Consider the following 144,179-nt stretch of genomic DNA (forward strand, 5'->3'; position numbering starts at 1 on the left):
GCCTTATGCAAAGAAACATATAAAAATAGCTATGAAGGGAGTTCACAGAGTAAATGGATGGGACTTGCTTAGAAATAGGAAACAAGAGGTTTCTACAGGGTTCCAGAAGGGGAACCAGGGCAGTAATCATTCTAGCAACAATAGCTGAGTCAGGTTGCTCTGTCAAAATGAATTTTTCGATCCTTGCTTCTGTTTCTGCATCAATCCACAGGCTTACATTCTGTGTCTAGCCGCTTGTTGTGCTGCAGCAACAGGAAGGACCTGTTTACTTTTGCATCTATCCTGTAAGATCACACAAAACAAGGAGAGGAAATCCTCCCCCATTAGTAACTGTGGCGCTACTGAGAAGGAAGTAATGTAATTGGTAGCCAAAACCTAAAATATTCCACTATAGTTATAAAATACATGAGTATTTTACCTTACAGGGAAATTGTGGTAGACATCACTTCCATTCACTATTACTGGCTTTCCTAATCTCTCATCCTCTAGAATCATGGCCGTAGAGTTGCTTCGGGTAAGGCTATGTAAGTGAAAGTGATGTATATTTGACATCTCCATTTGAGTTCTTAATTACTGGTGCTCAGCTCCTCAGTTTTCCTCTCCCACCACCAAAAGCAACGGCCTTCCCAATGGTGGAGCCTCTGTCACTTGGGGTCCCAGAAAAACAGCAGTGTAAAGTAGAGGCCTTCACTTATGTTGTAACATATAACAGAAACAAGAGACGAACACTGTCAGAGTCAGAGATACAGTGGGTTTGGTTACAAGCTGTCCTAGAGACGTATGTGGAATGGCAGAAGAAATGTAACCATTGTTAAAGTATAAGCTGTGATTCTTACTGAATATGTGACCTTGGGGAATTTTATTAACTTCTCTCTGTATCAGATTCTGCATGTTTAAAATGGGAGGATAGATGTAGTTATGATGTGATATTACCTGCAGCCTACAGAATAAAAAGAAGGGTAAAGTCAGAACACTGGAAAGTATCAGTAAATTAAGTGTAGAAAAAAAATGGTTGTTCAGGGAGACTGGACATCAACAGCCAGAGAGTTAAGAGTGAAAATGGAGAGAGAAAAGCTACAGAATAGGAAGATAGAAATGCTCCAGAAGCGACAAAATATGAAACATGTCCATAATGTGACAACTAAGAAATAATGACTTTATCAATAGCAATAGACTGTTGGTATTTGGTCCAAGAAGATACAAGGAACTTTATATTAAAATACTAAAAACTAAGAACACCACAAAAACAGGAAAATGGAAGATGTTTAAGTTGGGGAGGGGAGAAAAGCATGCAAAGGAAAGACAGAGACTGAGCAAAGCTGAGATGGTAACTGATCAAGAATATCTCTGAGTATTTGGATAAACCTAGTTAAAAAAAAGAGGGGCATGATGCGTTGCAAGGAGTCACAGAAGTTAAACAAGATAAATTTGTGGAAATAGTTTCACACAGATCTCTACCAAAGTGACCCATAAGTAATTTAAAGATGATGACCTCTTCAAGCAGTTGTTTGCCATATTACTCTTATTTCCACTGATTTGGGGAAAATTTGTGTGCTAAATGGAAATCAGCATTATGTGGTAGCATTTCTATGAGTAGTAGCAGATTTAATTGTATGACTAAGGTTCCAATTCTTGGTGAATTTAGAGATTTATTGAACTACGTATGCTAAAAACTAAGATGTGTTTGGCATTAAAAATTTTTAGGTTAGTTTTCAGCATCTCCATAATGAATTTGGATGTATCTTGGCCAGATAACTTAGTTATTCTGAGAACAATACACCAATTTCTTAACCACAAAATTTGTTTTAAAAATCCCTAAAACCTTCATATTTATAATAGCTTGTACCACAGTTGGATTAAGAACTTTAATTTGAGCTTTTCTCTGATAGATAATGGTCTGAGAATATATGTGACTCATTTTTTCCATTTCTGAAATGGGGGGAAAAATTCCAATCTCTTCTGAATAAAAGATAAAGCACAATCCCTGAGTATAAATTTTCCAGTCTCAGTATAAATTCAATCATGAAAAAATTTTGCATTAGACCACCTGTAACTTCTTATGCCTCATGTCTTTTTAAAAGAGGGCTAATTTATAATAGTTTGTGATTTCTTTTGAACAATTTTTTTTTCTCTATGCTTCAATACAATTTATTCTCCTTCCCCTTAAAAGATTAAAATCTTCCAGGTGTGTATGTGTTACTTTGAGTTAATAGCAGTGCTACAATATAATTTACAAAAGTGAAAAAGAAATAGTTACCTTTTACTTTCCAACAGAGCCAGTATGAATTAGGTGAAGTATCTCCCTCTGTGTATTTATTTCCAGCTTAAACTGGAGTTCTTTCATCTTTTTTTTTATCATGTATACACACACTGCATGCTATGGAATGATACTGATCCAACCAACCTATTAGACGCACACTGTATTTTCAACGCAGGCACTGTAAGGTTTCAGCTTGGAACCTTGACTAGGGTCATCCCAGGATGGGGGCCAATCACTGTGTCAAGTATTGGGATTTTATTTGTCATCACTGAAGGAAATGGTCATGTAGACCCTGTAAGCTTAAGACTTTCCCTTTTCACTTAGGGGACAGATCCAAGACCTAGAACTAATGATGTACATAAACTACAGACAGGGAGCAGCAGTGTTCAGAAAGAGTGAGTCCGTATCAGCAGCATCTCCAGTGTATTCTAGCCCACTCAGGTCATGCTCTCCTTCTTCCTCTCTGGATTGCCTCCAAGCATATTTTTAGTGAGATTTTCACTGAATTTCAAATCAGTGTGCCAACTTAGCACAGAGTTAAAAAAAAAAAAAAAAAAAGAATTACAAAGTGGAAAGTAAAATAGTCACTGGCTGTTGAAATTAGAGTGATTTTTTTTAAGAGGCAGAAGATACAGTATTTGTCCTTATATTTAAATTAAAGTAAAATATTAACAAATTGTCAGGGGGTAAAGGTAGAGGAACATTTTTGAGTTAATGTCCTGTTGCCCAATAAAGATTATCTTTTCCCTCGGGCAATGTGTTCTTGCAGAACTATGGAAGAACACAATATCCGAACAAGGTTTGATGGATAGGGAAAAAATGCAAACATATGGACCCTCAGGATTGGAAAATAATTTATGAAAATGTAGGTGGTTGTATATGTGGGCGTCTGCTCACTGAAGCTCTTTTAAGTATGTATTTTCATTTAAAAGACATACCTTTTTGGTGTGTGTGGACTGGCTTCTGAATTTCCCAACTTAAATTATATTGATTTCAGGCTTTTCTTAACCATAAACTTTGTTGTTGTATCTCCTGTTACGCCTCCTGTTAGTTTTTCCGATTCCATATGTCTTCATTTATGTTGGTTACCCACATAATAATAGAACCAGACTCAGCAGCAAGGATTTGAGAGTAGAAGTTCATTTTGGAAGTGGTTTTGGGAGCAGTGGTAGGCAAGTAGGAATTAGGAAAGTGAACTATGGAAAGGAAATCAGCCAAAAAAGAATGAGTTAAGGAACCAGTTACTGTGTTACAGACTGTTAGGGACCTCAGGGAGATGGAAGAGAAGGGCTTCAGAGTTGTTGCACCCCAGCAGTGAGGAATCTTGGGCATTTATCCTCTTGTTCGCTGCCAGCATTGGTTGGGGGTCATTAACTCCCTAATCCTTTAATCCTGCCCCATGTTTCAGCTAAGGGTGTCAGATGAAGCCTAGCGGTGGAGAGCCACAGTTACTTGCCAAAAGCAGCCAGCAGTGTGCACTGCAAAAGTGAAAATCAGTGGGAATGGGTGGAGGTACAGACAGCTTTGCAATAGCTTTTGCAATAGTGACTAACACTAGGATTCCGTTTTCAACAGCTGTGGCTCTTAAGATATTGGAAATACAGTATAAAGTATCAATTATTGATCTGGCTTGCAGAAACTGAGGAGAATGTATCGATTTTTAGGGATGGGTATTACAGAGCTAGACTATTTATTTCCCACTTAGCCCAACAGTAGCTGTGCCAGTGCAGGCAGCGTATTCCAGAATCCCAAAGGAGCAGACACAGAAGTGTGCTCAGAACCTACAGCTTTCCATTCACATAACCTGTTTTGAGTCAGTCTTCCCACATTTCTTGGAGCCCAGTATTAGATGTTTTCCTAATCAACCTGTCAGCAGTTTTCTCACATATTGGTTAAGTTTCCTTTATTCTCAAATACTGAAAAGACATAAGTTGAACTGGCTTAAGCAATAAGGATTTTTTTTTTTTTAATTCACAGAAGAAAAATGTGCTCTGAGAGTTCTAACTTGAGGTATGGCTTTACCCAAGAACTTAATCTGAGAGGAGAGCCAAGAGCCAGGACAGCAAAGCATGCAGGTTGATAAACATAAACTATCTCCTTACAATGCCAAGATGGCAGCCGTGAGCTACAGGCATTATACCCACAGCTCCAACTTAGCAGGAAAAACAAACCAACCAAACCTTTATTCCCACAAATAGTTAAAATAAAACCCTAGACATGAGTATAACTGCACTGCATTTTTATCCCTGAAGCCCGACGTAAACACTGTCACTGGCAAATAGGATGACCTTATTGTCCAGACCAGAGTCGTGAGTCTACGCTCGCAGTGACTGGACATGGGGGGTGGAGAGGGGAAGTACAGTGGGGTGGAGTCTTATTTTCTAGAGATTGTGGATCAGTAGGGGGAGCAGAGGTCATTTTCAGTTGTATTTTCTATTGTTGGACTCTCAAGGTGGAAATCAAGGGTCATTTATAAAAAGAAGATAGGATGGATTCTGACTAGTGGAGTCAATGTCTGTCTCTGCAGTAGAGCATATATTCCCTTCCACATATCCCATTGCTGGTTTTGACTGTGTTCTCTCCCTTTCCTACCTCTAGCAACACTCAGAAATAACTCTAACCAAATATGGTGTTTTCCATCCTAGCGACCCACACAAGAACAACTCTGGCTTCTAAATCCTATCTATCTCCAATCTTGAAATGGTCACCATAGGCAAGCCTCTTAGTAGGTTCCCTAGCCTACAATTGGAATTTGTGCACTACCTAAGTTGGAACCTCCATTCTGGGCTGTTTCAGAATATGTCATCATTGATACATTAAAAAATGAGACTGGTAATTCTGTAATGATTAAGTTGTATTAAATTTAAACTAAGCACAAGAAGTCACCTACCCACGTGTGAATTACTTCTACTCGCAGAATGATACCTAAGTTCAAAAGCTCTTCCCATACAAAACTGCTTTCCAACAGGTTAGGTGTTTTTAAAGTAAAATTAAAAGGAACCGAATAATTAATTTTTAAATAAATCAGCTAAAAAGTTTTCCAAATAGAGAATTTCCTGAATGTCTATCAGATATTATTACTCCCCAGACCTTCATACTATAGTCATATCGTTAGTCACATCATAATTTAAGATGTATAAACTTGTCTCAAATCCCTGTCTCATAAAATCTGGTAAACTCAACATCTCACAATATCTTTGGTGTTTCTTGGGAGTGACAAGTATTCATTGACTTAAATGCCTCATCGCTGGTGGCTCATTTCCTGATCCTGGGTGCGTTCTTTTTCCTTCACTTTGCATCTCACTTGCTTATGACATCTCTGCTGGACTGTGACCCAATTTCTTCACTTTCTGAAGTACCACATAAGGCTGAGGAAATAGCAGACTTGTGCTAAGTTTAGGGCAGACATTCTCAAACTGGAGCACATGCTATAATCCTCTGGTGGAGCCTGTTCACCCAGATCCCTGAACCCCATCATCCCCAGATTTGCTGATTGAGTAGGTTTGGGATGGCTCTTGAGAATTTGCATTTCTCATGAGGTCCGGTAAAAAGCTGGGTCTGCTGGTCAGAGGATGACACTTTAGAACAACTTGTTTAGAGTAATAAGGCAGAGTCAGGGGAGGGTTGCATTACTACACAGGTAACTTAAAGTGGAAAAATTAGACTTCCTAATTTTAAGAGTCCTTCAACCATTTCCACCTTCAAGAATTTCTCAGTAGTCATACTCCAAGTAGAAACGAGCTCTTCTTGTTCTCTTTTTTTCTTTCCCTTTTTTTTTTTTGTGGGCTCCTTTACGCCTCCCTGAAGGACTGACTTGGGAAACTCAGAACACTTCCTTTATTATATATAATTTTGAGTTATTGCTGGCTCTCGGCCTCAAACCTGTTATTTTCTGGACTGTTTTGCTGAACAAAGATAATTGTTTTCTTTTTACATTTCTGTTACTGGGTCTTAAACTCATACTTTTATTCTCTCAGTTACATTATATTTGGTAATAAATCGCTGTGAATTTTTGCATTCCGTGTGTTAAATCTATGTCTTTAGTTAGTTAGGAAACTTATTTTCATAGCATGTATCAGTCACACTGTATGGCTTTGATCTGATGATAAATATTGACCTGATTTATATATATGAATTTTTGGTGTTACGTCTTACATTAACATGGAGAATACAGCTTACGTTCAGAGTGAAAGAGGCACAACACTGACACGGTATTTCGTAAGTATCCAGGCTGTCCTGACTGGAAGGCAGGGTAACATTATGATTAAACCTAGGCTCCTGGCCCAGAACGCCAGGGTCTAAATTCAGCTTTGCAACTTTACAGCTGGGTGAACCCAAGAACGTTACTTACTTCTCTTGGTCTGTTTATTCTTTTACAGAATGTGCATGATTATACACTGTGTGGTTAAATATCTTGCATGTAAAGCCCTCAAACTAGCAGCTGGTATGTCATGAGTACATAATAAATGTCAGTTTTTCTTATTATGAAGAACTTGTAACAAATATCATAATTTCTGTTTCCACTACATCATTCAGTCGTATCCTCTGTGGGAGAATTTTTGCTTTGGCAGAATAGTCCTGAATTTAAGGCGAACTCTCTTAGAAACATGAAAACATGCTACCGAGTGTATAGGTCAGTCATCAACAATATTGGAGGAATCCCTCAAATTCTATTCACGGTCTCCCTACTCAACTTGGAATTAGGAACATTTCAGCATTGCATTTTTCCCCCCAAATTGCACTTATGTCAAAATTTAATATTTACTCTAGGAAGCCCTAAGATTATAAATTACAAAGTGTGCTAAACTCAAATAAAATTTACTTTCTGCTATAAGGGGTAGCATTTTAGGTCAGCACAAGAGAAGGATAACTCATTGCTGATTTTCTTAAGATAAGAAAGGCCTTAAATAGTATCGGAGGCTAACTTCAAATGGTTTTAAGAGACCCTGGTGTGTGTGTGTGTGTGTGTGTGTGTGTGTGTGTGTGTGTGTGTGTGTGTGTGTGTGTGTGTGTGTGTGTGTGTGTGTGTGTGTGTGTGTGTGTGTGTGTGTGTGTGTGTGTGTGTGTGTGTGTGTGTAGCAGCATAATCCCTGTCCTTGCTATAACCCTGCTTCTCTAAACAGAGCAGGCAAACTGCTCACTTTTATCCCTGTAACTTTAATACTTCTCCCCCATTTGTCAGTTCGCTTATTTCCATTTTCAGTAGATTTTGGAATAATGCATGTTGGTTCAAACCCATTTTGTAAGCATAGATTTCAAGGTAAAGTAGCATTTTGTTTTAAATTTTCATCATATTAAAATAGAAAAAGAAAACATTTTTTTACATTGCTGTAAGTTTTTACAATCCAAATTTTAGGGATGAATGTGTAGTGAGATTACTGCTTTGGCTTATCTCTTTTCTTTTTTCTGGGAATTGTCTTCCTTCCCACACATACATACATACATAAAAATGTATGTTCTTACTATTTTATTGTCCTCAGAAATAATATTGGTCTTCAATGTTAGTAATTTCCTTGTGACAGAGAAAAAAAAAGAGGTTTTGTTTTTTACATGTTCTAAATGGTTTAGTATAAAAAAGATGTATGATACCTTTTACCTCAGTGACCTAATCCTTATATGTAAAATGCCTAAGAAAGTGCTTGTTACATATCAATTCTATACCCAGTAAACGATGCAAACAAAAATCATTTAATGTCTTCAGACTCTCTGAATGTTTTCACTTTATTTTTGCAGGGTGTAGCAAACTAAGCAAGGTATTTTCTCTTTTATAAGTTGTAGCAAGCTGTGAACAGCTTTAATGAAGCCAAGAGATCTTTGGTGGTGGTGGTGGTGGTAGCCGTGGGCCTTTTTAAAGACAATTACTTTTTACAGAGTTAATCTGATTGGAACCAGAGCATATTAATTGTGGGTAAATATTTGTAGTTTCTGAAGATGGAGAATCCACAAAAGAAATCAGGCATAGCGTCCATATCTTTCGTCCTGTTCATTCCCTTCCCCATTCCTAACCAACTCTTAATCCAAGCCTGCAGAGTAACCCCTGACTGGGGGAGCTCACTCAGATGTCCTGCAACCATGCTGGCTCCCTTTTTAGTCTCCTTTCCTTCAGCAGATGTGGTAATGCCATTGGGAGATCTTTGGGGAATTTTCCTTTCTACTCTTCACCCTCATTACTCCTGCCATCTGGTCTGTTCCTCTTTTACTTCCATTCAGCAGATGTGGTGTCCACAGCCCCTCCCACACTGACCTGAGTGAATCCCTTGTGGTTTAGCACACCCGTGAGTCTGCACAGGTACAAGGACAAACAATGGAACAGTACCACGGTCTCAAACCCATACAGATATGAAAGGGTGACATATTAATAATTCTTCAAAGGCCAAGCTATTTCTTTTCTTTTGGCTGTACAAAGTCAACATGAGAACAAAATCCTCATTTGTTGCCAAATAAAGAACACATTGTATAAGGAGCAAACTTCTGCTGTTATTTTGGTCAAAACACAGTGGCTCATATCATTGAAATTTGTCCAGTATTAGACATTAATGGAGTACAAGTGGATACTTGCTCATAATTTGTCGAGTGGCCTGTTTTGTTGATGCTTTATAGATGTTTAACTATATTACGCACACTCAATAATGTAAGCTCAGTAATGTACTCATTCTCATTAGGGACATCAATGTATAGGATAAATTCCGCCCTAAGTTAGATACTAGTTGTGTTGAGAAACATGACTAAACTATGAAATAACTATCATCAGTGTAAGACCACGTATTTTAGCCCTAAGTGGTGAAGTACATATTACAAAATACAACAGAATTGTAAAAATGAAGACTCAATACTGGGAGGAAGAGAGAAAAGTGATGGAAGTGGATGGTAAGGGCAGTTTGCCCACTGAGATGAAAACACTGTACGTTTGTTTGAATCCTAAATTCCATTTAAATGTTATTCTGGATATAATGATGAGATAAAGTTTTAAAAAGTATTCCACATTAAACCCTGTTGACATGACAAGGATTAATCAATAACTGATAAAAGTTAAAATTATACTTCAGTGTCTGAGTCAGTCTTTAGGAAAGACTCCTATTCTGCATGTCTATATTAGCATGATGGATTTACAGGTTTGTGGGATATAGCAATGAAGAAATTAATACATTATAAAAATATATGTGATCTTATGTGGAATAACATGTTTTGAAGTGCCTGCTGACCTCGTGGGCGCCTTCACTGGCAGGGCGGGCACAAAGATTTTGGGTAGAAAAGGAACAGCAGTAGGACTCCATTCCCTGCATGATGAGGGTTTCCTTGTCCATATTCTTTCAGATGGAGCTCCACTGATTCTGAGACCATGTGTACTCCTTTTGAAAACCTGTAAATGAAATTATGCATGAAAACAATCTGAAGGAGGCCCTCAGTGTAAAGAAGCACTGAAGGGCACTGAACTTGGGTGTCAGAATAGGACTCATGCATCACCTTGATGAAAGGATCTAGTTTGTATTAAACATACGTATATAATGAAGTTATACAGAAGTAGTTTAGAGATATATTAGAAAGCATCAAAAAGAAACTTTTCTTTCATGAATAAACTTATGTCTGACTTTTTCTCAAATTATATATTTTTCAAATTAGTGTAGTTTCTCAAAAAATATTATGACTAATATATATTAATCTGCCAAAATCTCCTACACTTAATATGTTATGAAGAAAAATATAACTCTGAGTTAAGAATTTTGGAATAACCTGCCTTTTTTTTTTTTTTTTAATACGAATCTAATCATATAAATTCAGACCTAAGTCCAGAGTTCTGGGAAACATGGAATTACTGAATTATAGGGTTAGAGGGATCTGAATCCTCATCATGTCCAACAGTATTTTACTGCTTTTATAGTAAGTGTAAGAATATCAAATAGAAAACTGTCATCTTTTAATGGTAATTATATGCACAGAAAACCTGAAAGTTCAAAACCTAGGCGAAACCAAGGCTCACCTATTTGTAGCATACTGAAATTGTAGAGTTAATACTAAATAAAAATTAAATTGCCAATTTATTATTATAATTACTAAATTAGATGTTTTACATGATAGAACCATCATGTGTATATTGATTTGGAAATGACGGAAAATTGAAGTGTCTGAGGGATTGTGGGGATATGAAATGGAGCTGCAGTGACTATAACTTAGATTTAGGATTTGGGCAAGGTTAATTTTGGAATCAGAAAATAAATGGGATATTTAGGGAATAGTCTATGAAAAGGGAAAAGAGGACCCATATGTAGTTCTTTAAAGGATTTTGGTTAATCCAAGAAGTCAAGTCATTAATACAGGAGGGCATCCTTGTCAACTAGTTTCAAAGGAAGTATGTCCTACAGTGTTCACATGCCACAAGGATAAAAGAATGAGTATGAGAACAGTAAGGAAAGTGGGAGTGTGTGTGAAGCCAAGAGAAGCGATCCATAAAGAGGGAGAACTTGAGCTCAAAACGAGAGGGGTTAGAATGGTAGCCAAGTGTGTCTGGAGTTGGGCCGTGATGGAATCTGAGGTCAGGAAGGAAGGTTTCACTCTAGACATAAAGAGATGAGGATTTTCCTGAGATCTGAGAGGAAGATGAAAAGGTAGGGTGCAAACAGAGCAGTATGTTGAAATGGGACAAAGGTGCAGCTGAAGCTCATGAACTTCGCATTCCCAAGCACATGGGAGTGGCACCGCCAGATAAGAAGAGCAAGGAGGTATGAGATCCTAGAGGAGGAGAGGCCTGGAACACATACTGACGAGCCAGCAGGAGATAACCAAAAGGACTGCTTAGCAGCAATAAGAAATACTTTGCAGTTGGACTCAGAAGAACACTAGCCTTATATTTTAAAACTTGGACTTGTATCTGGGTATCATAATCATTTGGCCAGCCTCTTCTGCAGTGGTTATTGAGATCAAATGCCTCCCTGTTCAAGCTGCTGAGTCTATACAGTGAATAAGCGACATTGTACACATCACAAGAAAGATGTTTTTATTATGAACATTTACTAGGCAAAAAAAAAAATTCTTAGACTCTCTTGATTAACTTTGTATCATAAATAGCATCACTATTCAGATATGTTGGATTCATTTTTGTCAGGGGTCCAAGAAAAGGACAATCTTGAAAAAAGCATTTTTTTTCTGTTTTCCCCCTGTTGAGTTCAAAATGAGGCAAAAAAAAAAAAAAATCTCCGGGCAACTGAAAAGCCAGGAAATCAGGTCTGCTTCCATATAGGAAACAATGACAGAGTTGAATCTGAAGGTAACAATAGAAATAAAGTCACCCTTCTATTATCTCAAAAAGACATTTTCTGTTTATTTGGATTTTAAACATTTGTTTTAATGTTCTGGGGGCATTGAAAAGGAAAGAGAAAAAAAAAGATTAAGCAACTGAAAATGCTTTCATGTTTTAAAGTTATACAACATTGCTAAACTCCAAAGAGCAAAATACTATTTGTTTCCCACGTCTTGGTGTACAACAAACAGACCCGAATATGTAAGTATCTAATTCTTCCCAAAACATAAGCAGGACATGTAAGTAGAAGAAAGCCTTTATAATTGTGTGGCTGACGGAATGATAAAGGGAACATTCAGGAAGTAAACAGAGAAAAAGGATTGTGAAAAATTTCTAAGATATCCTATAATTAAAGTCATCAGAATTCATGATATGAAAATGTCTTTTTCTGCAAATTGGTTTTAGAGTTTATTGGCTGCTAGATGGAAGCAAAAGAAATGATCAAATGATGGTTATAGTGAACACTGAACTGCAGTTGAGGATAGGTCAAAAGGTGCAAGTCAGATACAGCCAGGGAATTGCTGTCATTGCTATGCCAAACAGAAAGAGGGAAACATGTGGTGCCCAGGGTTTACTGATTTTGAACTTAAAAGCATAAGTCACCAAACCGCTCTGAGTTCAATTTGTAAAACCTTTAACGAATCACCAAGGTGAGATCTATTTGATAAGATTATATTCAGATTCTACTTTTTCTTTTTCCTGTCTCAGGGTTAAGCCAATGCTGTTTTAAAAGCACTGTTGGAAGACCGATTCAAATTTCACTAGTTTTTATTCAAGTTGTTTTCTATAACATTGTTCCATTACATTATTTTTCATTTTTATCATTTTACATACATAATATAGAACATGGACGCTAAAGAAAAATGAACTACTTGTTGGTTTAAATGTAGAAGTAAAGAGGTATTCAGTAATTGTAAACAACTGTTATCACAACTGTTATCATGTCTTAATTATGTTTTGGGTCTGTCATTCTAATTTGAGTACAGTTCAAGAAATGTCCAACAGAACTTGGACTGTGATGTATTTGCATACATACAAAGATTTTTAAAAACCATTAGAAAAATTATTTTCACTCCATTTAATTGCCCAGATATTTCCCTTAATTTTCTATGTTGAGAGTCAGGGAGAGAGGGGTTGAGAGGAAGGAAAGGAGGGAGACAGATGACCCACAGACAACTGAGTGATAAGCTAATTTCTATACACAAGAAGCTGACTTAGGACCAACTGAGGACCTGGAAACTGACTTTATGAGCTTCAGTGAGTCAGCTTGAACCCATTTCAATTTCCAGACTCCAGGTGATTTCTTAGGTAACTGTTGGTTTTACATTTCTGTGATTTTAACATATGTTACATTTTTGTTAATGGAAAACAACATGAAAGATCCTTGTTAGAGGCTGAGAAAGGATTAAGAAATATTTCGAAAAATCAGAAAATTGTGGCTTTCAGGAGAGAAGGGAACTTTTTTTTTTTTTTTATTGTTGGCTTGTTCTACTCTAACACATAGTCTTTCTTCCACTGATTGGGAATAATTGGCAAATGCATCTCTTTCAGATTTATTGATCATTCTGAAGACAGCTCAGCTAGGTTTATAGGTGGATATAATCATGTGGGAGTAACTGTCTTGTAGAATACATGACTTTCTATCACTGTGCGGAGTGCTAAGTTTCAATGTTCCGATTTCTTGTGTTCCTTCTGCCCTGGTCTTTTAAACAACGACAGAAAATTAATGCTGCAGCTTTAAGTTGTATCTGTAGTCATTGTTCACGCAGCATCTGTGGCAAACTTGTACTGTTTTTTTGAGTGTAAATTATTTACCATGGAACTTTTATTAATTTATTTATTTTTAGTATTCTCGGTTCTCTGCAGCTATGAGTCTCATGTTCAGAGGTCAGAAATAGTCTGCCCTCGGCAGAGGAAACACATTTGTATTTGACTAGTCTTTATTTCTTAGAATCTTTACTGCATTTGTCACTATCCCTTGCTTTCTGAGGGGACAGTTCTTATTTATTGACTTCAATATCTGCAATACGTTTAAACTATTTGCCTGCCACCCAGGTAATTTTCTAGCATCTCTATCTCTCCTTTCCTTGAAGAGAAAATTCTCCAAAAATTGTTGACCATACAAAAACACCAAACTTAAAATATAGTCAGAAATGGTATTTTCTTGGAAAAAAAAAAAAAGAACTGTCTGGTTGTCTGGTAGAGACTGGAGCTGAGAAGCAGTGTCTGTGTGGCTAGAACATGATGATATGACTCCTCTTAATTACAGCAGACCTTTTATATTAAACATATATCCCCTACTAAGTGGGAGCTGATAGGGAAGAAGTGTAGCTTAGGGAGTAGAGTAAGGGCTCTTTTACTAACTCTCAGGATTTGAATCCAGTCACTCTCAGGTACTATAGCTACGTGACCCTGGGCAACTTCATAGGATTTGTGTGATTAATACATAGCGTAAATATACGTGGCATGCTCGGCATGTAATACAGGATCCATCAGCGTTCGAACCGCTTGACTATTCTAGCTTTCATGCTGTTTGGGGGTGTATTGGTTACTGCTAACTACGAGACATGAATTAATCTATGAAAGTATCACACATTCCCACTATGTTTGCTAGACAGTCTTCATTGTTTATGTTACAAACAAAGAAATTCTGGCTGTCCGAGCTTGCTTAGAGAATGAAATGTGAACTAACATTTATTGTCCATATTGTACCAGCATAGTGCACCGTGCCCTTATATGTTAATTCATTTAATTTGTCAGTCAAATGTCTGAGGAAGACTAAAGATGGCTAAAAAGGAACAGCCTTTTAACTCTTATGTCCCTACTTCAATAAATACCCAAGTCAAACCTTACTTTCTCTCTGATTGTTTCTTTTACACCCTCTACTTTTTTTCTTCTTTAATCTATTTTATGCTCTCTTCTGAAATTATGTATTGCTGAGAGGTAAACTAAGAATGAAGATGTGGATACCATAGCAACTTGTGTTACTGGGTAACATGATGAGAAGACGGTTAATTGTTAGGAGGACCAGAAAGTAGAAAACACTTGGGTTTCACATCAGTACTCCAGGTCTTTGAAGGACAATTCAGGTCAAAGCCCAGACCAGGAAACCAAGACAGATGTTTGGATTCTGATTCTTAGGTTTTGGTTACCAGGCAAAGGGATAAGAACCCAGGTTCTGTATGCAAAATAAGAAGCTGGAGTAGAATTAATATATGGCTTCTTGGCTCCTTGATTTGGAAAAAGTCTGGTCTCTGCATGGATGAAAGTTGAACTTAATAGTTACAGAGCAAATGAAATTCATTATGAGGTTTAGGTAACTGTTTCCCAAAGTCTGGCCCTCATAATACCAATACATTAATTTCCCTGTTAAGGGTTCCATTGTCAGATGATTTGGAGGAATACACAGTTTGCACACATTTCTATGATAAATTTTAGTAGAAATCTGGCAGTAGAGAAACCTATTCAGTTTTGTTTGATCTGGTATTCCCCAAAACTACTTGATTACAGGATATATTTCTCATATAAAGCTCTGTTTTCCACAAGTGTTCTACAAAACATGTGTCATTTTATAAAAATATGTCCCCAGATCTGTGTTGTGTGTGCACCTTAAGTGAAATATGGAAAGGACACTCTGGACAGTTAACAGATTTTATAGGCAGGTAGATGATTTAGGGAAAACCTGAGGAAGGATTCAAGGGGTAAATAAATAAATGAGTACAAAGTAAAATAAAAGTCAATAAAAATTATAGACAGAATGCATCTGGAATAAGAATTTATTCCAGATGAAGTAAATTTCATAAAACCTTCTGAACAAGTAAATGAAAGGATAACATCCATTTAAAAGGACAAGAATTTGTGAAACAGAGACAGAAATAACAATAGTAGGATGTGAAAAGAACCAATCAGAAATACTGGTGATGAAGAAAATACCAGAGTTGTAAAGAAAATTACAATAGATGGGATGAACTCTAGTTTGGAGACAAAGAAAGATATAATGAATTGAAATATATTATTGAGTAATTTAATTCACCAAACATACATGCTTTACACTAGGTTCTTTCCTAAGTGTTTCATAAATGACTCAATCTTTGACAACCCTATGAGGTAGGTATTTTTATTGTCAACATTTTACAAATGAGGAAGCTGATGTATGGAGGTTTACTAACTTGATCAAAACCGCACAGCTAGGAAGTGAAGACTGCCCAGAACTCTGCTCACAGAGACAAAGAAATACAAAGCATGAAAGAGCCATCAAGAGGTCTAGAAGAGATGGCTGGAATTATGGGAATGATACTCTCTGATTTCCAAATAATGGTAAATTTTGAGAAGCAGTGGGTAGTTACTAAGGATGGTCTTTAAATGGTATCTATAACTACATTTTTTTTTTAATGAGAACACTTTGAAGAAAATGTAGGATGATGTCATCATTTGTTAAATCTGGGTGATGGGTATTTGGGTCTCTGGATGTTTAAAAAAAAAAGAGTCATGAAAATTAAAGTTAAAAAAAAAAAAACCTTCAAAGCAAAATACAGAACAGCATGTATAGAATTTCATTTTGTAAAAATAAATACTGAAGAGCTACAGAAACAAGTTTGATGTCTTTCATTTGGTACAACAATGCTTTTTATAAATATTTTTTATGTAAGATGCTCTGGTAAAGAACATTTGCTATGGTTTTGTTATCCCATCCAGAACTCAAGGCATGCTTTCTGAATTGGGCATATATTTCTGGCCATCAAGTGCTGTTTGGCTACATTGTGGAAAGCGTTATGTATTACTCTTGGGAAGTATTCAGTAATCTTCTGATCCAATTTCCCAATAACTTACGGAATATGACCTCTCTTCCTTTCGTCTTTCATGCATATGATTTTTACCACTGCAGATCCTGAACTCTTGAAGTTTGAAAAATAATACAAAATGAACTTGTCTGTCTTTAAAACTTTAAATGAACTAAGCAAGTAGTTGCATTAAAATTGCCCTGATTAATAGAATTTTACTCATTTACACTAAAAAAAAAAAAGTATCTGATAAGGTTTTTCTTTTTAGAGGTTTTCATCATTTTGAATATGTCTGTTGCCAAATATGGCCAATTCCCAATGGCCACCCTTTCAGACAAGTATATGAAATTGTTGAAAAGACTGATAGGGATAAACTCGGTCTCTTATTTATTAAATGTTCTCCCTGGACTGGAGAAAACAGGGGATGCTAACAGGTAAAGAGGTCTCACCTGTTTGAGAACTTTTTCTTAAACTCCATAGGCATGGGAGAAATGAGGGTGTTGCTGGTTGGAGAAGGAGGGAGTAAAGACAGTCTCTGGCTCTTAATATTTATTTTATACTCTACCCTTTACAACAGAATTTCAGATTATTGATCGACATTGCCTGATTCCATTTCATTGAGTCCCGTGAGAGGTGAAATTGCAGACTGAGATAAACTGAAAGTACCAAGTTCATCATGTTTAAAACTGCTTTTTCAGGGTATTGCTTTCTCTCTGGTGCTTCAGTGCTGTTCCTCTACCACTGAGAGGCTGTAATTGCAAAATGGATGGGGGGAAAGCAAAAAAAAAAAAAAGGGCAGTTATGATCTGATGTAGTATAGTCTGTGATGTGTGTCTGAAAGATTTATGTCCTGATTAAAGAAGCCTTGATTGAATTTTCTGATATTGGTCATGATTTTGGTCATTGGCACATGTGCTGCACATTCTTTGATCCAAAGTGTGTTTCACTTATTGCTTAGGAAAGTTAAAAGAAAGGCCTATAGAAGAAAAATACTGTACGTAAAAGGAAGATTAAATATAGTCTTTAATATAATGCAAGCATTGGAATTTAGTGACCAGTAATTCATGGTCAAGAAAGATTTTCCAATGCATTGTTTTTTTCAGTTGACATATCCGTAACTCACTCATCCATTCATTTATTCATATTTGTTCATTTAACACATAGGAGTGGACACTATGTGCCAGGCATAGTTTTAGGCACAAAGGATACATGAGTAAACAATACGACAGGGACAGTGTTCTCTAGGGTGCAGTGAGGACTGTCAGCCAGCACACAAGGAAAGGAGGACTGAATGAGGATTTCTAATAGTGACGGACTCCATAAAGCAAATGAAGCAGGGTCTAAAGTGATAAAAAGTAATGGAGATGGGGAATCTCTCTCGTAGGTTACAAATGGCTTCTCTGAGGAGGTGACATTCCAAGGGAATGGCCATGTAGCCATCTACAAGGGGTGAGAAGGGTGAAAGGAAGGAGTAGTCAGTATCAGAACATTCCAAGCAAAGCCAGCCAATACAGAGTCCTATGGTGGAAGAGAGCTTGGCTTAGTCTAACATTAAACAGACTAGTGAAAGGTGGAATATTATGGGAGTAGGGATTAAGAGGCTACAGAGAGAACCCAGAGTTCCCTTATGGAAGGCAGTGTTGCTTCATCCTTTTTGTGCATTTGTGTCACCTGGGGAACTTTTAAAACTAGCAACACCTCCGCTGCACTTGAAACTAGTTCAGGTAGAACGGAGGGTAGCTATGAATGAGTTAAGAATCACTCATGTGGGGCTTTGCATGTCATTCTGCATTTCACGCCAAGTGTAATGACAACACAGCTTCCCTCAGTGTCTTCTGGCTTATATCTAACAGTGTTAAAGATACTTAGTGAACACACTGACAAACACCACCCTCTCATCAGATCAACTCCTTGTATATCAAAACTTAAACTATGTCCCATAACCAGACCTTTAAACAATACATTCTGCCTTTCATAATTCACTTCCACGTTTCCCTACATGCCATCAGGCTACTACTACCCCTTCAGTCTCCCTGTCATCTTACATTTGCGTCATCACAAACACAAGCACCAGCGGTTTTAGTGCCACAAGCAGCTCATTCCTTAAAGCACTTAGGCTCAGACACCCATAAAGTCTAAGAGGGTGAGCCGACTTCTTGAGCAGAAGCTTCCCCCCCACACACACGGAATGGAAGGATTTTAAATGTGTCATTAATTATTTTGATTTCAGTGCTGTATACTTCTTTCGAGCTGAATCCATCATCAATCTTGACTTTCAGTTCAGAATATTCGTCCTGAAAGTTCTGATCGTTCCTTAGTACAGACATGCACTTGGGGATTTGTAAGATTTACATTAGACTAGATGAAAGTGTGTCATGTTTTGAAATCATCAAGTTTTTAAAATTGCATGATTGTACTTCTCCGCCTTCTCTCTCCTAGCCTTCATTTTGCTGCAAAAACTCTCCTTTTACTTGGTTGTTATTCAGGGAGCTATTAATGATAATATACCGTGGGGCTGAGAACTATTGGAAAGGGTAGATTGGGGATGCTCTCATCACCTCTGTCTTGAAGTTAATAAAGTTCTAGGGAAACTGAAGAAAAGAGGTGTTAGTTCCATTTTGGGCCATGAAGGGGAGAGTTAGTTAAAAAAAATAATAATAATTTTGAAGACGTTGATAACCTTAGAAAATAATGTGCTTTCAACTCTGTCTCCTGTTCTTTTGATTAAGGGCACTAGGTAGTGTTTTCTGGGCCAGAAGTGAATAATGCAGATTTTATGTATTTGATTACCTTGGTGTTGAATGAAATGTATGGCACAAAGGACAATGAAGCCAAATAAGATTCAACTCCACTGTGTCCATTTATCAGATCCCGTGAGATTAACACCACGAAATATAATTTTCATTAGAAGATTTTGTTTTCCTCAAGGACATTGACTCCCCAGTGCCCTGATCCTAAATCGGAGTTTTATGAATCTTGATTACCTTGTGGAAAATGAAATGTATCAGAGAATTCAGATTTGCATCTATTTGTGTGGGGGAGTTAAATTTATTTCCTGCCAACTTCAGCAAGTCTGATTTTAGAGAATGCAGCTCATTAGAATAAGTTAACCATATTAAAATATGTGCTGCTCCATTCCTCTCTGCCAGCTGCTCTGGGTGCTACATTCTAAGAAGCCATAGAGAAAACAGACCCCTGTTGAACCTCATTCACTGATTTTGTTCAGACTAGGTAATCAGAACAAACAAACAAACAAACAAACAGTCCTTTCAAATAGCCAGAATTTAGACAAGTCCCGCATCAGGTCCTGGACAAGAGAAACTGCTATACAAAACTGGAGGACCACCACAGTGTCGGGGTAGTCCCCAGAGGAGAGCACCCAAATTCAAGCCCTAAGAGGCATATGGGGCACTGGTATGTAGAAAGACACTGGTGCAGGAGCCAGTTTGTAGCTGACCTATTTCAACTCTCTTCTCCCAACATGAAACTACGAAAAGATTTTGCTTATGTTTCTGAGCTCAAAATCTATTATTTTTTCTTCTTTTTTCTAATTCTTCCTTCCACTTACACAATCTAACCCATTTTCCATTCCCAACATTATCAGTGTTTTTCAGGCCATTATCATCTTATACGTATCACTTTAGTCTCCAAATTAATCTCTGCCCTCAAATTCTCAGAACATTGTTCTTCTCCCCCCCCCACAAGTATACACTCATTCTCACGTATGCAAAATCCATTATTCTCAATCTTGATCTTAATAATCAATATTTAAAATTTTTCACTCACTAAAATATGTATAATAAAATATTGATAAGTTTTAGTGCATCATTCCACTACTTGACAATCTCAAATGTCTCTTGATTTTGGATGGATGCCAATAGCACCTTAACCTGCCCATGAGGGTCCCCCACTACCTGCTGTAATTCAGAGCTCTGTGTAATGCAGATCACAAAGCTGAAGTAAGGCATTAGTGGGACTTTACACATAAAGTGCTTACTTAACACAGAGCCTAACACACTGAAAGAATTAAAAAAATATTGTGGTCATAATTGCCATTTCAGTATTTCATTATAAGGTGGCCTTGAGATAATTAGGCTGTCAGCTCTTGATTTCCTAAGTACTTGAATTTGTCATGTGGATCATCATGTCCACACTTTTAATTTTCTCTCCCCTTTCACCTACATGTTACCTTTTCTCTAAGACTCAGGAAGGGCACTTGGGGTAGGTAATAACAAAGGAATGTGCCATCTGAATACCTGGTTTTGAATCCTGTCTTCACTAAATTCCTGGTTCTGTGGAAGTTGTTAATCTCTCTAAACCTTGGTCTTCCTGTCAGTCAAATCAATGACCACAATACTCACCTCCTAGACAGATGAGAATTAAATAATGTGTATCAAACACTTAATATGGTGTGTAGCACACAGTAGACATTCAGTTGACATTTTTTGAAGAATTAAGTTCAAGTTCCATGTTCTCCACAAATCTTAAACAGCCCAGCCCCAAGTGGCTCAATCTTGACTTTAAAAATGGTCTATGTTACTCATTTGGCACAGAATCTTTGCCTTGTTACAGCACTGTCACTGTCTTATTTCATTTTTATTTTATTATTAACTTTTGCCCTCCAAATGGCTGTTGACTTTTAGTAGAGATGAAGAATTACTCTGGACAACTACATGGAAACAACTTGGACAACCTAGAAGAAATGGACAAGCTTCTGGAAACATACAGTCCACCAAGACTGAATCAAGAAGAAATTGACCATTTTAACAGATCCATCACTAGAAATGAAATTTCATTAGCAATAAAAAAAAAACCTCCCTGCAAACAAAAGTCCAGCCCCGGATGGCTTCACTGGGGAATTCTACCAAACATACAAAGAACTCATATTAGTCCTTCTCAAACTCTTCCAAAAGATTGAAAAGGAGGGAGTACTCCCAAACTGATCACCCTGATACCAAAACCAGACAAAGACACTACCAAAAAAGAAAACTACAGGCCAATATCACTGATGAACATAGGTGCAAAAATCCTCAACAGAGTAATAGCAAACAGAATTCAATAGCAAATAAAAAAGGTCATACACCATGATCAAGTTGGAGTCATCCCAGGGACACAAGGGTGGTTCAACATATGCAAATCAATCAATGTAATAAAAAAGAGAAGGGACAAAAACCACATGATCAACTCAATAGATGCAGAAAAAGCATTTGATAAAATCCAGCACCCATTTATGATTAAAAACCCTTACCAAAATGGGTACAGAAGGAACGTACCTCAACATAATAAAAGCTACTTATGACAAACACACAGTCCATATAATACTCAACAGTGAAAAACTGAAAGCCTTCCCACTAAAATCTGGAACGAGACAAGGATGCCCACTCTCACCACTTCTTTTCAACATGGACTTGGAACTCCTTGCCACAGCCATCAGGCAAGAGAAAGAGATAAAAGGGACCTGAGTTGGAAGAGAAGAGGTAAAATTGTCACTATATGCAGATTACATGATGCTATATATATAGAAAACCATAAAAGGTTCCACACAAAAACTACTAGAGCTGATCAAAGAATTCAGCAAGGTAGCAGGATACAAGATCAACACACAAAAATCAGTTGCATTTCTTTACACTAACAATGAATTAGCAAGAAAAGAAATTCCTTTTTAAAACTGCATCAAAAACAAAACAAAACAAAACAAAACTTAGTAATAAGTCTGACCAAGGAGGTGAAAGACATATATGGAGAACTACAAAACAGTGATTAAGGAAATTAAACATGATTTAAAGAAATGGAAAGATATCCCATGCTCTTGCATTTGAAGAATCAGTATCGTTAATTAAAATGGACATACTGCCCAAGGCAATCTACAGATGTAATGTGATCCCTATCAAATTACCCAGGACATTTTTCACAGAACTAGCACAAATAATCCTCAAATTTAAATGGAATCACAAAAAAACCAGAATTGCCATAGCAATACTGAAGAAAAAGAACAAAACTGGAGGAAGAACCCTCCCAGACTTCAGACAATACTACAGAGCTACAGTAATCAAAACAGCATGTTATTGGCATAAAAACAGACATATGGATCAATGGAACAGAGTAGAGGGTCCAGAAACAAACCCACAGACCTATGGTCAATTAATCTTCAACATGGGGAGGCCAGAATATACAGTGTAGAAAAGACAGTCTCTACAGTGAGTGGTGTTGGGAAAACTGGACAGCAGCATATTAGTTAACTTAGAACACTCCCTCTCTCCAGACACAAAAATAAACTCAAAGTTGCTTAAAGACTTAAATATAAGACAAGACATGATAAATCTCTTACAAGAAAACAGCCAAAACATTTTCTGACATAAATCTTACAATGTTCTCCTAGGGCAATCTACCCAGGCAATAGAAATAAGAGCAAAAACAAACAAATGGGACCTAATTAAACTTACAAGCTTTTTTGCACATGAAAGGAAACCATATGCAAAACAAAACAACAACCTATGGAATGGGAGAAAATATTTGAAAATGATACGGTCTGCCACCCCTCCTTCGTGTCTGCCATGTGATTCACTTTCATTTGCCTCAGTCATTCAACAAACAGGTTATTATGTTGATTTGACTAAGAGCACTTGTACTACCAAGTATGATCTCATAGGATTGAGTTTTATAGGGAAGAAACAGAATGTTAGAGTACAACTATTAATTAAAGAAAATGAATGTCATTGATTTACAATAATAAAATATGTATTCATATATACATGTATACATTGTACACACATGTACAAAGGCTAACCCCAGAAAGAGGAGTTAGTTTATATCACTCCATAGTTAAGAATTAATAACTCAATGCTTTTGAAATTTTAGAATTTTCACTTCTTATCCTGTCACCTTTAGGTGATATGAAATATTAGGGGCAATGCCATGCTCATTGGTCAGCGTCTCTGGCTTTTGAAACTACCTATTAAGGATTTGTATTTTCTTCTAAGTGTGGGCATGATTCAGACAGCCTTCTATCATCTGCTGGCTAGTGCTCACCATTAATTCCTATCAAAATAATGTTATGTTTTCAGCACATGACTGGGTACCAAGACTGTTGCTGAGCTGCTGAAAAGGAAACAGGGCATTTTGGATGGAACAGTGTGTCAGCAACAGCTGCTCAAACCTAGTATGTAGAATCTGTCGGTTAGGCAAGTAGCAGAAAGGAGCACTTATCAAGAGCATTTATGGAGGGGGAGAAGGAGCTCATGGGAGAGAGTAGTGTTTTATTGATCTGTGAGAAGTTTATTTTTTCCATTCTGCAATGTTAAAGCAATCAATTTCTTAAATAAAGCAAAAGTACCAGTATTGATAATCCCAATGATAGTTTAAGTTTTCAAGGACAACAAAGGTATCATATTGATGTTATAATAACCAGGCTTGATTGTGTTTGTCACATTCAGTGGTGTGTTTTGATCGCTAGAATTAATCCCTCACTGTGAAAAAGATGTTTTCAAGATGTCTGGTTTAGGGCTGGTGAATTAGAAGGATATAAAGGACTTTTTTTATTTCACCCTCCCTTGGTTATAAAAGACATTTTGTGATCACAGAAAGTCAAGAAAGGAAAAATGGAATCATAAAAGTAACTGCATTTTCCAAAACAAATAAAACCCCAGAGAACTGACCACTTTTAATCTGTGTTATGTAACAATTCCAAAAATTGAACATTTATGAATGGTTCAGTTCATCATTGAACAGTTGCTTATGACAGTTATAATACTTATTTAAAATATCATGGGAGGCAGTTCAAGACGGTGGTGTAGGAAGATCCTGAACTCACCTCCTACCACAGAAACAACAAATCTCTAACATATGAAATAATTCTCTCTGAAAAAGACCTGAAAACTAGCTGAACCACTCCACAAGAGAGCATGAAAGATCCACATGAAAGGATGAAAGTGCAGAAGAGGCAGAGACACGGCCTCAGCAAACATCCCACCCACAGCCAAGAGGGAGCTCAGAAATACAGGGTGTTTCCCTGAGGAGTGAAGGGTTTGTGCCCCGTATTAGGCGCCTTACCCTTGGGACCTGTATCAGAGAGATGAGCCCCCCAAATGTCTGGCTTTCAGAACTGAAGGGGCTTAGATCGAGGAGAACCACAGGTCTATAGGGAATGGAGGGAGATCCCTCTCTCAACGGGCTTGCATACACGCTCACCCTGGGAACCAGTGCAAAAGCGACAGTTTGAAAAGTGCGTAGACCATACATGGAGATTCATTTGCTAATCTTAAAACCTCTGCCAGAGGGGAAGGAGTCTGTTGGACTTCTGTCAGGGTATGAAGGTGCTAGTGGGCATTATTGTTATTATTACGTTATTATTGCCCTCTCCCTCTATCTTGGTAGCACCTGCCCTGGAAAGTGCCATCTTTGTACTCTCCCTCAGACTTGCTAGTGTCAATGGGTGTGCACTCCTCCTGTACTCCCACTGAAGCTGGAAAGCCTGTTCAGCCCACACAGGGGCTACCCTCATGCACCTGGCTCTGGTCACCAACAGTAATTGTGTTTCTGGCCCCCATGAATTTGAAAGAATCACAGAGACAGTTCTTGGCAGGCTACCACACCCAGAGCACTGCACAAGTGGCAGCCTGAAACACATGCATCATCTCCCTGTGAAAAGGCCTATTTCCTTGTCCTGATGGATGGGCTTCAGGTTGACCACACATGTAGAGGCTACAGAAATGCTCTCAGAGAACGCAGGCTGGGAGATGCCATCTTTGCAGTCTTTCTTGGCCTCACTAGAGATCAACAGTACCTCCTAGAAAGGAGCACATACACTCATGTGGAGCCCTGATACTTTCCAATGTTGCTTAGGGGACACCTCCAGATTGCCTGATCTGGAGGCCGGCAGGGTCTACAATTGTGGCCCCTAAGGATTGTATACACTTGCATACCTGAAGCTGCTGCCTGAGGGTTTAGCTTCTAATCAGCATGAACTAATTGTCTTTCCCCTCAGCAAAGTCACAGGTCTTGACACTTGCGCAACAAATGAGACCTATCAATAATAAAATCAAGCTGCTAGTACTATCACAAAGGTTTGAGAGGCAAACAAGAGCTAGGGTAAGGTTATACAGTAAGGTTCATCTCCTACAAAAGGCCACTCCTTCAAGAATGGGGGAGAGAGAGCTGTTTGCCTAGTATATAGAAACAGAGTCAAACAATGAGGAGACAGAGGAGTATGTTCCAAGTAAAAGAATAAAATAAAACTCCTGGAAAAAACCTTAATGAACCAGAGATAAGTAATTTACATGATAAAGAGTTCAAAATAAGACATAAAGATGCTTACCCAACTGGGAAGAAGAATAGATGAACACAGTGAGAAACTTCAATGAAGATAGAAAATATAAGAAAGTACCAAAAAGAAGTCACAGAGCTGAAGAATGCAGTAACTAAACTGAAAAGTACACTAGAGGGATTCAGCAGAACAACATATTAATGATCTGGAAGACAGGGCAATGGAATTCACCCAAAAAGAGCAACAAAAAGAAAAAACAATTTTAAAAAGTGAAGCTAGATTAAGGACTCATGGGACAACATCAAACAGAATAACATTCACATTATAGAGGTCCCAGAAGGAAAAGAGAGAAAGGAGCAGATTATTTGAAGAATAATGGCTGAAAACTTCCCTAACCTGGGAAGAAAACAGACATCCAGATACAGGAAACCCAGAGAGTTCCAAAAAACATCAACCCAAAGAGACTCACATGAAGACACATTATAAATAAAATGTCAGAAGTTAAAGAGACAACCTTAAAGGCAGTAAGAGAAACACAACTTGTTATGTACAAGGGAACCACCGCAAGATTATATGCAGCTTTCTCATCAGAAACTTGGTAGCCCACAAGGGAGCGGCATGACACATTCAAAGTGTTCAAAGGCGAAAACTTTCAACTAAGAATACGCCACCTAGCAAGGTTATCATTCAGAATTAAAGGAGAGAGAAAGAGATTTCCAGGAAAGCAAAAGCTAAAGAAGTACAGTATGACTAAACTGGTCTTACAAAAAATGTTAAAGGGACTTCTTTAAGCTGAAAAGAAAGGGTACTAATGTGTAGCAAGGAAACCTACAAATGTAAAACTCTCACTTCTAAAGGTAAATATACGGTAAGAGTAGTGGCTTAATTACAAAACTGGTATAAAGGTTAAAATTAAAATAACTATGACAATAATTAGTTAAGGATACACAAAATACACAAAATGTGCCATCAAAACAAAATGTGGTGGGTGCAGTCAAAATGTAGTTTTAGAATCCATTCAAACTTAACTTGCTATCAACTTAAAATAGACTGTAATGTATGTAGGATGTTCTTTAGAGCCTCCTGGTAACCACAAAGCAAAAACCTGTAGATGTCCCCAAAATTATGAGAGGAATCTAAGCATAACATGTAGGAAGTCAATCAAACCACAAGGGAAGAAAGAGAAAAGAACAGAGGGAAATGATAATACAGCCATAAAACAACTAACAAAGTGGCAATAAATACATACCTACTAATAATTACTTTAAATAGACTAAATTCTCCAATCAAAAGACACAGAGTGGCTGAATGGTTGGGAAAAAAAAATACAAGAACCCTCTATATGCTGCCTATAAGAGATTCACTTCAGATGTAAGGATACACACAGACTGAGTGAAAGGATGGAGGAAGATCTTTAACATAAATGGAAACCTAAAGAAAGTTGAGTAACTATACTTACTTCAGACAAATCTACTCTCAAACAAAAAATTGTAAAGAAACACAAATTACCTAAAGATAAAGGGTCCACCCAGCAAGGAAATGTAACATTTGTAAATATTTATGCATCTGACATAGAAGCCCCTAAATATATAAAGCAAACATTAACAGACCTAAAGGGAAAAAGAGTAGGGGGCTTCAATACCCTCTTGTATCAATGGATAGATCATCCAGACAAACAATCAGTAAGGACACATTGGCCTAACGTGACACAGGCCAAGGGGAATAATAGATGTAGAGATGGTTCCCCACTTATGATGGTTTCACTTACGATTTTTTGATGTTACAGCTGTGCAAATGTAGTAATACACATTCAGTAGAAACTGTACATCACATTTTGAATTTTGATCTTTTCCCTGGCTAGCACTAAGGGGAACAATACTCTCATGAAGCTGAGCAGCTGCGGGGAGCTGCAGGTCCCAGACAGTCATGTGACCAGGAGGGTTAACAACTGATACACTTACAACCACTCTGTATCCATAGAGTAGTTACCCCTTATCCGTGGGGTTATACACTCCAGGCTCCTCAACAGATGCCTGAAACATCAGATACATACATATCAGTGATGAAGTTATAAATTAGGCACAGTAAGAGAGTATCTTCATTGCCAGCATTGCTATTCTTGTGCTTTGGTACCATTATTAAGTAAAATAAGGGTTACTTGAACAAAAGCGCTGTGATAGTTTGACAGTCCATCTGATAACCAAGATGGCTACTAATTGCTTAATGGGCATAGAGTGTATAATAGAGCATGGATACGCTGGACAAAGGTATGATTCACATCCCGGGGGGATAGTGGGATGGTGTGAGATTTCATCACACATTCAGAACAGTACATGATTTAAAACTTCTAATTGTTTATTGCTGGAATTTTCCATGGAATATTTTCAGACCATGGTTGACCATGGGTATCTGAAATCACAGAAAAGCAAAACTGCAGGTAAGGGGGCTACTGTAGAACCATTCTGTTTTTCACTTTCACTACACTCGTCAGTAAATTACATGCAATATTCAAACCTTATTTCATAATAGTCTTCATGTTTGATGATTTTTCTCAACCCATAGACTAATGTATGTTTTGAGCTAAGGTACGCTACACTATATGATGTTCAGTTGGTTGAATATATTAAATGCATCTTTGACTTAGTGTTATTTTCAACTTATGGGACATAACCCCATTGTAACTTGAGGAAGATCTGTATATGGAACTTTCCATCCAAAAGCAGAATACACATTTTTCTTAAGTACACATGGAATATTCTCCAAGATAGAGCATATGTTATGCCACAAAATAAGTCTCAATAAACTTAAGACTGAAATCATATCCACCATCTTTTCTAATTACAATGGCATGAAACTAGAAATCAATTACAAGAAGAAAACTGGAACAATCACAAATATGTGGAGATTAAGTAACATGCTACTGAACAATCAGTGGGTCAATGAAGTAGAAATCAAAGCAGAAATGAAAAAATACCTTGAGACAAAATGGAAATACAGTTGTCCCTTGGCCTCCATGGGGGATTAATTCCAGGACTTCACATGTATATCAAAATGAATGCTCAATAAAATAATGTAGTATAGTAAGCCCTCCATATCCATGGATGCAGAATCCACAGAAATGAAGGGCCAAATGTAAAGAATACTAAAATGTGTGAGATGCAGCAAATTCAGTGCTAAGAGGGAAGTTTATAGTGATACAGGCCTATACCTCAAGAAACAAGAAAAATCTCAAATGAACAATCTAAAATTACATCTAAAGGAACTAGAAAAAAAGATCAAAGTTAGTAAAAGGAAGGAAACAATAAAGACCAGAAAATAAATAAATAAAATGGAAACTAAAAAGACAATAGAAAAAGATCAATGAAACTAAGAACTGGGTCTTGAAAAGATAAACAAATCTGACAAACTTTTAGCTAGACTCACTAAGAAAGAAAGAAAGGGCTAAAATAAAACCAGAAATGAATGAAAAGAAGTTACAACTGATACCAAAGAAATACGAAGGATCATAAGAGACTACTGTGAGCAATTACAAGCCAACAAATTGGACATCCTAGATGAAATGGATAAATTCCTAGACTAACACTTATCTTCTAAGACTGATTCATGAAGAAATAGAAAAATCTTAATATACCAGAGCCCAGAAATAAACCCATACACATACAGTTAATTTTCAACAAAGGAGGCAAGAATATACATTGGGGAAAGGGAAGCCTCTTCAAATAATGGTGTTGGGAAACTGGATAGTCAAATGCCAAAGAATGAAACTGGACCACTATCTTCCATATGTATTGCCATACCCAGAGATTAACTCAAAGTGGATTACAGATTTGAACGTAAGTCCTGAAACCATAAAATTCCTAGAAGAAAACAGGTGGTTAGGTCCTTCACATTCATCTTGGCAATGTTTGTTTTTTTGTGATCTGACTTCACAGGCAAGGGCAACAAAAGCAAAAATAAATGGGACTACATCAAAGTTAGAAGGTTTTTGCACAGTGAAGAAAATCATCAATAAAAGGGCAAACTTCTGAATGGAAGAAGACATAAGTCATATATCAGGTAAGGGGTTAATGTCCAAAGTACAGAGTCTACAACTCAATAATAAAACACAGACACTGATTTAAAAAGTGAGCAGAGGATCTGAACAGACACTTTTTTCAAAGAAGACTTAAAGATGTCCATCAGGCGTAGAAAAGATGCTCAACATCACAAGTCAGGGAAACACAAATCAAAATCATAATGAATTGTTACCTCACAAAGGGAGTATCACTTTCACAAAAAATACAAATGCTGAATCATTGTGTTGTACATCTGAAATACAATGTATGTCAGTTCAATAAAAAATATGTGTACCACCCATACACATTGTATTTTTGATGGTCTTACTTTAATCAGATTTTCCTATCAGAGAGCGCTCTGTAGTGAGCTACCTACTACCAGTTCCCATTCCATTCCTGCTTCTCAAGTTAACAAGACCCACCCCCACTGTGTCTTCTGCCAAATTAAGAATACAGTTATAGATAAGTAGGAGGTGATACATTGATACAAGATTTTATTTTACTCACAAGCAGTCACATGTCATGCTGATTAAAAGTTTCTAACTCTAGTCAACTCACAGCACAGTTTTGGTGGTCTGTGTTCCACTTTTTATTCAGTTCCTGGATACAGAGGGAAAAAACCATAAATCTGACCCCAAGATTAGTCTTCTTCCTCCTTTTACTTTATTTCATTTTTACTTTCAGAGTAAAGATGGTATTAAAAATAACTGATTATATGAAACTCTGAAAGCTCAAGAGGTACATGATTATAAATTCTAATCATCTTATTATTTAAAAAAAAAAAAGAGCCAGGATACCTATATATACTGGTTCAGATAAGAACCAAATAAACCTATTAAAATGTAGAAGGAAAAATAATTGAATGTATTTTTCAAATCAGTTATAAATCATAAGTGAAAAAAATTGTTTTAAATATTGAGAAATTAATGTGACTACCTTTCCTGATTATAAAGTATGAACAGTAATTTAAGAAATTCCAAAATTAAGACAAACCTAGTTTGTATAAGTCTTTAGTGAACAAGCCCACATAAATTCAAATGCTTATTTAAGCATAATTTTTTGTTGTTGTTTTTTTTTTTAAATGAAATGCATCTTCAAAAAAATCCTCCATGATGGGTGTTACTGAAAGGGCAGTAGCATTCAGAATGCCCTTAGGGAGTGGTGGAATCCCTCATAGGAAAATATTTGCCAGCATCTTTTCAAGATGGTGTCCTAAGAAAAGAGATGAAACAAATTTTACACTTTAGAGTGTGCTGTGTGATAATACATTTAACACCTTGCTCAATGAAATTTTACTTGCAAAAGCAATTTATTTCAGTGAAGATACCACATACTTTTTCTGTAATGCCCTGTCAAACAACTGTAAAATTAGTCGATTAAATGTTGTTTAATGATAAAAGAAGAATGTGCAGGTGATTCACCCCTTAGAAGCACAGTGCTTGAGTATTATTGGGGAAAGCACTGAAGGATGAGAGGTAATGATGGTGACAAGCATGGTGGTTAAGGGCCTGAAGACAGAGAAGCAGAGATTGTGTGTATGTTGTGAATTAAACTATAGAGAAAGGAAGAGGAGACCAAAATACAATTTTAGGAAGACTGTCATATGAAGCAGTATGTAAAATTTCTACAACATCCCTTTAAGGAAAATTACCAGTAAAATTTCAAAATATTCTTCAAGAATTCTGGAGGAGCTATGATCTTACTGAATACGTTAAAGAGCAAAATAAAGAACTCATGATGGCTTAGAAATATTTGCCTTGTGTTTTGAATATCGTAGCCTGTAAGGTTTGAACTTTGACAGAGATTAACTGTGTAACAGATCACACCTTAGAAAACCATCACTAGCCAGTGAGGTATGGGGATCCAGCTGAGATCAGAGGTGTGTGAAGAATGATGTGTAAATGATGTTTAGTTTAAGACTGGGACCATATCCAATTAAATGACTATAAAATGGAAACAACCAAACAGAACTTCCTGGTGAAATTACTAGCCAACTTAATGAGCTTCAATAAACAGTTTCTCAAAAAGAGTTCCTTCCAAATTGGAGAAATTAAAAATATCCCTGAGAATACTGCTGTAAGGGATGATGGAAACATTCTCTAATAGTGTTGCAGAATCTGACCAGACCTGTCATCCTGTTTGCTCTTCCTGGGCACACAGGAAGAGTGACTGCATTTCCCAGCCTTCTCTGTGATTAAGGGGGAACTGTGACTAGTTTTCATTAATAGAATATGAGCAGAAGTGAGTGTCTCATATGTGGGCCAAATCGACACAAGAGGAAAATGCATTGATGGTGGCTGTTTCCATTTGTGTGATTTATTTTGAGAAAGACCTTTTAAATAAAATGGCCTTGATTAAAAGAGAGGGTGAGAGTATGGTGAATTTTCTGAGTTTTAGAATTGTCATTCAAAGACATCTTTGCCATTTACTCTGCTAGATAGTTTTTTTTATAATGCTTCAATAATTGTTTACAAAAATTAAGCTTAAGCAAGGTAACTGTATGTGAAGTTATTTTAAGCTGAGTAGATGACTAGCATCATGGTCCACTAATCTGATTCAGTAAAGCAATACAGACAATTGATCAGATAGTTACCTAGGGTCTTCCGTTCTACAATGAAGCATTTTTGGTCTTGTCACCATACATCTACAATTCACTTGCCTCGCTGCCCTGAAGTTCGTTAGAGTGGGCTCAATCCTGAAGGATAACTGAAGCCCATGACTGCTACCAAAGAGATGCTAATTGTGTCGTAGCCATCATTTTTATAGGTTATCATCACCTGCAACACCTCACAGCTGGTAACTAAACCATGGAATACACATTATAACTATCTTCTAGCAAATAGATAAACTTGATCCCTCCTGAAGCTTTCTTCTTCCACATTGTGTGTTTAACTGCATGGCACTTAAGACTTGTCTTTGCCTCATTCCATGGCAGTGAATGCTGCCTCTGGATAAGATCCTGGACCAACACAAATTAACCTTCAACGTGTGGAAGAGTATTTTACATAGCATGCAGATTCTTTATTCTGAAAAAGTTAGTTTAAAGCATTTTAAGGGTATTAGACAAAATTAAAATTCAAAATGCATATTAAAATACTCAAAACTTTTATAGCCCTGGTGACTTAGGTGGTTAGATGTGCAAAGGAATTTTTCTGTACTTTTTTTTTTCATCTGTCATTAATTGATGTTTTTTTCCACAGAACTGTCTTCCTCTGGAGTCACCACCTGCAGTAACTTATTATAGATTCCTTGGTTCCATTATTCATATTTGTGCTTCTGCATCTAGATACCACCCTACTGTCATCCACTTTATGCAACACATGGTGCTTAGAACTTGCTGTCATCAAATGTTACAAAATAAATTAGGTATCCCATGCGTCTGAAGTTAATACAATTGGCAAGTATACAACCTAAGTCAGAGAATTCTAACTTCTCAAATTCAGTATAGCTGGCAGTTTAGAAATTCAATAGTTAATAAATTATGGAAATATTAAAACTACTTAAAGCGTTTGTGGTGTAGAAAAGTTAATCCTTTAAATATAAAGCTTACTGGTAACAGCCAAGACTGTCATTAGTGTGCTTTATGAAAATAATTCCCATTGTAAAGGCCTGGAAGTATTACAAAAGCTTACTGAATACATACTCTTTGTTAACCACATTATCTAGCATATTTTTTGGAGTCGCATCAAGTGTATGTATTTACCAAATCTTTTCAAAGCATGTTTTGGGAAGCTTAGCTATTTCCAAATCCACCTTTAGAAAATGTCTACATATTTGATAATACAAGTTAAATTCAATCCTTTAAAATAGTTTCATTTTTCTCTCATACAATGGATTCTAAATACATTAAAACCTGGAAGTAAACTTGGTACTTGTGAGCAAAGTTTCCTGTAAGATTTTTGTGTTCTCCATCCAAATAAATTTAATCATAAACATTTCAGATAAATCTTATTATAGAATGGCATCTTGTAATTATATCCAAGTATGAACCTTAAAGAGAGTTCTGTAGAGATGCTCCATTGACCTACATTCTAATGAAATCACAAAGGGCTGATATCTCATGGTAACAGATTATATTGACATGCTTATAATGACAAATACTCATTTACCTGCAGAATAGAAATGCCCATCAGATTCTCAGAAGTTCATTCAGCTTTATTATACACTATCTGATTTTTCCCCAGAATTTTGCAAGCCATGTCCTTCAAGGACTGATCCCCAGATACTTGATTCAGTAAAACAAGATAAATGTTTTAGGATTTATTCCCTTTCATCACCATAAAGAGATAAAGAATGACTTTTTTGAAAAGGAGCTTTGAGTTTTCTAAGTTGTTTGGATGAGTTGAGCACAGTACTACAGGGGCCTGATTTTAAATAATATAAAAACCAATTCAAATACATTTAATCAAAAAAGGAATTTATTGGACTCTGTATCTAGGAAGTCCATGGGTAGATGGAGCTGGCTTCACACAAGGAAGATTAAATGCTTCAAACAATGTTATCTGGCCGATTTTTTTTTCTCTGTTGGCTGTTTCCCTATATATAGGGACTTCATTCTAGGCAGGTTTCTCCATGTGCCATTAAAGATGACAAGTGGCAGCTACAGTCTGTGATCATAAAAGAACAGAATCCCTCTTTTTTTGAATTCATCTAACAAATCTGAGGGAACTTTTACTGACTGTCCTTATGTAATGGAATTATCATAGACCCCGTATTTGTGACCATGGGAATGGAATACACACACACACACACACACACACACACACACACACACACACACACACACGATGCAATCTGAATGCCCTGTAACCTGTGATCATTTGAGCTGAGCGCATGAGTGACAGCTTTACCAAGGTAATAGGGAGGAGATAGTGGCATGCACCCCAACCCCCATAGAAGAGGTACTGGCATTTTTTTTAACCACATGACCACTTCTGGTGTTTTCTACATGCTGAAATGATTCATTTGAGATGATGAATGTGTATAGTAAAATCTGGTCATAAAATGCCTCACTATAACCCATTTTAGCTACATTTTATTTTCACCTCAGGGATTATGTAATAGAGCAAATGTGTATGCCCTGAGTAGGCAAATGAAAGCTAAAAGAAAGAGTCTCTTGAATATGATTGAATAAAACGTTGTAGGGAGCTGGTCAGAAGCACACTCTCACGTAAAAGGAGCCCGCAACAAGAAGAGTAATTTCACTTAATTTCAAAATCATGGTTTGTATAATTGCCTTTCTATACATATTGTGACTTACGACTTAAGCTTCTGGAGCTCTCCCCTCCCAGAAAGCTATTTTGAATGAATAGACTTGTGTGTATTCTACCACAGTACCTAGTATATGTTAGCTAAAGTAATAACGATCCTAATTTTACCTAAATATACTTCTAAGATTTTAAAAAGTGAGACTTTTTCATCCATGATACTGTTCTTAAATGCTTCAAAGAAGAGTATAAGTAGACTTTCATATATCTAAATAATCTTGGCTCACAAAACATACACAAAAAGTAAAATGTGGTACACTAGACTTGAAAACATTTAACGGCTGTTTTTATTCCTTCAAAATTAGTCATTAAAATGTTGGGTAATATTCCCAAACAAACTTTATCACAGTTGCCAACACACCTCCGCCCAATAGTTGGGAGCACTTACGAAATGAATACTGAATATTGTCTATGTCACATAATGTACATACTCAAAAAGGAGATAATGAGTCACTCCACTATAATCAAATAGGAGAAACAGGACACACATAAAGTGCACACAAGACAATCTCATATATACAGATGAATTGGCATGGGGCTACATACGATGTGAAAAATACACAAGGCACTCTCCTGGATGTTGCAGATGTAAGGAAAAGTTTGGCAAGCTCTATGGCTGTAAGTAGCCCAGAGTCTTACCACCTTAGCCTTAAACTGTTCACTTCATCCCAGGCTCCTCTCCTTCCAGTCTCCCGCTCCATAAAACAGGTAACCCACTTGTATTAAATGCCAACCACATCCCAGGCTCTAAGTGCATTAACTGACTTAGGCTTCACCACACACTAGGAAATAAGGAATTATCTTTATTTTTATGAATGTAGAAATTGAGACAAGCACCTACACACAGTAAGAGAACTATGTTTTAAACCAGGAAGCCAGACTCCTCTAAAATGCCTCTTAGAGGTGTGGCCACGTTGGTGGAGTACAAAGACCTGAGTTCAATTCCTCCTACAGGCACACCAAAATTACAACTATTTAAAGGGCAACTATCTATGAGAACAACCTGAAGACTAGCAGAAAAGATTTTCCAGCAGTAAAGATATAAGGAAGGAATAACAAGATGGGGCGGAGATATGATGTAGTCAAGACCCTCACCACGGGGTAGATGACCCGTAAACAGGAGAATAATCTCAATTTCAGAAGTTCTCCCTAAGGAGTGAGGAGTCGTGTTCCACTCAGGTTCCCTGCCAACAACAGGAAATGTGCCTCCAGAATTTCTGGCTTTGAGGAGCAGCAGGACTTGCGTATGGGAAAGCCAGAGGGTAACAGGAAATAGAGATTTTGCTCTTAAAGGGCATGTGTAAAATCTCACACATTCCAAGTCCCAGCACAGATGCAGTAATTTGCAAAGAGCCTGGTTCAGACTCACTGGTTGATCTTGAAGAGACTTGCAAAGAGGCAGGAGGAAACTGGGACACCCTTGAGGACAAAGATGCTGGTGGCAGTCGTTTTGGGGAGCGTGTTCTACCAGGAGGATGCTGGTGCTGACAACTGCCATTTTGAAGTCACCCTCTAGTCTATTAGCACCAGACTCTTGCCTGCCCACCAGGAGTCCAGCACCAGACCTGGAACCCCCAGAATTGTGCAGGCAGCCATGCTAGAACCCAGCTATACTTACCAGCAAGCTAGCAGCCACTGCATAAAGCAGGTCCTAGCAGGCAATAATACCAGGGGCCAGCCCCACTTACTAGAGTGACCACAGTTAAGGGCCCTGCCACAATAGAAGGGGCCATATGGTCAAAACAGGAGGAACCCCTAGAACATATCGCTGTTGTGACAAGAAGAGTGTGCTGCTAGGCTCTAAAGGACATTTAATACATAAAGCCACTTCACTAAGATCAGGAAATGTAACTGGCTTACCTAATACATAGAAATAAACAGAGAATTAGGCAAAATGAGGAGACAGAGGATTATGTTCCAAACAAAGGAACAAGACAAATCTCAGAGAAAGAACTAAACAGAGTGGACATAAGTAATCTATCCAATAAAGAGCTCAAGGTAACAATCATAAAGATGTTCAATGACTTCAGGAAAAGAATAGATGAAGAAAGTGAGAATTTTAACAGAGTTAGAAAATATAAAGAAGAACCAAACAGCTGAAGAATACATAACTGAAATGCAGAGTTGTTAATACATTCAAATTTAAGAGGTCATCAACTTAAAGCAAATGTATATATCTATATATGCTGTGATATAGGAACCTCATGGTAATGACAAATCAAAAACCCATAGTAGATACACACACACAAAGAAAAGAGATCCAAACAAAAAAGATAGTCATAAAATCACAGGGGAAGAAAGCAAAAGAAGAAGGAAAAATGAACTACAAAACAACCAGAAAACAAGTAAAAAATAATGGCAATAAGTACATACTTATCAATAATTACCTGAAAAGTAAATAGACTAAACGCTCCAATGAAAAGGCACAGAGTGGCTGAATGATTTAAAAGAAAAAAAAAAGATACAAGACCCATTCATATGCTGCCTAGAAGAGACTCATTGCAGATTTTAAGACACATATAGACTGAAAGTGAGGGATACAGAAAGGTATTCCATATAAATGGAAATGAAAAGGAAAGTGGGATAGCAATAATTATATCAGATGAAATAGACTACAACAGATTTGTAACCAGAGACACAGAAGGACATTACATAATGATAAAGGGATCAATCCAACAAGAAGATACAACAATTGTAAATATATATATGCACCCAACATAGCAGCACCAAATACATAAAGCAAATATTAACAAAGGGAGAAGTTGATTGTAACACAATAATAGAAACTTTAACACACCACTTAACATCAATGGACAGATCATCCAAAAAGAGAATCAGTAAGGAAACACTAGCCTTAGAGGACACATTAGATTAGATGAGTTTAACATATACATACAGAACATTCTATTGAAGAATAGCAGAAGAGACATTATTTTCTAGTGCACTGGAACATTCTACAGGATAGATCACATGCTAGGCCACAAAGGAAGTCTCAAAAAATTTATGAAAATTGAAATCATATCAAGCATCTTTTCTGACCACACCAATGTCACCATAGAAATCAACTATAAGAAAAAAATTGCAAAAACTACAAACAAGGAGGCTAAACAGCATGCTACTAAACAACAAATGTGTCGCTGCAGAAATCAAAGAAGAAACAAAACATACCTGGAGTCAAATGCAAGTGAAAACACAAGGATCCAAAATCTATGGGATGCAGTAAAAGCAGTTCTAAGAGACAAGTATATGGCAATACAAGGCTACCTCAAGAATTAATAAAAATCTCAAACAACCTAACCTCATACCTAAAGGGACTAGAAAAAGAAGAACAAAACCCAAAGTCATTAGAAAGAAATCATAAACATCAGAGTAGAATTAAACACGTTTAAAAAATAAAATAAGATCAATAAAACTAAAATCTTCTTCTTTGAAAAGATAAGCAAATTGATAAAACTTTAGCCAGACTGATCAAGAAATAAAGAGTTAGCCCAAATAAAATCAGGTATGAAAAAGGAGAAGTTAAAACTGATGCTATAGAAATTAAAAGGATAAGGGATTACTATAAATAATTATACTCCAATAAAATGGACAACCTAGGAAAAAAAATGGATAAATTTCTAGAAATGTACAATCTCCCCAAGACTGAATCAGGAAGACATTGAAAACAGGGACAGACCAGTTACTAGTAATGAAATTGAATTGGTAATAAAAAAAACAGTCCAACCAACAAAGGCCCAGGACAGCTTCACTGGTGAATCTACCAAACATTTAAAAAAAGAGTTGATACCTATCATCTTAAACCATCCTAAAAAACTGAGGAGGAATGAACACTCCTGAACTCATTCCACAAGGCTATCATCACCCTGACAACAAAACCAAAGGTACCACACAGACACACACTAAAATTACAGGCCAATGTCCCTGATGAACACAGATGAAAAATCCTCAACAAAATGTTAGCAAACCAAATTCTATAATACATTAAAAGGATCATACACCATGACTAAATGGGATTTAGCTCAGAGATGAAAGGATGATTCACTATCTACAGGTCAATTAGTGGGATATACCATGCTAACATACTGAAAAATAAAAATTGCATTATCACCTCAGGTGCAGAAAAAGTGTTTGACAAAATTCAACACTGATTTCTGATAAAAGTTCACACCAAAGTGGGTATAGAAGTAACATATCTTAACATCATAAAGGCCATATATGACAAACCGACAGCCACCATTACTCTCAATGGAAAAAAAAAAAACTGAAAGCATTTTCTCTAAGACCAGCAACAAGGATACCCACTCTCAGCACTCTTATTCAACACAGTATTAAAAGTTATTGCCCCAGCAATCACACAGAAAAAGAAATAAAAGGAATCCAAATTAGACAGGAAGAACTAAAATAGTCTGTTTGCAGATAACATGAAACTATACATATAAAGTCCTAAAGATGCCACAGAAATCTACTAGAACACATGAATTCAGTAAAATTGCAGGATACAAAATAAATATACAGAAAATGGCTGTTTCTATACACTAATACTGAACTATGAGAAAAAGAAATGAAGAAAACAATCCAATTTACAATTGCATCAAAAAGAATAAAATGCCCAGAACGAAGCTAAGGAAGTAAAATATTTGTACTTGGAAAACTGGAAGATTGATGAAACTGAAGACGGCACCAAAAAAATGGAGTGGTGTATGTACCATGCTCAGGGATGGAAGAATTCATAGTGCTAAAATGACTGCATTACTCAAGGCAATCTGTAGATTCAGTGCAATCCCTTTCAAAATACAAAATACAAATGGCATTTTTCACAGAACTAGAATAAATAATTCTAAAATTTAAATAGAAACAGAAAGTACCCCACAAAGCCAAGACAATCATGAAAAAACAAAGCAAGAAGTATCATGCTCCCTGATTTCAAACTATACTAAACAGTTACCGTAATCATAACAGTATGGTATCGGCACAAAAACAGACATGTGGATCAATGGAAAAGAATAGAGAGCCCAGAAATAAATCCCCAGACTTAGGGTCAATTAATCTTTGACAGAGGAGGCAAGAATATACAGTAGGAGATGAGACAGTCTCCTCAGCAAGTGGTGTTGGGAAAACTGGACAGCTGTATGTAAATCAATGAAGTTAGAAGTCTCCTTCACACCATATACAAAAGTAAAACTCAAAATGGCTTAAAGACTTACATGTAAGACAGAACGCTATATACCTCTTAGAAGAAAACAGGCAAACTATTTTCTGACCTAATCTTAGCAATTTTCTTCTAGGGCAGTCTATCTGGGCAATAGGTAGAATAATACCTATTACCTGGGCAATAGAAATAAGAGCAAAAATAAACAAATGGGACCTAATTAAACTTACAAGCTTTTGCACAGCAAAGGAAACCATAAGCGAAACAAAATAATAACCTATGGAATGGAAGAAAATATTTGCAAATGATGTGACTGACAAAGGCTTAATTTCCAGAATGCATAAACAGCTCATACAGCTTAGTAACAACAACAAAAGACCCAATCCAAACATGGGCAGACAACCTAAGCAAGCAATTCTCCAAGGAAGACATACAAATGGCCAAAAGGCACATGAAAAATTGCTCAGTATGGCTAATTATTAGAGAAATGCAAATCAAAGCTACAATGAGGTATCACCTCACACCAGTCAGAATGGCCTTCATTCAAAAGTCCACAAACGATAAATGCTGGAGAGGGTGTGGAGGAAAAGGGACTCTCCTACACTGTTGGTGGGAATGTAGTTTGATGCAGCCATTGTGGAAAACGGTATGGAGATTCCTTAAAGAACTGAAAATAGACTTACCCTATGATATGGCAATCCCACTCCTGGGCATATATCCAGAGCAAACTCTAATTGAAAAAGATACATGCATCCCAATGTTCACAGCAGCACTACTTACAATAGTCAAGACATGGAAACAATCTAAATGTCCATCAACAGATGACTGGATAAAGAAGTTGTAGTATATTTATACAATGGAATTCTAGTCAGCCAGGAAAAAAATAAAATAAAATAATGCCACTTGCAGCAACATGGATCAACCTGGAGATCATTCTAAATGAAGTAAGCCAGAAAGAGAAAGGAAGATACCATATGATATCACTCATATGTAGAATCTAAAAAAAAATTTTTTTGAAGACGAATTTATTTACAAAACAGAAACAGATTCACAAACATAGAAAACAAATTTATGGTTACCGGGGGGAAAGGGAGTAGGAAGGAATAAATTGGGAGTTTGAGATTTGCAGATATTTGCTACTATATATAAAACAGATATACAACACGTTTCTTCTGTGTAGCACAGGAAACTATATTCAGTATCTTAAAGTAACCTATAAATGAAAAACGATATGAAAACTAATGTATGTATGTATATGTATGACTGAACCATTATGCTGTACACCAGAAATTGTCACAGCATGGCAAGCTGACTTCAATTAAAAAAAAAAATAAAAAGGAAAAAGGGAAAAAAATGTAATCTTGCCATTTGCAACATGGATGGATCTAGAAAGTAATATGCTAGAAATAAGTCAAACAGAGAAAGAAAATCATATGGTATCATTTACATGTGGAATCTAAAAACAAAATGAAAACAGACTCAGAACAAATGGATGGTTATCAGAAAGAATGGGTTTGGGGGTTGGGCAAAATAGGTGAAGCAGATTAAGAGGTATAAACCTCCAGTTATATAATACATAAGTTACAGAATATACAGCGTAAAGAGTAAGTTCAATAATACTGTGATCACTTTGTACAGGGAGAGATGTTAAAAGACTTACGGTGATCATTTCATAATGTATACAAATGTCAAATCCTCAATGTAGTATACCTGAAGCCAACATAATACTGTATGCCAACTGTATTTCAATTTTAAAAAAGCTTCTCAAAAAATGAAACATTTTATTATGTCACTCCTTTGAGTAATAACCAGGATGGCTTGCTGTTCCAGCAGTGTTACCTGTCTGCCCACTTTTTCAGCTTCTCCCTAAGTCCCCTATCTTCCTTGGTAAACTTTTACTCCTCCCCTGCCTGACAACTTGATTCCAGACAGTTTTTCTCCTTTTCCAGAACTGACTCTCTCCTTTGGTCATGCTCTCCCTTTAGCATAAAACCTGCCCTACATAGCCACACTCCTACTCTGACTTTTAAAAAATTTTGCCCATGTTTGATATCTCTCTGAAGCTCTGTTCATATATTTTATCTCCAAATCACTAAAACTCACTTTTATCACACAGAGATTATTCTAGAATATAGACGTTATCTTCTCATTTACTTATTTCTATTTCTCATGTCTGTTTAACTAATATGTCTAAACCAAGTCTTAGCTTGCAGAAACATATACCACGTAAACTAGCATAATATTGAGTACTGAGTGTTAATTTACATTTTATTGATAGATTAACGCCAATGTTGCATGCATTATACTTTTTGGAAAAGCACAAATATCTGCATAAGTATTTAAAGTAAAAAAACAAAAAAACACAAAGAAAGGTTTTCCTTTTTTACCTTGACAAAAGGTGATGCTTTTAAGAGAGAATTTATATAAATTGAAGAAACATTTATCCCAGTATTTCAGGTACTAGTATATTGTTGAGTACCAAAAAACAAAACCTTTAAGGCCATGATGTTTCCAGTTGGCTGTCCACAATGATTGAGACGGAAAGGCAATTTAGCTTTCACCTCTGTAAAACCTGTGTTTTCTAGTGAAATTACTCAGTTGAACTCAACAGAGATTTGTAACTCTTTCCCCATAGCTAGCCAAACATGGTAAATTTATTGTCTAGAAGTAGACATGTTTGACCTCTGACCAAGATATGTGAAAAGTCTCTCATTTCGTGGACAGTCTTTACAGCAACTTATTAATATTTTTTAATGCTTTAAGGTTTCTGAGGCACAGTGCTGAAATCTAAAGTTTCCCTTTAGTGTCAAGGTTTTCATCTTAATGTGTTCAAGTCTTTCCCAGAAGCATGACACATTGAGGTACTTGTATTGGTACGATCTACTCCTAATTTTACCTTATTGCAATTCTAATGATTTCTCGTTTTGAATTTAAAACATCCAATTAGTTTATGATGTCAAGGGAGAATTCTAGAGAATCTGCTTGGCCAGCAAACTTACCATTTTGAAACGGACTGATTAAGAACCAAACAAAGGGCTTTATCCAGCTAGCTTAATTGAAACTGATGAGTAATATGAAACATATAAAAGAGAAATAAGGACACAGAACCTCACTACCTCAAGAGCTTGGTACCAAAGGAAATGCTCTTTCTCCTTGAAGTTACAGCTGTTCAAGATTCAGTGTGGAAGCTGTCAACATTTGAAGACAGACAGGGTAATATTAGGACAATAAACTGGTGAAGGCTTTCCATGTTTTTAGTTGCCAACTATCATCAGAACTTAATTTTGAAGGCTGCATTTTCAAGGATAACTAAATAATTATCCATTAAAAGCTAGTTCTGGCGGTGATTTTAGTGGCAATAGGTGATTTTTAAAGGTTTCATATTCTCTGAAACGTGGGTATCTTCAAACAGAAGGAGAAATGCCACAGTTTGGCCATCTGGTTGTTAATTCGGATTTTACCTAAAAATGTTTCTATTAAATCATTAAACTAGACCCTACTTCTTTGGTCTGTCTGTGTATATGGATTCCCTAGAAAGGTCAAGATCTGTTAGCCATTTTTATTCATGTCATCTCATTTGATGATCTCAACAAAACATGAAATAAGTATTACTATCTCTGTTTTACATTTTACTGAGGTTGTGAACAGCTGTAACTTGGTAAAGTCAGTGACGATGACAACGAAAATAACAAAATGCTAATAAGTGGTGAGATTGGGTATGATTCTAATCTGTCTTCAAAAGCTGTATGTTTTCTGTTACACTATGCTTGCATATTCTCCAAATAATCAAAAGTGCTGGGGCTTGATTTAGGTAAGTTTTATTTGCAGTTGAAAATTCTGAAGGCAAACTGCAAACTTCAACTTTAAAAGTTCATTTCATTAGAATCTTCTTTAGCCTAGGCAACATACATTGTTCAGAATCTAGGGATTTTTAATAAAAATGTCTTCAAGATTGCACTTGAAAAAGTTTCAGGATATAGACCTTAGCCACTTCTTGGTAGCTGAATTATTACATGAATAGTTTTTTCATGTCTTGCAAAGAAGTGGTCTCCTCATTGAACGTGGGTCTAGAAGAATGTTGAGAACATTTATGTCCTTATCAGACATAAACAAAATGCTTTCTATAATCAAAAGGATTATAACCAAGGTTTTAATTCTGGAATTATTTCATGAGGGGACAAGCATTTTTTTCCAAGCATAATTTTTGTTGTTGTGACAGCAACCAGTAAAATTTTGATGCATCTATATAAGATGATTTAGAAAACTTTTCCCTAAGAACATCTGCTTATGGAGGAAGGGGTAAGTTCATGCCAAAATAAACTAGCATGGTAAAAATGATTCTTTCCTCTGTTTTACTGCCATTTCACCTCCACTATCCAGACACAGACTGCCTATGCAAAAATCAAAACATCCAAACAAGGTCAGGCATCAGTCCAACAGGGTTTAGCATTGCAGTGATAAAAAAAAAAAAAAAGGGTCATTAAAATTTTCAATTTGGGGCTGTACTTTTGGGAGATATTACCTAAAGAATACCCACGTGCAAATTTCATGTATCATTTATTGAACACCCATTATGTGCAAGACATCATACCAAATCATCAGACTCTTTTTCTAAACAACTATTTTTGGACTCTGAGACATATGATCTCTTTCCTAGGTACTCAACATAAAAGCAACTGTAGTATAAAGGCAACTGTAAAGAATACTTAATGACTGACATGCTGTGTTACAATAAAACTTTATTTAAAAACACAGGTGGTGGGCTAAATTTGGGCAGAGAACTGTAGTTTTGCTGACTTCTACTATATACCTTTGAGGCATAGAAAAACTGAGTGACCAACATGTAATTAAAGAACTCACACCACCAAAAAATTGTCAGAACTTTTAAAACAATTGCAGTAGAATTTCAGGATACAAAATCAGTATTAACACCAACAACAAACTATCAGGAAAAGAAACTTAAGAAAATAATCCCATTCACCATAGCATTAAAAGGATAAAATACTTAAAAATAAACTTAGTCAAAAAGGTGAAAAGATCTGTACATCTAAAAGTACAAGAAAATGATCAAGGAAACTGAAGACAGATAAATGGAAAAACACTCTGTGTGCCTGGATTAGAAGAATATCCTTATAATACCCATACTACTCAAAGTGATCTACAGATTCAAGGCAATTTCTATCAAAATTCCAGTGTCATTTTTCACAGAAATAAAACAAACTATCCTAAATTTCTGTGTGTGGAAACACAAAAGACCACGAGTACCCAAAGCGATCTTGAGAAAGAACAAAAATGCTAGAGGCAACATCCTTCCTGATCAAACTATATTATAAAGGTACAGTAGTAAAAACAGTATGATATTGGGGAAAAAACACAGACACAGATCAATGGAACAGAATACAGAGTCCAAAAATAAACCTGTATATATAAGGTAGATTAATAAACAACAAAGGATTTAAGAATACTCGAGGGGGAAAGGATACTCCCTTCAAAAAAGGGTGCCAGAAAAACTGGGCAGCCACACGTAAAATAATGAAACTGGACGCCTACTTACACCATACTCAAAAATCAACGCAAAGTAGATTCAAGACTTGAATGTAAGACCTGAAGTCATAAAACTAGAAGAAAGCATAGGTCAACTCAGTGATACTGGTCTTGGTAATTCTTTAAATTTGACACCAAAGGCAAGACAACTAAAGCAAAAAATTAAAGTGGGACTGCTTAAAACTAAAAATATTTCTGCACACTAAAAGGAGCCATCAACAAAATGAAAAGGCTATCTATGGAACTGGAGAAAATATTAGCAAACCGCATGTCCAATGAGGGTTTAACATCCTAAACGCTATAAGATAATGATTATTCATTATTAAGTAGCTGATTAATTTTTTTCTTGGTAGTTAACTAGTTGATTTTATTTGGTTTACAGTATCCCCTACTATTCCTTACAAATTTTTCTTTTGGAGGAAACGTTTTCCCTCTTTGTTGCACATTCCTCCCCCAAATCAGCAACATCTCACGTCTCAAGACTTGGCATCACCACTGTACATCCACTGCTTCCGTGTTTATCAAGCTCAAATTTATATCCTAAGACTCAGTTCAGTACCAGCAGCATTCAATATTATAATCTCTTTCTTTTCGTCCTCCACTTAATAGAAAAATTGAATTGATCAAAATTATCCCATTAAAATGCAAAATGAAATGAAACAAACATTTTCTATTGCATTAGATTACTAGTAAAGTCCACCCCTGGTCAGGAGAATTTATGTATAAAAGAGTGAGACAATGGTAACTTGACAGAAATAGGTTTTGTTATTTAATTCCAAAAGACCTCATGGGGTTTTGTGTTTTCTTCCCACAATGAGGTGTTCTTTCTGTTCTGCTCTTCTTTCTAATAGCTTTTCTAGGTTGATCCTTGCCCTGCCAAACAGACCACTCACTCCTCCCCCAAACTGCCAAGATTTTCATGTGCTCAAAATAGGCCCATAACAGTACCAACTTCATTTGTTGCACTGATTCGAGAAATCTTTTGTTCTGAGATACGGTGCAGCCACGTATGATTTCCATAATCACCTCATGGCCAATAAAGGATTATTTTAACCAACTGCTGTATCTTCCAGAAACCAGAAGTTACCTATGCACTGAGAAAAGCTGGACATTTATGTATCATGGCTGATTTGCCCCTTCTTGAATTTTTCCCATAACTCTAATATTTGCAACATTTCTTACATAGGGATTTAAAATAATGATCTTGTATATTTTATAACTAGCATATTAGAGGCTTATGATACTTCCCTTCTTCTTTTAAACATTCTAAGTCTCAAAAACTTAAATAAGTTGATGATTTGGTGGCTTTTGTTGTTGTTGTTGTTGTTGTTGTTAAGTAGTTGAAAAATAAAGGAAGCTGAGTATATGCTCAGGTTATCTGCATATGAGGAATGACTACTGGGTATAAACTACAGATCCCTGCAGCCAAAATGGTCCTATCATGTGGTTTAGCAGAGTGTACGTTATAATCCTTATTAACTATTCTCCTCATCAAAAAAGATAATCATATTTTTTCTTGAAAACCAGAAATATAAGATAGTTCATAAAATACTAGTAAGTGTGATTAACCAATTTGGTAATCAATAGTTATTCTTTTCTTTTGAATATCTAGAAAACTATTCTCATAATTAAAGAAGGAGATAACAGAATTGCATAGACAGAAGTTTTTCTTTATAACCTAGAATATTTAACATATTCCAAGACTAATCCTCTGAGACTCTGTAACCAAACATGCAGATCTAACCATGTCACTTACAATGTTTAAATGCTTGGGAACACATTTAAACATTTTTTTCTTATTCCTATGTCAAATTCTACCAAGGCAAAAAAGCAAAGCACTTATTTTCAAAAGTTTATTGGTTGCCTAAATGAAAAATGTAAAGTTTATCCTCCCCAAATAGTCCGTGTTGAGTGAACAATTTTCTCTCAGTGCAACTTCATAGCCTGGCACTAAATTTTGTGCACAGTGAGCATGGCTTCTGTGCAATTTATGGCATATGCATTGCATTAGATCTCAAGTAAATTATGAACCCTCTGTGTTACCAAGGCACTGTCAAACTGATTGATTTGGACAGTTTGTAGTTAATTAAGTTCATTTCCAATTCTGTCTCTTCATCCAATTTCAAAGCATTCTATATTGAAAGCCTATTTTCAATTAGTAAGAAGGATGAAACAAAAAGAATTAATTAGAAAAGTGACAATCCCTATTTAAGTCTTCATAGTGGAGCAATTATGTATCTTAAAAGTTAAGAAATTGAAGAGTTGTACTTGTCTAATGTATTATGTCCTTGATAAGTATCTTATATATATTAAAACTTGACATAGGTATGCCATTACAGTGTGGGAAAAATGCAATGATTGAAGTTATCTGAACTTATCCTAAGTTAAATAAAAGATCATTTTCCTTAGTATGTTACTTAGTATTCAATTATTAAGAATTAGATTTGTTTTCTGAATGATATGACAGATAGTCTAGAAAATCTTGTCATAAGACATTAATTTAGTGAATCCTACTAATATGAGAAGTATCAATAACTTTTTAAAGCCCATTAGATGATTCTGATACAATAAGCCACCACCATCCAACCTCAGCCCATCTTGTTGCTCTCCAAGGTCCTGCATACCGACCACCACAACCAATATGAGGCAAGTCTGCAAAGCAAGTAAATGTTGGGAGATATATGGATCCACTATAAATGTCTAGCTCTGCCACTTATTAGGTTTGATTTTGGCAGGGTTTTTTTTTTTTACCTCCATCTTCCTTAGATGGGATGTTTATAAAATAATGAACGATACCATAAAATCTACAGGGAAAAGTCAAGGGTTAAAGAGGGAATGTCTGTAAAATGTTTAACCCAGTACCTGGCCAACAGTGAATAGTTATTTATAATCATGATAATAGTGGTGACACTTACAAATAAAATCCATAACCCAGGTCCAAAAACTGCACACGTATATTATTTTAACAGGATATTATTGTGCATAGCTTCCTGAAGTGAAAGGGAGATTTGAGCTCATTGAATTCAGCTTTTAAATACATTGAGTTCGAAATCCCAGTGGAACATCTAGTTGGAAATATCAAGAAGGCAGGTAAGACAGGGTTATATGAAGTTTATCAGTGTTTAGGGGATATTTGCAGTTCAGTAATTTTTTAAGGAATTTTTCTCCTGAACTCAGCAGATGAAATGCCAGGTAGACGGAGTAGAAACAGAGACGAGTGTTCAGAACAAGACTTTTAAAACTGCCTTATAGGTTAAAAAAGTTGAAAGAGAATGCAGAACAGAATGTAAGGCAAAGGAGACTGTAAGGCAGACAAAAACCCTGAGAAAAAAGATTCAAGAACCTAACAGATACCAAAATATTTTTTAATCTACTATAATTAAAACAGTGTTTTAATAGCATAGGAATAGTGGAATAAATAAGTCAGAACAGAGTCAAATAAATTAAGTACAGAGAAAGGATTTCAAATCAGTGGCAAAATATGGCTTTGTCAGTAAATGGTTTGAGAACTGTTGGATCTTTAAAGGGCAAGAGAGTTAGATTTTTATCTTATACCACTCATCTAAACATCCACGCTTAATGGGTTAAAGATCTAGATATACAAAAAAAGTACCAGCTGAATAGGAGAGAATGATACAAAACTCAGGATCCTCAGAAAAAGCAGGTATGAATTATAACAATGTACTAATTCTCTATTAAAAATTATCATAAGCAAAATTTTAAAATAAATAAATGGGGGGATATATTTTTTACAGATGCAAAACCCAAAGGTTAAAATTTACAAGATGCAAAGATGCTCCTATAAATCAACTTCTAAGAAGTTCAGTCATTCCAAGGGAAAAATAAATAAAGTATATAAAAAGTAAATTCCCTGATAAAAATTGCAAATAACCAGTGGACACATAAAGATATTAAACTCTTAAAAATATAGGTTTTTCTTCCTATTGCATGGGACTACAAAATAAAAAAGTTTAACACACCCAGTGTGGTTGACAGAATATAGAAATGCCCACTCTCATATTCAGTTGATGGGTGACAAACTGGTACAACTATTCTGGAGTCTCATAGGGTACCACTTATCAATATTATAAATGTATAAAGTCTACTGCCCAGCAAACCCAGCAGTACTAAAACCATTCACACTAAATCTCATGCGGAATTACGGCGTAAATGACTAGATAAAGACAATTTAGCTATGTTCACAAGAAAGCTCACTATAGCAACAAAAACAAAAAGACAACAGTTTTAGAACTCTAAATAGTCCACTAAGAACTGTAGATTGAAAAACAAAATACTTCAGAAATTTTTAAAATAGTAAAGTAAATCTACTGACTTGAAAACATATTATTGATCAACAAAATAAGCTGGATGAATTCATGTGTGTAAATACATGCTGAAGCAAAAGATGGTTTACAAACTATTACTGTAATAGTTGATCCTGAAAAGTGGAATCATGGGGACGGAGGGAAATTATTATTAAGACTTTAAAAAATTAGTTATGGTTTTCTTGGTTTGTGTGTAACTTTCACTTCTCCTAAATTTTCCCAAATGAATATGTGTTACATTTATGATGGAATATTTTAAAAATGTATTTCCTTGCATCAAGGTGGAGTTAAAATTGTACAGTCAATACAAACATGCTTTATAAATAGACTGCTACCCAGATTCATGTCACAGTTAACCTATTTATATGACTTTCTACCTCAAGTTCTTTCACTTCTTTTTAACTTAACTTCTTCAACTGAAAAATGAGTGAAAATACCCCTTGTATTGAACTGTTTTATGAAACATCAAATGAGACATCAATAAAATATTGAAGATAAAGTATATGGTTATGTCTTGGCATATACTGAGACCTCAGTAAGCATGCTGGTAGGATTTTATTGTTTTGCTGGTGATATTGACAGTGAAGAGGAACAGGAAGGGATGGCTTTATTTGATGTGATGAAATATAGCAGCTGATGGAATGTGAAGTCTATTTCCTCTGAGCTATCACCCAGTTTCCTGGGAATGTAGGTTATATATCAAGATTATTCTTCTTTACGCCTCCTTAACTCCAGCCTCACCTCCTTATTCCCTGCTGTTGCTCTGGAGGACCTGACAGCCTCCAGTTACTCTCTTCTCTTCCCCATCTTTGTGCCAAATCTCTCCACCAATGGGAGTATCCTCAACACTTGTTAAAATTCGATCTGTCTTCTCAGGAGCAGGTCTTTCTTGCACTACCTCTTCCATTCCCCATCCCTCCAGCTTCCTGCACTAGGTTAGCCCATCTGTTTGGCCACTCCTCACCTTTTGCCTTACATCACCATTTGTGTCAATGTAAATCATCCCAAGAGATAAACTTCTTGATGCCAAGACACTGGGGAGGTGAGGGTTGGTGAGATGTGTCAAACGTGATACCCACACAGAATCTGACAAAACAACTTATACAGAGAAACCATTCACTGATTATTAACTGATTTTAATACCATATAAGGGAGCCAGGGAGGGGCAGATGGAGCACTGGGATAGTGGGGATTTCTGCTTAAAAATAAACAAGGAGAAATGTTTCTATTTCATCTCCCATTTCCAAACTAAAGTAAAAATGAAAGCAACAAAACCATGTAAAGCAAACCTCATTTTCAGTGAAATGAGGAAAGAGTAGTAATCCCAAACCACACATCAAGAACAGTAAAAATTTAAACCAAATCAAGAAAGAGTATAGGGGGAAAAAAAAGATGAAACTTTTTCTTCAGTTTAGGACAGAGGTTACCGTAGTAGGTGGCACAACCCTGAAGGACCAAAAAATCCCTTGCTTGAAGAGATGAGTTTTTTAATTGAAATACAATTGATATGTAATGCTGTATAAGTTTAAGGTGTACAATGTATTGATTTGATAATTTGTATATTGCAATATGATTACCGTCATAGTGTCAACGAACACCTCTACCGTATCACATAATTCTGAGTGAGTGGGTAAGTCCAGGAATATGTCTGGGCTTCATTATCTGTGCCAATGCTTGGATGTGAGTCACAGAAAGAACTTAACAGATGTGTCTAGTTACAGGAAGTGGGCTGGTAGCATGGAAAGGTAAGGAAGGAAGCATTTCGAGTACTCACTGCCACCAGCTGTGTAACTAGAAATAAATGCTGAATTAGAATACATGAAGCCTAAATGAAATGGATTATTTTAAATAAAGGGAAACGTAGACTTCTGAATTTATCTCAGAAAGTAGCAAAAGACCCCACAGTTATCAAGGAAGTAATTGAAAATGTGGTCAAAGAGGGGTCAAAGAGCTACCCCTCTAAAAGTCATGAGGCTAGGACAGTTTCACAGGTAAAATATATCAACCTTTAGGAAACAGACCATTAAGAAAAAATTAAAAATTAAAAAAAAAATCCTTCCCAGTTCTTTCTACAGAACCGTATCTGTGACACCAAAGTATAATAGAGATTATCTCAAAAAAAAAAAGAAAAAAAGTAGGGGGTGGGGGGGTGAAAGAGAGAGAGAGAAATACAAACAAACCTCACTTATTAATATCAAGATCAAAACTCTGAAGGAAACGTCAGTAAAGTTAATCCAGGAGCTTTTAAAGAGAATTATAAAGAGGACTTAGCCTTGAACTGCTGAGATGGTTTAATATTGAAAAATGTGTATATTGAGTTTAGAGGTGTATGCTATTTTCTACCGAAACTTAAATCAGTATTTTATAAAATTAGCATTCATTCTGATAGAACTTACAGTCAAACAGCAATCAGTAGGCTAAACACAGTTACAGAAACACACACGCTTTTGCAAACGTTCTCACCAAAGACATAAGCCAAGAATGACCACCACGAATATATACATACAGGAATTACTTGAAATGTTAACTAAGCTAGATGTGAAATAGCATAAAGGAAGAGAAAAACATTATCATTATTTGCATAAAATTTGATCACATATTCAAAAAATGGTAATATTATTAAAAATGTAGCAACATTTATTAAGAAATTGAGAGTCTTATGTCTTTGCCCACAGACATTGTCTTCTCATTTACCTTCTAGGGAAAAAGAAGTCCTTATCAGCTCAGCCCCTCTTTGATAGTGTGTGTGTATGCACGTGTGTGTGTACACCTACGTGTATGAACACATATATGTGTAATGCAGAATTATGACATATTTAAAGTAGGCAAATTGGAGAATAAAGGTTAATGACTTTATCTGGAGACGGTCAAAACACATACAGAAGTAAAAAAGGCTTATGGCAAAGGTGAGCATGGGAGAAAGTTAAGGATTTCTACAGTCTGAGAAGCAAGGAGAGATTGTGATTGTGTGCTGCACAGAAAGCTCCTAAGGAAATTTGCAGGTGTGATCCGTTTTAGTGGATGTACTTAGTGCAGCTGGGGGATTGAGAAAGCCAAGCAAACCCAGAAAAGCATGGGGAATAATTTCAGGACAAGAGGGTGAAGTTCACAACTGCTGGTTAAATTCTGAACTCTAAACCTAATATTCCTAAGAGCTGAATAAAAGTCCTTTGGTAATAATAACAGATTACACCATGCAATGATGTCCAATAATCTTTTTTTTTTTTTTTTTGCATGGAAAATGAGGACCACAGTAACTGGCACCCAACTTGGTGAAAAATAAAAGTTATATTCCTTTCCTGGGAGGCACTAACTATGATTGTCAGTAGTGTGGTGGTAAAAAGGAGCAATTCTGGACTCTAAGACCTCCACTCGAATCCTAGGGTTGTTGAACAAGTTTCTGAACCTTCTGAGCATTGGTTCCTTATCTATAAAATGTGAATAATAATAGCACCTTTTACATAATTTTGTTATGAGCATGAAATAATTCCATGATTAATACATAATGTAGATTTGTATGTACTCAATAAATACTATCTATTTTTATGAAATGCTGTGGTAAGTTTCTTGAGAAATGTTATGTCACTGTCTAGTCTGTTATCTCAATATATACAATTCTTTAGCTCCAGCTTGCTTTATGAGCATATCATACCAGAAAAGCACATTTTAATATTCAACATATTATACAAAATAAAGCACTTTTTAATGTTGAAAGGTCTTCATATTTGGGTTTATAAAAGACCTCACAAGTTAGCTGTCACAAGAAAATTTTTCAATTCCCATTTAAAATTTCACACTCAGTAAAGTATACACTGTGCTTATTTTCATCGTGAGCAATTATCCAAATAAAAGCCAATAAATAATATAGTCATTTGATTTCAGCAGGGACTATGTTTACCAAGTCACAAAACTGAAGAAGGAAATTATTTGGATGAGGAGATAGATTTCCTGTCCTTAAAAAAATACTCAGTTTCATTCAGTCCCTGCTGTTTCCTTTCAAAGGGATGATCAGCTTTATACATTTCCAATTTTTGCTCCATTGAACATACAGACATAACCTGAATACACCCTTACCATTTATTTTCAAAGGGGATATCCTGATTCCTTGCCAGATTGCTATTGCTATTGCTCATGAGAGGCCAGTCTGATGATACAGAATGAAAATGGCTTCCAGCTCTACCCATGAGTCCACTGAACTATAAAGCAACTTTGTTAACTTCACTTACTGGATTTTAAATCGTCATGTATTGGCAATTTGTCACTGGCATTGACTTCCTGCCCTAGAGCTAAGATTACTGCCGTAACTACTGCTTCATTCTTCATCACCAGGTTTATAGCTCACTACCCTGGCCACTGTAAGGAGGTCATGTTTGAGAACTCTGCATCACGGTACCATTTTTAGTACCACTCTGAAAACTAAACTACCGAGAATTTCATCTTGGATCTCCTGCCAGCTATCTTTACAAATTCTCAGTGACTGAATCATTCTATCCAAAGACTCATTCAGTCAGCAAATATTTAAAAGCCTCCACTACTGATGACTTGGAGGTCTTGGTAGATAAAAAAGAAGACATGGTCTGTGCTCTTAAGTGTCTCATAACTTGACTGGGGAGACAAAATAAATGCATAGCTAACCATTAGAAAAAAGTTATCCAACTATTCTGAATGTCTGGCAAATGTGTTCAGTATTTGCTATCCCCACTGCTACCATGTTAATGTCAGTTACTGCCAGCTTTTGTCTAAAGCATTACAGCAGCCTCCTTACCGGTCTCTCCTCCTTCAGTCCACCTTCCCAGTGGCAATGAAAGTGACCTTTCTGATACAGAAATGTAATAATTAAGCTTCCACTGATCACATCCTTCAATGATTCTTCAATGATTTTAGGGCCAAGTTCAAATTTCTCAACATGGCTTATGTGCCTTCCTCAGTCTGCACCCTGTGCAGCCCATCACTCCAGACTTAACTCTCACCACTGTCTGCCTTACCCTCCACACTAGCTATAACCATGGTAAACTCCCGCAGTCCCTAGAACTCCATCAACTCTTAAGCCTCTAACCTGTGGAACATGCTTGTCCTGCTGCCTGAATCTTCTGCTGTTTTTCCTCTGATCCCCATACTTGAGCTTGGATAATTTCTTGATCCTCATATATGAATTACCCCCCTAGGAAGCTTTCAGTGACCCATATATTTGATTACCTCCCCAACTCTATCACAATGTATGTTCATTTCACACCTTGTTGTTTATACTTTATCGCTGTATTCTAATTATTTTTACTGTCATTTTGGCTGAATATTAATGTTCCTAAGGACAGGGAGTGTTTCTATCTAATTTATTACTGGACTTAGTATCCAACTATTTCATAGCAGACTCTAAATAAATACCCTAAACAAATGAATGAGCTGCATGATGTAAGTGTTACAGAAGTTCAGAAAAAAGAGATCAGTGTGACTAGAATAATCAGTGAAGGATCTGTGTGAAAGAGATAGTGATGAATAAATATGATTTTGAAAAGGAGTAGAGAAGAAAAAGAATTTCACATAAAGTAGAAGAAGCACATTCATAGCAAAGAGTAACGATGATATATATTGAATAAGAAGCAGATTTTCGTAGCAAGAACTAGGTGTGTGTTGTTACCACCAGTACGAAATATGACTGGCTAGCTGTGAAGGCAGATCATGGGGAACCTTTAGAACAGGCTGAGAAGCAAATGACTTCACTGTGGATTTACTTCTAGTTTGCCTATTCAGGACTTACTGTTATTTTTGCATCAGTGGATGCTTGATATTCAACAAACAGGCAAAAATAACAGTCATGATTTCATCAAATTGCCCATTCTTCATTCTGCTGTTTTTCTTTTGCATTCTCATTTAATTCTAATTAAACACATGTTAGTACCTGTCATTCTTTGTTCTTCGTTTTCCTATTTTTCATTGCACTGCTAGTTATTTCTTCAGATTGGCTTTTAGTTCATATCTTCGACTTTGTCCAGTCTGCCACTGAAACTATCCGTTGTATTTCTAATTTCAATTATTACATTTTTCAAGTCTCCTTTTTCCTCAAATATGTCTAATGTTCATTTTAGTAACAGTGGTGCTGTTCTTTTGATATTTAAAAATTTAGCATATTAAGAGCATTTGTGTTTTATTTCCTCATTGTCTAGTTCTGTTACCTGACACTGTTGTTTGTATTTCTGCTGACTCTTGCTGATGAGGGCATGTTGTCTTGCATGTTTTTAAAGTCTAAAGTGCCCAGACTTAATCCATGGAAATTCTATGCAGCCTGAGTTGAGAGCATCCCTCAAAAGAGAATTTATTTTTGCCTCTGCCAAGTACTCTCACATTTTACCACTCTGAGACTTATTTATGCTAATTACTCATTTGGAAGTTTCCAGGACTAAAAAGGAAGAATAAATTTTAACTACGCATTAGCAGGAGGGTATATCTAAGGCTACAAATCTTTAGGGAAGGCATTTCTCCCCCCCCCCCCCGCCCCCAACCAGAGCTCAATTCAAAACAGCTAAGCTATCTTATCTCTCTTTGCAGTTGGGTGAAATTTTTTCTTTCTCTTTCCACACTTTCATTAGGTTGTGGCCATTTGCGATTCCCAGCTTTGTCAATTCCAGCTCCTACATGGACTTCCTCTGTAACCCACCAATAAAGCCTTGTCTTCTATCTCTAAGTGTCCCTTAAAAGACAAGCCTTTCAGTTACTAAAATTGCAAAACACCTCTAGGCAAATCACAATGTTAGTGTGGCTTACTACTCCAGAGTTTTTGAGCTCTTTTTTGGGGGTTACTGGAAAGTTTCCTGACATTCTTATAAGCTCAGCATTTGAGAGGATATTGTTTTATTTTAACCTGGTTGTTATATTTCACCTACATATTTTATAGTGGGAGAGTTTTCTGACTATTTACTTAATTGTATTGACAGAAATTCAAGTCCAGAGTAGTAGTAATTTGAATCAAGAAGCAATGTTGTTCTTAAACTATAGCAACCAGATAGGGTCTAATTTATATCGGTTTGTCTGATTTTATCACTTTAAGCCCCTTATCCTGGTGATTCCTCAGTCTAGGACTCTGTATCTACAACTAATCATATCTGGCAGTCAGGGTTGTTGGTGGCAAATGATAGAAACTGTGTTTAAAAAAGACAAAAAAAAAAAAGAGTATTTTGGGGAGACATTGTAGAGGTATTTGGAGAGAAATGGGGCACATCAGTGGCAGGCTGGCAGCCAAGCCTGGAAAATGGGAAAGAATATAGAGAACTGTCATATGACTCTTGTTCAAGATTCAGAAATTCTCCTGGGGGGGGGGGGGGCAATTATTCAAGCCTAACTATCTTCTCCATTCCCTGGATGTATCTGGGAGGTGAGCCTTGCATCCCACTAAGATACTCCTAAAAGAGCTTCTCTAAAAGAGAAGTGTGATGCAGGAAAACGATACAAAACAAAAAGAAATCTTACCACAGCAGATGTGATGGACCAGCTGAAAGTCATGGTGACAGCTAACACTGGCTTAGATCTTTGAAGCTCACAGAGTCATACCAAAATTACTCTTAAATCAGATCACTTCCATCTTAAAAATGATGAGTTTTTGTTATTCTAAATGCATTTTTCATGTGTCCTTCTTCTAAAATGTTTATATATTCATCTTATTACATTTCTACCATATGTAGGGAACATTCAGAATCTCTGTTGAGTCACCCTTCATATTATTCAGTTCCTCTTCCTTGCTATACTCTGTTATGTTCCCTTGACTCTTATTACTTATTTTTTCAACAAATCTGTAAGACAGAATGGAGAGTGTCATGTTTACACAATAGCACTTCGAGTATTATTGTTCCTAGTAAAAAATGAGCAAACTATGACTTAAGAGACATGCTTAGGAAGAGAATGCCCAAAGTTTACAATGCTAGTTAGGGCTAAAGATGGGATCCAAAACCTTTATCTGACGATAAAGTTTGGCTATAAGCAATGAGGTCATTCTGGTGTAGAATATCAAGAATTGTTTCCAAATGTCTCCTTCTATTAAACAGAGAACTGAATGCCCCACTTCATTACTTTTTAAGCTACAGTATCTGTTCATTCATATTTTCAACAAGTGGTAATCTAGCAACTTTGTGTCAGGCACTTTTCTAAATTCTTCAAGTACATCTGTAAAGTAAAGGAAAAAAGATCTCTGTGCCCACGTATCTTTGTGGCAGAGGTTGAATTAGATAATAGTAAATTTTCCTTATACAGTATTTTACATGGATGCCAAGTACAATGAAAAAATAATTAAAGGAGTGTAGGGCAAGTAGGAAATGGGAATGCTGGGGAGCAAAGAGTTGAGAGTTTCTTTCAGGTAGCAGTCATGTACTAGACTGAACCATATACAATTGTTTTGACTTATGAAAACAGCAATTTCATTGGGTTCAGACTATCTTGTTGGTTAAGGTAGACATCATTAAGAAGGTGAGATGTGAGCAAAGATTTGAAGGGCTAAGGGAATTAGCCAGGCAGGTAACTGGAGGAAGAATGATTTAGGTTCCTATGGTCTATTATATATTCTCCCTTTATCATTTCAGTTTAAAGCTCTCTTAATCTAGCTGTTGGTCTCCTATCGTAAATATTCCGGTCTGAGACATTCATTGTTATATGTCAAAACTACCATCATAGAAGTTTTAGGCATCAGAAAAACTAATGTTTTTCATAATGCCACTCAAGTTGTGAGCATTTCACATACCCCTTTGTTTTCCAAATAAAAAATACAGTGAAAGACCTTTTATGAAACTTCAAGTTTAAAGTATTTCCCTTGCAGCGATTAAGAAGAAGTAGTTATGCTTTGTCGTTCGGCTTATTGGTTACAGCCACATGAAAAATAGTTGCAGGATGTTCAGTATGTTTGGTAAAGCCTAGCAGGCTCTGTTATAATCTGGTTATCCCTTCCGGACATCATCTGTGCAGTGAAGGATTAACTCAGCAGGCCTTGGTTACTCAGATCCTGCATATTCCAAAATAAAGAACTGATCCTTGACTAGCTCTTGGTAGAAAACTTCTGAATGCTTGGGGTATCTGGCCTGAGAAGAGTGTTCTTGTATGCCTGAGGCCTGGGGCCAGGCCACATATGCAGCCAGTATGGCTTACGGTGAATGCCTGAGGCTTTGGCCCATGTTCTGTCGATTTGACCTCTGGGAAGCCTGGACACTGGGTACTCAGGTCCATCACATGGTGATGCATGCCTACAAGGCTCACCTCCAATATACTTTGCACGTTGTGTCACACTGTTCCTGGGGGAACTATGCATCGTTGGTGCCATTCCTCTGGGAGAGGATAACAGGAAGCTTGCGCCTCGCTTCTCCTGGACTCCACTCTGTGTCCTTTCCCTTTCCTGATTGTAATGTATCTTTTCACTTTATAAACTATATGTATCTGACTATAACAGCTTCTCTGAGGTTTTTTTCCCCTATTTAAAAAAAAATTATTTACTTGGGAAGAGGTAGTTAGGTTTATTTGTTTATGTTCAAAGAAGTCCTGGGGATTGAACCCAGGACCTTGTGCGTGCTAAGCACGTGCTCTACCACTTGAGCTCTACCCTCCCCCTTCTCTGAGCTTTTTGAGTCCTTCAAATGAACTGCTGAGACCAAGAGTGGTCTTGAGGACTGACACCACCACCCACCACACTTTCTCTCTTCTTTCTGGGACACCGTAACAGCTTTCATTTTTCCTTTCAGGATCTGAGAATCCCTAACCTGAGCAGAGCTCAGGATCAGAAGTAGGCAGTCTCATAATGGTGTTTCAGAGCCTCCACCCAATCCCCATTTAATATTCCTCCACGGGTTAATATATGTACAAGAATTTGTCATTATTTTTCAGGTCTCGCTACCCCAACCTCCATCCTGGTTGCTTCTCCTATTTTGATTAAGAGCTTTTCATTTTGGAAAGTAAGCTGAGATGCAGAGATTTCAGCATTTTTCACAAGCACCCTAAGTGCCTCTTGTACATCCCAACAGTTGTAAAGATAAAGTGCTCAGTTACAGTCTTCTTAATCAGTTATCTATTCCAAAAAGACTAGTGACCAAACTATTTATGAATCTATTTTTCCTATTTTCTCTTGCTAGTAAAAATTAACATTAAACATCGACTTTTTATAATAAAATGTATGTAAGGTATAAGAACGTGGAAAACATACTAATTGCATGGACAGCTAGACTATTCACCTAATATTATTCCTATCTTAAAAGTTAAATAACTTTATACATATATTAAAGATCATGCATTCTTATATAAATTAAATCTTTTCCTTTAGTAAAAAAAGGAGAGTCCTTAAAATTTTAAATACTTTTAGCAGTAAACTGACTTAAAAAGTTTTTTATAGCAAATGGTACATCTCTGTAAAGAAAGGATTAATGCAATAATGGAATTGGGAAACAAAAACCCAAACTGGCAAGTAATTATTTCATATTTTGACTTTTTGAGTTGCATTTTGATTATACATTACCCTCACAGTAACCTAACAATTTTCAAATGAGCTAGAAAAGATGAAAGTAAAGTTAATTAATTAAAATAATTATGTAGTTATGAAACATGTTTTAAAATTTCTTCAATATGCCCTATTTCAAAAGTTACACTCCTTTTTTAAAATGACATAGAAATCAGTGCTCAAGATAAGCAATGAAGCAACTATTCCTTTGAAAGCATCTGGCAAATCACTACTTATGAAATTATGTTTAATACTACCTTAACCTAATGAAATAAAATAATTCTGTTGAGTAGTAATCATTTTTCCATCTCTGTAAATTCTGTTTGTATAAGTAATGAACCAATACTTTATGCCTCTGTGGAGTAACCTATGCACGTTATTATTTGACTGATCTGCCTTTTGTGGCAGATTATTTTAAGTCGAACTGTTACTGTAAATGAATTAGCTTAAATGTATGGTTCTAAATTAGTGACTATAAATTACAGCTCCATGATTTGTCATCATTTTGGTTGATACAGGATTGCATTTAAATATATTATAATTGAGAAATGATTTGAATACTACATGTTCAGTCACTCTGATAAGTTATCATCTCTACCACTATATTTAGCTGCTTTCTGGGACTTGTAGCTTTTGGCAATTCAGAAACTGACTGAAAACCTCTAACTTCCAGATAGCTCACTGTCAGTTAAAAGGGGCATAGCATAAACAGCACCTCAGTTTATGAAAATGTATACCTTAAGTCACAGAACTCACTGAACAGAATGGTATTTATGGAAAATAGGCAAAGGAGACCTGCCATGACTAGATTCAAATGTTCTAGTCTTAATGATCTGGTACCAATAAGATTTTACCATTGAACTTGACATGGCTCTACTGTTCGCTAATCAGACAATTGATTCCCATTGTAGAAAATCTCAGCAGTGTTCTCCTAGGGCAGTCTACCCAAGCAATACAGATAAAAGCAACAATAAACAAATGGGACCTAATTAAACTTACACGCTTTTGCACAGCAAAGGAAACCATAAGCGAACCAAAAAGACCACCTGCAGAATGGGAGAAAATATTTGCCAAAGAGACAACTGACAAGGATTTAATTTCCAGAATAGATAAACAGTTCATACAACTTAGTAACAAAAACCAAAAAACCCAATCAATAATGGGCAGAAGACCTAAACAAGCAATTCTCCAATGAAGACATACAAATGGCCAACAGGCACATAAAAAAATGCTCAGTATTGCTAATTATCAGAGAAATGCAAATCAAAACTACAAGGAGGTGTCACTTCACACCGGTCAGAATGGCCATAATTCAAAAGTCCACAAATGATAAATGCTGGAAAGAGTGTGGAGAAATGGGAACCCTCCTACACCATTGGTGGGAATGTAGTTTGGTGCAGCCATTATGGAAAACAGTATGAAGAGTCCTTAAAAGACTAAAAATAGACTTATATGATCCAGCAATCCCACTCCTGGGCATATATCTAGAGGGAACTCTAATTCAAAAAGATACATGCACCCCAGTGTTCAAAGCAGCACTATTTACAATAGCCAGGACGTGGAAACAACCTAAATGTCCACTGACAGATGACTAGATAAAGAAGCTGTAATATATTTATACAATGGAATACTACTCAGCCATAAAAAAGAATAAAATAACACCATTTGCAACAACATGGGTGGACCTGGAGAATGCCATTCTAAGTGAAGTAAGCCAGAAAGAGAAAGAAAAATACCATATGATATCACTCACATGTGGAATCTTAAAAAGAACCAACAAACCTATTGACAAAACAGAAACAGACTCACAGACATAGAAAACAAACTTAGGAGGGTGGGAAGGGATAAATTGGGAGTTCGAGATTTGTAGGTATTTATATATATATATATACACACCCCCACACACCCACACACACACAAGTTTATACTATACAGCACAGGGAACTATATTCAATATCTTGTAGTAACTTATGGTGAAACAGAATATGAAAGTGAACATATGTATGTTCCCATATGACTGAAGGATTATACTGTACACCAGAAATTCACACAACATTGTAAACTGACTATACTTCAATAAAAACATAAAAAAAATAAAAAAACCCCACTTCCCTTGTGAAATGCGGCACTCTCTGAGGGAAGATGTTTTTGTTTTTAAAGAAGTTATTATAAATGTACAGAGAAGCACAGAAATGAGTAGGAATCACTGCCTTTTATGCTGGTTCAGTAAAGAGTTTTACTGAACTCTTAAGAATAAGAATTTTAGAACAATATATGCAAGTAAGAGTTACCTGCCAAGGAGAAAAGACTAGATTTCATGTATCTTCAGGAGAAGAAAACAATTTTCAGGTATGTTTCCTGAATAGGTCTGTCTAAAGTATACGTAAAAGACAGCATTTTAAGAAAATAAGAATTTGGCCCTGGGTAAGATTAGGCAAGTGTAGGAGAAAAGACAGCATGTATAAATTTAACTTGAATATTAAAAGAATGATGTAATCTCTATTTCATCTGTTCTTGCCCTTCAAACATCAGAATTATATGTTTCATTCAAAAGTGAACTTTTCATTCACTTCATGAATCACCTCTAATGTGCCAGAGTCATATATAGATCTCTTAGGTTCTACTTTTGCTTCATTTTTAGTATCAGAGTATTTCTTACTTTCTTTCCAGATCCACAGTATGATTGTTACAGATTATCCAGCATTCTTATATGTTCCTTGGGGTATCAAACTCACCATTCTACAAGAAACCAAACTAGTAATACTTAGCTTCAAACAATTTATTATGTAGTACACTGATTAACTTTCATGAAAATAAAATTCATTAAAAGTAAAAATAATTTATAGGAAATAATTTTTTTAGTAGGAATTTTAGGTATAAAATTTTAAAAGTCTTGAACGAAGCAGTGTTCACGATGAAAAATGTAGACAAAGCAAAATCCATGTCTACCATTAATAGAAATTTCAGGTGTAAACTTTAAAAAGCCCTGAAGGAAGTAGTGTTTACAATGAAAAATGTCAACAAAGCGAAATCCTTGTCTACCATCTGTACAGCTGCTCCTCCAGCCCCAGGTCAAGCAAAAGCTGTGCGGCATTAAGAGAGCAGAATCACCAGTGTGCCACTCAGGGTCATTTATAAAGTCACATCTTGTCTTCCCTATAAATTTTTTTTTAATACTACAGTTTTTCCAAATGCCTTATGTAGTTTTCTCAACTAACCAGATTGTGTCCCTACAGCTGCTCTACAGAAGTAAAAGAAAAGAAACACACTGATTTTAAACATCTTTGTCTATCCCTGGTAAAACTATAGTTTGTATCTAAGTGAATCCATACATTTATTTCCTATTTACTAGGGGGAGGTGCATAGGAAGACTCCAGAGGCAGCAGGAAGACCCTCTAGAATCAACTTGTTCCAAATAACCTTAAAGAAAATAAGCTTCTGGTAGTTGGAAACATCCAGTAATAATAGGTTGCCTGCAGATTTGTTCCCCTAAGTCTGTAAATATGTAATGACATGAAAGAATAAATCTCACTAAAGTTGAGGTTCTAGCAAGAATAGTGGAATTGTATTATCTATAAATTTAAATATATATATTTGTTTTGCCAGAAATAAGTAGTCTCATTAAAATAATGGTGAATGACCTGAGAGAGAGTACCAGTGTAAGAGCAAACTGATACACTTGGTTTAAAAAAAGAAAGAATAAAAGAAAGGAATGGAAGGAAGAAAGGAAAAAGGGGAGGATAGAGAAGGGAAAAGGGGAAGAAGAAGGGGAGGAAGAGGCAAGGGAGATAAGCGGAAAAGGAAGGAAAGGAGGAAGGACACAAGATAGGAAAGAAATGGAGGAAGAGAAAATCCTTTCCTTAAATGGTACAAGTCCCGTGGAAAATGCTGATTCAAGGATGAGCCAGAGGACAAGAAGCTGAATGGGAAGTCTGTGTGGTTTATTCGTTCTTTTCAAAGGGGTAATGGTGTATTTGTAAATATATTTGTTATTTAAAATGAAATCCAGGAATGGTTTTAGTGAAACTTATAACTAGAATTGCATTTGCATTATAAGCAGTTAAGTACTCACTCCAACTACTGTGTGTGCATGACCGAATGGTTTAATGGCACATCCAAGGTTGAGACAGCTCCCCAGGGCTCCACAACTCACTGAGATCCCTGAGAGGACATCACTAAATCAGCAGACCCACAATCTACAAAAACACATCCTCTCAACTGTTCAGGGGCCCTGAAAACAGCTTCCTCCTTCTGGAGATCATGAAAATGGATTAATGTTAGAAGCCTAGGGTTCAGCCTATTTTATGTAGCTTACAGACCCAATAAACAATATTTAGGGGAGAACTTCGGTACTTTGGTATTTGAACATTTTCTTTCCCTGACTATATTCTGATTAAATTATTTGTACAAAGGAAAATAAGCTCGTGGGAATGAGTCCTTTCTCACACTTTTCCAGGAGATAATTACTAGGTGTAGAAGCTAATCCATTTTAGTGATATTCAGTTAGGAAAGGTATCAATTATTATTTGTAAAAAGAATGATGTAGTTGAGTAAGTCCCTTCTAACTATGTTCTCTCCTTTTCAGAGTTTTAAAATTTTTTTTTCAAATATATCATTTGCAAGCCTTTAGCTGTATTTAATGGCACAAATAGGGAGATACACCTCTACTCTATCTTGTGTTCTTTCATGTGAACTTTATACATACATGTTGTGAAAAACCTAATTATGATTTTTGACTGAAACCACTTTAAATTTAATTATTGACTTAAAGAATCTTACTTGTATGTTCCCAAAGTGCTTTATAATTTGCTACATAAGGTTCTTTTACATATTTTGTTAGATGCATTCCTTCAGACATTTTACTTTTTTTACTAGTAGAATCTTACTATTTTCTAATTGATTATTGCTGATAGATAGGAACCCTGGTGACTTTTGTGTGTGTATACATATATCTCAGATCTTGTAACTTTGAACTCTCCAATGCTAATATTTTATCTAAAAATTCTCTTAGGGTCAACAAATGGATTATCATATAAGCTACAAATAAAAACTGCTTTGTCTCTCCTTTTTCAGTTTCTTACTTACATGTATTCTTTTTCTTACCTTATTGCAATTTCTAGGATACCCAGTAGTTGATTTGAAGACATCTTTGTCTTATGTCTGATTTAAAAGGATACTCACTTTTATTTATTATGCTATTATGAAAATCTTTCATTAATTATAGCTTTCTTTTTCCTCTTACTGTTAATATAATGAAATTATACTGCACACATCTAGAAACATTAAAAATTGACTTAAGGAAAAATATATATTATGTCATTGTAAATGTAATGAAGATCCCCTGAGGGTATGTGATTACAAAATCAGTTTATCACTTTACAGAATTATGAAGAAATTTAAACTGATTTCAGCTCTAGTCTGTTTTTCCCTTGAGCCCAGTAATCAGACTTAGTATTTTTACGTGTAATTACCAGATCAAGCAGGTATGAGTAACCAAAATGATGATAAATCTGTATTAATCATCACCTTGTACTCTTCTGTATATAGACCATATAGCTTTATGTAGAATATTCATTTGTAAACCTTAAATAGGTAAAATTTAGTTTTTACATTGCAAGAGAGAAACACTTTTCTGTCTGTAATTCTTAATAGGGTGAAGTATCAACGCATTTTAATTCAACTCAACCCAGATGTCAGCTAGGATGTTCTCGACATTAAGATCATGGTAGGAATTATTCAAATACAGAAATTTAATGACTGAGGACTTCACAAAATTTCTGCTAATCTCTGGTGTTCAAGCATGGTTCAGTTTCTTCCTCTGGACTCAATATTACATTCTACCACCATGGCCAAATTAGTATAAAGCTCAGCTTTTGTGCCTGATAGGACAAGAGAATTCATCACACTAAGAGTTTCATAAATTGGTTTACGGGTTCAGATCACATCAGATTCCACACTGTATTCCACTGACATGCAGAACGAACAGCTGCTCCTCTGTTATAATTGTCCTCACCCTGGCGCAGACTGCGAGCATCCAGTCTAAGTCTCTTCAGTTGTCTCAGCACCTGCTGTGCTTTGCATTTTAAAGTCACCTTTAAAAATAAAGTGGTCTCTTTTTCATACTAAAAGATGCATCCCTTTGTACAATGAATTAATAATTATTTCCAAAATAACATAATATTTACAAACTTCTTACACATGCACCTTTATCGTTCCTGGAAAACATGTTCAGTCTCATGTTTACTTCATAGTCACACTCTTAAAGTTGTTCCGTACCACTGGAATTAAATCTTTTTAACTTCTATCAAACTCTGTCATCCAAAAGATTGTTACTCATTAAAACCACACTGTAAATCATATTTTTTTCGAGCATTAATCCAGAGAAGAACATGATAGAATATCAATAATGTATGCAGCTTGATGCCTTTTCACATATTGATTTACATGTCATTTGTCTGCAATTACTGTTTAAATACAATTCACTCTTTGCCAATAGGATACTCTTAACATTGCATAAAAGGATCAGACTGCCACCCAAGCCCAACTTTATTGTTTCTTTGTTGTTTTCCACTTGGAATATTAAAGAGTATCTTAACACAAGTGGAACACATTTACTTGAGCATTGCTGTCATCTGTGTTGAACACAATAATTCATCTGAGATCTTCTTCTTGTATTTATCAATATAAGATCGGCTAACCCTCCTCTGTGACAAGCATAAGGGCATGTTGATGGCCTGAAGACCATCAGTTCTGCAGGTCCTGGACAAGGGACCCTGTAACAAAGATGTGTAAGTATGATTTCCTACTCTGAAAATCAAGTATTTCTTTTCACCTGTTTTGTTTAAAAGAAAATAAGGAGCAATCTCAAACCAAACCAAAGATCCCTTCCTCCGTGACGACTGCCCCCAAATAACCCCACACGGGATGGAGATGCTCATTCACTTTGCTTCATCCTCTATCTTCAAACTGGAGACAGTAATCAGATGCAATTATTAGAAGCCCTGACTTCATCATTCCCACACCAGGGTGAAATGGCCTAGAGTCAGTGCTTCCAATTAGGCTGGGTGGCCCAGAAACGGACAAGCTGATTTATAGATAGCTGCGCTTAGTTCGATCCCAGAGGCCCCAGAGGAAACGCCTGGAGGAGAAGCTGAATCTCCCTATCAAGTGGCTCTCAGCTCTGTCACTAGCTACAGAATTAAACAGAAAACTGAATGTGAAGAGAGATTTTTTTTTTCTCTTACACTATGGTCCATTCTTAAATCACTCTGACATTAATAGGAAAATTCCATAGGCACACTTGCATGTCCTCATTAAAGGATAGAAATTAAAAAAGAAGTGACAGAGTAATCACTAAACCAACTGCAGAGGTGATGCCCACAGGAATAACAGACTCGGTTCACATTTTAAGTAGTTCAGTCTGGAAGATTCAAAATATCCTTTTAGGGAACTGGTATCAAAAGTATGCTCAGTCACATATCACACCTCCCCTACTGTTTAGATCAACTGAAATTATTCCTATTTTGAGCTTTTTTAACCATTTGCTACAGAGCTCATCTCTTTGACAAACTTAAGAGGGAATCAATAAATGACAGAGTAAAACTTAAATTGCTTTGCCTATTTTTGGGTAGAAAGTAGAGCCCTGGCTGCTCCCTTACTCCAAAAGAACTCTCCTACACACACACACACACCCCTCCAAAGTATTTCAGGGAAGCTTAAAACAACTCCTTGTCATTTTGGACATAGTGCAAAACCTAGAACTACAGAAAACCCACACCAAAATGGCACGTCTCCCTTTTTAATCTTCAAAGACATCAATTCTTTCCACATAAAGGAAGGAGGCAGAAAATGAAAAATGCTTTCTAGTCTGTAGCGTGAGATGTTCCAAATCCTCTTTGAAACCAGCCATAAACAGTCCTGGCAAAAGGCAAGAGAGAATTGTCTATATTCAAGTGAATATATGCGTGATTTTTAAGTTCCACCCTTGATTAGATTTCTGGTTTTGATGCAAAGCAGAATGCCACCATAAAGCCAATTTTTCTAGAGAGAAAGTTTTAACAGTGAATAAGAGGATGAGAACATTTAGGGAGAGAAATAAGACACTGATGTTGTCTGACTTGTACAGAAAGAGAGAATGTAAAGGGAGGCCTGCCTAACACAGGGGAGATGTGATTTACTATCTAAAGCTAGAATTTTAAGAGAAAACAGTTCAGAAAAAAATTTCACATTCCATCACCTCAACAGCCCTCACTTCCATTTTTCCTTGGTAAAGGTATCTATCTGTCCACCATAACAAGTGGTGCAGAGGAGAGATGCTGAGCATTTAATGTGTTTAATAAAATTATTTTATGCTGCAGACCTGCATTTGTCATCCTTGTAAGGTAATAAAAATCCACCTCTGGTGAGCAAGAGTGACACCGGTAAAACTGTTCCAGGCAGACTAAAAATGTGAAAATGAAAAGTCATCACCAATCTAGAAGACACCCAAAAAGGTTAAGATTCAGGAAGCAGTGTGCAATTTTTGCTTTGGGGCAAACTATAGAATCTAGATTTTCAATTATAAGAAACAGAAACCCAGCAAACTTAAATGGGCCATTTCTCACTTTTTGTGCTGAAAGAAGAAATTTCAGTATCAACATAAACAAGTAACATTTAAAATAAAGATCTAGAAATAGTAGTTAAAACTACTGCCAAAGAGGGTGGGGGACAGGAAAAGGCTAATGCATTGAAGAATCTGCTTAGAAATTCAAAGCAAATGTACACTCTGCCAGGCACCAAGAGGCTGCTGAGAGAGGGGACGCGGCTTGATTTTTTAAAGTACATGAAGTGATTGAAGAATTAAGACAATTATCAGAGGAACTCTGAGGAAAGGAAAAATCCAGATGAATAATAGACATCGGAGAAGGCTTCGTGGAGAAGGAGGAACCTAAACTAACCTAAATGAGAAGATAAGCGGAATTTCCATCAGCAAGTTGGAGAGGGGGGAGAGTAAGTTCTAGCTGGGAGAACAGCCCAGAGAGGGTGGATGAATACTGCCTGTCTGGGTTCTGAGATTGGCAAGACAGATAAAAATAGAAAAGGCTTACTTTTGTATGTGAGGAGAGATGCGGTTGAATAAGAATTATAGAGACTGTTAGAAAAAGTAATTTAATTGCTTTACACATAACTAATAAAACAAAACTACAACGCTAGGGGACTGATTTTATTAAACGTTTACTTAGCATTATCTCATGTGCTTCAAATAGCCACTCTAAGAACACCAGGTAGTCATATTCTCCCCATTTTACCTAAGAGGAAATTGAGGCTTGAACTAGTTCACTAATATGACTGATAGGACAGATATATAATTCAGAAAAGTCAGGATTTAAACCCAGATTTGTGATTTCAAAGCCCAGGCTTTTGACCACTGTATTTCACTGCACCATTATAATTTTACATAATACTAATCTTCGGTCTCTAAAACTATTTCAGTGAGGAGAAATAAAATCCATTTCATTGATTATAATCACGTATGTATATGAAACATTGCTGAATATTCTCTAATGTTGAAGGCAGGTAAAAGGAGGGGTAAAAGAAATTGTAGAAGAATTAGCTGCAGCTGTAGGCAAGGAGCAGCTCATGAGCGCCAGGTCAAGGAATCCAGACCTTACCCCAAGGACAGTGGGGGAGCCACTGGAGCATCAGCAGTGAGTGGCATAATCAGGTATGTGCTTACAACAGGTTCTGGTTACAGTGCAGAGGATGGTTTGATGAAAATGGCAGTGGGGACACTTAGCTATAGAAGGAATCCAAGTCAAGGTAATGGGGGCCTGACTCAAGAGGCAGAAATAACAGGCCTTGATAACTGAGTCAAATGATATTCAGGTTTGTGACTTGCACAATGGGAACAGTAATTCTACTTACAGAGTCGGGGATCACAAAAGGACAGGGAGACATCATAAGTTCACTCTGGGATTTGATAAGGGGCATTCAAGTAGGAGTACCTAATGGTCAGAGACATGTATAGGATATTCAGAAGTGAGGTCTGGCCCAGATGTCAAGACCTGTGATTACTTAAAGCCTCGGGAATGAAAACAGTTATCCAGGATGAGTGTGCAGAGTAAGAAAGGAAAGGGAAATTAAGGGAGAACTCTGAAAAACAACCACCTTTCAATTGTAAAGGAAGAGGAAACTGCAGAAGGGAATTAGAAAAAAATGACTTCAGAGAAGACACACGCTATTGTGTGTGGAATACTGTCAAATATTAACTACTTATGTATAAAATAGATAAACAAGTCTCTACTGTATAGCACAGGGAACTATATATTCAGTATCTTGTAGTAATCTATAACGAAAAAGAATATGAAAATGAACATACGTATGTTTATGTATGACTGAAACATTATGCTGTACACCAGACATTGACACATTGTAACTGACTATACTTCAAAAAAAAAATTTTTTTTTTTCAAAAAAAAAAAAAAAAAAAGGCAGAGGTTTTTCTAGATGGAAGAAGAGGTCACCTGTGAGAAATGCTGATAAAAGCTCCAGTCAGATAAAAAAAGACACATGACCAATGAATCAGCAACCGAAGATGTTACTAGTATACATCCTAAAAGGGTTAGAGGCCAAATTATAAATGGATTGAGAGGTTAATTTTTTTAAGTCAATAAACGTAGATTAGTCATTTCCAAATATCAGTACTGGTGCCTAATCAAGTTTTCAAAGATTAGACACAAACCCAAAAAACTAAAAATATCAGTTCTGTCTGTCTGTTTAATGAAGCTAAATTATTCTATAAAATTGTTACCCTAGGGAAATAAGTCTTCTAAATTTTTTAGTTCTAAAAATACATTTCTTTTATAAAGTGATAGTGATAGAAGACAGTAGTAGTTATTTTCAAATCTTATGGCTAGTTGAATCAATATAATATTCCAAATTCTGCAACCTACCTTTGCTGTTGAATTTCAGCTGTTTGATTCTCTAAAGGAATGGGTATCCAAAAGAATGTCTCTGCATTCCCTGATGGGTAGAGGGGAAGTAGAATAAAGAGTAATGGTACTTGTCTGGCAATGGTATTTGCTTCTTTCTAAGTACAGAGTATGGTTCTGAAGGGTCAGTAGAGAGGTATTTGCATTTTGTCTTTGGCAGTTTCATTATGTTGTCAATTATTACAGTGCAATGTTCTAATAGGAGTTCCATCATGCATTTAAATTGGATAGAGGATTCATTTAGCCGCCACAACAAATTGAGCTCAGCAGGGTTCATTTCAGGAACTTCTACGGTGTGAAGTGGTCAGTCCTTCAGTTTTAATTTCTAGATATATGAGATGCAAATTGCATGATCTTTTCTCCTCTGATAGCCAAAGCAAATGGCTCCAATTACATTCTAACATATCCTTAACTGGGAGGTAAATAACATTATCAGCTTGGGATGTGATAGGATGAATCACAAAGAAAAGATTAATTATCTTGTAAAGGTATTGTATTATCTTAATTGTTCACATCACTCAAGCTTTTCTAATTAGAAAAGTAAATACCAGCCTAGGCAGGTTTTGCCCTTGCACAATGGGGAGAAAAAAAAAAAGCCTAAACATTTACACGAATTATACCTTTTCAAATATTTAAACTTGATAAGGCCAACCATCCGTTTATACTTGTTTTCCTGTCATCAGACTTCCCAAAGGTCAATTGTATTTCTTTTATAAAAAGTGAAAGAATAACGTTCTACTATTGAATAACATAAATATTGCCATGTATTGATGTTGCAAGTGAGCCTACCCATCCCACTCCCACTGTTTAGTGGTTTCCAAAATCCAAGATGCTTTTCTTTATTCAATCTGTTCCAGGCGCACTTTTAGCCCAGTGGTTTATGTGAAAACCCACGGGGGATTATACACAATCCCTCTGATTTCTCCCTTCAAGCAGCAGCTGTCAATTCTTATACAGAACATTTCCCATTCCATCTTTCTGATTAACGCTTTGTCTCTAGATAAATTTAGTCCTTATTAAACTATCAGAATCAGATCCTGCCTCCAGGTACTCTTACCTGAGAGAAGTTATTCAGACCCTCACGAGCTGAGACCCACCATGTCCTCGACAGGCCTTGCTGACACTAGAATACCCTTACTATGGGGAACAATTTTTCTGGATAGAGCACCCAGCATAGAGTCGACATTGAGAAGTGTTGCTTCCTTTAGACGCATTTCCTCTGTGTTAGCTTCTGGCCTTCGTTGTGAAGCAATGTGGTCTTGTGTTTGAAGAACAAAGACTTTGGGACTCTACGAATCTGCATGTGAATCTGGCTGCAAAACCAGTGCTGTAACCTTGGGGAGAGTGTTTCACTGTGCCTCTTTCCTCTTCTGTAAAGTGAGATTAAAAATAAGACCAACCTATTACTATTAGGGTGATCCTAAGGGATTAAATGGTACCATGTCATACACTTAGCTCAGTGCCAGGCACGTAAGTCCTCAATAATTGTTGGCTCTATTGTATCTTATGACTATTATTTATAGCCTTTTTACTGAAACTCGGTTTGAAGTCTGTTTCTGAGGTCAGACTCAAACGTGGAATATTCTTGTCATTTACAAAGGACACCTGCACTTGCCTGCATGCCACACATGCTTTCTCTGGGTTCTACTTCAGATGTGTCTCTCTCATTCTCACATCTTCAAAGCGGGCTACTCCCCAAGGTCTGGTGGGCTGTATCGCCCTGTTTCCGTAGCTGGTTTACCAGCTCACTGATCTGCAGCATTTCACTTGGGGCTGTTCTCTGACAGGAAGGCTTGAGGGAGATGATGATTTTCAGTGCCAGGAGGACTGTGCACGGGGGCACAGGAGAAGAACACTGAGCATCTGGGCACAGCATGTGGAGCAGATTTTGTGGGCTGTGAAGCTCCGTTCATGTGTTCAGTTAATGGACCCTTGGGCTTAAGCACAATGTACTGTGGAAGGGAAAAGGGGTTAATTCATCGGGAGCTAGATTTGTGGAACTGATGCTCCAGTCTCATTTACATGTACATTAGCTGGACATCTTTAACAGGGAGGGGGCTGTGATGCTGGATGAGACCACGGCTAACATGTAGGATTTTACAGGTATGATCTCTTTGTATTCTCCAGCCAGCTGCCTGGAAGCCACTGATCCCTATTTGCCCTGACAGGTCTGTTCCTCTAGTGCAGCCAAGAATTTCTCCCTTGAATTTCTGTCAGTCTTCAGTCACTCTGTCTTTAATGCCAGAACTCCTATCTAAGCCAAATAACCTGACAACCTACCTCAGTCCTCTCTTACCCCTTCCCTACTTGTGATAAAAGTTAATTTGACTCCTTTAGAAACCAGGCACAGTCTCTTAAGACATTTGCTTATTGCTGGCTATTTCTTCATTGTTGACTTTTACATCAGGTCTGAAGTATATGAAGCTTATGCTGCTAATCCAGTTACTGGGACTGTGAACAAGTCACCTAACTTCTCTAAAGCTTTGTTAATTCATCAATAAAATGGCAATCATAATTTATACATGGTACAATTGATGTGAGGACTTACACAGAATCATCTATGTGAAGACTTTGGTCTTGGTTTCCTAACCAATGTGCTTTCTATGGGTAGATCCAGCTCTTAGATGTGATGCCAGAGGCAATGTTCCATTTGCTTGAAACCTTGTCCCAACACAGAAAGCAAATACATCAGACTTCTCCCCATCTTGAGCTTCTGTTTCCTAAGCTCCAATCCAAGAGTAGACTGGGTGAGACAACTTGGAAAAACAGCTGCATGATTTAATGCCCCATATGGACTTCAGCCAAGGCGGCGAGAAAAGCAGTAATTGATCAATGCTAGGAATGTTCCTCCGGTGTGCAGGCTCAGGTTAGTACTTGTATACGTAAGTCCTATTTTCTCTTCATGATCTCACTCTTCACCTGCATTCTAAATTCTTCTCCAGACCTTTCCTAAAGACAGATCAAGATGTATCTGCACCCAGACTGTTTATTTAACCTGCTTGTGTTTTCACTACATTGTTGTCTCCATGAGGCAGTGTCCTTTGTCAGGCCAATCAAGAATGAGGTATGCCTAGCCTAGCTGTGCCAAGAGTAAATCATTCTTGTTAATCAAATTCTTGTTGAGGTCTTGGCTGCACTTACTCTTGTAGTTGAAAGAATGCAAACCATTCCACAGTACTGGCTCAATTCTTTTCTTGTTTGGCCTCTTTCCCACCTGAAGATTGGAAGGCTGGCACAAGTTCTTCCAAAATTATTATGTCAACTTCTGCAGGTTCTACCAACTCATCTTTATGCCTCTCTACTCTTTCTATACAAAAGACTCATCTCATTAGTACTTCTCACTCAACACTGCCTGACACCCAGTATGCTTTAAATGAAGGAGAGGCAGCATTACTATCACCATTCTGTTCCAGACACTATCCTGGGTGTTACCAATACCAAAGTGAATAACCACAGTTATTATTTGCAGAGTTCATTTTCATTTTGAATTTTTGCTTAAATCCTGTTTCCATTAATGACAGTGACCTTACCCTGAGAACTCATTTCTTTCCCAGTCTCCCTTGGATGCAATGACAGGCATATCACAAATCCTGGCTAATACTGCTGGATGAAACTTACAACCAGTGAACTGAGCTCCTGTGGTAAAACTCTGTAAGAAGTTCATCCAATACTCCTCTTAACTCAGAGGGGTTACATAATATTTGCAGAACATGGAACTAATAAGGATCTAATAGAAACTGTCAAACTAGAGAGTCCGCAGGACCAAGAGGGACAGGTACCCAGATGACTGGTCATATTCTTGTCAACAGGCCAATTGCTTTGTCCCACTTTTGCATATGAGGATAGTTGTACCTTGAAACAAATATTCAAGTGTTGCAAAGTCAAGTTGCTTGTGTAAGAAATATTCATTGAGACTTGAAAATGGACATTTTCTCATACTAGCACTTACCCTACAAAAGTAAATATGACTCATTTACTCACTTCATCAGACTGAAGTCTCCTGAAGAAAGAGGCCATGTCTTGCTCATTGCTTCAACCTCATTGCTTATACCTGCCTGACAGAATCCTGGCTCAATAAATATTCACTGAAAGAATACCTTCATTTCGCTACTAATTTACCAACCAGGAAAGAACAGGTAGGTAGCAAGGAAATTTATTTGCAAGACTGGGAAAAGGCCATCCAGAACACAATGAAAAAATTTAAGACTAAATACAAAATAAGAATAAATCCATACTATCTATAAATCCATACTGGTTGTTTCCAATTGACAGGTACTTTCCCCCCAAGTTTAGAGGTGTTAACTAATGAAGATAAAGAACTGAAATGCTGACTACGTGAGATTGCAAAAAGTTGGGGGAGTTACTTAGTTTCTTAAGTTTATGAAATCTTGTTCAAACCCATCCACCCACCCTTCATTCACATGTCACGTTCCTGATTGCTTTTGTTATGTGCCATTGAGTCATGGAGATTTCACGGCTGACTCAAACAGTGGCAAGGTGACAAATCATAACCATCAAATAACGTCAGAGAAATTACACATGATAGACGGCATTTCAGAGGACTGCCTGTGGGAAACCAGGTTTTTATTTTCACTTTGTACCTATTTCTAAATAGCCTTCATTTGGCCATGGGAGTTGTCAGAGAAGAAAGAAGTTATTGCTAACTCACTGCTGTTCAGGCCCACAGCAAGGGCTTGTTAAAAGTGGAAGATTTAGCTCCTTTGTTGCCCTAGCAAATTAAAACTGAATTTGCAAAGTATAGATCTGAAGAGAAAGCAAAAACAATAGGAAGTGCAAGCCTTTGGTGAGGAAAACTAATTTTTGCCATTTTTATTAGGGAAGCTTCATACATTTGCCTCAGCAGAAAGAACACCAATGGAATAAAATAGAAACTTGTATTTCCATGAATAAAGTTAAACTTCATATGTGAATCATGGCTTTGGACTCATTTTATCTTAGTATTGTATCACTGTAGTCTGAAAGCTGTACACAGATTCTAGAATAGCATTCCAGAGCAAATGTGAGGCTCAAACACTAAACACCTTTTAAATGACTAAACTAGTAACTGGTGTGTCTCTAATGAGCATTTGCTTTATACGTTTCATGTAGTAATTTAACCTGTAATTACGGTCTCTTCATCTGGAGCTTCCAAAATTGTATTTGATAAACACTGATAAAAATTACTGTGCAATTTAAGAAGAAATGGCTATCCCTTCTAAGCAAAATTACTAAAATTAAAACATTTATAAAATTCCAATATTTGATTGACTACCTTATAATAACTTTTTATTGTGAAAACATTTAGCCACATACAGTATCAAGGGGCAAGGGAATTTTAAGGAGAACAGATAAGTAGATCTATGAGTTTTCACAACACCTTTATCCTCACAGAATTCCAGAGAGCTGGGCTTTTAAAATTGACATTTTTAAAACAAGGAAAATTTGAGTTAATCACAATTTTTTGTTATTGTTGTTTATTGGCTTTTCCCAAAATTTGTTTTTTGGTTTCTAACTAAGTTTTTCAATTTTTTTAACAATGTGTGGAGGACCATGTTTTTCACCCAGAAATCCCACATCCCACAGTTTCTCATCTCTGAGAACGCTGGGCAGGGAAAGTCGAAGCAGGGAGTTTGAGATCAAACAGTCCATGCCACTTCACCTTCTGCCAAACTCACAGCCCTTTGGGAAGGGTGGGAGAAGAGGGGGAGGTGAGCTGTTTACTATCTAAGAGTATCTAAGAAGCCTTTACAGGAGTATAACCTCATCTCTGGTGGACGCTTAGAGGAACACAGGCATAGACATATTCCCATTCTCTTAAGAATTGTGCCAAGAAAGAAAAGCTGAGAAGGCATCTTCTTCACAATTCTGAAGGGAAACTAGTCTTTAAGTAGGCACTTTTGGTGCACTATGCATTAAAGTGTTTTAATAGCATCCATTTATCATTTTAACGGCAAGCATTTACTAAAAGGTGTACGACCAGGTGCAAAGAAGAAAGCGCATAATGTATCCTGAGGCTTAAATTTTCAAAAGACAATGTCAAGTCCTGTCAGAAATGGCAACTGCTGCCCCTTCCCCTTTATTTGCCTGAAGTGTGTGATTTTCAAGTCCTAGCTCTATGGGCGACACAACTTTCGCTCAGAACCCTGTCAGTGGTCTACGCATGAGGCGATGACTGAAATAAGGCCCAGTCACATCAGGTTAATTCAAGGTTATATTGGAAAGCCTCCATCAGCCGTGACAACAAAGTAAGTGGAGAAATGGTAAGAACAATCACTTAAGAAAAATCAAGAGTTTTTTTTTTTTTTTTATTGCTTTCATATGTATTATCTGAAGTAGTATTCCTAACAACCTCACGTATCTAGACCTTATCCACATTTGACTCACACAATCCACAGAAACCGAGCCAACTTGTTGCCTTGTTGGTGTATGGAACGTATTCAAATACTCCCAGCCCAGCAACCCCATATAATTTAAAATCCATTTAAAACTATGGTCCGTCAAGAAATCTCATTGATTACACCAAGACTTTTCAAAATCTGCTGTCCTTCAAAATCCCAGTGCATTGAGTATCCTACATACCACTGATTCTTTGTAACATGACTTTTCTTGCATATATAAATAATCTCTTCACACACACACACAGATATACACACCTTATCAAAGTATGTACTTTCATACTTTCAGCATGTCTTCTGCCTTCAGTCAATGAGAGCAATTTATCTCACATTCTGGTGAAGAGTTTTGACTCATGTGTCAACACTCAAATGGATAAATCATATTTGGCCCCTTTGCACATAAAAAAGCCAAAATATTACATTGTATTCGAAATGTGAGGTGTGCAGCAGCTCAAAGAGTTGATGAAAATGTTGGAAGAACAAATGGTAGATATCATCAGAGACTGATGGAAGTAAAAACCTAAGAAAAGATCTCAATAAGCATCAACTGAGTCAGGGAGGATGGACTGATAACTAATTTGGTGATTATGACAAGAAAAAGAAACTTGAAATCATATATAGCTTCAAAGTTGTTGTCAGTGAGGAATCTCAGAAACGCATTTTGCCTTTTCCTTATGTCCTAGGATCATAAAACAATTCCTAGGGGGCTTTCATGGACCCCCATTTGCTGATCCCAATGCTTTAATGTATTTTGTGAGGCAACACAGCTATTATAGATTTTTTTTTTTTAGATCAGGGGACGCAAATTTCTTTAAAGAGCCAGATAGTATTTCAGACTTGTGAGCCTGATCTCTGTCACATTTATTCAATTCTGCCATTTTAAGAGAAAAGCAACACAGGCCATAATGAATGGGAGTGGTTGTGTGCCAAAAAAAAACTTTACTGACAAAAGGAAACACTGCAAAACCTTGCTTTAGATTATGATTGGGGTTGTGGTTTTGTCTTCTTTTCTTTCTGCTGTGCTCACTACCCAGAATCTGTAGAGTACAGTGGTTTCCGAAGTGTTCCCACTTCTCTTCCTTCTGAAGAGTCAGGTCGGGACAGGAGGATCCCAAATATTACAGTGTAATAGCTCATCTTTTTATCACCTACTTTCATCCTTGAGTAACCTGAGGCTAGTGTGGTAAAGGTACTCCTAGAGTCTAAGCATGGATCTGTCTTCAAAGCACATGTTCTTGCCTTCAGGCATGTGGAAATTATTTTTGGAGGCTTCTACAACTTACCTTCTTGTTCGTGGCACTTCGGCAGCTGCAGATAACCTATTCGCAGGCCCCCCTAGCTACATTCTGGCCTTGGGCCAACTAATTTCTATAACTAATTTCTATGAAGGAGTTAATAGGTGATATCACTGGGTATTACATACGTGATTGTATCCTCTTACTAAAAGGAGAGTCCCCAGACTGAAATGTCTTGAATATACAGAGGAGGACAGATCTAACTTGTATATTAAATGTACCAAATTAGAGTAGACACCATTTTAGAAATCAGACGAGAGATTTCAGGAGAAGGCAACACATCTAATCACACTTTTTAGGCCTTCTTTACCTACTCCAAGGCAAAGTTTGAAAATACCCTTCTCCTCTTTTCTCTGTGTTACATTTGAGTTTCTGGAACTGGCATAATGTAAATGATCAGTGCCCAAGGCAGCCTCCTCCGTCCGTGCCCTATGTGTGCTGCTGCTGTCTGAATCTATTCCCTCTGGAAACTGGAGGCGATGCAGCACTGAAGAACTTCAGTGAGTTTGCATGACTCTGACATAAAACAAAGTGCACGTTCCTCTTTCTACCTCTTCTAGCCCTGTCCTGACCTTTGTCACTAAGTTTCCAACTTACGCAACTCTGCTCGGCTTTATGAAATGTCAGTATCAGAAAGAAGAAATAGCTGTATGAAGAAGCAGGAGAGAGAGGAATTTATTTTATTCTCCAGTCTGACTGTTTGGTGCAAAGAATGAAAAATTTTGCAGAAGAGAGGGAAAAGAGGACAAGGACGATATAGCATCATAAGGATAAGCTGGGTTGTCTCAGAACTGGGGATACAGGAGATTAAAAAAAAGAGATGTGTGTTTCTGGTTAATACTGTTAACTCAAATGTATAAGTCACACATCCAGATGCAGCTGCTGCTTCTTGGCTAGAAAAATAGAAGGCAGAATGCATGAATTGGGACAACTAAAGAGTCCAGGAATTGAAAGCCACACAAAGTTTCCTTCCATATTCCACGTATACACTTAGAAACAGATGTGCACCTCTCTGCAGTCCATGTTTTTAAACACAAATAAGAAAGCTGCCAGACAAGGACACAGACCCAAACTAAAAAGTCATTTCCCAGCAAGTGACGCAGCAATCTCTACTTTGACTTTGACTTTAGCTCCACAGCTGTGGTGAAACTAACATTACGGCTGCAGGAAGGAAATTGTTCCCAGGTGAGAAGTAAATTATCTTGGCTTGGCACAAAAATGTTGAAAAGGCAAATTCCACCTGCTTTTCTCCAGGCAAGATATTTTTGCTCACATATCTACCTCCCATCCAGTCAAGCAGTTGCCCACTTTTCCAATTTACATCCTGGTTCTGGAAAGGATTCTAATTTTGCATACTGCATACACATAGCATGTTTGTGTGTGAAAATACACAGGCAACCTAAGGATGGAATCACATGCTTTCAAATTCACTTAAGAGGGAATTTTAAGAAACCTCAACTATACATGTCTTGATTTATTGATTAATCCATTCTTTCATTTCTTTCTTCATTTAAAAACTATTTCTTGATTTGTACCAGGCACTGTCTCCAGTGCCAGACTACAGCAGTGACAGACAAAGTGAATGGTCTTGTTCTCACACAAGAAGACAATGAAAAAGTGAACAAGCCAACGAGACATGCACTCTGATTCATTTCACACTTAGCTGAGGTATAGTCTATGAGAAAACATTGTTCTAAGGCCCTGCGATGATAAAAGAGATGAGGAGAGAGCATTATGACTCCTGACTCCTGCCCTAAAATACTAAATTTTATGGGAGTGGCAAGCATTCAAGCCATAACACTATACTATTAAACATAACTTTTTAAGTTCTGTAATAAAGGTACAAAGAGAACTGTTGGTAGAAGACTAAGGGGAGAAGAGATAATCTGAGAAATAAGAAGGAAAAGCATGCAAGGAGAAGCACTGAAAAAAGGTGTTGATGATAATGATTATGATAGATGCTCATGTTCCAGGCAGTGCTCATATCCCATGATGCACCGTTATGCGTGGGAATTCTTTTGTTCCTCGTCACCCTAGGGGGCTAGCATTTTCCTATTCCCAGTATACATACTCCACACAGAGGCATGAAAATGTTAAGTAAATCATCCAAAGTCACAGATCTACTATGTAAGGGAACTAGGATTTCAACTGAGGTTAGCCTGGATCCAGAGTCCATGCTTGTAGTAACTTCTCAGTATGGCCTTTTGTTGTGCAAGGTATTTCAGCAGGTAAGAAATAATAATCTGTCCAAGAGCATAGCATAACCAACGGCGCGAAGGCTCAAAGCTTCCAAGCATGCTGGAAAAGAGGCAGTTGGATACTTGGATGAATCATCTGAAATCTGAAGAATGGAGTGGGATGTAAGACTGGAAAGGGAGGAACCCACGTGGGGCTTACGAATGTCGTGCAGAGCAATTTGATTCTTTAGGTTGGTGATGGGGAATAACTGAAAGGGAATGAAGATGAGAACACGACTACTGAGAAGAGTTTTGTATGATACACACTTGCTACATCCTGATCCTTGTGCTAAGTGCTTTACGTATATTGTTTCTTATCCTCATAAAATGCTATAACTATTAGTACAGCTTTGGAGATGAGAAAACTAAGGCTCACTGCTGATAGAAGGCAAGACTAGAACTTGAATCTACGTAATTTCGATCACTGCAGTATTTCCTTTAATTCCCATGAATTTTAGATTTGCAGCCATGTTGGGGAGGGAAAGAGAAAGCTGAGGGATTGCAGGCAAGGAAACCAACAGTGAACCTTTTACTCTTATTTTATGGGTTTAAAAAGCGCATTTAAATACCAAAAGCTCATATTAAATACCAACAGTGTACGTACACTGTTCTTCAATTAAATTGCAGTTTCATTTTTGAAGCCATGGGAATGGTTAGTCCAATTACAAGGACTTGAATGTCCTGTGACTCCAGTAACATTATTCATTCATTTTTCTTTTTAATATCATTTCAGCACTTACTCTTCTCCAGGCTGTGTGCTAAGGGATACCATGGGTGCTATAATAGACAGTCTTTCTCACTGTGGAGTGTACAGGGTAGTGAGGAAGACAGATAAAGTTAACAACAAGAAAAGTGGGGTATTTGTGATAAATATAGGGAAATAGAAGGTGTTACAGTCCCTTACTGCACAGTCAGCCAATTTGGTGGGAGATCAGGTTTAAGAAAGGGTGGAGGATGTATGTGTGGGGCAAACATATTTTCCGGAGAAGGAGCAGAGTTAACAAAAATATTCATACAAAAAACCAAGTATCTATCAAGCATCAACTAACTAGAGGTGAGAAGTTTCCCCAAAGTTGGACACGCTGATTGGATTTCAGGCTTTTTCTGCATCCACTGATGAAGAATTGAACAACTCCCTGCTGATACTCAGTGAAGCTTTAGCTGCTGAGTTAGGTGTTCAGGCTCTCAAAGGCAACTTAGCAGACAGAAAAAAAGAAAAAAGAAAAAAAAAAAAGCAGTCAGTTGCACAGGGTGGTAACAGAGTGGCAGGCGGAGCCTCACAGTTGCAAGCTCAGTTTTAAGGCAGTGTCTTAAGTTCCCTGGGTTCCTTCCTCCTGGCCTTCTTACAGCAGAGCCTACTAATCAGGTGTCTGCACCAAATGGCACCAGTGATTCAAAAGAAGACTCAGGATTTTTCTATCACTTGCCATAGAAAAATGACACAGAGCGTAAGGCCAAAACATGGTAGCAACTTTGATGTAAAGAGGTTAGCAGAACTTAATCTGAGATTTTTCTGCTTTCAGCAAGTGACAGGCAAGAGCAAGACATCACATACAATACAGCCAGCAGTCTACCCAACCCAAAAGGATACCAGTAAACTCATCAGAGTTTCCAGAACTGTCTGGATTTACCTTCATTTTTGCAAGAAATGACATGTTAAGTCAAAGCAGTGTAAGTGGAAAAGAATGATACTGAATCATTAGCAACAGCTCTTCTATAAAAAAGCCTAAGCTGTGACACCTCACAACAATGGGCCCTATTGTTACAAAATACAGTTACAACCCTGAAAGGTGGTGTGTGTACAGAGAACAAGACATTTTCATGGAAAAAGTGACCTTCTTTCCCTTAAAGTCTTTGAATTATGCCATCTGATTTGTGCTGGGATGAAATTTAATTGGTGGGAGATATCACGGACACTTATATTTCTAAGGTTTCATGTTGAATTCCACTATTGGATAAAGTTCAAGGAAAAACAGATATTCACTCTGCCTTGAACATTTTCTAGTTTCTATGCCTTCAGCTCTCTTCTACCCTTAAGATATTTGAAAAGATCTTTTCTTGGGTCCTGTCAACTGACCTCTAATTATCTACAGCTCTGATTTTCCCACATGCTTCAGAAACTATTTAGATAATGGTACCGCCTGGGTGGCACTTAGAGTTGAAATCTTTTTAAGTGAACTCCTGGGGAAAAAGATGTAAATTTTCTCTAAACTGTAAAATTGTAAACTGGGACCATGCCTGATGCTAGAGTAATACCAATAATAATTTAAAATTTTATTTTTATAGTGACAATTACTGAGTACCTATTATGTACCAGTCATTATGCTAAGATATATAAATACGATCCTATTTATCTTATACAACCATCCTATGTAATAGGATTATACATTATAACTGTACTTAATAGACCAAGAAAATGAGTATTAGATGGGTTAACTAGCCTGCTGAAGTCTACACTTAGAAGAAATGGGGCTTAGTTCGAATCAAGGTCTAACCTCAACACTTTTCCTTTTAATCAAATAACTATATCGTCTTCACATGTTGAGTGAATAGTCTCCTAAAAGCCACTTGTAATTTTTATATATGTTTAGTTTATATATATGTGTGTGTGTGTGTGTGTGTGTATATATATATAATATAAACTGTTTTTATATATATAACATTCAAAGAATATGTGAATATATGTAACTCTGTTGCTTTGGTTGTATAAAAGTTACCCTAAAAATTCATGGCTTAAAGCAATGATAACATTTATTGAGCTCACGAATATGCAATTTGGGCAAAATCTAGTGGGGGTAGTTTGTTTGTATTGCACTCAACATCACCTGGGGTGGCTTGAAGGCAGGAGGCTAAAATTATCTCAAGACTCACTTACTCACTCGCATTTCCGGCAGTGATCTGGGGACTGAGTCCTTCACTATGGCTGTTAGCACAAACAATGACACGTGGCTTCCCCATGTGGCCTGGGGTTCCTACATGAGTTCTAGGGGCAAGCATCCCAAGAAAGCAGGAATTAGGTGCATCCTACTTCATAGCCTCGCTTCAGACGTCTTACAGCAACAGTTCTGTTGAATTCTATTCACTGGGAGAATCTTGCCAGATTCAAAAGGGGGACAAAGAGACTCCCTCTCTTGATGGGGAATGGCAAGTTCTGGAAGGACATGTGGGCCCAGAAATATTTCTTTGGGCATTTTAATGCAATCTTCCTCAATGTGTAACTCATATATAATAACAGACATTAATATGGGTTACATCCTCCTATACGTCATATATATGAATACATACATGAATATACAAACTTGTGGGCGTGTGTGTCTGGGCATACATAATGATGACTTCTTGACATCATGAAAATCTTCAATCTAGCTGTGACAGAATGCAGAATCTAATAAAGAAAGCAATTTAGCAGAGACCATTCAGAACCCAGCTACCATTAGCTGCTGTTCTTAATGATTGCTTTTCTTCCTACGCAGTTTCTTCTGGCCAACGGGGTCTCAGCCCTCCCATTTCAGATGGTATTTGCTCCTGTGTATCTCTCACCTATATTATATGCACAACACGCCAGCTAGTTCTGGAAAATAGGGTTAAGGAGAAGTGGAGTAAAGGGGGAGGGTAGACAAGGACTCCTGACTGTAGAGGAAGCGCCTGCTTGGAAACTTGGCTCCAGCTCTTACTACCTAAATAACACTGGAAAATTTATTCTACTTCTCTGAGTCTTCATTTTCCTGTCCACAGAATAGAAATATCATTGCAGTCCTCAAAGGGTTGTTGTGAAGGTACACGAAATAGCCTCTATAAAGTGCTTGGCAATACTCACCAGGTAGGTGATACAACTACATCAAAGTTTAAAAAAGGATGAAATGCAAGTGCTTTTTTATGGCCTAGAAGATTCATGATTTAGCCCCTCTCTGGCTTCATCCTGTACCATTCTCCACTGAGCCCACTTACTATCACTATTCCCTAAAGTCTATGGCCCTCTTTCCATTTTTTCAAATTATCCTGGCCTCAAGGCTATTTTATTCGTTCTCACTCCTCCTGGAAGATCCTTTCTTCAAAGCATTGCACAGTTATTTCTTTCCCATTATTCAGATAATTTAATTTATCCCCATGGGGGGACCATTTCATGATTGACCTCTTATCCCAAGGACCCTGTTCTTCCCAATAATTCTTGATCATGTTACCATATGTGTAGCTGAACAATATTTCTACTTTATTATAGATTCATTTACTTTTTCATTATATGGTTCCCACCACAAAATTGTGAGCTGCTTTAGACAGTGATCTTCTGTCTTATTCTGGGGTCAGAGGACTAGTAAGCCCTCAGGAGATACCTGATCGATGGATGAATGGATAAATATGTATGGATGTGTGTTCATGTGTCTCATAAGGGGAAAGTAAAAGAGAGTGAAACAATGGAAAGATGTAAAGCAAACAGCATATGAAACTGTATTTCTGTGGAAGAAATGAGACTGATATTTACCTGCTGTCCTTTGTTGGAGGGCTGCTACAGGAGGGGAAGTGGGTGATTGCTTTTTGTTAGCTGTAGGGCTCACCTTGGAGACAAATTTACCCCATGCGGCAGTGAAATCTTAAGTCACCTTTATCTTTTCCTTGATGCTCTAAATTCTCTCCCTCAGGCCTTGTGACCTAGAGCTTTTCTCTCTTCCTTTCACTTCTAGTCTTTGGGATTTAACTCTGGGTATCTGGGTGCTTGCCTTCCAATCAAGAAAATTTGCCTTCCTTTTCCAGGAAATAGTATTTCAAGAGCCTCAAAAAGAAAAAAAAAAAAAAAAAAAAAAAAAAAAGCACTGCACATGCAAATCATTCCATCAAAAACAAAACCATTCTAAAAATTACCCAAGCTTGTGCAAAAATAAATGTTAAATTCATTAGACCGACTATTTTTACTTTTCTGGCCTTTATACTGGAGCTATTTGGCAACTGAAAATACATCAGTGTATAAATGAATTTATGTGCTTGTTGTAAGAAGCTTCTAATTAGCACATACAGCAAAGTGTGGAGAGTATTCTATGTAACAGTCTCTGGCTGAGGTTTAAAACCAAGGTCTCTCCTCTGAAATACGTGGACAGCTGCTATGTACTTAAAAAAAATTAAAAGGAAAGGAAAGGAAGTAAGTTGTTAACTTGGAACTCTGGAGTGGAACTTGACTGTATCTCTGGAACAGATGTTTCAGGTCTAGGACATTTTGCATGGAGTCATTAGAGACTTCATATCCAAAGGCTCCTGGGGAGCTGTCTGACTGTTTTAATTAATAGATCTCTTTGCAACTTCAGAAGCGGAGGAGCCAGGGGACAAATATAGGTGTAGAGTATTGCTTTTCCACCTGAAAAACTGTTACGGTGGCCCCAGGTGGCCTTGGACTGGTCATCAGGCCTCCTTAGGTCTCAATTTTTCCTATCTTTAATTGAAGAGGCTACAAATCCTCCCTTGTTTCACAGGGCTGGGTCAGAGGACCCAAACTAATGAATTGTACCCAAAGCTATTTGCTTTTTGACAACCCGATTTTTGAAATCTTTATTGTCTTCTTTTTCTTTATAACCATGATAAATTCAGGCTTTAATAATTTGGGGGATTAGAACCACTTAATATCATACTCCCCTATTATTTTAATGGCATTAAACAGTTTATGTTTTTATCATCTGTGTTCAGTCACTCAACAAGTATTAAACAATTTCACAGTAGTGTCAGAAAATAATGGAGAACTTTGCTCTCCTGCTCTTACCGGCCACTCTCGCTTTTCTTCATAAGCTTGGACACCTGGAGGATGGAGGGAGTGAACATGAACCACTCAACAGGGTGCTCTGCGCATCAGCTAAAAAGGCACCTTTCTTCCTGTTCTGCTGACTTACAAAATGATGGATGACAGGCAGTATCACCATGCTTCATGCCTAGCTTTGCAAAGAACTGCTCTTCAGCTCTTAAGAGGATACTGTTTTAATATTGACAAGGAAATCAAAATGTTTCACTGAGTGGTGGGTGCATGTCTTCTTCCTGGTGGGATGTGATTTCTTTGTGTCCTTGGGAGGAGAGTAACATTTCCCTCTCCACACCCCCGCCCCACTGGAAAATATTTCCACTCTCTTTGCTTCCTCAAAGGAAGAGACTTCCTGTTCACTTAGTTTAGTTCCCTTGTGACCTGAAGTCATTTCACCTATAGAAGACAGCTTCAACCTCAATCTTGAGCTTGAATTGCAATACAAACCAAATTAGATAAAATAAATCAATAATACCCTTGCAGGCCGAATTCACTTAAGGAACATTTACAGTACAACTGCTCACTTTGTCCATATACTTTCATCCATTAACACTCTACATCTGGCACCTGAATAAATATGTTACCCCAGCTGAATATAAATGAACTAGGATCTCATCATTATTTTGTGTTGAGTGGAAGGTTAATAAATTTTCATTTCTTTAAAAAAATTATTTTTGAGATGAAGCAAGAAGCTGGTATGGTACGAAACCCTAAGATTTTGTCTGAGTGCCTAATGCAACACCCTCAAAGCTCATTGATGGCTTAGAAGCTCGTATTGTAATTTATGCATCACTGAGTTCATACCTTTTACATTAAGAACCCCTAAATGTAGTATACAGTCCAATACCTTTGTATTTGGATTCTAACTTAGAAAGCAGACCTTAGACAAGGAACAACAGACGCGCATGCTGAAACGCGGCATGGAAAACTTCACAGCAGGATTACCAAATTCACGGGACACCTAAATATGATTGTGATTCAAATAAACACAACTGAAAAATCTTAGTCAGGTCCCATTTGTTCCAACTTCATGAAAACTACAAGTGAGTTAGTCCCTCCAATTCTCAAACTACCAAGGAAATGTATGTAGTATATTACACTGTGGATACAACTTCATTCAATCACTAGTTTAACCTTGGGAAGAGCTATCAATTTCAACCAACATCAGAGCCACAGTAGCATCAACACTTGCTCTCAGCTGAAAAGGTATGACATTAGAAACCTAGTTCCAGGGCTTTAGGAAACAGAAGAAGTCAAGGTACCTGCTTAAGCAGATTCATGTAAGCCCATTGCAACAAAAGGAGTGACAGACTGTCAGTAACATAATTCTCACTGGATGTACCTTTCATAGGCAATCTAAGGTTTCTGGACTCCTCCCCCTCCCCAACACACACACACACACATTGTCAATGCAGCTCAGTCACAGGCATGTTTTACACCACAGCACAAGAGCCAAGGAGAAGCTTCGGTGTTAGGAAGCCTAGATTCAAATACTGGCTACTTACTTTCTGAGTGACCATGGGAGAGTCATTAAACCTTACTTAGGTTTATTTATCAAATGGAAACTTAAAAAAAAGACCTTATTCTTAAAGGCTTATCATGAGAATTAAACGAGGGAGAAAGGGATGGAGACAAAAGGGGAAGGGGAGAGAATAAAGAACAATTTAAGTAGGAGCAGGTGTGCCTGCCACTGCTCTCAGTGCAGGGAGGCAGGGAGTGGGAGATGGGCTCCGGGAGACCCGCATCTCTTGCTTCCTCAGGTGGTCGTAATAATCAGGCCTCAGCTCACCATGCTGCCTCATGTTTGAGGCTATGTAGTTTTGTTCATGATGACCAGCAAACATGAGCCAAATAGTTCATCTGGTGCTCAGCTGAAAGCAAGCAATCTGTTCCATCATTAGGAGAAACATGGACTGTCTTATACTTGAAACCATACTACATTGGTCTGCAACCTATAACCTTCCTAAGCGACTTTTGGTGGTTAATTGATTACACCTAATTTTTATCCTATGTGATGACTTTAAAACATAGCCCAGAATTAACACAACCCTGCTTTCTGGGCCAGACCAAGTTCTGAGTGCATACTGATGTTCCGGGGTCAGAGCATACAAACTAGCACACGATGAGGATTAAAGTTACTTAGGGACAACTAAGTGGGTATATTAGAGCCTTGGGAAATGACTCTTCTATTTAACTGAGCTCTAAACTTCTGATACTTAAAACCGAGTCATGGATTCAGTAGAGATAGCCCATATTTCAGAGGTAACTCAGAGTACTTATCTAGCAAATTGTGTGAACAGGGGGAAAAAATTAGCTGCAAAGAGAGGAGAGAAAACATTTGTGCTACAACCTAAATCACATGAAAAATAATTTACAAAATGAGCATTTTAGTAGACAACGCATAATGTTTTTACTGGTTAAAAATGCTGCAAAATGTTGGCAACAATAGTTTGCATCCAAATAGTCAAACCTAATTGTTTGTGAATGTAACATAATTGAGCCTTCATTGTGGAGCTTTTAAGAAAAGCAAGGAATATAACATGAGTTTTTATGACATTAAAAACAAATAATTTGTGCAGAGTTATTATGTTTGAAGAAACACACACCCACCAACCCATTAGATTTCATTAGAGACAGACACAAACTGTTCAATGTTTTGTTCCTGCTTTGAACTTCACAAAAGATAAAACTCAGTTCCTTACAACTCATCTCTTCTGTTTCCTTAGAAGTAAGCTTTCAAAGTATGCATTAAAATAAAGCCACACTTAAAGTAAACATGGCATTCATAATTACTAGTAGCTGTTAATTCTATTAATCAACTCTCGGTAGCATTTATAGCATCGTCACAAACTCTACAATCAAAAGCAATGCCCAACAAAACACTTTGAAATTTGAAAGTAGTTGACAGAAGTGCAAATTTATACTGTTAATGAAGTTATCTGGAAACAAGTCAAGAAACAAAAAGAAGGTATTCATAATAACCTGGATGAGAACCGAGAGGCACAGACAACAAAGAAAAACAAATTTAGGTGACTTAAGAACTTTACAATGATTGCCCAGCTTCTCCGTTTTTTTAAGCCCTATTGCACACAAAACACTGAAGTGAGAGAAAAATTAAGCACAGAAGCAAGTTATGGATCACACGCTCCTGTGTAATCATCCTGCAGCAGTTACAGCGAGAACAAAATGTCAGCTCTAACTAACTACCTTATTGAATTCCCCAAATCCATGACCCACAAGATAGCCGTATGAATTTGGTCATACCCAGAGCCTGAGGGAAATCCATCAGGGAGTAAAGGATATCCGACAGAGATAAAATGAAATGCATGGTAGTCTGGCTTGTAAAATAAGCACAAAGTCATTTGATCACAATGACCAAGTTATCCTGGTTTGCCTGGGGACTTACCTGATGTTAGCTCCGAGAGTCTCGCATCCCAGAAAAGCTCAAAGTCCAAAGCAACCTGGGATAGGAGAGCACCCTCCTATTTAACCTGAGCTCTCGTGACCACTGACTCGTGCACCTGAAATTAGTTTTGGCAAAACGGTGTGAAGAGCAGTTGTTCTCAGATTCACTGTGCATAAGGATCGCCTGGAAAGCTGTTAATTCACAGGGTCCTGGACCTCACCCCTCAGATTCTGATTCTGTAAACTCAAGTGGGGCCAGTGAATTTGCATTTCTACCAAGCTCACAACTGTTAAGGAGGCCGCTAGTTCAAGTACCATATTTTGAGTAACCCTGGTTCAAACTTCATATACCCTTTCATTTCTCAATTTTCCTTCCTGTGTCGTTGAGTTTAGTTTTCAAGAGTGCTTATACAGAACCGACTGTATAGGTCTTTTAGAAGGAGAAATATCTCCTCTTGGCAGAAATGATGCCAGTATAACTGATGGAAAACTTATCCAATAACTGGGTATTTATGCAGCATTAAAAGATGTGCTGATTTTATTTATACAAATTTCATTCATTATTCCCATTGTAAAGCCTTACTAAAATGCTAATTCACTTTGGGGAATTCATAGAAATAACAGGAAAACAGAGATAAGCCTTGGCCATAGCCAATGTGAATATGCCACCGTAAAACTAGTATAATCACAAACTATTTGAAGAAGCTCAACGAGGATTTGTAAGGGAAACCTCAACTAAATTATACTGGCAGGTCGATGATTCGCCAACATCAACCAGGTGTCCAACAATTAAATTCTAACACCAGCTGTCCAGAGTTAGTGCACATCCCACAGGGTAAGGGCTGTGGGGTCCCACAAGACTGCCCCCACTTCAGAGGCCAGTCAGAAGTCCCAGGGGCCACCTATACTTCTGATCAACTGTCTATAAATCTGGGGCTTCCCATGACCTTTTTCTCAGATTCTAAACTTGCTTGAATGACCCACAGAACCCAGGGAAAACACCATACCCACCATACCCACAGTTATAACTCAGGAGCAGCCAAATGGAAGAGACGGACAGGACAAGTTACAGGGTGAGGAGCCGCACAGAGCTTCCATGTCCTCTCCAGACATGTCACCCTCACAGTATTTTAAGGTTTTCACCAACCCAAACATTGTCATTTAGGGAGTTTTTATCAAAGTTTCATTATGCAGACACACCTGATTTGAACCATTAGCCATTTCTGATGGAACTTAATCACTAGCCCCTCTCCTGGAGCACAGGGGCAAAGTGCTCGAAGTTCTAACCCTCTGAGCACTTGGCTGGTCTCTCTGATGACCAGCACCTACACCCTGAAGCTATCCAGAGCACCCCCGCCCCAGTCATGAGCCATGTCATCAGCACACAAAAGAGAATAAATTCCAAGCATTTTAGGAGCTGTGTGCTAGGAATCGGTAACAAGGACCATATATTTACTTTTTTATACTATAGCAGAAAAATTTTAAAACTTTATCTTCCCCAAAAGCCTAAGATACAAGTCACGAGATAAAAGGCTATCTTTTGTCAGAGATTCAGTTTCAAAAGCTGCCATCTCTGCCTTTAACACCCATGGATTTAAGTTTGAACTAAAGACCGTGAATTATCCACAGCAAGGCCACAAGGTGATTAGGCGCCATCTACTCTAGTTACTATGGTAAGGAAGTCAGCGGATGCATTTTTACAGAGACTTTTCAAAAGCCAAAGCTGAAACTAAAAGAAATTCTCAAGATGAATCCATTTAACTAGAATATCAGACTTTGTGAGCATTTCCATTTATTGAATGTTGAATGTGCTATTTGTTTAAAGGTAATCTTTACAATTTCAAGGTCTTTTTATAAATGCTAACACTTATAAAGAGCCTCCAACTTATCCATGGTGCCGGTAGATGTAGCCGGTGTCCACGTTCTTGCCCCGTCCCAGAAAGAATTCAGAGAAAGACATGGAGGTTAAAAAAGTAAAGTTAGGATTTATTAAGGGGTGCATAGTACACTATTACGGGGATAGCGGGCAGGCTCAGGTGAAAGGCTGCCCTGAGTTTTTTTGGCAAGTTGGTTACAACAGGGTGTAAAAATGAATGGGCAGAATGTTCACTAGAGAGGGAAGGGTTTGGGGTCCTATTCCCTGATTTTCATCCCAACTTCACCTTCCCAAGGGGAGGAAGGCTTTTGATCCTTTTTTAGTCTAGGTGGGAAGTGTCATGGCATCGGTGCATGATGGGTACTTCCAATCTGCAAGGTTAATTTTATTGAAATGAGAGCATAATGAGCAAAAGGTTACATTCAGACACTGGAGATTCCTGCCTTTTCCCTCCTTTCTTTGTCAGCTGCCAGGCCGCTCATCACTCCAAAAGGTGTGACCACTTTTCAGCGCAGAGGTTCCTGCTTTTCCTTCTCTGCCCAGAGACCCCTGGTGCCTACGTGATGTATGGTTTCCTGCATCTGGCCTGTGCCCCTCCTTTCTGCCCCACCCCTGCCATTTGGCCTGTGTCCCCCTTTCTCTGCTCATTATCTGGCTATCTGCCTGCTGAAACAATTTCTTATGTAATAAGTTAGAAAACTAGTGCATAAGCACTCACATACACTGTCGAACCTTCGCAGGCTGCAGATGGGACTAAACTCCTGATGCCTGCTTGTAAGCTGAAAATATGGCCCAATCCCTTGTCATTGTTATGATTTTTTTAATACCCCTTAACATTAATATCCAAAGTCTTCTCCAAGTTACATATTACGTATCACTTCCTGAGTGTTCCTTGTGGTACTGGCCCTATGCTGTGTGATTTGCTTTCATTATTACTGTTAATCTTCACCAGGGCCACGACTTAAGGTGAGATGAGTGAAGCTCTCCCCCTGGGTGAAAATGTGAAGGGCCATCAAAAACTTAGTGATCAAGATGAATAATATTTTAACATAATATTTTTTGAAAATGAATACTAATGAACAATCCATGATAAACAAAATAATAAAATTTTATACAAAGATTAGATCAGCATTGCTGATTTTTCCATGTACCTCAGGGTCTAATACGGCTCAGCACAGCCCTTACTGATTTGTCACAACAACCCTACAAGGGACATAACAGTACTATTCTCATTTCATAAAGAGAAACTCAGAGAGGTTAAGTAACTTGTCCAAGGTCACACAGTTGGTTAATGGTAGAGCCACAGTCCCTGACTTTCAAGCTCTTCAGCTATGCTGTTGCAGTGCCTATCAGTGTTGACTGAGTGCTTTTTATGTATGTGATGTTAGGGGCTACAGTGCCCAACCTGAGGTCATCGGTTCTTTAGAAGGGCTCACAGTACTCATTAAGAGCTATTACACTCATGATTATATTTTATGACAGTGAAAGGATACAGATGAGAGTCAGCCAAGGGAAGAGACAGATGCTTCGGACAGAGTCCTGGAAGTTTCCAAGTGTGGAGCTTCTAATTATTCTCTCCCAGTGGTGGTGTGGACAGAGTTACCTCTCCCAGCAATGGTGTGTGATAATATGCATGGAGTACTGCCATCCTGGGAAGCTCCCTGGATGTCCAGAGTTTTCACTGGAACTCAATCACGTAGGCTTGGCTGATGGTCTGTGTGCCTGACCTTTGATCTCCTTCCCCTCTAGATGCAGAGCAGATATCACATAGCCCAAAGCCTTAATCATTAATCACAATGTTAGACTGTCCAGTGTGGCTCAAGGTTCCAAGGTAAACAAAGACACTCTTATCAGGCAGGACATTTCCAATGGCCTAGAGATTACATCCCAGGAGCCCAGGGCAAAGGCAGACCTCTCTTGGGAAAAGGTTAATTATTTATTATACAATGTATCAATATCATGAGCAGGAGAGAATCAGAGGTATGAAGGAGAGGACAGATACTTCTTTTTGGAAGAGAAAATGTAAGTCTCCAGTAACATGATCGCATGAAATTATATTTAAGAATCAGCTACACTGTCTATAGATTTTGGAGAATGAACACATATGGAACGGAATTCTAAGCTGACAAATGACTTTCCTTCTGTTTCAGGACTGCCAATAGGAAAGAGAGTATTTAGTCTTTATAAGGTTCAGCCTGATTTACTTCCTAAATCCACCTCTCTGCTTTAGTGAAAGAAGATGCCTTACTGTAAAAACAATCAGGACTACAGTAAAGAAATCAAGTAAGATCCACACACATCATGAGTTGTAAATAACATTTGCTAGAGACCATAGCTGTTCCATGATCAGTAACACAGTTCCTCAGGACATGGAGAACATTATCCCCATTGTCCCAGCCTAGCAATTAAACAAGGTGGTCTAAAACAGATGGGAAGTTCACTGCTAGTGGTGTATGAGATGATCATAGGTGTTACATCAACAAAAAGGTTTTATTTTAATAACTGTGTTTTACTCAACGTGTATTAGAAAATTTTATGAGTGGATTGGAAACATCCTAAAGAAAGTATGTAAGCTTTTAAAAAAATATTAAAGAAAAATATCAAGTAACTTAAAAATTCACAGGAAAAGTCATATTTAGTAGATGACAAAAGTAAGGAAGGAAAAGAAAACTGAAGTTTAGGAAACCATGGATTAGTAAGATATAGATTGTATCCTATTTTCCTAAATAAAAAGTACTTCAATTCTATGGCTGTCAGAAAATCCATTTCTGACATGGAAATCTAGTCATGTTCAACTTAGGTTTTTATTTATTTAAAAACTTCTAAATTGAGCAATTTCCAGGGGGAAGGGGTGCAGAATTCTTTCTGACTGAACTCAGAAAATCTGATCATTGTGAAATATTTTTAGTCCTGAATTGACTAGCTGATAAACATTCTCTTCAAAGTTTCCCCCCTGCTAAGCATGATCATCAAATGCTGCAGCCCACCTTCCCTGTGCCTGATGAAAAGGCGCACTGAGGTGGAGGCAGGTGGCCTGGTGGGGGTGGGGCATCCAGTTCCCCAGGGTTCCTCTCCCACCTCAGTATGACCTTTAGAAACCTGTTCCTCCTCCATGAACCTCACTTTCACCATTTGGGAGGGATGGGATGGTGACCTTCTCAGCACCTGGTGGGAGGAAGGAGTTCCTGTCTGCTGGCACTCTGAAACTCTTGAAATGCAAACAGGGAGGAGGTGAGGGAACAGCAGGGTTTCTGGCTGAGTCTGTTATCTCACGGAATGAACAGAGCAGGTGGCTAGCTGATGGAATGCAAGGGCCCGCTCTGAATACGGAAGACGGTATGGGCTGTACTTGGAACCACCACGCTCCTGTGTTGTAACAGAGCTGGATTAGAGTAAAGTGAATGAGCACATGTTAAACTGGGGTGGGGAAGGGCTAAAACCATTTCCCGGATTTTTCTTGTCTTCTTTTCTTTTTTTGGTTTACTTGTTTGTTTAAAATGCACTAGGAAAAAAAGCATCGTTGAAGACGACTGTATTTTAAGATGCATAAGCTAGAAGGGTAGAAGAGCACAGTGACAAGTTATAGGGGCTTTAGAATTGGACAGATCTGGTTCTCAGACCACAACTTCCCATGTGATGTTGAGGAAATAACTTAACCCCTGTTTCCTCAGCTGTGGAGTGAGTGTAGTAATAGCAGCAACCTCTTGTTTTATTTGAGAGAATTAAATGAGAGAATGCAGCAAAGCATACAATGCCTGACACACAACTCTGCCTCTGTTGTTGTTGTTGTTGTTGTTGTTGTTGTTGTTGTTGTTGTTATTTGTTTAACCCCTCCTAGTCGCATTTCCTCATGTGTAAAATGATAAAATGAACTACTTGTGCTTAATTTATCATGTTAATGTGAGAATCAGAAGAGATAACAGAGGTGAAAGAACTGTAACCTGATGTCCCTTGACTTGGAAGAGTTGGCTGGGAGGTTCTAAATTTTAAAATGTGTGTGTTCCCAGTGTTTACTAACACACACACATACACACAAACTTAAGAGTTTCTGCAAATTTCCCATCCTACTTTCTCACTGTCTCCTGATCTCTAAGCCTGAGTTTTCATGGGCATTCCCCAGAACCTCCACATCAGATCTGGACACACAGCTCTGGCCTCATTCTATTCTCCTAAGAAGTGCCATCATTTTGACCATGTAGGAATTTAGTTAACTTTTCTGAACATCAGAAAATACAGTCTCTTATTATCTCACCCCCCTCGCTTCTGTTCTGCCACACCCACCAGTGTTAGCATCCCCAAAGCCTGTCCGACCATATGCCACCCACCCTGTCACCCAGAGCTGGCTGGGGAAAGCAGTCTAATGCCTTTACTGCAACTGCTTTTCTAACGGTACTCTGCCTCCCTCTTCCCCCCAAATGTCTTCCTTTTAAACTAAAAAGCACCAAGTAATTTCAAAGTATCAGGATATGCAAATTATAAGAAAATTGGAATTTTAATTCCAAGTCAACTCAGGATATATTTATTGATGCTCATTCTATGCAGTAGACTGCTGGTTTCTAAGAATGCAGTAATGACTAAAGCGTATTTCCTGCCTCCAAAGAGCTGACAGCCAGGTGCAGAAAGAGCCAGGAAAACAAATGATTTCAGGACAGCTTCATGAATGAATAGAAGGGTTTACGAGGGGCAATGAAACAACAGTGGAGCCCTAACTTCCAGAGAAGGTGAAAAAGGTATCGCACGGTAATAAGATCTGTGTGGAGAAGACACTACGACAACAGCAACAAAAAGTGATAAAGGGAAGCTCACTGCAGGAAAAGCCACTGCAAACAAACAAAGTCAGAAGCAAAATGTTAGCAGAACAGAAAATAATTCATGGTAGTTAGAGCCCAGTCTAGGCACTGAGCATGGATCTCTATTCCAATGTATAAATATTTCTAGAAACAACCAAAATTGAAAAGTCCTATTTCAGTACTATTTAGATAAAAATAATGATCAAATCTAGCTCAGAATTACTAACTGAAGTTAAAGCAAGTCCCAAAACTTGAGCCTTATTCTCACAATGTATCTTGCAATAGATTGGACCAATAATTATATGAGCTTGATGAAATCTTGATATCTGCAGAGGTGACACACTTTTTTACTACTAAAAAAGTGTGAATCTTTCACACTCTGTGCAGGATATATAGGGCTTTCTAAGGCAGATGTAGATGCAGCCTCAGATGCTAAAATGAGAGACAAAACAAAAATACCTCAATTGTTGCATGATGCCTTTTGGGGACTTTTTTTTTTTTTCTAGTTTCTGTCATTGTAAGTTATTCTGTGCAAAGAAAATAGAATTTTACAGTTGGGATTAAAATTTCCATTTCAAAATTAGTCTAGAGAATATAAATATCATAAAGAGACGAAAGACAGCATGAAGTTGGAGGTTATCAAGGTCCAAAAAAGAACCCAGACTTAACAACACAAAATTCAGAGAGGATCCATGCAATAATGATGTAGATTTCTTGTCTGACCACGGAGAGATGAGAAATGTCCTATGTTTCCTTTGCACAAAGAACGTCTTTTTCTTGACTATTTCAAATATAACTTAGGTCCTACCTGCCATGCTTGAAAAGAAGTCTAGACATATTTGAATCCCAGGATCAATCTATTCATTCCAAAAAAATTCAAGGAATGACCTCTGGTCTTCTGGTCTCCCTGGCCCAGTATACCCACCCCTTCTCCTTTTATTCAAGTGTGGCCTAAGGATCTTAATTTTCTTTCCACTACATCAGTTCCAACTGTGTGATGAGCATTTATTTAAAATAACTTTTGTCCACTGTAAGAGTAGTTGAATACATCTGAAGTACCTTAATCAGGAATCCATACTCCAGATGTTTCATTAACAGCTAAAGATTCTTATTCAGATGTGTACACTCCAGAGGTGGCTGCATTAGTGGTTCAAATACCATTATATAAATTTGCCATGGTGTTTACTAGTTAGCACAAAATATATGAAAAGTGAGTTTTCACTGTTCAAAAGCCACAAAAGTGGCTTTGTGGACAACACTTTGTTGAAAAGTACTGCTGATGGTTTTTTGTTCTGGAAATATTTTGATATAATCATAATACAGTTATGAAGTCACATTCAACCCACTGAATATATTCAAGATATCAATAAAAATATTATACATCTTTACTAACTACTTTAATATAATTGAAAAGTATTTGGTTCTTATAGAGGAGACTCACTGCCATATTCATTCATATCTGCACTGCTAGTCAAACAGCTTTCATGACTTTGGATCATTACTGCAGATTTGGAAGTCTTTTGAAAGTCTATTTCCCATAAAATGGAGGAATTTGTGGCCTGATCCAAACAATAATGTTGCTAATCCTGACACATCCGCATGGAAATAATTCTTGCCCACAGTGGGATTTTTAACAGGTTCTAAATGAAACATCTTTACTAAACATAAGGAACAAATTACATGACCGTTTATGCACCTGGTTATTAATAATGTCTGCCTGTGGGCCTGATTTTGACTTGAGACTGAATGTCATTGAAACGTCACACCTGAAAGTGTGGCTGGACCAGGTGAAGGCATACATATTCACCTCTAATTGTTGGAAGTGACCAATATACACAAGAAGTACTTGACCAATTGTGAAAGGTAAATGACCTTTGCCTGGGCTCCAGAAATTCCAAACCCCATGGACACACACACTTGAAAGCATCCCTTAGCAAACTCCTGCCACTTTAACACTATGGTGACTTTGTTCCTCAGGCAATAGTGGGCAGTATCTCAACACATTCTGGTTGTCTCAATTGGATGTAGCGTGTGACTAGCATCATCCAGTGGGTAGAGGGCAGGTTTGCTGCTGAACAACCCACAGTGTTTAGGACAGCAGCCTCTCCACTGCCAACAAAGAATTATCCAATCCCAAATGTCAACACTGCCAATGCTGAGAAATCCTGTACTAAAAATCTAATTGTAAAAGATACAATGCAAAGCATGGTGACTAGAGATGATAACACTGTACTGTGTAACTGAAATTTGCTAAGAGAGTAGAACTTTAATGTTCTCATCCACCCACCAAAGATAAATATGTGAGGTGATGGATGTGTTAATTAACTAGACAGAAGGACTCCTTTCACAGCATTGACATCACATTTTCTTTGTTTTTACTTTTGCCTAGAAGGTAGGAGAGGCAAGCGTAATAATGTCAGCAGTAATAATGGAGGTGATGATGATGATGATGATAATTATTTACAGCTCAAGGATCATTTTCTTATAAGCTGGGCACAGTGCTACTGATGTGCCTTACGCTACATTTTTCACATCCATTTCATTAGGAAAGTGTTACAATTCTCATCTGATGGATAGAGGCCAAAGGAGAGGATTTAGGCTGTTCAAGTTCACACTGACACTTAATGAAAGAGGAGGAATTCCAGCTCAGTTCACAAATCTCTGAAATTTCAGTCTCAAAATTCATTCAACAAAAATAGTAAGTGTTTACCATGTGCTAGGCACTTATCTGGGACCCATGAGACACATCAGAAGCACAAAGGACAGATATCTCTTAAACACTAAGTTATACTACCTAGACTATGAACATTTCAGCTTTAGTCTTGCAGAAAACCATTTTCTTTGCCTATAACTAGATTAGATTCAAGTATTCTTCATTCCACAGGTTCGTCCCCCTTTGGTTCCAATTCAAAGCAGACCTCGTCGTTAGGAGACTCTTGCTCACTTTGTAGGTCAGCCAAACACAAGCATTAGAACAGAGCAAAATCTTTCTGATTTTCTCAGCCTATCAAATAATAAAACTTGGGGTAGAGTTTCATAAACTAGAGCCCAAGGTCTTGGAACTTAGAGACTTGGAGAGGAAGGAGTTTACCTGAGGCAAAATTCTCTTTTGAGGTCTACATGAAGGATTTTACTGAGATCTACGATTCTTTAATCATGAAGGATTCATTCTTCACTGGCAACAGACCCAATGTCACCATTCTTACCCAGGCAAAAATTCTTTGTCCTTAGCAGCTAAGAACGTGTGATTGGAGATTAGCCTGAGGAAGTACCATTGTATCGAGGCCTGAGAAGAAGGTTTGCAGAAACACTGGCTTTGTCTCCTGGCAGTGGGATTGCCAGTCATGGAATCATAAATACTAATCTATGTTATCCTGTTAACGAATGTGGCAGTGTCACAGAATTGTTGAAGAATAATGTTTCAGGGTGTCCATTGTGAAAGAGATAAAGGAGGAGACATTCAGGGACCATGGGATAGAACAAATCTCAGTCCATACCAGTTTGTAACCTGCAGCCAGCCACCTATTAATTTGCGGCCGTCCAAATAATGTGTTTACAATCTGGAGAAATGCAAGCTACCACGGAAGGGCTACTGTACATGGTTAAACAGGTAAAGTGGGGAATCAGCACAAGGCTCTAATCACTGCTGTATGAACTTTCAGCTGTATCACTTAAGACAAGTTACCTACTTTAACTCCTTTGCACCTGGGTTTTTTCATCCATAAAAGAAGAAACAGCAATAGTGCTTACTTTGGAGGGTAAAACGAAATAATGCACATAAAACACTTAGTAGAAGTTCCTGCACATTCTAACAATAAAGTTTAGGTACTGTTACTGTTAGTTGTCCCCTCATTAATTCAGATAAACGCATTCAACCAATGTTAGGAAGCCTCAAATCATAACTTTTCCTGCCAGTAGTTTTCCCTGTAAAACATGAGAAAAGATGCTCCCCCCCCCATGACCTTTCAAAATCGAAGAACCTGGAATTATCTTATCAGTAACATGGATTATTGAAGGAAGTTTCAAATCCTCTAGATTATCTGCGTAGGTTTGCCGCTGCAAACTCTTTAATGCCTTAATCATTAAACTAATCACTTATTCTTACTCTGAAATAAATTTATTTTTCATTTTCCCCCTTTGTTTGTTTGCTTCATAAGTAATGGTCTTCTCCACTAGAAAGAAATTCATAGTTTTACATATGAAATATTCAGGGAAAGATTTTAAAACCAGGTAAGTGAAGAATGCTATCTAGCACACATTGTATATTCTGTAAGGGAATGAGGATATTTTGTCACTAGTTCTGTGCTCATGAACTACAGGGGGAAAAAAAGTTGGTTACTAAATAATGCTCCAGTGGATTGTGACATGAGACAGATCATTGAGATTTAAACTGGAAAAGGCCAAAGGAAGCAATGAAAATTAACTTAGTCCAGAAAGCAAACTTGACAAAGCAAGGAAGTGAAACTTACAGGGGAAATACAAAACCACAGTATAAAAGGACTGCTCCTTCGGATATTAGCATGGTGGAAACGAAGCTCCTAAGTGCTTTATCGATAAGCAGAGCTATCATTAATCTTTTGTGACAAGACACTTTGGAGTAACCAAACTGTGATGGTCCCAAGCCCTGAATATCCTGTATTATCCCCAGGATTGAAGATGACTTCTGTATACAGTAATTACTGTATCATGTTTCTCCACTGCAATACATTTTAGCAGAAGTGGCTTTCAAAAGCTGTCTCAATACAAAATGATTTAGGGGAAAAAATAGTACCCAACTCTAGTTAACTCTTTGTCACATTGTTCACTTAGTTCATTTAGGACTTTTTTTTTTTTTTTTTTTTTTTTTTAGAGGGACAGAGCTACTAAGTCATTTAAAGCTGAAGTAAGAAGTGGGAGGTTTGTACTTGCTTGAAGGTTTTCTAACACAAGACCCTGCCTGGAATTGTATAATTAGCACTGTTTACACATTTTCTATATATCTCGATTTATGATCTTCAAGGGAGAAGTTTTCAGGGGGATGCTAAACTCAAAGTTGGACAAATCCAACCTAAAGCATTATCTCTTGGAGAAAAACCAGGATTTATAGCATATGAGAAAGTTTCTCTGAGCAGATGAAATAGAAAAAGGGACTTCCTCTTTGCTACAATAATTACAGAACCTTACAGAAAGATGACAAATGGGAAGAAGATAACAATACAGGAATCAGCACCTCCCCCACCAATAATGTGCTTCCTTTTGTCAAAGGAGAACAGAACTGCGGAGTTAGGAGGACAAACTCTGGAATCACCTGTGTGTTTCATCTCAACTCTAGTTCTTCTCAGTGTGACCCTGAGCCAATTATTTAGCCTCTCTGAGTCTCAGTTACACCATCTGTTGAGTGTAGATAATAATAATACCTATTTTATTTAGAGCTATGTTGAGAATTAAATAGCTGAGGTAGAAATGCTTAGCAAGTAAGTGCCTGTCACACAGTAAATGCCCACTGAAGGCAGGAGCTTGTAGGGGGTTAAAGGGTGGACCCCTCAAAACATCCATGTTCTAGATCTTGAATCTGACAATATTTGGAAAAAGGGTCTCTGCAGATGTCATTTAGTCCCTAAAGCAAATAAAGTGTCCTTTAAAAAAGACAGGAGAAGACAACAAAAAGATGGAGGCAGAGATATATATGCTTGAGGGGTGAAACTGGAGATACGGAGACCAGAGGCTGGTACAATAACCTGGGTAAGAGATAAGAGTATCTTAAATAGGATAGCAGTAGTGGGTACAGTTTGGAGAGACATTTAAGGGATAGAATTGGCTGGACTTGCTGCTGTGAGAAGTAAAGTATACAGAGGAATTAAGAATACTACCAAGATGTCTGGTATGGCAGCCAAGTGGCTGACTGTATTTTTTTTCTGATGGGGATTTCAGAAGGAGAAGTTATCGTTTGGGAGAAAATTACAATTTTGATTTTGAACATGAACTGGAAGGAATATTAAATTGGAAGGAATATTCCTATGAAATATTTAAATAGATAACTAGGAGGGAGTTGATATTCAAAATGGACTAGACATATAAATTTGGGATTCACCAGCAAAGAGCTGGTCACAGAAGCCTTGGGAATATTTGAGATTGCCCAAGGTAGAGGAAATAAAATGCAAGAAAATGGGATGAAGATGGAGCCTGTGAAAACTAACATCTATGGAACTGGCAAATGAAAAAGAGCATACAAAAAAGACCTGGCAGGGACAGGCAAAAAGGTAGGAAGAAAACCAGGTGATACATTAAGCAAGGAAAGGGTAACAGGAAGAGAAAGAACTCAGTATTACTGTGAGTTACAGACTGTTTAAAATAAGGACAAAAATTCATTTTAGACAGACAATGGTAGACACACATGAATAATAATAAAAAAAAATTAAGAATAAAAGTTAGAAAATCAGTTAGCAAAATGAGGCACTTGTCCAAACAAGAGATGATGAGATCTGGACTAGTTCAATAGTAATGGGATTCTCAGCAAGGGGAAGACTTACAGATGTGGACACATTTGGTGACTACAGATGACAAGACTTAGAGATGAGCAATGAGGGAAAAAACAGAGTCAGGGAGAAGAGAGATAGTTCATTTAGTTAGGGAATTGTTGATTTCGAGGAACTATTGAGATTTCCAAGTATTATACCAAGTGAAGAAAAATGATCTTTCGATCAAAAGTCAGAAAAAGAGAGACCACTAGAGAATCACCGATTATCCCCTTGAGTGAGGAGTGTGCACCTTGAGGAGGGGAGAGACAGAAGGAGAGGATCCTGGGAACATCATCCTACAGGGAAGCAGAAGGAATGCCTCAAGGAGCACCCACTGAGATAGGAAGAGAGCCGGGAGAACAGAGCTCTGTCCAAACTAAGAGAAACAAGATAAGGAGTAGCCACAATACCAAATAATGCTGATAGCTTCAATCACACAGGACAGTTCTCCTGGACTGACTCAAGGAAGTCCACTTCTTATCCTAGGTACTTACGGTGTGAAGCTACAAAGAACAGAATATCCTTGTAAATACTCAGGACACTTGAGTTAACAAATGAACAGATGTAAACAAATAGAGTATATGTATATCTAAAATGGATGTAACTATCTGGCAGAATGTTAAGGTTGTAGTGTTTTCCTTTTGGTGAAATTCATTGTCAGAGGGCTTCTTCATTGACATGTTGAGTAAAAGCTTGAGTGATCAACCGATAAACAAAATGAATGGCTATACTCTGTAAGGATGAGAGAAAATATCCTCTAAACAACGATTTGAAGGGAGCACAATATGAAATGTTATCTGAAGTATTACACAGTCACTCTCTAAATCTCCATGGATTTACTCAGCTGCACACTGAAGCCAGATTATAGTTAGGAAGTTGACATCTAGCATCCTTTAAGACTATTACATATGTTAGAAATACCATTTATTCCAGAAAAATAAATACATATTATAATGACAATCAGCAACATATTCTGGCTGAATATGATTTCAAAATAGATACTCTGAAGGAATATGTTTAAACAACTGTGAATGAGAAGAATTGGACACTATAAATCATGGAAAGAGAGGATTAAGTTCAGAAACTGTTCTGAAAACCACAGGCATTTTAACTCACATTAGCAAAATACTTTGGTAGAACCTAAATGTCTTAAATTACATAATGATTATATTAATGGATAAATACATTAACCGTAATATAGGCTTATCTTCTTCCATGCATAAGCAGTTTTCCTTCATGCATTTGCTAATTTGAATGTTTTCATATATAATTAAATTAGTAACTCTAATAAGATAAATGCTACATACTAAATGCTAGGCTGATCACTAAATATAAATTATCTTGATGTACAATGACTGTAATGAGAATTAGGTATCTCTCAATGCACTGGATCTATCCCCCAAAATAACACCAGGCTTGTACCACTATCCCCAACTCAACCTCACCCTTCCAAGCCATTTTTGCACTGAAAAACCGAGGACTGTTTGCAGTTCAAAAAGTCCTCACATTATGAATTCACACAGCTTGAAATTACTTAGATGTCCAGATTCGACAATCTCTCAGCCTATAATAAATCCACAATGGAATTCACAAGCAGCAGAAACAATAATAGGATATTCTGTCCTTTCAAACTAAAGTTCTGGACCAGTGGCTGGCTTAGTGGCCAGGAAAGTTATGCCTTGGCTCCAGACCATCGTAAATGGTCTCCTATAGATTCAATAATAAAACCAGTACCTCTAACTTTGAGAGTAAATAGCAGGGGTTCTTTTTTCCACATTTGGATCTAATAGAGTAGCCATGACTTCATATTTATTAACATCCATGTCATCATTTTAATACACTACTTCATCTTTCCAGGAGAGTGCATAGAGTGCAGCGAAAGCCATATTTTACAAGCCAATTTTAAATGCCTTTTAATGATGATTCACGGTGCTCTAACACAGATTTCTCATCAATATCGCCATCCTGCAGGCACGCATTAAAGCTGCAAATCATTTCTTGGGTGGTGCTACTGTCAGAATCTAAATGTGCTATAAACATAACTCAAAGATCTGAGTGAAGCATCTCCCTTGGATGCAATGGGTATAATCTGATTTCTGCAAACTGGAAGGAATGCCAGTTATGCCAGAGAGAGATTTGAATGCCCTTGATTGGAAAGCTTGCCAGAGTCTTTCTACCCAGATGAAGAGCAGGCAGACATTCAGAGCTGCCACATCACCCCTCTGCAAAATAACCATGAGTTGAACATCTGTCTAAGTTTCTACAATTTGCAAATTGTTTGATTATTTAAGTCTTTTTCCCCTAGTAAGTGTTAATCAGCATTCCTGCTGGTGGTCCTTACGGTTGTTACCATGGAACTTGTAAATGATTTCAAAGATGTAGCTGAGATAAAGGGGGACACCTGTGGATGAGTTCCTTCCGTTATCATTAGCATAAACCCTTACAGGCCAGTTCCTGCAACATTGTGATAAACTGCTGGAAATAGAAATGCCTGATACAAAACATGGTGGGAAGGCTTAAACTGTTCCAGGTCTTTAGCATATTTTCACATTGGTATTAAGAATGTTAGAAATAATTTAATCATTGCCTGATTATACTGATGTTAGGAGTAATGAAATCCTTGCCTTATTACATATGGACTCATTCAGAGCCTCATTATTTATTTGGCAAGCATTAAGCATCAAATCAATTTAGTCAGATACTTGAAAATGGGAAGTTCAAGATGAAAGCTAAAGTGAAGATTAAAAGGTAAAATTAAAACTATTTATTTCTAGCAGGCATGGGAGTAATTTTCTTCACAAGCAACCCATCCCAAGAGAGTTTAAATAGGAAGAACAGCAAATGATAGGGTCCATCCCAAAGAAGGGAAATTAAAATGAAGAAGAATTGGCAAAGCATCCACTACTTACATTTGCCTGGGTCAAATGACTTAGGAAGAAGAGGGTGGTAACTTTGATTTGTAGCTATGGAATGTACTCTGTGCTTTTATGTAACTGATTATTATTGGAATGGTTTCCATTTCCAGCTCAATAGAAATGGGAAGAAGGGAAGTGCATGTTAATCACTTGGGAATTTGTAGTTTCACTTTGCATATGAAGATGTACGGACATTAGTAGAATACAATAAATGTATCCAGTAGTGTTTTGGTTTTGGACTTAGCATAGTGGCCACATCAGGGATAGATATTTTCACACTGCAATACGGGAGAGTATCCCACCCCCACTGACCTGAGGCTGGGGACGAGTCCAGTGTAAGCAGCTATCTGGTTGCTTCTTGTAAGGAAATTTCCTAATGTATTGATGTATGATGATACTTGCTAGATTGGGTCACAGGAAGCCAATCAAGGCCACTGAATAACGGGGAATAATTGCCAGTAAAATCATACAGGAAGCCTTAAGGAAAAAGTAACTTCCTTTTCAACACAGACATAATTAGAAGTAGAGCTGAGACTACCACAGGGCAGTATTTGGATTTGTTACCCTGGCTCTTACATAACTGATAGCAATACATAGAGAACCAGGGGCAGCTGAAAGAAGTTGCTGGACTTAATTCTAGTCTTTTTGGATAGGGTGAGAAGATAGACATTTAGACTGAATGTTGGAAGTGTGTCAGAGCATTAATTACAGAAAGAAAGAGCCATGTTTGTTACTGAAAGGGACACTGTTACTGAAAAGCACAGGAACACAAGGAGTATATATATTTTGTAACAAGGAAATGGGACCAAAAAAGCAGGTGATCCTGCTAACCATTCAGGCTGAGGAAGGTTCAGATTTAACAAGATGAGGAAACAGATTTAGGCAGATGTCACTGCTCCAGGTCTTCCTTGTTGGAAACGATTTGACCTGGATTTAAAACCAGCTGTCTAATTCTAAAATCTATGCTTCTTAAAAATTGTACCCTTGGTTTACTCAGCATGTAACATCAGGTAAAATAAACCCTACCCTACCTCCTAAAAAACATCAACCAATTGCACAGATCCTGTATGGGCACTCTGTGTGTTTCTGTCAGCCAGCTAGAGGCTGATGGAGAAGGCCTGAGGTCAAACAGCTTCTGTGAAGTGACCCCAAATTCAATAAAGAGTCTTTAATCTGCTGAGTGGTTAAAGTGACTCTACTTTCAGTCAGGAGTGGATCAATTCATTCCCAATGGAATTTTTTTTTAAATGCTTAGATTTTACTAGTAAGCTCGTTTACCGAGACAAGAGAAGAAAAAGGAGGAAATTCTTTTAAAATCTACTTTTGTTTCACTTATGTTTGCTTGAAGATCTTATGCAGAAACAGATAATATTAATGTAAAGGGAGAGAATTATTGTGTTCCTTTGCTGTGGTTACCTTTGGGTAATATTTTCACCCATTGCCAGTTCCTGTCCTATTTTCAGGAAAGACCTATTGATTTCTTAAACCACTCAACATTACTAGATTGCACAATTCTCTTTATCATATCAAGTTTTGCTCTGTTTATATCCTGACTAAAAACACACAGCTGCCCAAGGATAATCAAACATGTATGATAGTCAGTGTATTGCAAATGCTCCCTGGCTCTTTGCAGAAATCAATTCATCCTCTCAATGCCTTTGTGAATAATCCTTTCATTCTTAAGAAGTTTGTGTTTTTCCTTCTTTAAAGAAATCTGAACTCCCTGGTATTTCATTTCACAATTGTCCATGTGAGTATGATTAAAATAGGCTTGCTATTCTGATAAAGATAGGTTGTCCCGTGTGGTTATTTGTAACCAAGACAAAATAGTTTTACTTTGTTTTGTTTTTAAAAATAAAGATTCTTTGCAAGTAAGAGGCATCCCATGGTTACTGCTACTCAGCCCTTTATTGCAATAAAAGGAAACAATGCTGTGGGTATATTGGAGAAGAAAGATGGAATGTGGTATTATTTCTCCAAGTATTATATCAAGAGGAATATGTATGGCAAATGATATAAAACACAGGTTAAAATGAGGATCAAAGACTTTGATGGCAAGAGGCCCTAGTAAAGAGATAATTCCAAACACAGACCCATCTTTATTTTTGGCTTATAAAAACTGGGAGGGTATGTTAGATATTCTGCCATGTTTGAATATCACCCAATAAATATGTTGAGGCACTGAATGCATGTGAAATCAAGGAAGTGAAGGAAAAGTGGATGTTCTGGCACCAGTAAAGGAAAGATACTTGACTATTTAAAGGAAGAATGACCAAGAAAGAGAAGACAATAGAGGGGAGGTTATACTGAAGTAGGCAAAAGAGAATTACAAGCCCAAGAAAAAGCTGTGTGGGGTGAGCTGCTAGAGCAGAAGAAAAGAAGAACTATAAAATACAGTGCATATTCCATCCAACACTAAACTGAGCATAAATGAGAGAGCCTCACATTTCCATTTTTAAAAAGTTTGCTTTTTACATGAATCATAATTTTTTTCTCATTTAGAAAGGTCTTACAAGGTTGTCTTGCTAATAGCCATAAGGACAGGGAACAGGTCATGTAGAATTCCCATTTTCTTTTTTTTTTTTTTTTTTACTGAGTCGGGGATGGAATGGGGGTTCACTTATTGGCAAAGGGGTTGCATTTCCTGCCCCAGAAATCAATTTCATGTACTCTACCATCTTCCTTGATCTACTCAGCTGTTAAGTGATACAACATGCTACTGCTATAGAGCTATATACATATATATACATATACATATATGTATAGTTGATTTATAATCACCAACTAGTTATATTTCTGGGTTGCCCATCCATGGAAGGCAAATATAAAAAGAAAAATTATTATTGACAATTTACATCTAAATGCCATCTATCTAGAGTTATTTTAGAAGGCACGTCAACACCATCTTCAGGGTGCTGAATCATTTCCATACTCTGTAGCCTAACAGAGGATGTATAAAAGTGATATAATTTCTCCCATCCTAAAAAAAAAATCTCTCTGGCCACCATCTACTCCTCTAGGCACCTTACCCTTTCTCTACTCTGCTTTAGAGAAAACCTCCCTTAACTGTCTCTCTCCAATTTCTCTTTTGTCATTCTCATTTTTTCCACCTTATGATTGCAAAATAAAACACACATATATAAAAGTATACAACATATAAATGTATAGCTTAACCAACTGTTGTATGGTAAATAGCCACAAAGATATCACCTAAGTGATGAAGTAAAATATTCCCCACAACCCAGAATCCCCTACATGTCCTTTGATTGTAATGTTTTTCCTCCAACCTATAGATAACCACTATCTTGATTATAAATATAGAAACAAGAACAATAATTGATAATAATTTCTTAAGTCAGTGTTCAGATTTCTCTTATTATATATAGATGTACTTTTTGTATATAAATTTTAATCTTATTTTATGCAGTCTATAGTTTACATGTATGTACATATGTGTATATATAATATATTTATATATTGTTTATATGTGTGTATATATACACTTACGCACATCTTTAATGTATATGTATATGTGCATATGCATGCACAATAAAAAACTTGAATATTAATTTGAAAATTATTGCATGTTTTGGTTTAATAATGCAACTGTATGTATAGATATAGATTTTTAAGTATTTATACACTTTACATTTTATATTTATGCATGATATGTTTATATATATTTGTGTGTGTGTACGTATATATGTATATACTGTTCTATGAATCTGGATCCAAATAAAGTCTACAAATTGTGTTTGGTTGATTTTTTTTGGAAGTATTTTCATTTTTAACATTTAATAAATGTTTCTTTTGGAAGAGTCTCATTATATAGGAAAGTGGCAAAGATGCTACTACAGAGTTCCCTGTTACCTCTATTGTTACCGTCTTACATTACTATGGTACATTTGTCACAACTAATGAACCAATTTTATCATTATCTAAAGTTCATACTTTATTCAGATTTCCTTAGTTTTTTACCTAATGGCTTCTGCAGACCCAGAATCCCATCTAGGAAACCACATTACATTCAGTCATCATGTCTCCTTGGAATACTCTAGACTGACAGTTTGTCAGGCTTCTCTTGTTTCTAATGACCTTGACATTTTAATAACTACTGTTCAGGTATTTTGTAGAACATCCCTTCAATTTGGTTTTGCCTGATATTTTTCTCATGGTTAGACAGGAATGTGGGTTTGAGGAAACAGACTACAGAGAAAAAGTGCCATGCTCACTCCATCACACCAAGGGTATCCACCATCAGTATGACGATCACTTAACTGAGGTTGTGTTTGTCAGGTTTCTCCACTATAAAGTTACTGTTTCTCCCCCTTTTCATACTGTATATCTTTGAAAGAAATCACTGTGTGCACTGTACACTTAAAGGATGGGGAATTATATTCCCTCGCCTTAAGGGCAGAGTATCCATGTAAATTATTTGGTATTCTTCTGTATGAGAGATTTGTCTACTATCCATCATTTATTTATTTATACAATCAGTTATGTCAGTATGAACTCAGGGACATTTCCTTTATATTTTGGGTCATAATCCAATACGATGTTACGTATTTAGATTTTGCTCAAATTGTTCCAGTTTTGATCACTGGGAGGTCTTTTAGTTGGCTCCTGTATCCCTTTGACAAACCTCCATCATTCTGTTTTTTGAACACTTCCTACTTTCTAGAACCACAGGATGCTCCATGCTCATCTTATATATCCACTCTTCTGGTTCTAAAATCAGCCATTTTTTCCCAACGAGTCCTGGTTCCTTTTAACGGAGAATGATATTACAAACTGAGGTCTGGGAAGTGGGTGTGCTCATCACGCATGAGATGTGGCTGCTTCTAGCCCTCTCAGCAGACAGAGGCAGGAAATATATGTGTATACACTATTTATATTTAATATATATATTTGACAAATATATTATAAATATACCTAATATATTCATGATGTTCTTTATCATGACTATGAAAAGGAAAAAGATGTAAAAGAAACCCAAGATAAACAACAAGTTCATTCTGTATAGCGTGGGAACTATATTCAATATCTTGTAGCAACTTATGGTGAAAAAAATATGAAAGCAAATATATGTTCATGTATGACTGGAGCATATGCTATACACCAGAAATTGACATGACATTGTTAACTGACTATACCTCAATGAATATGTATATATATAAAAAAGAAACCCAAATGGACCATATAGAGATGAAAATTACAACATGTAAAATCAAAAAATAATGCAAATTAGACACAGCCAAGGAAAAAATTAAGTGAACTTGAAAACATAGCAATTAATACTGTTCAAAATAAAGGTCAGCGAGAAAAAGGATCAAAAAAAAAAAATCAAACCATCTAACATACATAGAATTAAATTACCAGAAAAGAGGGAGGGGCTGGGAAAGCACGTATAAAGAAATAATGGTCCAAGTGTTGGAGAGGATGGAAAACACCTGGAACTCTGACACTGTTGACATGGATGAAAAACTGTAAGCCACTTTGTAAACAAGAAGATATTTATAAAGTTAATCATGCACTTACTGAATGATAACATATGTCTGTCTAAAGATTTGTATGTGGGTGTGCATAGCACTCTATCCATTATAGCCAAAAAGGGAAGTAACATAGTGTCCATCAATTCGTGACTGAATAAACAAGCTGTTACATATTCATACCATGGACAACTACCCAGCAATGAAAGGGAACAAAATCCTGGTACATGCAACACTATGAATAAATCTTCATGGATAATATTAAGTGAAAGAAGCCAGGCACCAAAGAATCTATGTATATGATTCCATTTTTATGAAATTCAATATGTATTAACATAATGTATTCTATATTATATTACTATATATAATATTTTCAAATAAGAGAACTTACATGAAATTCTCAAAGTATAATGACAGAATGAAGGTGAGTGGCTGTCAGAATGACAGTCAGAGTAGGGGATTTTATTGCAAAGGAGCACAGATGTACTTTTTGGGGTAATGAAAACTTTGTATCTCATATTTGTGGTGTGGCTACAGGACCACATTCATTGGTCAAAATCTACCAAATTTATCAGTATTACATGGAAATTATGCCTCAATTAGTAAGATGTTAAAATGACTACTCTTTGGCCTAAGCTTTAAGGGCAAAAGAGAGGCTAGGAAGCAACAATCTTAATAAATTACAGTGTGACCAGTGCTACATCAGAAATGTGTACATAGTCTCTATTTATTCAGCTGGAAGCTATCAGCCTGGGACCACAGTAAGCGCTACAATGACAACTGTCCTCACAGAACTTAAGATCTGGGAAACAGAGCAGGAAATAACTAATTCTACCCGAGGTCTTAGAAAAGACTTCGTAGGGGTAATTTCTGAGCAAAGTCTGAAGAAAGAATTTCACCAGGCAGAGGGATAAGTATGTACAAAACTACTAGGACTGTTACATTTAACAGCGTGCCATTAAAACAAAAGGGAGGTTTTGTGTGTTTTTTCCTAACCAGTGAAAGCATATTCTCTGTGAAATTCTAAAACACTGCATTTCTATAAACTATCTGATAATATGGTTACCACCTCAAGCTTCTGTTTTCTGGTTTTAGACTCATCTTCTGCATCACTACTGAAATGCTAGGAAAAAATGATCAATTTAGCTCTGTTTACAATGAAATATAAGGTGTTTTCCAGAAAGTGAAATTTCCCAATAATAAGGTACTTGTAATCTGTTTTCAAAGATTTAGCATTTGGATAATTTTAAAAGGTCCAAGGGCTACAGACTAGCATTAACTTCTATCAACACAAGGACCTCATCTCTTTTGTTCAACACTGTATATACCACAGTGTCTGAAACACAGTAAATGTGCAATAGATATTTTTGTTGTTAATCAACATGAAATTATGCTCTGACAGCTCATTCCATTTGCTGCCTGTCCCTTCAGGGCCAACAAGAGTATCTCTAGCCCAGAGACCCCAACCATGCGCTTTTTATTTTTCTCTGCTAATTCCCACTTTAACTTTCTAATAAGTGGATTAGAATAAATATATTAATATTACAACTATGTGTTAAATTTATGGGCTCGGACAGTTAAGATTATAGAGGAGAATCACAGAAATCGTTGTATATTTAAGAAATCTGAATTTTCTTGATGTTTATTCAAGCACTCTATAGCCTCTGGTTTCTGTATATCTGAGTGACTGCCAGAGGCCTGTGTCTGTCTCACATAGGTCACCTAGTTTGTGTCCTCATCAGAGACATACTGAACTGATAAACCATGGGCACTTACCCTGCAACCTGCCTGCAAACGCTTTATAGCTGTTAAATGCCTTGCAATCCAAAATGAGTGACAGTAAATGTTTATTTCAACACTTCCCAATTCCACAGGTGTGATTATATTGTGTGGTATCTACTGCCTAGTACCTTATTTCATCACAAGAGAATTAGATGAGGTTCAACATAATTGCATGCGAGACAGTGGGCTGGGTTTGCTAGTAATTCAAGAGCTAATGAATCAGCCCAGCTCATTTCTGGCACTGTGTCACAGGCCTTTCTGTGTGTTTATCTTTTTTTTCCCCCTTCACATATGAGTGGAGAATCTCTCTCTCTTTTTTTTTTTTTTAAAGGGAAAGAAACAACAATAGTAAATTCTAGATCCCCTTTCCATTACTTCATATAGCATTTGTGACCAAGGAATTACAGTATTGATACATTCTTCAATGATTGCTGCAGAGAGGAAGAAACCCAGGCATCTAGATTTAATCAGTACCCACCCCTCCCCGCCAAAAGCATCTTGTACAGTTAGCTTTAGAAGGAAAGAATATTAATTTTAAATTAGTTTTGAATTAGTTCAAAAGCAGGAACATGAATAACTGAACAAAAATTTCCTGTAGAACTAGCAAAAGCAGATGTTTCTTTTACGGCGTTAAAAGGCATCTTTGCGGGTAGAGCTCTGGACTGTAATCTAGGAGGTCTAGTTTATTTGCCTTGCTAAGCCATTATCAGACCCTGAGACTGTGGATAAGATCCTTGAATACTGTGTATTTCATTTTCCTTATCTGTTGAAGAGCAATGATATTTTACATAACTCTACAGACTTTTCTATGAAAATCAAGTCTGATAATATATGAGAAAAGGCCTAAGAAAGTATTATGCAATGTACAAATACTGTTATCACACAGACTCTTTTTGTGCACAGAGCATTGTGCTCTATCTTATACAGAAGTTACTCAAGCAGACAAAATCATCAGAGCTAGTCAACCTCCTTTTGGTAACTACTCATAATTCTGCTATGATCCTGCCAAAAAACAAAGAATAGCTCACAAATTTTTGGACTCTCTTGAAGCTGAGTAACTCAAGATCCTGAAAGAGAAAAAAACTAGTTGAACTTCTTAAGTGCTTTAATGGAGAGGAACAAGAGAAATGACGCAAAGAGGGGAGGGTACAGCTCAGTGGTAGAGCACATGCTTAGCATGCATGAGGTCCTGAGTTCAATCCTCTGTACCTCCATTAAAAAAATGATTTAAAAAATAAATAAACCTAATTACCATCCCCAAAACAAACAAAGGAGAAATGACTCAAGATAGATACTGAATGTTGACCATAATACTATCCCTTGCCTTCACAGAGTTTAGAGTTTCTTGATTTATGTATATAAAAATTTAAATTTTATCTTTCTCCAAAATATCCTTCAATAGCAAATTCTTAAATTCAAAAGAGTCCATGCTCTCCATGTTCTTCCATCCTTTGTGTTTTCTCCTTCCAACTACGGCCACCACGCATCATACACTTGTTCTGACCCCACTGAGATCTCCTGCACCCATGTTAAGAAAAAAGAAAGAATTTAAAAACCTAACTTTATATCTGAAGGAACTAGAAAATAAAGAACAAAGCCCAAAGTTAGCAGAAGGACAGAAATAATAAAGATTAGAGCAGAAATAAGTGACATAGAGACTAGAAGGCCAATAGAAAGTATCAGTACAACTAAAAGTTGGTTGTTTCAAAAGATAAACAAAATTGACAAACTTTTAGTTAGAATAACAAAGGAAAAAAGAGAGAAGGCTCAGATAAACAACACAGTAAATCAAAAAGATGCCATTACAACTGATACCACAGAAGTAACAAAGGATTATAAGAGACTACCATAAACAATTATACGCTAGCAAGTTGGATACCTGTAAGAAACAGATAAATTTCTGGAGACATACAACAAACCAAGACTGAATCATGAAGTAACAGAAAATCTGACAGACCAATAACCAGTAGAGAGACTGAAGCAGTAATCAAAAACCTTCAAACAAAGAAAAGCCCAGGACCAAATGGTTTCACTAACGAACTCTGCCAAACATTTAAAAAAGAATTAGTGCTAATCCTTCTCAAACTCTTCCAAATACTGAAGAGGAGGGAACACTCACAAGCTCATTTTATGAGCCCAGCATCACCCTGATACCAAGCCAGATAAGGATGGTATAAGAAAAGAAAACTACAGACCAACATTCTGGAGGAATATAGATGGAAGAATTCTAAAATAAATTCTAGATTCAACAGCACATTAAAAGGATCATACACCATGATCAAGTGGGATCTATTCCCAGGATAGAAAGATGGTTCAACATAAAAATCAATGGATGCGATATACCATATTAATAGAATGAAGGATAAAAATCCTATGATCCTTTTAATAGATGGGAAAAAGAAAGCATTTACCAAAATTCAACATTTTTTCATGATAAAAGCTCTCAACAAATTGGGTACAGAAGGAACATAGCTCAACATAATACAAGCCATATATGATAAACCCACGTTTAATGTCATATTCAACAGTGAAAAACTGAAAGCTTTCCCTCCAAGATCAGAAGCAAGACAAGGGTGCTCACTCTCACCACTCCTGTTCAGGTACTGAAGGTCCAAGCCAGAGCAATCAGGGAAGAAAAATAAACAGAAGGCAACCTGATTGGAAAGAAGAAGTAAAATTGCCTGCACACACACAATAAAAAAAGTGTACTTGATCAGTGATTTTCAAAGTGTGATCCCTGAACCAACAGCATCAGCATCACCTGGACACCTGTAAAAAGCAGCAGTTCTTGGACCAAACCCAAGATATCCTGAATCAGAAACTACTGGGTAGTCGGGCCCAGCAATCTGCATTTTCACAAGCCCTTAAGGTGTTTCTGATACAAACTAATGTTTGAGGACCACTGCCTTAGACTAACCTTGTGATAAGGATGGTGTTCCTCACCCTACCTTATGTATGCAGAGTGTAATTTGGTATTTGAATACAGAAGCCTTCTCCTTTCAGATCAGGCCATGGTCTTAGAATCCTTCTCAACGGAGAGATACAGGAAGTATCAGCGATCAGTCAGAGCTATATCTTGAGCTGAAATCTTTCTGTGATTCTTACTATAATTTCCTAGAGGAGTCATACAATCTCTCAGTGCACAGAAAATTGTTTAGAACCTAGGCTCGAGCAATGGAGAAGGGAGGGTTGGGCATGAAGACATGAACTTTTAAGATATCCTCAAGAAAAGAAAGGACAAAAGAAATGGCATGGAAGACAGAATCTCTAAATGTAAGAGAAGATGGAGATGACAATGAACAGGAAACCAGATAAAGGGAAATTTTAATAGGTCAGAGTAGAATGGACTGGTGTCCAGAATGGAGACAGTTTTTAGATACTTTAACTTTTAAACACAATCATATTAATTTATATTCACAGACAGTACTGAGCCCTGTAACCAGGTGCTTGGTTTTGATACTGTATAATGGCAGAAATTCTCCCGACTGGTCTTATTGAAGTGGAAAGAAAAGGCAAACAAACACTTGCAAAGCAGTTAAATTTCAGGCAGTATTTCCAAATAGGCTAAGTTTAAGGAATTGAAGACAACTTTAAGAATTGTTTACTTTTAAAATATCACTATAATGGGTTTAATACAGTTAAAATTGAGGCCTTTGAGCCCCACTTATTGCACTGTCATTAGAAAGTCTTTTTCTTTGATAAATGGCATTGCCCACGAGCTACTAAATGCTTCCTTTTTTTTTTTCCCTGAGGAATAGGACACTTTATGGGAACAGAGCAATTTTCACTTACCCAAACCACTATGTATCTGAAACCTCAATAGGTCCAAAGAATTTATAAACAGGAGTAACCAGAGATTTTTAAATGTATTTATAATAGCCCCATTTAATAAATATCTCCTATATTGTCCATTATTTTACAAACACTTTGAAAGCTCGAATAGTCTCATTTGAATGCACATTTTCAATTTAGAATTTGTGTAACTTTGCTGTCACCAACAGGTTTCTGTGTGAATTAAATGTTTTTCATCTCAGTACGTTTTCACTGTGCCTAACAGTTTAAAAAAAATCAAGGAATAAGCTATACTGTTATTTTTCTTAAACTTGAGATGCTCTGTAGAGAGCAATTAAGCATTAACATATTGTATCTGGGAAAGTAATTATTATTTTCTGATTTGCTTGAAGAGGAGAGTGTGAACATATATCAGCCAAAGAGCCATTTGAATTTTTTTTTCTCTAGCAGCAGATTTACTTCTCCATTAAACGTAGAAAGATCATCAATATCTACTACATGGCTTCAATTAACTGAACATTTTGTCAGCCACTGCTATTCTCCAGCAGCCAGATACACCCTGTGAAATAATAGAGAACCTGTCTTGTTTTCTCATCTTCCTTCTCAATTAAACAAGAAAAGATAGAATGGCAAGAGGACATTAAATCTAAGCCTGCCTTTTAGTTGGCATCTGCTCTTCTAAAGACAATTTATAAAAAGTTATATAATGGAAGAACCCGTGTAAAGGAAGGCAAGAACAGAGAGGTATTAAAAATGTTTCCTTCCCCTGTCTCATTTCATTCTCAATGACCTGGGTTCCTGTGATTCCCATTAAAGCCTCAGCCTCACCAAGACATAAAAGAGAAGGATTCAGAAAGTACTGTCTTTCCGCCAAGAAAACTATTGGTCAACCACAAAATAACACAAATACTTTATTAATGTAATTCCATATTACAACAGAACCTCTTGTTATCCTTTCATTCTTTTAATAATCCAGACTGGGTTTTTTTTTTTTAACTATCAAATGAATATTATTTCTCAAGGTTTCATTAAACCTAAAATATCCCAGATACAAACAGAGTGTATTTAACTGAGGTTCATCTTTCTTTTTTTAAATAAAGAATGTGTATGAATTTAGGATCACATTTATGACAACATGAAGGTAAGCACATAAATTATGCTTATTATATTACACTCAAGTGTCACCCATACGCACAGATCAACTTGGATTATCTAGAAGAACTGCTCTATTTTTTGTGCTCATATTCATGTACCCAGCCTTCCACAAAATGTTTGGTAAAGTGCTGGGCAACTGGGATACAAGAGCTCCGCTTGAGGGCAGCTGTCCAGCTGAGAGTGTGTGAAGACCCAAGTGAGTATTTATAATTTAGTTTGACAAGTACAATAATAGATGTGTGTGTGTGTGTGTGGCCAGGGGGGAGGGGGAGATTGACTGTGATTTTGGAAATGAAAAGGAAGAGAATCTAAGGCAACAGGGAGGGGTAATGGAAGACTTCCTGGAGGAAAAGTTAAATTGAGTTGAATTCCCCAGAATTGGTTTAGGACACTACAGGATGAAAGAACATTCTGGATCACAATATGAAGCTACTTCCTTGTTTATTATTTTACCTTCAGCGAGCACCTGTAAGAGAGGCCTCGCTATGCACCTGAAGGAGGACACCTCTTCTCTTCCTCCCTACCAACCGCAGGACATTTACTATTATCATTCTTATATAAAAATGAAAAGTAAACAGTTTGTCCACAGTCAAACATATTGGATTTTATCTCAGAGAATCTGACTCCAGAGCCTGCTTTGTACAACATTTAGAGACAGCGTGGCACTTCTAGGAACATTCTAGAATCTGTGGTGTTTGACAGTGGAGGGATGTCACAAATCAGAAATCAGAGTGTCAAAGAGAAGGTCTTTGAAGTGAAAATGCATGTTCGGACTTTATCCAATTGACTGTATGCTACAATTGCAGGATTAAAAGAAAGGGTGGACAGCATTATGTATTACTTTTATAATAGCTAATTATTTATTTTTATCGTCATCTGTACGGAAGATAGACAGGAGAAATAATGATTAGAGTTAGGAGACAGCTTAAGAAACAGGCAATATTTCAAGCAGGAGATGATAACTTGAACTGAGTGAGTGGTAGCTAAGGACAACTGGACAAAATCAAGAGACAATGAAGATGAAGAATCCACAGGGCTTTTTTTTTTTTTAATAGATTAGATGTGAGGAGCAGGGAAAATTCTGCAGGGACTCACATTTCTAGCTTGAGTAATAAAATCTGGATTGTAGTGACTTCAGCTGATGGAGCATATAGGAAGAAGATCCATTTAGGGGTAGAGTGAAGGAAATAATGGATTCTCCTTGGGGAATGATGTGGCTGACACACTTATAGACAATATCATGGCAATTGAACAGAATGATCTTGGATGCAGAGAGAAGTTGGGGCCAAGTGCGTACGTGTATGTAAATAATTCACAGGCTACTGAAGTTGTGGCAATTGGCGAGATCAGTCAAGGAAATACGATCCCATGAGAGAGGCTGAGAAGAAATATTAGTGAAGAGAGACAGAAGCAGAAAGCTATGTGGAAGAAATAATTTCGGAGGACAGGCAATGTCATCAGAGATACTGAAGAGAGGACAAGTCAGATGTATCTGCTGAAAGTGGCCCTGGAAGGAGAAATGTGGTTGTGCTGTAGGGAGAAGTTAGACTACAGTTGGAGGAGAAAGAGATTTGAGTGTCTAGAGAGGCTGACATGATACACCATGAGGTCCAGATGGGCTAAGGGAAGAAATTAAAGCTCGGTGGAGCCTCGGAACTGGAGGTTGGGATGAATTTTAACAGCCAAAGTCTTACTATCAAGGTTCCGAGGAAATGGAAAGACTGAGAGGTTATGGTGAAAATAATGTGCCACTAACTTTTAAGATTTGAGAGATGAAACATTTCTAAGCAATTTATATTATCTAGGCTTTCAGCCACAGATTGAGCGACAGAGAATGGAAATAATAGTCACTAGAAAAGAAAAGGTCAGAAATTTGGGTAGGTGGCTGACAGCAACTGGAGTAGAAGGGAGACTGAGGCAGAAGCCAATTCACAAAATATACCGGGTTGGGGGAGCAGGGCAAAATAGGAGACCAAACAGGTGTCATGAGCCTCATGTGAGAGAAGCTTTCCCAAAGGAGAGAATAAATACTAGTTTGGCAGTAGAAACGGGGAATTAAAGAAGGTTAGTATCTCCTACAAGCTCCAAGATATGCAATGTGAAAAATCAAGGTGTCTTCACTAAAAGGAGCAGCAAAGTAGAAATTATTTTCCTCCTATAAGCACCTGGTGAGCTACAAATTCATCTCACAGCAACCTGAACTTCCTCCTACAAACCACTCACTGAATTTATGATAACAATAGCATATTTGTCTTTATCACATTTAACTTTTATCAGAGTACTGGATTTTATCTGTTGTCCCACTCATCATTATGTTCAGCCTTAGACCTTCCACAGAATATAACTCAGAGCTATATATAATTACCTTCTAACGAGTACTGTGTGAATGAAGAAATGGACGTGTACTGATCAGAAATGCTCCTGTGTCTTTTCTAATTGGCTAACATAACAACAACAAAATGGGTATATCTACATACTGCAAGATATTAATACAGTTGCACTGTGACTTATATCGTCAGTAAACAAGCTAGCTAGCGCTTTACAGTGTTTATTCCAGCCTAAATGATGGTCCACTCAGTTATACATTTTGATCAAACTAATTGGTAATATGGCCATAACCCTAGTTCAATTTGTGTTGTGCATAAAGAGGCAAAGAGATGAACAAATCAAGCCAATTAACTTTAAAAAATCTAGATACCAAAAACCATTTATAAAAAGAAAAAAAAAATTGGGGGTAATAGTGCCCAAAAAGCATTTTGCATTCTAGTTTAACTTCAGCCTCCCAATTTAGTTCTCCTGAACCCATCTCACTTTTCTATTTCCTGATGATACTTCCACTTGCAGTTTCAGAATCTGACATTACAACACCAGGGACAGAACTGAAATTCTCGGTGCTCAGAGTGACTGTTGTAACGAGCAAGGCTACAGGCTTAGTCAGTGTTTCAGTGAAAGGATCAATATTTGTATCTTGTCCAAAGTCTGCTGCCTTTCCTTGACAGTAACTTCCACCACTCCCTTGAGGAATAACCTATATATGTCTGCAATTTTCTACCTAAAGTCCTTCTTTCTCTCTCATTATCCATTGTCTTGGCAAAATACCTTTCTTTTTCACTACTTCAGAGACCACCCTGGTTACTTCCTCGTCCAATTTGGCATTAGCACTACTGGACAGGAGACCTGCATTTGGTAGAAGCTAATCTCAAAGAGGTCAGATGGTCAGACTGGCATTTAGACTTTTAAAAATGTATTTCCTAGAAATAGAATGAAAACTTTCTGATAGATAGCCAGTCGCCAAGTGCCAAATGCCAATATGGGATCAATATTCGATTAGTATTCTTTATAAGTGACAGTTTTATGAAGCCAAATCTAATAGTGGAAATAGTCAATCTTTCCTATCAATTAGCAGATCACATAAGTAAAAGGACTTAATTCCTTGGATAAATTGGAGCTTATAAAAAGAGCTGACACCTGCTTTATAGCTTATAAAAGCTTTTAAAAATATGATAAAAAGATAAATGTCATGGATCTGTTTTTGTCAGAGACCCTGTAATATTCTAATGATGTATATGGTCAGCCCTCCGTATCTGCAGATGAGAAACTCACGGATACAGAGGGCCAACTGTACTGTGCCATTTCATATAAGGGACTGGAGCATCTGCAGATTCTGGTACCCATGGGGTTCCTGGAATCAATCCCCCATGGATACCCAGGGATAACTGTACATTTTGTTTGGCATTTTATTTGAAATATTGAGGACTTGCAAGGAAGTAGAATCATCAGCAGAAGACAGAACATGATAGCAGGAAACAACTGGAATTAGATTAGAATCTTAGAGTCTCACCCTACTCTTTCTCTGCCAGTTTGACCTTAGACAAGTTATTTTCCCATGTTTATCTCTTCATTTGTAAAATGAGAGATATAAATTATAACCTTCTAAGTTTACTTCCCATTCTGTGACTCAAATAAAAGTGTGCAGCAGCCATTCTGCAGAAAAGTAGGGACGTTCCTTAAAAAACTAAACATAGACTTACCATATGACCCAGCAATCCCATGCCTGGGCATGTATGAAAATTCTAATTCAAAAAGATACATGCACCTCGATGTTTTACAGCCGCACTATTTACAACAGCAAGACATGGAAGCAAAAGATTCATCGATCAATCAATCCAAAGAGCTAGATTCAGAATTCTCCTTCTCTTCCAGAAATCAAAGAGCAATTAGGAGGGTGGAGCAGGTGTAGCCAAACTGTGGACCACAGGACAAATTTAGCCAGAAACTAGTTTTGTACAGTCTGTGAGCTGAGAACGGCTTTTGCATTTTAAATGGATGGGAGGAAAAAAAAAATCAATACATGACTATTTTGTGCCACATAAAAATTATTTTAAAAATTCAAAATTCATTATCCATAAATAAACTTATTGGAAGATAGCCATGTCTATGAGTCTACACAGTGCCCACTGGTGCTTTGTGCTACAAAGACAGACTTGAGTGTCTGAGACAGACACTGTGGGGCCCCAAGTCCAAAACATTTGCTATCTGGCTGTTTACAGAAAGAGCTGCCTGCTTTCCTTGCCTCTGCATCCTAGTGTTGGTGGTACCGGTCTATTGAGAAGAAAAATTTTGTTTAATGAAAATGATGCTGAAACAAATACCCTCTGATCCCCTCATATACCCAGGAAATTCCCTACGATAATGGTTGTCAATGCTATGCTATGCTTTGCCTCTGAATAATAGTACCTGGAGTTATTACAATACAACATTGAAATATTCCCCTTAGGGTTAGAGATCTTTACACCTTGACTGTTACTAAGAAGTTCTCGTGTAAGAGGCTGCCAAAAGCCAGCCCAGTCTTCTTTCACAGAGAAAACAGAGTGGAGATAATGACTTGGTTTCAAACCTAAGGTATGTAAACTTGAGCTAAAAATGTAAGGCCCCCAGGCTGCCAAGATCCTGCAATGCATACTGAGTATATTATCTAGAGAGAGAGGAAAGGGCTGGTGTGTCCTAGGTAAAAGGTGGCATAGTAAACCTAAACTCCAGTTGTAGAAATCAGCTCACTTTCTGCTGAGAGGTTAAGGAGCAGGACAACAACCACGTATTTAGAACCTTGGGACGGATAAATGATTAGATCTGGTATCAGTTCAGGCAACAGAGTTCTCTGGTTCAGCATTTCTAATGAACTTTTGAAACCATACGCTCAACATTATTTCTTAATGAATTTCTTTTGTCTTATTTCAGGAGCCCTCAGCACTCCTTGGTTACACTTGGGTGACTCATAATTAGTTCTGCAATACTAACATAGATTACAGTTTGAAAAAAAAGAGTAAAAACAAATATGCTTTCAATCACAGCAGAGGGGGGGAAAAAGGAATTGTTATAGAATGTGTTGGTATTGCAAATTACCTGGTTTTATTACTTGTTCTCTTTTTTATTTATTTAAATTAAGATTTACTTGAATTAAGATTCTAGGTCCTTTAATTCTTATTCTTTCAATGACATTCTATTTTCTAAGTCTCAAAAAGAGTGATTTAAAAACATATGTATATTCTTTAATGTTTATGGAAGTTTGCTTAGATAAGCCACCCTGGACATTAAAACTGATCTTTGAGTGAACAGCACAGTGATCGCTGCAAAGCACACCTGAGAGTCAAAGAACTGAGAATCGCTGAGCATCATGGTAGAATCTGTCATAGGTTAAGATCACAGGTTTTCGGGTCTGACAAACTTCATTTTGAAGCCTGTTCTGCCACTTAGCAACTTGTAATCTCAAGTAAATTACTTTAACTCTCTAAGTCTTGATTTCAAAGGGCGTGTCCTCATAGCTGTGGTCAGAATAAAATCTAGTAATTCATACAAAGTCCCCAGCACAGAAAGTGCTCGTTAAACATCATTCTTATTACTCCATATTGTAACACAGTCTGACAGTCCTGTACCCCACTGACTCAATGTCCAACGCCAAATGCATGAGCGTTCTCTAGTGCTCCTGAGAGCCTTTTGGCCATGAAACCTCCACTTGAACTCACCACATGCCCTCAAAGATGCCCATTTTTCTTCATACAGCTCCAATTACCAAAATTCTCTTATGTTGGTCTTCAATTATTAAGTGTCTCACCCTAGTCCAGCCCTGTTTCCTGAAGCTACACAAAATCAGTCTGTTCTATGATAATCCACATAAGTTTTCCTCCTCAAACTAATTAACCCAAGTTCCCTCAACAATTTCTCATATTTTATCAGTAGTTCTCAACCCTTGCTGCATGTAGAAATCACTGGAAAACTTCTTGAAAATTCTGATGCATAGGAAACTCACCAAAAAAGTTAAATCAGAATCTCCAGGGATAGGACACAGGAACTGGCATTTTTAAAAGCCACCCTTCCGCCCCCCACCCCTGGCAGAACTGGATGAGCAGGCAGGGTTGTGTACCACTGTATATATTTTGAATTTTTTCCTTATATTGATTACTTTATTCCTAAAGAACTGCTGAAATTATTGCTCTCAGATAAACACTGTACTCTTGATGTGACCTGAGCAAGGTCACCATCACCTCCCCTTTCCTTAAGGCAAGAAAACTGTCTGCCTTATTCACACAAACATAGTCCAGTTTTTTCTCAAACATTACTATGCACAAGAATGACTTGGGGATTTTGTTATGTTGTAGACCATGACTCTGAATATCGGAGATGGTGCCCAAGATTTGCACTTCCAGGAAGCACCTAGGTAATAATGACGTTGCCGGTCCAGGGACCGAACTTTGAGTAGAAGAGGTCCACCAGCTGATAAAATCACATTAAAGTGATATGCCACTCCTGAGAAAGAGCGAGCAAATTCTGTCTCGGACACATCATAAGTCATTTCACTGCATCTTTTATAATCTGTATGTACTTGGTGAGTTTGTAAGTTGGCTGGCAAGCCATCTATCTCAAATATTGGCTATTTTCTCAGACGTTCTGCTTGGTGCCTAGTCTGGAAACCAGCATCCATTTGTCTTTGTGGCAGCCGGGATGGTGAATTTAGCTAGCTGAATTCATAGAAATATGAATATTGCACTTTCAGGTTTCTGAGGAAGAAAACTTGCTAAAAGAGTCAAATAATTTGAACAAATAAACACCCTCTCTCAGTACAAGGATCATGTGCTTGCTTAATAACATGTCTTGAGACACTCAGTTGTCTTCAACGTCATGAATATAAAGAAGATACTAAATGAATATCAGTTTATTAACTGATTGATGAGATATACTCACTGGACAACAAAACATGCTTTTTTTTATGTCCATGTAGCTGAAGATGGGGACACTATGCCAAAAATGACAAGTTGCATGGCATAAACAGTGAATATAATTTCACTAATAAATGGGAAAATTGAAAGGGTTTGTTGAAACAAGGCATTGAAGGAGTGATAATCTGTAAAAAGATAGAGAAAGAGGGTAGGGAAAAGACATTTCAACCTTTAATATGGGTAATTTTATATCCAGAGTCAACATCATGCTTGACTTGGGATATCTAATGAGATTGCAGATCTAAATGGTGTACTTGTAAGACCTTCTGTCACATAAAGTCAGGGATAATATATTGAGCCAAGGAACATGTGAGTTATATTACAACTGCAAGGGAGTAAAAATTAAAACCCCTTCATGTGGAAATAGACATAATCGTGCTGCATTTCCCTATAGAAGAGCATACAGTGGCAATTTTTCTTCATATAATATTACATTAGTTTTTAATTCTTATTAATAAGATACAAGAGTCATTAACACTATTAAAAATCTAATTATGTTAGCAATTTTCCATCATGTCATATTTGAGCAGTTAAGTATTGGTATTTGTTTTTCCTAATGGGATTCAAAAGTCTAATTAATAGGCTTTCTTTTGTGGTTAAGTGGAATGAATCTCTGCGAGAAGCAAGCCATTTTTAATATCTGTGGCAGCTTATTCTCTCATATATTACACTACCAAGCCAGTTGTCCATCTGTGGTATAAATAACTAGATACAAATTAGGAGATTATTCTATGAAACTGAACAAAGCTTTTCACTACCTGTGATGTTACAGCTACTAAGCTCTATGAACTTTGATACATTATTTACTAGACAAAAAGCACAGAAAAAGAGTTTGCAATAAATTATTACTTAAGGATATTTGTAGAAAGTGAAGAGAACATATTGAATGGCTAAGATGCTTTTTTTTTTTTGCCTTAGGTGGTATCATTTTGAGGCAGTGCACATCCAAATAAGTAATAAATAGCCAAGAGTTGTGTTTCTTAACTCCAGTCTTATTTAATTAACCTAAAGTTAATGTCTTAATGCCTTTTTATTCCTTGGTATATATGCTAGTATATATGTAGTATATATAATATCATATAGGTAATATAGTACAATTGCATATATATGTAATATAATATTCCTATTATAGTATACAATATAATATGATATATATGTATAGATAGACACTAAGATAGTACCAAAGAATAAAGAATTATTCAGAATGCTGTTTCTTGGTTGTTATTATTTTAAATGCCCCTAGTATGCTGGTAATGTTATCAATCATGAAGTCACAGGAATTTAATCATCATATGCTTTCTCTTCAGAGTGTTATCTACAATTTTTAAGATTTTATTTTTTAGAGCAGGTTTAGGTTCACAGCAAAATGGATGGGAGGGCACAGAGATTTTCCATATATCCTCTGTCCCACATACAGCCTGCCTTATTCTCAACATCCCCCCCACCCCAGAGTTGCACCTGTGTCATAATTTATGAGCCTATATCAACACATCTTAATCATCCAAAGTCCACAGTTCACATTATGGCTCACTCTTGGTGTTTTTCACTCTATTGGTTGGACAATAATGACATGTATCCATCATTATGGTATCACACAGAGTATTTCCACTGCCCTAAAAATCATTTGTGCTCCATCTATTCATCCTTCCTCATCTTCCAACCACTGGCAACTACTAATCCTTTTTATCACTTCCATACTTTTGCCTTTTCAGAATGTCATGTAAGTGGAATCATACAGTTTACAGACTTTTCAGATTGTCTTCTTTCACTCTTTAACATGCACTAAAGGTTCTTCCCTATCTTTTATGGCTTGATAGCTCAATTCTTTTTATCACTGAATCATATTCCATTGTGTGGATGTACAACAGTTTATTTACTCATTCGCCTACTGGAAGACAACCTGGCTGCTTCCAAATTTTGGAAATTACGAATAAAACTGCCACAAACATCCATATGCAGGCTTCTGTGTGGACATAAGTTTTTAGCTCTTTTGGGTAAATACCAAGAAGCACAACTGCTGGATTGTATGTTAAAGAATCTAAATTCTATAAGAAAGTACCAAACTGTCTTCCAAGGTGGCTGTACCATTTTGCATCTCCACTAGCAGTTTATTAGTTGCTCCATATCCTAGCCAACATTTGGTGTTATCGGTCTGCTGGATTTTGGCGATTCTAATAGGTGTGTAGTTGTTTTAATTTGCATTCCCCTGGTGACAGGTGATGTGAAGCATCTTTTCATACACTTATTTTCTATCAGGACATCCTCTTTGACAAGGTGTCTCTTAAGGTCTTTGGCCCACTTTTAAGTCAGGTTGTTTGTTTTCTTATTGTTGAGTTTCAAGAGTACTTTGTACATCTCGGGTAACAATCCTTTATCAAACGCGCCTTTTGAAAATATTTTCTCACAGCCTGTGGCTTGTCTTCTTACTCTCTTGACATTGTCTTTCACAGAGAAGTTTTTAATGAAGTCTGTATTATTAGTTACTTCTTTCATGGGTCATGTCATTGTGTCGTTTCTAAAAAGGTATCACCAAACCCCTAGGTTCTCCCCTATGTTACAATCTAGTAGTTTTAAAGTTCTGCATTTTGCATTTATGTCTACGATCCACTTTGAATTAATTCTTGTGGAAGGTGCAGTGAGTAATGTCTGTGTCTCGATTCATTTTTTTCCACGTGGACGTCCAGTTGTTCCAGCAGCATCTGTGGAAAAGACTATTTCTGCTCTATTATATTGCCTTTGCTCCTGTGTCAAAGATCAGCTGACTCTATCTGTATGGGTCTATTTCTGGACTCTACATTCTGTTCCAGTCATCTGTCTATCTGTTCTTTCACCAATACCACACTGACTTGATTACTACAGTTTTATATTAGTCTTGAAGTCAAGTAGTGTGAATCCTCCACTTTTGTTCTTCTTCTTCAACAAAGTGTTGGCTATTCTAGGTCATCTACTTCTCCAGCAAACTTTAGAATCAAATTGTCAAAATCCGCAAAATAAGTTGCTGGGATTCTGATTGGGACTGCACTGAATCTATGTATCATTTATTTTTCATTCTTTAATGAGACGGTATGGCTATCTTATGGCTAAATATGCATATGCTCATTTTACAAGTCTCACTGAACTGTAATTTATTTAAGATTATGGGTAACATGCTAATTTGTTTCTGAAAATCACTGACTTCAAATATATAAACTGTATTCATCCCAATGGACCTTTTTAGAGATAGGAAGGAAGAATGTGAGGGTTGTTAATGAATGAAAGCAGGAATATGTCCCTACTTCATCCCCCAAAATCAGATGAGCCCTACTTACAACTACTTTACATCTTAATCACCTGTATAACATGTTCTTTTAAAAGAATTTCTCACCTTTGAACAAGTTTAAAAATTGAGGTTGAGATTTGCAGATAAAATGGTAGATTAAATACACACCATCTCTGTTCCCTCCCAAGACTCCGTACAAGAGGAGAGGTACAACTTAGTGGTAGAGTGTGTGCTTAGCAAGCATAAGGTCCTGGGTTCAATCCCCAGTACCTCCATACAAATAAATAAATAAACCTAATTACACCCCTAAACAAATTTTAAAAAGTTTAAAAAAGACTCAGTACAATGACAACAAATAAATTTTAATGCCTAAAACTATAAAGATAATGAGAAAAGAGAAAGCAGCCCCAACACTTTGGAAGCTAGAAGGCAGGTAGGTGAGTGGTAAGTAACACAGAATTAACTGACTACGAAGCTGCCGTGGAGGAAATCTAAGAAGCAACTTAACTTATCCTTCCCAACTGTAAAGGCTCAGGAATCAGCCACACTGTATACCGCTGGAAGGGGGATGAAGGTGATCTCCAAAACAGGATCCTGCTTATGAAGCAGTTAACTGTCGAATCTCTCCCTGCTCCAGGAGACTAGAGGGTTACTCTTTTTTGAGGGTTTAAAAAAAGTCTTTCCACGGGGACACTGAGTATTGTTGGGGTCGAGTATCACACTGAGAAAAGGAGAAAGGAACTTCGTGAAGTAAATGTTTACACACAGAATGTTAGATCCCTTAGGTTTTTGCTCACACAGAACTTCCAGAAAGCTTGCATTCTAGCGAGGAGTTAGAAGAGGCTGCTCTGAGCAATTTAACCAATAAAGAGAGGAAATATGGCAAGACTGACATTCTGTGTTCACCAGTATAACTGCCCGACCATACGACTTAAGACCTCATTTGACAAATCACATTCAAATGTTCAGAGTCTCAAATCAACTTTTCTGTTTCTCATTATTAAAATCAGCAGAGTTAAAGATCAGCAGATATGAGGAAATCTCAGGTGAAATACAGAGAACAAAACAAGGAAGCACACAATATGAAGGAAACAGAAATCATGCAGAGAAGTTTTAGAAATGAAAAACAGTCATTAGTATTTTCATAAAGATCAGTGAATATATTTGTTAAATGTAACTATCAGAGGAATGTTCACAAAATAAGGAAGAGCTCTTAGAAATTACTATGAGAGCAGAAATTACTATGACAGCAGACTCAAAGGAGGTGTTAATAGTAGAACAAAGGGATAAAGAAATGGGAAAATAGCACAGAAAAGATTTACAAAATTAGAAAATTATGGCATAGGCCCCAATATCTCTGTACTTGTAATTTTGTAAAGAGAGAACAGAGAAAGGAGGGGAGAAAAATAAAATCAAGGAAATTTCCCAGCACTAAAGCACTTGTATTGAGATTGTAAACATCCACTGAATGCCCAGTATAATAAATAATAATGTACTGACACTAACAATAGACACATTGAAGTATCATTATGAAATTTTAAAACCCCAGAAACTGACAGAAGATGCTCCAAACCTCCTTATGGAGAGAGTAAAAGGATTTCTGATAAAAGGAAGAGTCAGAATGTCATCTGAGTTTTGAACAGCCATGTTGATGACAAAACAAGAATGCCTTCAAAATTCTGAAAGAAAGAGATTTCCTAACACAATTCTGGATCTGGATGAACTAAAATTAAGTGTAGCGGTAGAAGAGTGACTTCTATAGATATGTTCTTTCAAAAAGGAGGAGGAGGAGGGGGAGGAGGAGGGGGAGGAGGAGGAGAAGGAGGAGAAGAAGAAAAAGGAGGGGAGGGGAGGGGAGGGGAAAGGAAAGGAAAGGGGAAAGGAAAGGAAAGGAAAGGGAAAAGGAAAGGAAAGGGAAAAGGAAACAGAAAGGAAAAGGAAAGGAAAGAAAAAAGTACTCCCCATGAGATCATTCTCTGAAAACTTCTAGAAAATAGGCTTCTCCAAGAAGGAGTAATTCAAGAAAGAGGAAGGCAAGGAATCTAAGAAACAGAAGATCTAACTCAAAAAGAGAAAAAAGGAATTAGGAAGCCATAAATGAAAACTCCCAAGGCCACAGCTGAGTAGATGTCTTAGAGAACCACCAGCCTGGATGGGAACACGCGAAGACCCCGGGGGAAGTTGCTTTTACAGTGAGACCAGTAGATTATCTGATGCCTTGGCCCTTCCTGGGAGAAAACTCACACAACTGAGCAAAGAACATGCAGTTGAATTTCTGATATGTTCATACAGAGCTAAGCAAATACATAACAGCAAACAACTAACTCCAGGGAAACAAAAATTTGCCAGAAAGGAAAATTAATCATGAGAGCTAACTCAGCTGAGAATAGTATTTGCATAGTCAAATAAAGTTAATGCTTAATACTGACCTAGAGGAAATGATGACATAACTATATTGGGAAGCTAAGAAGATTCCCAAATCTGTGTGTGTGTGTGTGTGGGTGGGTGTGTGGTGTGTGGTGGTGGGGTGTGTGTGTGTGTGTGTGTAAGAGAATGTGTATGTGTAGGTATGGAGGGAGAGCAGACTAGAGGACAGGGGAGGAATGGAAGGTAAAATCTGATGATCATTAGAGGAAAGTAGACAGACAACATTTAAGACTAAAAACATGAAAACAGCAGTACACATATATTATTCAGAAATAAGGAAGTAGTAACCAAAAGAATGAACTAAATGGGTTGAAACTAGTTACCTGAAGAGTAGGAAATAATTGAGGGAGTCAAGTGAGAAGACAGTTATTTGTCATAAAACAGCCTGCAGGGCATCTAATTGATAAAATTATCTGTATCCTTAAGTACCCTAAAGCATATGCATATCCTTTGATAAAAACAGAAACTAACTTTTAATACCTAAAATTTTAATATCAGAAAAATCAGTAATAAAATTAGTTTCCTACAGCCTGAAATGTGGCATGACTTCAATAAACACTTTGATTTAAACAGCCTGGACAAAGCCCTGTTTAACTGAAGATACTGCATGATAGCATAATACACCGTGCAAGGATGACAAAGTAATTTCTAAGCTCATGTCACCTTTGACCAAAGGTAGTTGTTCAGAATGATGTGTCAAGCAGGATTTTGAAACGGGGTGTAAGATCAGTGGAAAAGCATCCCGTGATGGATTAACCATGTCTGCTACAGGTAGAAGGATGGAGAGTGGCAGCTCTAAGTGAAGCATTTTCCAGCCTTGGTTAATGAGGTGACAGTAAGGTCTAAGGGGCTCCTCCAGTTTTCAGTATGTGGTTTTATCCTGACCAGCAGTATTACAAATGGCATGATCATATAACTTATCAAACAAGGAGAGATATTTTTTAAAGTGAAGTGAGGCAGGTGGGGTAACTGTTAATAATTATGCGGGGACAACAGGCAGAAATGGGAACTATGCTGGGCAAACTAGGACGGTCTCCATTTCTGTCTGTTGTTTCCGCATAATTACTGATGGTCACCCCAAGTATAATCTGTAATACTGGATAAAGAATGGATCAGTTTGGTGCTAAAGTTGTAGTATATATAGAGACTTATTCTATATGTGTGTGTATGCATATGTATATATAGATACAGATATAGATATATATAGAGAGAGAGACTTAATTCTTAAATTGATGTTGAGGAGCTATTGGTAGAATATAAGATATCTAACAGTCCTAGAAATGGCATAATATAAGAGCTTACAAAGGGGACAGGGTCTGGCTCAGGGGTAAGATGCATGTTTAGCATGCATGAGGTCCTGAGTTCAATCCCCAGTAACTCCATTAAATAAACAGATAGATAAATAGATAGATTTCCTCCCTTCTCAAAAAAAGTAAAAAAATTAAAAAAATTTTTAAATAAAATTAAAATAAAAAAGAGCTTGCAGTTCTCTAATACATATATCTAACATATATATACATTTTTCAGTTCATTTATAATAATAAAACTAGTAAGATCTCAAAAAGAAAATACTAAAATTTAACTTTGCAAGTTACAGACAGCAAGACAAACAAAAACACTATAAAGGACAGGACATATTATTTCCATCTTGAAGTATAGTTCTGAGGCAAAAAAAAAAGTGACTTTTTTTGACCACTTTAATTTTGTTAGTTACTTTATTACCTGTTTTGACCTTATCTGCTTGACTAGATCTGTCCTTTTAAAGCTACAAATGTGTGAAACTTTTCTCCATTGCTCTTTTTGGCCTTTCATGTTGAGAAAAATGTTCTTCAGAATTCTGTTAAGTTTTACATGCATAGGTGTTACTTAAGTACGTCTTATTTTGCTTTTCCACTTGTTTTATCTTTGGTTAAGTGAATGGTTTCTCCACATCATCGTTTTTGACTAATCAGTCTTGGCATCCATGCCTACTGCTCCCTTTCTTTTGCTTCTTGTATCTTGTTGATTTCCTAACTTCTTAGGTTAGATTTTTAGTTTATTTTCATTATTTCTTGTGTTAGTATGTGTTTAGTGCTGTGAGTTTTCATCTGAGCATGGCTTTTACTGTTTATTTGTTTGTTTGTTTGTTTTGGTGTAAGAAGTTGGGGACTGTATGTCTTTATTCCAGTATGTTAAAACTAGAAACGAGAGTGGAAATATTTCTGTTTTAAGTCTTAGGAAGAGAAAAATATCTTCTTCTTGAGGAGATTAGCCAGGAGAAGCATTAACCTCATGGAGTATGTGCATATCTCACAATTTGCCCTTCCCATGGTACTATTCAGAGTAGAGAACATTTCATACATGTGAGAAAACCTCAAAGAAACATTTGCCTTTTCTCTATCTGATTTTAGAATCCAAGATAATACGTATCTCAACAGCATATAAGATCACAAAATGCTTTTTCTTAGAAATGAAATATGTATAGAATTCTTCCTGGCCTTATAAGTAACTTTGCTATATTAATTAAAAAGGACAATAGGCAAGTAAAAACAAAATTTTCAAAACACTTTCACATAACGCAAACATAAATTTTAATTTTACAAATATTCCCAAATATTCCACTTCAAGATGTAATTCTAATCTTGAAACAAAATTATTAGAAATAATTCAAAATAGCCTTATAGGAATGTAAACTGTCTGAGAGTAGGTATTTTGTTATGTATATCCCTAATGTCATATTGTGTAACAAAAATTTTGGTGCCCTCAATAAACTTTTAATAAATACAAAATTTCAGTGGTAGCCTCCCAGTTCTCATAATCGTAAGCCTATCAAGGTAGCAACAATCATAGGTCCGTACTGACCCAAAGTAAACACTTGGGTTCCGTTCTTGTTTCTCATTCACGAGCTCAGGTTATGTTATCTTACTGGTCCTTTTGCAATGAGGTTTTCACTCAAGGCACCCTCGTTTTCAGGGGAGCAATGACCCCGCTGTAATCTGAGTTACGTGGCTCCAGGGAGGCAGGACTCACAGAAGGGCTCCAACGACACGTTCTGCTCATTCATACCACGTGTACCATTCCATCGTGGCTCACAGTGTTAGAAAAATGTCTCTGCCTGCATGATGAAACACATCTCTCCCGAGGTACGCCAGAGATTTGAAAATAAAAAGTAAATCTCCTCCTTGGGTGGGATCCACATTATCATGCAATCTGTGAGCTTGCCCACGTGAGCCCGTTCCAGGCACTTTTAGATCAGTGGAGCAGCTATTAAAGTGTCATCAAAGCATTCTGACTCTATAGAATTAATCATGAAATCTGTTCCTGCCAGCTCACTTATCATATTCGAAATATTAATTTAGAGCAAAATTAAATCGGACACCCACCGACAGCAACATTTTGCCCTTCAGAACTCCTCTTCATATTGATTTATTAATGGCTGCCAGAACAGCATACCAGAACAATTTATTACTTCTTTCTGGATGTTTCTGTATACTTACAAATAGTCCTTGGGAATGAGAGGTGTTATCTGATAGTCTTTTGACAGGGGTATTTTTCAATTTGCATAACATTTGGGGAATTTAAGGAAGAAGTTTTATTTTAGTAGCAGTGGCAATGGGTGATGTGCTTCAAGAAGTTTTAAAGCCAGAATGGTCGCCTGACTGTGGTGCAAGTCGGAGATAATATAAAACTTAGTGCATCACTGAATTCACTCTCCACTGTGATGAGGTGCTGTAAAATACAGAAAGGAAGCATGGGGTTTCCTTTTATGAACTATGTAAATATTCTTTTTACTTTTGCTATTAAGATCTTAAATGCCTGCATCTGAATACCATGGAAGTTCAAATGATTAGCTGGGACAAGCGTATATTCCAGGCAGTAAAAGCAAATAGTTCTCTAATCGTGAGACAAAAGACCTTTATCCCCAGACCTCAGAGAGGAACCACACTGCGCAAAGCCACCGAACAACTCTCCTGGGGCCCAACGTCTCCATCTCATTTGTGTAAACAGATTTGCAGACACAGATACAAATAAGAGATCGTCTTGTCTTGTTTGAGCAGAAAGGCTTTGTGCTCATTCATCCAGTCATTCAATGTATTTTTAATTGAGTCCCTATTACCAGGCACTGTTCTGAACACCGGGCGTACCACGCGTCAAAAATGAGAACAGACAAGGTAGCGTCCACCCTAACTCCCCTAACAAGGGGAGTGATGACAGAAAGTAATAAAGAAACCAAAACTTTCAGCGGCTGTGGAGAAGATAACACAGGGTAAAGGGATGCCATGTCACTATGGGGTGGATAGAGACTGCATTTTTGCTGAGCATTCAGGCAAGTTCTCCAGAAACACCTGGGAGAAGGACATTAAGGCAGAGGAAATGGTCAGCATTAGATTTTTGCTGTAGGAATGAGTCTGTGCGTACAAGGAACAGGAAAAAAAAAAAGAGCGACCAGAGTATGGTGAGTGCAAGGGAGGGGGCTCGTAGATGAGGTCAGCGCCTTTGGGTCTTGCATAGACATAATGTGGTTTATGTTTTAAAATATCACTCTGCCTACTCTGTGGGGAGGTACTTTAAGTCTTTTATCTCATTTAATGCCCACCACCATGCCAGACCATGAGGTAACTACCACAACCACTCCCACCTTAGAGAGGCTAGGCAGGTTAGCCAAAGGCACAACTAGTTAGTGAGAGAGCTGACCTTCCAGATACATTCAGGGGCCTTAACCACTGTGCTTTGCCATTTCCAGGGAAGCAGAAACCTGATACACTTAAAGTTTCTTCCAAATCCAAGGCTATCAGTACCCCACTGTCACGGGTGAACAGATTCCCTTTAAAAAGTATCCATCATCCCACCCCCCACTGTGCCCACAGTCCAGCACACAAAGCCGGATTTTAGAAGTGGATTCTCCCGTTCTTTGCCCTTCAACTAGTTACTTGGGATTTGTCCTATCTCCCAGCTGTCCCCAGGGGCATATCTATGCTCCATCTCCTCAACCTGTGATCACACTGGCTCCTTCTGAGCACAGCCATGATGCATGCGGGACAGGGTCTCCCCTCCTCGTCTCTGTGAATGCTGTCTGTGTCATCATGGGCTCAGTCCAAAGGTTCCTCATCATTACACATCCAGCAGGAGGTTAGCTACCTGGAGCAGACTCATTATGGGCAAACAAAAATAAACAGTTTGACATTTATATGTTACTCTATTAAAGTAATTTCTCTAAGGCAATAGAAAATTACTATTTTTACTTTTCTTCTGTATTTATCAGGCCTGAAACATACAGTAAGAATTAGATCACCAAAAGATTATATAAAGTATGAATAATAATAATTGTCCCAAATTCATTTAAAAATAGCATTTGCTAACTAGTGGTTGATATTTTGTAAATAGGCAATAATGTGGGGAAAACAAAATTTAACCCTCATTTAAACTGAGACATTTAATAGGTATCACTGTTATCTGTCTGTCTGTCTGTCTGTCTAATTCATTGCTAAATCATTTATCCATAAAGATAAAGTAGCAATAGAAAAACACCAATGGAAGACATCCAAGCAAAACTGTAATTACAACCAAAATCTGATGACTTCTGCCAAAATCTATCAGCTCTTGCACTTAGATGTCATGACTATATGCCGGCCAGAACTTTTTTTTCGTTTAGAGAGAAAAAAAACAAAGAACAAAAAAAGCAACAGTGCAGCCACTGTTTTTCTACTTTCCCATATGAGTGAGAGTAATGAACAAATAAGAAAAAGTGAGACAATTAAATTCACACACTTAGATATTCTCCATGTCTTACACAGACTAGAGGAACAAAAACAGAAAAGGCAATACAATGGTGAAAGGAAGAGAGAAGAAAATCACAAATCTCAGCTAAGAAATTACCTAAACGGGGGCAAGAACACAGAGCAGGGAAGCAGAGGATGTTCCTCCAGCTCTGACTTGTCACGTGAGACATTTGACCACACTGTGCCTTATTCAAAGGAGGCGGACAGCATCACTTTTTACCCACTGGATTTAGTAGATACAAAAGAAAGTTTGGAAAACTCACTAGATGTAGGTGGTCAATCCTTACCCTTAACATTCTCGGCCTCCTTATCTCCCAGCTTGCTGCTGACCATCTAGAATCCATGACAAGAGGTACTAGAAACTTAATTATTAAGATAAAGGATATTTTATTACAACACTTTTTTAAAAAATAATCAAAGTTAATGCAAAATCCATGGTGACAAAAATATCAACATATCAATAAATAATTAAATCAGTGTTACTGATTTCTCCATTGGACCTTAGGCTCCAGCATGGCACTGTGAATTTTTTTTGCATTGATTTTGATTTTTTAAATATTATATGTAAATGCAGTTTATCCTGACTACATCCATTAAATGTTACATGTGAGGCAAATGCTTCCCTCCCCTCACTCACCTCGCCCCAACCCCTTTCCTTGTTTGCCAATTCCCTAGGAACTCTGACCAAACCAGAGTCGGCGTTATGAGTGCAGATGAAAAATGGCAGAGAGAAGTCAGCAGATAAAGTGCAAAATAATAAATGTGGTGGAAACCTAATGATCTGTAGGGCCTGTTCTGTTTGTGTCTATACCTGGTTTCTGTTTCTCCCCGAAGGATCCCCGATGGAAAGCTCACAACGTTAACCAGGTGCTCCAAGAAACCCACCTAATATTCTGAGACATTTGGAGCCTTCCCTGATGATGTCTAGGGTCAAGAAGTCTATCCCATGAAGTGCCAGATTTTTTTCTCAGCCTCTCCTCTGCTATTCTTCTCCCTGTATCTTGAGTCCCTTGAAATGCTTCTGAAAATTTGGGGCTCAGATATCTAGGTTTGTAGAACTAGCTTCTCCTCCAAGACAGCTGGTTTATCAAAAATTTTCCCAAAAGAGAGAAGAAAGCTTTTTCCTAAGAAGAAATCTACTAACTAATTTTACTCTTCACCATCCTGCTATAAAATATATATAAACGTGATGAAAGCATAAGGTACATTATACGGGTCAAAAAGATTTCCTTTAGGAGCCTTTGTCCAATCTGAAATTGATCATTTTCTCTCTTCTCATTCATTTCCTAATGCCAGCAAAAAATTCCATCTACGGTAACAGAAATAGCTTTCTCTCTACAGAAATAGCTTTCTTTCTTTCAAGTTACTTTTTTATTTTAATTTTAATGGCAATCTTTGCTCTGGATCCTTCATCCTCGCCCGGGGCCACTATTTATGGGCTTTTTTCTAGATCTCTGTGGGGAGAGAAATATCTGGAGGAGACTTCTGAGGTCCACGTGTGGTCCAGAAGAGAAAAGCATGGCCCCAGTATTGGTCTCAGAATGCTAGGGATTAGCAGTGAAACCAGAACACTCCCTTTTCCTGCACCACATCTTATTTCCCTGAAATGCACCTGAGCTGTGGGCTCCCAGAGATACAAACTGTTCCCATGCACCCAGTGCTTTTTTAGAGCATCATGCCTTTGAACTTGCTGGTTCCTCTGGCTAGAACACCCTTTCTTTCTCTGCCTGACAATGCTCAAAAGTCTCTCTGCCTAGGAAGCTGTTTAAAGCTTCCTATTGCTGTGGCAACAAATTATTCAAAACAACACAAATGTATCGACCTCACCAGTGCTGGAAGAGAGAAGTCCAAGAAAGACCTGCAGGTTCTTGCATCTATTTCCTTGTCTTTCCCATCTCCTTGATGCCACCTACGTTCTTTGCCTCTTGGGCCCTTGCTCCATCTTAAAAACCATCAGAGTGGCATCTTCTTATTTCTCTCTCTCTCTTCCATCATCACATTGCCTTTTCCTCTCTATAAAGCTTTATAGATAAGCCCTGTGGGCAGCCGCCTCTACTTGGCTCTGAAGAGAGCACACACAACACAGGTTCTGTTGTAGACAAAGGATGGTGAAGATTTACTCCACTGCAGCAAATTAGTGAACGCTTCTGTGATGGATAGAATAATTCCACTTAAATTTTCTCTATCCAGCCCCAATGGTACTACAGAATTTATTCCTCTCATAGGCACTCAATATATAGAGTTCAAAAGCAAGAAAGACAAGTACACTCCATTTCCATACTCTGTACCCCCAGCAGACATTATTAATCAATCCATAACATTCTCCCCATCAGCTTAGACATGCATCAGAATCCTTCTCAACACTAGGCTCTAGGTAGCATCTACCAAATAGTTGATCTTGCCATTTGACTTCAAACCTACTTCTCATTCCCTGGGTCAAAGGGTGTTTACTGGCTAGGAAGAATCAAAGAAACAGAGGAAATCCAACTGCCCATTTAAACAATGCTACTTTCTTTAAGGCACAACCATGCTTCATTTCTTTTCGTTTTTTAGTATAAGAGAATTGTTCATTTACCAAGAACTCAGTGGAGCAACAGTGCCACCCGATGGCTGGTTAGGTGAGTTTTGCATTTAACTGTACCATTTTAACAGAGACACTGTCTTCCACAGATAAAAATGGGAACTGGAATTGGCTATTAGCTGCTCAAGCTGCTTTTCACCGTTTTTCTAAATGATAGATACACAGAAGGTAGGAGGCATCCTGAGAAATGGAACAGTCTTAAAACAAAACCTTCAGCACGTTTCCGCTATCAAACAGCTCAACACAAAGAAAGGCTCCACGTGAATTTACAAATGAATAGGATGGATTTCCACCTCTCATTTATAAATAGGTAGACTGGGCAACGGTTCCCCAAGACCTCCACACACCCCCAGGCAAGCATAGTTCTTTTTCTCTATTTTCTGATAAATCAGTGTGCTAAACACACCCTACTAGAAACCTTAGAGTGGGTATATGTTTTGCAGCATTTTCTATGCAAAATAGGAGTATAAAGGCTATGACAAGTGTTATAAAGAGAACTATTATTTAGTTTAAAAGGAAGCAGAATTTACATTTCCCAAATCGGAGACCACTCAAGCTTTGAGATTCAAGTAAGCAAAATAAATCTGAGCTTTTTGCAGTGTGAAATCGAAGCTCTGACTCTATTAATAGAAGAGGTGAGTAATAGATTTCCCTGGTTGGATGGTGGTGGGTTTTTATTACCCAATCTTCGTGATCTGCATAGCCCACCAAACACTTCCAAAGTGAGGTGACAGGGAGTCCCCAGGCACTGAGGTTGCAGGTTGTAAGTACTCGAGTTTTCCTTCCTTGGAGGGATTTCTTTGAAGATCTAGAAACATCCCCACAAGACTTAAGCCCAAGGAAAGGAAAAAAGCCTGCTCTTCTTTTTAACTTCCAATCAATCAGAATGCTCATAAAGTCTTTTTTTTTTCCCCAAACGATGCTGATGTTCTTAAAACAACATTCCAACAGTCAAACAGAATGGGTTGGTGCTGGGCTGTTCTGAACTTCTTTTAAATGCACAAAGTGCCATGCAAATATGTATTACTGTTTACTAGTATGGCTATTATTAATCATTTTCGAAGAAAAATAAAATCCCTATTTTGGCATCCATTTGTGGTCCAAGGGCTTTTTTGTCTAGAATTTTATTCAAACTTTGTCCTCTTATTTCATTTAGCTTTTATTTCAGTGACTTGGACTGTGTTTTGCTGATAAATATGATTAACTGGAAAAAGACTCTAGCTTTGAAAATGAAATGTATAAGCTGAACAGAGGCACCCAGGAAATATTTCATGCAAACACCCCTGTTTTATGCATATGCTCCCAGTGAATCTGAGAAGAATATTCAATTAGATTCATGTTTCTTCATTGAGTCAGTACGTAGGAAGTTCTATTAAAAGGAGTTTCATGGGTTACTTTGGTATTTTTTTTTAATAATCATAATTTGTTCTTAGAGTGCTGAAGTTGTATGAAACTAGTTCAGTGAGAAACAGGATAATGCCTGCTTGACTTACACTTTAATCTTAGTTCAGCCACAAATTACCTACGTGAATTTGAGTAAATCACTTAAAGCCTATGAGCCTCTATTCCCAACTCTGTTAAATGGTAACACCAAGAGCACAAATTCACAATATTGTTATGAGGATAAATGAGTACTATCTGTGGTGAGAGACTGGACTATCAGACACTCTCGAGTCCTCCAGTGTAACTGGAGTGGCAAGAGAGGTGAGTAGAAAGGAACACTGAAGTTACAAAGTGACTTGTATCCCAAGAAAGTAGTCTCAGTAGAAAGCAAGAGGCAAAGAAGGAAGACAAGAAGGATTGCGGGCTCCTGGGTCAAGCCACCTACATTTTAGGAGAATTTCACCCCTTGCCAGCATCATAATCACACATCTCCAAATGCTGGTTTTCTCATCTGTAACATGGGACTAGTAACAACACCTCCCCAGAAACTTTAGGGGATAAACTGAGGTAAGACATAGAGCTCTGACACAGCTCAGAATAAACGCTATAGGTCAGGTCATCCAAAGTTAAATAAGCCTTGTAGAAGACAGAACAACAGGGACCATAACCTGCAGAATCTACAGTACGTTCCTGAAATTCATAACACTCTCTGTAACCTAGTCATTTTTTTGCTATAAATGCTGCTATATTCGTACCCTTACCAGATACACGTAGTATCGGGGAGACAATCTCTGTCTTCAAAGAGTAGGAATTTTAGCTCAGGAGATAGAACACTCACATTAGTAAATGTCAAGTGAAGGGAACCCATCATGAAGACTTAGGTGCTTTTGCACAGCAGGAAAGATGGCAGATGCTAAACCTGGACTGTCCTGGTTTGACTGTTGGCATTGCCTGGCAGTGCCTCCTAGGAGGTGTCTGACCTTGGGCAAGTTACCTAACTCCACTATCGCCTTACTTTTAACATCTATAAAAGAAGGTAATACTACTACTTACCTAATAGAGTTAAAATACATAAAGTACCTGGAGCATATTCAGTGCCAAATAACTATTTACTGATACTCCTACTTCTATCACTAGTAATAAAGATTCACTAATAAAGGCATAGTTGGAGCCGATGTGTTTCAGAACTTTTCTGATATTAGAAAGATAACATGGTATGAACACCATATATTAATAAGCATCCCAGTGAATACAGGACAGCACCCATGTTCAAATCTGTTAGTATTTCTTTAGTGTGAATTTTCACAACTGTTAGCTAAATAAAGACCTATGAAGAGACTCACATCCTGCAAAGTCAGATTTTGTTGATAAATGAGTTCAGATCAGGTAAGATTTTATCACTACATGAGTTTTTAAAAGCTTTTCATTTCCAAAGCTTTTTGAATTTTGGCTTTGTGGATCTATACAGCTATGAACATTAGAGAAAGACTGAGGTTTCAGAGAGGGGCATTTTTTCCTAGTTGATAGAGAAGAGTGGAGAAATGGCAAGCACAGCGAATTTGTGACAGACTCTCTGGTCAAAGTCAGCAGGACACCCCTGCAAGACAGACGGTCAGAGGAGGAGGTGAGGCTGGGGTCAAATCACCTGCGCCCCCAACAACTGTCAGCGACCAGACAAGGAGTGATCTGTCTCCATCCAAAAATGTTAATTCTTTTGGAATCATGACACATCTTTAGACTTTGCGTGTCTCGCCAGGGACTGCAAGCCAACAGTTCTGGACACCCAGTGGTGGCCTTACAGACATGTTTTGTTTGGGGATGCAGTGTTTAGTTTTTGGAATGTGGCTATTTCGAGAAGGTCACACACTTGCCACTTGCCACAGATGGTCCCCTCACTCCGTGTGGTTTTCACCCAGCTGGATTCTCTCATTTCTACCACTCTGGTCTCTGTTGGCATTGGAATTTTTGACCCCTGGCTGGCAAATAAAAGAAAGTAACTGTTTGAAATGAGTCTTGAGATTTCAAATGATCAATTATATGGTTGAATTCATCTTATGGTCTCTATACAGACTGGCAGAGAGGTTCATCCTAAATGCCAGCTCTGATTGGCAGTGACTTCCCAAAATGCTGTTATGAAGACCCTTTGGACTGCTGCCAGGCTCAGTGTTAGAGAGGATGAGAAAGAGAACATTCATCTGGCCTATGTCTACTATCACTTATTCTCAGAATATAATCCAGTGAGTAAAAGTAACATATGATCTTTTCCCGTGTGTCCAGTATGGTAGTCGCTCACCACATATGGCCGTTAAGCACTGTGAAAATGTGACTAATCCAAGTTGAAATACACTGTTAAGTGTAAAACACACACCAGACTTCAAAGGCACTGTGCAAAAAATAATGTAAAAGATTCCATTAATAACTTTAAATATTGATTACATAGTACAATGACAATAATCTTATATATGTATTTAATAAATTATATTATTATAATTAATATTACCTGTTTTTAGTTTTTTAAACTTTTTTTAATGTGGCTGCTCAAAAATTAGAAATCGCTTGTGCATCTCATATGATATTTCTATTGGACATCACTATTCCATATTACACATGTTGATGATGATGTAATAATAAAAGCGATTTCTGACTCTGGTTTATATTATTTGTATAATTTTTGGTGACCTATAAACCCCACTAAATTATTATTTGAGCCAAAGCAAAAAAAGGA

The 144,179-nt window shown here is 37.3% G+C and overlaps 1 long non-coding RNA gene across 1 annotated transcript; it reads right to left on the reverse strand.

Annotated features, from left to right (window-relative positions):
* Positions 1 to 8,931: 8,931 nt before the first annotated feature.
* Positions 8,932 to 72,629, reverse strand: LOC116659005. The gene is made up of 3 exons (XR_004314263.1): positions 72,425 to 72,629; positions 71,329 to 71,398; positions 8,932 to 9,620 (listed from the first exon to the last, which is right to left on the reverse strand). It is a non-coding gene; the product is annotated as an uncharacterized LOC116659005 (long non-coding RNA).
* Between the last annotated feature and the right edge of the window lie 71,550 nt (positions 72,630 to 144,179).

Source organism: Camelus ferus, chromosome 22 (genome assembly GCF_009834535.1).
Source record: "Camelus ferus isolate YT-003-E chromosome 22, BCGSAC_Cfer_1.0, whole genome shotgun sequence".
NCBI lineage: Eukaryota > Metazoa > Chordata > Mammalia > Artiodactyla > Camelidae > Camelus > Camelus ferus.